General features: G+C 35.8%; 8 protein-coding genes, 1 long non-coding RNA gene and 2 pseudogenes across 16 annotated transcripts; 6 read left to right on the top strand and 5 right to left on the bottom strand.

Annotated features, from left to right (window-relative positions):
- Positions 1–46,665: 46,665 nt before the first annotated feature.
- Positions 46,666–48,692, top strand: LOC106423850 (protein JINGUBANG). Its single transcript, XM_013864609.3, has one exon. It carries the CDS (start codon positions 46,834–46,836, stop codon positions 48,241–48,243), a length of 1,410 nt encoding a protein of 469 aa, XP_013720063.1. The 5' UTR covers positions 46,666–46,833; the 3' UTR covers positions 48,244–48,692.
- A 1,504-nt stretch (positions 48,693–50,196) lies between these two features.
- LOC106423816 lies at positions 50,197–50,664 on the bottom strand. Its single transcript, XM_048766635.1, has one exon. It carries the CDS (start codon positions 50,662–50,664, stop codon positions 50,197–50,199), a length of 468 nt encoding a protein of 155 aa, XP_048622592.1.
- A 129-nt stretch (positions 50,665–50,793) lies between these two features.
- On the bottom strand, positions 50,794–51,491 carry LOC106423815 (annotated as a pseudogene).
- Positions 51,492–52,310: 819 nt separating this feature from the next.
- On the bottom strand, positions 52,311–53,220 carry LOC125591437 (annotated as a pseudogene).
- A 3,451-nt stretch (positions 53,221–56,671) lies between these two features.
- Positions 56,672–58,025, top strand: LOC106423792. Of its 3 annotated transcripts, XM_048765679.1 has the most exons (3): positions 56,683–56,995; positions 57,345–57,470; positions 57,552–58,025. In XM_048765679.1, exons 1-3 carry the CDS (start codon positions 56,781–56,783, stop codon positions 57,940–57,942), a joined length of 732 nt encoding a protein of 243 aa, XP_048621636.1. In that variant the 5' UTR covers positions 56,683–56,780; the 3' UTR covers positions 57,943–58,025. The 3 variants fall into 3 exon arrangements, with proteins under 3 accessions (XP_013720006.2, XP_048621636.1, XP_048621635.1); XM_013864552.3 differs by having other exon boundaries at positions 56,672–56,995; positions 57,345–58,025; XM_048765678.1 differs by having other exon boundaries at positions 56,685–57,470.
- An 8,103-nt stretch (positions 58,026–66,128) lies between these two features.
- LOC106423854 (transmembrane protein 45A) lies at positions 66,129–67,260 on the top strand. Its single transcript, XM_013864612.3, has one exon. It carries the CDS (start codon positions 66,195–66,197, stop codon positions 67,092–67,094), a length of 900 nt encoding a protein of 299 aa, XP_013720066.1. The 5' UTR covers positions 66,129–66,194; the 3' UTR covers positions 67,095–67,260.
- Positions 67,261–70,360: 3,100 nt separating this feature from the next.
- LOC106423833 (B3 domain-containing protein At1g49475) lies at positions 70,361–71,563 on the top strand. 3 transcript variants are annotated; one of them, XM_013864591.3, is made up of 3 exons: positions 70,361–70,601; positions 70,723–71,161; positions 71,248–71,563. In XM_013864591.3, the coding sequence occupies exons 1-3, from the start codon at positions 70,467–70,469 to the stop codon at positions 71,250–71,252; spliced, it is 579 nt and encodes a 192-aa protein (XP_013720045.1). In that variant the 5' UTR covers positions 70,361–70,466; the 3' UTR covers positions 71,253–71,563. The 3 variants fall into 3 exon arrangements, with proteins under 3 accessions (XP_013720045.1, XP_048621634.1, XP_013720044.1); XM_013864590.3 differs by having other exon boundaries at positions 70,368–70,601; positions 70,720–71,161; XM_048765677.1 differs by having other exon boundaries at positions 70,720–71,288.
- An 11,103-nt stretch (positions 71,564–82,666) lies between these two features.
- Positions 82,667–86,309, top strand: LOC106423814 (AAA-ATPase At3g50940-like). The gene has a single exon (XM_048765676.1). The coding sequence runs from the start codon at positions 83,639–83,641 to the stop codon at positions 84,338–84,340; it is 702 nt and encodes a 233-aa protein (XP_048621633.1). The 5' UTR covers positions 82,667–83,638; the 3' UTR covers positions 84,341–86,309.
- Positions 86,310–87,219: 910 nt separating this feature from the next.
- Positions 87,220–91,178, top strand: LOC106423851. Of its 4 annotated transcripts, none has more exons than XR_007327425.1 (8): positions 87,220–87,730; positions 87,832–87,868; positions 88,018–88,058; positions 88,135–88,295; positions 88,389–88,419; positions 88,516–88,707; positions 88,811–90,725; positions 90,817–91,178. It is a non-coding gene; the product is annotated as an uncharacterized LOC106423851 (long non-coding RNA). The 4 variants fall into 4 exon arrangements; XR_007327424.1 differs by having other exon boundaries at positions 87,266–87,730; positions 88,516–88,866; positions 88,970–90,725; positions 90,817–91,151; XR_001284734.3 differs by having other exon boundaries at positions 87,244–87,730; positions 87,832–87,908; positions 88,516–90,725; positions 90,817–91,165.
- Positions 91,179–92,081: 903 nt separating this feature from the next.
- LOC106423838 (B3 domain-containing protein REM19) lies at positions 92,082–95,656 on the bottom strand. Its single transcript, XM_013864596.3, has 3 exons — positions 92,924–95,656; positions 92,653–92,852; positions 92,082–92,579 (listed from the first exon to the last, which is right to left on the bottom strand). The coding sequence occupies exons 1-3, from the start codon at positions 92,979–92,981 to the stop codon at positions 92,331–92,333; spliced, it is 507 nt and encodes a 168-aa protein (XP_013720050.1). The 5' UTR covers positions 92,982–95,656; the 3' UTR covers positions 92,082–92,330.
- A 26,678-nt stretch (positions 95,657–122,334) lies between these two features.
- LOC106423835 (pollen-specific leucine-rich repeat extensin-like protein 2) lies at positions 122,335–124,894 on the bottom strand. The gene has a single exon (XM_013864593.3). The coding sequence runs from the start codon at positions 124,785–124,787 to the stop codon at positions 122,574–122,576; it is 2,214 nt and encodes a 737-aa protein (XP_013720047.1). The 5' UTR covers positions 124,788–124,894; the 3' UTR covers positions 122,335–122,573.
- Positions 124,895–139,967: the final 15,073 nt, after the last annotated feature.

Below are 139,967 nucleotides of genomic sequence, written 5' to 3'. Positions count from 1 at the left end.
TATGAGAACACATTTTTAAACCGAACTCTCTACTGAAAAAAGATTAAGCGGCCATGATGATGTTTTTAAACGAACTCAATTAAAAAAACATTGCCGTGAAACATCTCATAAGTTGATCACTTATGTAGGTTTCATCTGTTTATGTTTAAGCTACGATTATGATGTTCCGAATTATAGGGGATTTTCAGTTATGACTGTCGTATTGATCCTCAACACCCATTTAAAGTTGGAGAGTTGAGTAATCGAAGTGGATCCTCTTATCAGATAAATCGATGAATGTGAGATTTGAGTGCGTTTTAAGAACGTTGTCGCAGAGATTCGCGTGGGATATGGTGAGGGAGACGATCTTCCGAGGACGACGAAGAGACCAGAGGAGAGACGAGTTTGGAGGAGATGGTGAGATGAAGTTAACAAGAGAGCGAGGTAGAGTCCTGAGAGGCCGCTGCGGCGGCGGAGAAGGAATGGAGTGAGTCAGAGAGGCGAGGTGGTGGGAAATAAAATGGCTGTTGAGGAAAGAGAGGGAGACGAGAGATGGAGAGAGATATTTAGGTGCTGTGGTCCCGTGGATGAGATGGAGAGATCGGAGGAGCAGTTTGTGAAGGAGATGGAGGTGACGAGGCGGAATTCGGAGCCGGCGTCGCAGGTTATGGCATTGTGGGGGGTTGGAGGAGAGACGGTGGTCGCTTGGGTTTTTGACGGTGCGGATGAGAGATTCGAGAGCTTTGGGCTGTTGTGGGTCTAATGGAAAAGAGGAGGTGCAAGGAGTGAGAGAGGTGCGTGGAACTGGAGAGATGGTGGAGAAAGAGTTGGAGAGAGGGAAGGAACATTGATATTGATTCTCACTGTCGCAAGCTTGATCTCTGTTTATGGGATTCTTTAAGTATTTTTATTTCGATGTAAGAATCGAGTTCTTCCATAATAGCTTCTATCATGAAACCTGAGTCCTTGAGAGAATTACCTTCTCCAGAATTCTATCCAGTTCCAAGTGACAATCACTTCTATCTATATGTGCAGATTACTCCCGGTGAATCTACATACCTACTAAACAAAAAAATTATATAGCTTGATAGTTGGAAAAAGTACCTATTTCAACATGAAATTTACTCATCGTGCTTATTCTTACCCGAACTTTGTAATAGTGCGTATTTCATACCGAACTGTATAAAAACTCAAAAAATACTACATGAATTTTAAACGTTGTGTTTTTTTCTTCACAAACTTTACAGTAGTGCATAATTCATATTGAACTAAACAAAAATTCAAAAATACTACATGAACTCTCAAAATCGTGCTTATATATATATTGACCATCAAAGGTGATATTCAACCAATAATTTATCAAACGACGTTGTTTTTAATCAATTCTGTAAATTTTTAATTTAAAAATACTATATTTTTAATTTAAAAATACTACATTTTTAATTTAAAAATACTACATTTTTAAACGCCTTAAAAATATTACATAAACTCTCAAAATCATGTTTACATATTAATTTTTAATTTTACAAAATTTATCCAAAATGACGTTATTTTGATAAATTAACGGATGACTAACATCTTTGATTGTCAATCTATATATAAACGATTTTGAAAGTTTATGTAATATTTTCAAATTTTAAATTTTACAGAATTTATCAAAAACAATTTTTTTTTGCCTCTGATCTAAAGGCAAACCAACACAAAATTCTAAAATTTTGCAATATAGTTCAATTCTTAGTAATACTATAAAGTAAATATTTAAATTAATAATAATTGGTCTAAATTTATAAAATAATAATTTTTAAAGTTAAATTAAAACATAAATGATTATATTTTTTTTTTTATAAAACTGAAACAATAAAACTTTGATAATATTTATTTGATTAAAATAAAACTTAAATATCAGTTATTTTTTACAAATTTATACAAGAAATTTACTTTAGTCTAGTACTTAATCTGATCTTACTTGTCCACCAGTATGAGAATTTGAACCTTCCAAAAATTAATTTTTAATTTTACAGAATTTATCCAAAATGACATCATTTGATAAATTAATGGATGACTAATATTTTTGTTGACGATATATATATAAACACGATTTTGAGAGTTTATATAGTATTTTTTAATTTTACATTTTACAGAATTTATCAAAAACGACGTCGTTTGATGGATTAATGGTTGAATAACACATTTGACGATTAATATATATATATTAGCACAATTTTGAGAATTTATGTAGTGTTTTTGAGTTTTTTGTTTAATTCAGTATAAAATATGCACTACTATAAATTTCAGAAAGGAAAAGACACAACATTTAAAGTTTATGTAGTATTTTAGAGTTTTATGTAATTTGGTATGGAATACCCACCACTTCAAAGTTCGGGAGGAAATAAGCACGACGGGTAAAGTTCAGGTTGAAATAAGCACTTTTCCTAATGATTCAGTCACAGTCACAATTAATTTTACAAAAAAATTCCAAAATGACGTCATTTTGATAAATTAACGGATGACTAACAGCTTTGATTGTCAATATATATATAAGCACGATTTTGAGAGTTCATGTATTTTTTTGAATTTTTGTTTAGTTCGGTATGAAATATGCACTACTATTGTAAAGTTCGTGAAGGAAAATGCACAACGCTTAAAGTTCATGTCGTATTTTTTGAGTTTTTATGTAGTTCGGTATGAAATATGCACTATTACAAAGTTCAGGTAGAAATAAGCACGATGGATAAAGTTCAGGTTGAAATATGCACTTCCCCTTGATAGTTCATGCTGTTTGTAAATGTTAATGATAGTTCGTGATGTTTGTAATTGTTAATGATTTGAATTATGGCTTCTTCGATTATTAAAATAGAAGTGTTAATTGTTAATGTTTGTAATTGTTAATGACTAGGGGCATAGACCCCGCGCCCCAAGGGGATGTTGTTGTTGTATTGGATAATTTTGTGTATAGGATGATGTGTTTTCACATACATACTCTACCATGTCGACAATGCAATTTCTGTTGTGTGGTATTGCACTCAAACCTAAATTTAAGACATTTTCCTAGCCTATTTATGCATGTTTTGGCAATGATTTAGTAACGAAATGACAACATTCCATTATATTGGTACCGTGTTCAGATGTTGGTCACATATCCAACAGACTCAGCCGTCTTTGTTGGTTTTAACAGAAAATAACATAGGTGACAAAAAAAAATTGGTGTATATCGTTCTCTTTTTGCACCTTCGTCGAACCTCTAAACTTTCGAATGCTCAAATCAAATCCGTAATTTACAAAATTGGAAGAATCTGTAAGTTTTGGACTTTGTTTTTTTTGTGCTCACTAAATAATAAATCACCTTAATTCTCAGGCTCAAAATATTTCAAGAAAGTAAACTGGTAATTAATGATAAAAATACTTACGTAGATTTAGTAAAGTTAGTATATTTAGACGACATACAAAATGACTCAGAGCATATAATCTAAGACAATGTGTATCAAATAAATTACCAGTACTTGTTTTTCCAGCAAGAACAGGCTCTGACAAAATTTATATATGATGTGTATCTCTTTATTTCTTTTGTAAAAGTAAATTACTGATATAAAAGATGAGACTCGTAATGAAAAAAGAGAAGTGCCGGAAAAAACATAACTTCATGGGGCATTCATGTTTTTGGCAGATGAGTTCCATCAAGCCATCCCCAGACGCCATGAGGGCTTTGTCTTTTGCCATTCATATCAGACGCAACCGCTCTTTGCGGTGGAGGAGTTCCAGTTCCTTTTCAAGTTCAAAATTATCTAGTAACATCATTTGCTTATAGATTTTTTTTTTTTTGAGAATTTTTTCCACTGGTACTATTATAGCATAAGAAAGCACCTTTAGTCTCTGACAAAATTGATGTATGATGTGTATCTCTTTATTTCTTTTGTAAAAGTAAATTACTGATATAAAAGATGAGACTCGTAATGAAAAAAGAGAAGTGCCGGAAAAAACATAACTTCGTGGGGCATTCATGTTTTTGGCAGATGAGTTCCATCAAGCCATCCCCAGACGCCACCAGGGCTTTGTCTTTTGCCATTCATATCAGACGCAACCGCTCTTTGCGGTGGAGTTCCAGTTCCTTTTCAAATTCAAAATTATCTAGTAACATCATTTGCTTATAGAAACTTCCGTTTGAATTCCACTGGTAACTTTTTTTTTTTGTTTTTGAGAATTTATTCCACTGGTACTATTATAGCATAAGAAAGCACCTTTAGTCAATGAAATGTATAATTTTTATTTAGAAATTTTTATTTTTGTATGTAGTTGTTGATTTTTAAAATGATAATGTGCTGAGATGATACATATGTATATACTTCAAAATAAAATGCAAATTAAGGTTATTTTATTGTATCAATTAGAAATAGAAGTACGTAGTGGGTATTGCGAGGCTAAGGTTGATAAAGACTGCGTCAGTTATTTAGTAAACTAGGTAAAAAAATTTAAAATATTTTTTAACAGATAAATATAAATTATATTTTACAATAAAATTTTATTAATATGTAAATTTTATTTTTCGTATCAATATTTTAATATAAATTTGATTTAATTAAACATAAAAATTATATTTAAGAATATGCATGTAAATATTTGAAATTATAATCTTAGATAGATTTTTCTATCTATTTATTTTAATTATATATATTAAATAAATTTGTAAAAGTTGCATAATTGCCAAAAATTAAAATTAAATAATATTTATAAAAATTTTAGATATATAAGAAAATAATAATTTTCCGATTAAAATTTTAGTAATAAAATTGTATAATTTTAAAATATATAATTAAATTACATTTCAAAATTTATAATGTCATGTTTGAATATATTTATTTTAATGATGATTTATGAGTTATTCTCATAATCTAAAAAAATTTCTAAAAATATAAATTGACATTAAATGTAATATATGAGTTATTACCATATTTTAAAAAATTTATCAAAATTATAAATTAACATTAAATACAATTGTCCATGTCATATTAAGCTATAAGACATCTCATCAATTTCAGCAGCCTTGTCATATTTGTTTTGTGAAATTGATTGTAGAAAAGACATGTAGCAAAATTAATTCGTAAATATAGTCTAGGGGATTCAACATGTTTGATTTAAAATAAACATTTTTTTCTTGCTAGTGAAAAGAAAATAAAGTGATTAGATTTTTTACACATTGACTAACGATCAATACTTATATGCATGAAACAACCATTTCACTTGAATCCATCCATATACTGATATACATGTGTCCCACTAAACATTAAAAAAATAAAGTTCATAAATAGCATAATTCAAACTCCTTAGTGTAACACTACAATAAAGATATATTCAAGTTAGGATCATAATTTAACCGGAGCCTAATGTCGCGGATTTAGAGTTGAGAAAGAATGTAATCAAATAGAAAGTTCATAAACAACATGATTTAATCGTCTTATTATGGCATAGGTCATTACTACAACTACAATGCTTTTAGCAATTATATTAGAGGGTTCTTAGTTCGCTGATATAAAACTGATATATGTGAATTTGTACAAACGTGTCTGCTTTATTCATTAGGTTACACTTGTATATATATTACACATTCACCGACTTAGAGAATATTCTAATTACTCTTATCTTTATCACAAACTATACAAGTTTATCTAACTTCTGTTATAAATTATGGAGTGGATTGCTATTAACCAGGCCCGGTCCAAGACCGGCCCAATACCTAGAAGATGGAGGGACGGCCGAAGCCTAGAGAGAGAAGAGAGAGAAAGACGGCCACAAAGCTTAGAGAAAAGGAAACCAATTCCTTTTCTTAGTAGATGTAATCTTTCCAGTATTATGTTTTAATAGTTTTCCTATTTCCTGTTGGATTAGGATATGTACACTTTCCTTTTATCTTCATCTTGTAATCCTTATATAAAGGAACCCCCTTGATCATTAATAAGAACACAGAAATATTCAGTCTCAAACTTTCTAATTACAACACGTTATCAGCACGATAGACTCCAAAACCCTGAGACAAAACCTAACCTAAAATCCATCACATATAAACCCTAAATCAGGCGCAACTTAAAATCGATCTATCTCTCAAACTCTGAGAAACCAGACGACGAGCTACATATCAAATTGAAGCCCTTGACGAGACGAATCCATCGGCGCAAACCGTTTGTCGATCCGATCTCAGACGCGCCCACACTCGCAGAAACAATACGTGGCGCCGTCTTGGTCTTTTGGAACCCTAATCCAAACCAACAAGATTTTCTAGCCAAATTCAAATCCTGTGAAAGATAAGTTTACCATACCTTAGTTGTTTGATGATATCTTGTTCAGATTATGGTGTTCATGTAATCTAATACTCCTTGTTTTTGTTTCATGAGCTGAGAGGAGTTGGTGCAAAGATCAGCTGCTTGCAAAGGCAGCAGCTCGCGAACTAGATAAGAAGAAGACGCGTCCCGATCGCGTCCGACTACCTCAGGACACATCCGTGACCAGACGCAAGACCGTTCCAGATAGCTCGCGTCCGTCCCAGCTTGCGACCCGATAAGGAGCCAGCTCGCGTCCGTGTGCAACTAGAGGTTCATCTGATTTTGGTGGTCCGGTTCAACCCTACAAAATAAAGGTAATTCGAAATCTGAAAACAAGAATCGAACCTGGTTGTTTTGTAAAGGTTGAAACCCTAAAAGATAATCTCTAAAACTAAAAGCCATAGGTTAAATAGATCAATCCCCTATGAGTAAATCGAAGCTCTATAAGTTCGATCTAAACCTAAGAACGAGATTGATCCATTGATCAATTAAAATCATAACCTTAAAAGTTTTTGAATCTCAAATCAAATCCCCTTGATCAAAGATAAAAGTTTTCGAAATCCCCTAAAACCCTAATTTAGGAAAATCGGTTTTAATTTTTGATTTGAAACTTGAGTATTTGATTGATCGCCTAGAACTATGATTAGGATTGTTTTAAAACTTGAATCTGAATCTTGTTTAAACTAAAACCCTAATCTCGAATTTTAAAATTCCTAATGGCCTTGAAACCCTTAATCTTGATTGATATTTCTAAAGGCCTTGAAACCTTAAATCTCTCATTACTTAAAGCTTGAAAGATTGAAAGAATTTACATATTGAATGAGAGTTAGGTTGCCAGATTATTTTATTCTAAAACCTAATAGATATGCAACTAAGAAATAGAATTTAATGCATCTAGATCCCGTTTTGTATATAGCTGTGTGGCCTAATACATTGTTCATACTTGCGGCCTTATGCCCTTGATTGATTAAAAGCCGCTTGGCTAAATGCATATCCATATGGCCGTGTGGCCTAGTATCCGGATGGTTATATAAACCGGATTGCATCATGATCCGATCCTTAAGATCGTTGTATCAAATAATGGTCGTGAAATCTAAGCATCACAAAACATGACCGTGTGGTCCAAGTATCATAGAGAGACTTATGAAATCATATGCACTGATTATTTAATTGGTTGCAAGAATTCTAAATCATAAATTGATAATATGATTTCAGATGCCGAGATTTGAACCCATGGATTATACCATTCTAAATCTCTCTGGAAGATATTATCCAGAATGGAAATGAACACTTCAATTGCCCTGAAGTCTAGAGGACTCAGAAAATGTATCATTGAAAGAAATGATGAAATTGAAAGTGAAAAGTTAAGAGCCATTACAATAATGCGCCATCATCTCACTGAGGAACTGAGAAATCAGTATCTACATATTGAGAATCCTCGTGACCTTTGGACAGAATTAAAGTCCAGATACACTATGGTATTATTACCAAAGGTCAAACATGAATGGATGAGTCTTAGATTCCAAGACTTTGAGACAGTGGCCGAGTTTCACTTTGCCTTGTCCAGGGTCGTGTACCAACTGAGATTATGTGGAGAAGAGGTAACAGATAATGATTGTCTATTCAAGACATACTCCACATTCCATCCTGAAGATTTGTTGTCAAAACATATCTACATAGAAAGAGGTTCTACCACTTACAATGACCTGATCTCTTGCCTAACAGTGATTGAGAATGACAAGGTACTAAAGAGGAGCAGTGAGATGAGATACCCTGATACAAATAAGACCGATATAGATCAGGATAAATCCAAGGGAGCCGTGTCCAATATAACTCAAGGAGTGGCCGGCATGTCTATTGACTAAAGAAAGATCTCGACATGATAATTTTTATTAAGTCTTTGATTTGTGATTTGCTTTAACCTAATTAGGCATTCACGTTTTTATATATAAATAAAAGTTTGTTTTGACTTCATTATGTCTTGCCTGATCTTACTTGAACATATAAATGATTTTAAAGAATTGCCTAAAGGGCATAAAACCAAGTAAGAAATCCTGAATGGGTATAGTAAGCATAGTAAAGAAACTATGGCTAAGGCATCGCCTTAAAAGGCATTATACACACCCAAAAGAACATGTGACCCATTGAAGTTATAATGTATGGCTTCCAAGTAGAAACAATGGGTAAGGAAGGAAACAAGTTCCTTTAGATTTTAAGAATAAAAACGCCTAAGGCCTTGAAAGAAAGTGGTCGAGACTATACCTATGATCTCTACTGATTTTAAACTATGCTACAAGATCAGTATGATAAGAGAGAAGTGGTGACTATACTGATATATCCCACGAAATCTTACACTATATGGCATGATAGGATTGATCATCCTAAAGTCTAAACTTGATGCAAAGATTGAAAAGGCACAGAGTTATCCCGTAAAAGATCTCACGTTGTGAAACATGTACACAAAGGGAAACTCATTAGGCTTAATTGTCCCAAGAACCACAACCTTATAGTATGGCCATGAGGGGGAGAGAGGATAAACCCATGATCAATACTACAGGTTCGTGTACGACTATAACGGCCAAACAATAAAGGCCATGAGAGACAACGGCCTTCGGCCGCAAAGGCAATAACCAGCCTCGTGTACCACTATGGTCTAAAGACCATGTTATAAATGGCTCGGCCATAAAAGGGCATGTTTTTAAAACGTCCATAACGCCATTACTCGGCCAAAGAGACCATGTTATGAACAGGTCGGCCGCAAGGGCCATAACCGGCCGGAGAGGCCATCACCTATAAAGATTCGGCCATGTGAGCCACCATCTATAAGACTAAGATTCTAAAGTCTATAAAGCTTGGAGACATTATGTTTTACATGTATAGAATGATAATATGATCATATGCATCAGGCCATATAAGTGAGCATAGATATTCCCATCTCAGATTGAATACGGGTCATAAAACCAGACATACACCATCTTAAGAGATTTTGAATAAACCACCACATACATACATGTGCCGTCTAAGATGGAACCTCAGAAGAGGATTAGGAATATATGTTGGATAGGAGTATTACTTTCTCCCACGATTTATAAAGAAAACTTGAGCCAAACATGGGTGATCAGATTGTGGCCAAGTACACGGATTGCATCCGTCTATCCAAACATTAAAGGAGAAAGATTATAAGCTGGATAAAGAATGATAAGAATGGTTTTAAACCATCATTGTCTTGGCAAGATCCTCGGACTAGAGATTATGATTTAAGACGTCCAAAAAAAGATTATACAAAGCTAGCCAATAGAGAAGCTAATTGAAAGGCCAGACACTGACCCGAAAAGAAAAGAAAAATGACTAACCAGCTTAGCACCAAATGAATGTCCTAGAAGAGACATAATCAAGTTGCTATAGAGTCTATACAAGATAGACCAAGTGTTCCATAAGATAAAGGAATCTCAGATAGAAAACGGTGCATAGAATACAGATCCGAGATTATAAAGGAAACCATACCAGACATTGAGAAAAGGCTGCGCAGCTACACATCTAAGGTACCAAACCATGTAGTCTTGGGACGCCAAGCTACTAGGTACCAAAGGTCTTGGATAATGAAATCTCAAAGTGATCAGATCATGTCTGGAACATAATGGAACCACATGAAAGTGTCGACACACACACACATGAATGTTACATAAAGATGCATAAGAGAATAGCACTTGAACATAAAGAGATGAAGCGAGGATCATGAACCCACGAATGAGTACTCATACAATCATAAAGATCATAAAAGATTATATTAAAAGATAAACGTGGAGGTTCAAAGTATCTAAAGGAGAGATGAGCGTATTGGCCATATACATATACATAAACGCCATCTGATAAAACCAGTGAAATATATGGATCATGTGAGATAAAGAAACCGTGAGAAAGGCACATGATCACGAGGTCTAGAGTGTTCATGTTTCCTAATAACAGCATTAGATCATAGCTTTTTACACAATGTACTCACATAGATCAAAGGAACAAATTATAAGGAGATAAACTCCTATTTGGTGGTTGTTGCTATAGATTTCGAAATTGACAATGGTCTGGTCATAAGAAAGAAATTAGATACAAATGATGTAGTACGCAGCATATGGATCACTGGATAAGATGAAAGAACAGCTTCGTTCCTAAGCTGATTCATGGACTGAAACATAAAGCAGCTGCATATAGTATGTAAAAGAAATTGATCACGCATGATCATTGATCTTGGAGTTGTATAAAAGACAATCCAATACAGTCTATACATTTGAAATTCCTTGTGATTATACTAAGCCTAAAAGAGGTTAGTAGACTGATACATAACGTATCTGTAGGCGTCCGGTCCTTCGACTAAAGACGTCCAGCCCTTAAGCTAAAAGGCATCCGGCTTTCAGATAAAGGCGTCCGGCCCCTTCTGCTAAAAGGCGTCCGGCTGTTATCCTTTGATCACGGGCTAGTAGAAAAGATCAACCATCAGGTTGCAATCCGACAATTAGATCCCTTAAGGATCCGGCATAGCAGAACGGTTTGCTGCTGTATAAACTCCACAAAGTTTTTTTTTCGTAAGGATAAGAGGAGATGTTTAATCTATCCTTACCTGTCGGATATAAAGTATTGTAGTCCATAAGCTCGTGAAAGCCGAAGTCCATGACCTAATAATGTATACTTAGCGTGTGATATGATCCACAGCAACTAAGGTCATGAGACGCCATCATCATCATTAAGATAGGAATGCAAAGAATAATGAATACGACATTAGCTAAGGCAAAGAAATCGATGTCCACATACATGAGAGTGTTCGGCCACAGAGCCATAATGAGAGATTATAAAACTCACAGCAATGATCATTGATCTTGAACACTCATGAGACAAGTAGTGGACATGTATAGACGAGGTCTATGACCCAGACATGGATCGGCCAGATCGAGACATAGGTTCATGATAACCATGTCTAGTACATTGTCCATAAGTACTTATTTTGTCCGACCAAAGTAAAGAGTTAACAGTAGACGATCACGTCTAGACTATGGACACATGCAAATACGATTTGCAAAGACCCAATAGTGATCCCCGAGAACAATATGGTTCACATTATTTAGCACACATGCTTTACCGGGACACTCAATGTCAAAGGACATGAGAAAACGACCTAAGAAGTCGAAGTGGTCTAATTACGGTTCAGTAATGAAACTGGCCGATTACTCCCATCCTATACATACAAGAAATGTCACACACCAAGATGCGTAGAATGTAGAACCTACACTGAGGTTCACATCAGGGGGAGTAGTGCGTGTTGTACTCTTTTTCCTTCATCATGGTTTTGTCCCACTGGGTTTTCCTGATAAGGTTTTAATGAGGCAACATGAAGCGTACTACAGATCCTGTATGGTTATGGTATCCAAGGGGGAGTGTTATAAATCATGGAGTGGATTTCCATTAACCAGGCCCGGTCCAAGACCGGCCCAATACCTAGAAGATGGAGGGACGGCCGAAGCCTAGAGAGAGGAGAGAGAGAGCCGACTTCAGGAGAGAGAAAGACGGCCACAAAGCTTAGAGAAAATGAAACCCTTTCATTTTCTTAGTAGATGTAATCTTTCCATTATTATGTTTTAGTAGTTTTCCTATTTCCTGTTGGATTAGGATATGTACACTTTCCTTTTATCTTCATCTTGTAATCGTTATATAAAGGAACCCCCTTGATCATTAATAAGAACAGAGAAATATTCAGTCTCAAACCTTCTAATTACAACAACTTCATCATTATCTATTTTAATACTCCCCCTCAAGTTGGGAAGATGAAAGTTTCGAACTCCCAACTTGAACAACAACTCTTCAAACTGAACTCTCCCTAGTGCCTTCGTCAACACGTCTGCCAACTGCTCTGTCGTACGAACATGCACTGTCTCCAACAACCCATCTTGAATCGCATCTCTAACTTGATGACAGTCTGACTCTATATGTTTAGTACGTTCATGGAACACCGGATTGGCTGCGATATGAATTGCAGACTTACTATCACAATACATCTTCGAAGGTTGACGTTGCGGAGCTCCCGAATCACACAACAGCCTCCTAAGCCACTTTACTTCCCGAGTAGCTTGAGCCATAGACCTATACTCAGCTTCTGCTGATGAATGCGACACTACTCCTTGTTTCTTTGTCTTCCATGACACGGTTTAGTCACCCACAAAAGCTACATAAGCACTCAACGATCGCCGTGTCACCGGACAAGCCGACCAGTCTGCATCACAATAAATCGACACACGAAGATCACTCTTGGAGCTTAAGACAATCCCCTGACCCGCAGTTCCTTTCAGATATCTCACTACCCGAAGTGCAGCTTCCCATTGCAATTCTCTCGGACTTTTCATGAACTGCGACAGAATGTGTAATGAATATGATATGTCAGGGCGAATGATGGACAAGTAGATCAAACGCCCCACTAACCTCCTATACTTCTCTGCATCTTTAAGAAATGGACTCGAGTCCAAACTCAACCTATGACGTTGCTCCATGGGAGTTTCTACTGGCTTCGAACCAAGTAATCCCGCATCCGCAACCAAGTCCAACGCATACTTCCTCTGTGACAGCACGAACTCTTCTTCGCCACGTCCTACTTCTATGCCAAGAAAGTATTTTAACTTCCCCAAATCCTTCATGTGGAAACATCTGCTCAAGTAATCTTTGAACTTAGTCACAAGCTTCTCATCATTTCCACACACCAGCAAATCATCTACATAAATAAGCACTCGAAGCTCCATTACTCTTTTGCAATAGACGAACAACGAATAATCAGCATAAGAGTGCTTGAATCCATACTTCTTCAACGCATTTGTGAGCTTAGAAAACCAACAACTTGGAGCGTGACGTAATCCATAGATAGCTTTACGCAACTTGCACACTTTGTTTGAATCAGAACACTGAAATTCTTGAGGCAACTTCATATACACTTCTTTAAGCTCTCCATGCAGAAAAGCATTGTGTACATCCATTTGATGCACAATCCAACCTCTCCCTGCTACTATACGTAATAGACTTCGAACTGTGGTCATCTTGGCAACTGGCGCGAAGGTCTCCTTGAAGTCTCTCCCTTTAACTTGCCTGTTACCCAAAGCCACAAGGCGCGACTTAGGTCTCTCCATTGTACCGTCTGTGTTATACTTATACTTGTACACCCACATGTTTCCTATTGCTTTCTTTCCTGGTGGCAAATCAACCACGCTGAACGTCTCATTTTCTTCAAATGCATCAATCTCCTTTTTCATTGAGTCCCTCCAAATTTTCTGCTGCACCGCTTCTTTGTAACTTCTCGGTTCTTGATAACTTGTTATAGCCGCCAGAAAGGCTTATGATCTGGTGAAAAATATTCATCAGAGATGTAGTTATCAATAGGATAGGGAGTGTTACCTTTGACCGTTCGTGATGACTCTGATTTGATGCTGGGAGCAGTGAGCTCATGATGGGGTTTTACTTTCAAATACTGCGCGTTGTAGCTCACATAATCTCGCAATTTCACAGAGGGGACTTTCTCTCTGCAACATCTTCCCATCACCGGTTCTGCTGCAACTTCCTGAGCAGCCTCTGTTACACTACTTCTAGTAACTTCGTCACGTTCCAATTCATTGCTATTAATGACAGGATTTGGAGTTGGGATCGCAGTGGAACCTTCTGTCTCTGCATTCGATACCTCACCCACTTCAGGCGCCTTACTCCCCATGTTTCCATCGGTTATATCCATAACCCAATCATCATCAGGACCTCCGGTCGCTACTTCAATTGTTGTAGTTTCCATATTCATTTGACTGAAAGGAAAAACATCTTCCATGAAGCTCACATCTCTAGATACAACAAACTCATTCTTGTCTAGATCATACACTCTCCATGCTTTCTTTCCAAAAGGATACCCAACAAACACACACTTCCTGCTTCTCTCCCCGAGCTTATCCTTACTTCTATCCCTCCTATGCACGTAACACAGCGAGCCAAATACTCTTAATGTCTCATAAGAAGGTATGGTCCCAAACAAAATCTCATACAGCGAGTGACCTTTTAACACTTTGGTAGGCGTTATGTTAATGACATGTGTCGCAGTAGATATAGCCTCGCCCCAAAACTTCACCGGCATGTTAGACTGAAACAACAACGCTCTCACAACGTTTAGTATGTGTCTATGCTTTCTCTACACACGGCCATTTTGCTGTGGAGTGCTCACACAACTAGTTTGATGCACAATTCCATTGTCTTGAAAGAACTCTCTCAAGCACATAAACTCTTGACCATTATCACTTCTCACTTTTTGAACCATCTCTCTGAATTGTGTCTTAGCGTAGGCACAAAATCTCTGCAACACCTTCTTGACTTCCGACTTTGCGAGCAACAAGTAGGTCCACACTGCCCTACTATAGTCATCTACCACCGTCAAAAAGTATACTGCTCCACATGATGCAGATACGCGATATGGATCCCAAACATCCACATGAATAAGTTCAAAAACCTTGTTTGTTTTATTAATGCTATCATAGAAAACATCTCTTGTTTGCTTTGTTCTATAACACACGTCGCAAGGACTAGAGCACCAGAAAGCTCAGATAAATTAGAAAAATCGTAAAAGCAGGATGTCCAAGTCGTCGATGCCACAACAGTTGATCCTTGCTTGTATCAGCTCTGTTAGCTCATCCCACTCTCACATCCTTAAAGTAATAAACCCCATCACGCTCTTCACCGGCTCCAATCAGAGTCTTCGAAGAACGGTTCTGCAAAACACAAATAGTATCTGTGAAAAGCGCAAAACAATTCGAATGCTTAAGTAACTTAGACACCGAGATCAGAATGCAGTCTAGTTTCGGCACCAGTAGCACGTCCTTGAGTGATATACTATCTGTGAGTATCAGATCACCCATACAAGTCGACATCGACGTACCACCATCAGCAAAACCTACCACACACGGTGGAGTTCCTCTTACGTTGACAAGATGCTTCACATCACCTGTCATATGGTGCGACGCCCCTGAATCTATTATCACATCACCAAGATTTTTACCTGACAACTTCTCAGATGACGCACTGGATCTTCCGTCGTTTATGATCTGAGTAATTGTCCTCCACTGATCTGGTGTTAAGTCTGAACCACCAGAACTGAATGAGCTAGACGCATGAGCTGTATTGGCTGCTCCACGTCCACCAAAACCGAAAAATATTATTTTAACCAAAATCATAAAACTGAATTTTTTTCTCTAGAACCACAAAATCGAGATTATCAGCTAAAATCGTAAAACAAATTCAGAATTTGTTTTATCAAAACCATGAAATTGTGTGTTCTTTTAATTAATTAAATATTATGTCGAGAGGAAAAAATAAATTTTATAAAATATAAAATATTTATTTAAATTGAAACAGAAAATATATTGTTTTTTTACAAATATGATTTTAAGTTTTTTTATTTAAATATTTTAAGTATGTTTATTTAAATACAATAATTAATTTATTATTAATAATATAAATCATATCTTTTTAGTCTTTTAACTAATAACATTCAAACGCTATTATAAATAAAAACAAATTACTTAGCATCTGGATATCACATATAAATGTAAGTACTAATTAAAAAATCATTTGGATACAATATCTAAATATTATGTTGGTATGTCATATCTAGATGTTATATTCAAATACAAAAATAAACATAGATTTATTATATCTAGATGTTATGTTCAAATACAAAAACAAACATAGCTTAAATATATATGCTACTTGAATTATCTTTCTAGTTCCTCTTTTCCTCTCTCTAAAATTTTCCGCCTTCTCTCTAAAAAGTTTTCACTCATCTTCTCTGATCACCGACTCAGACGGCTTTCATAGCGCCGGAGTCGGAGTTTACCCTCTATATTTTTCCTTAAATTTTCATTTGGTGTTATTGCATGTCGATTCAGAGTTATTAATCTGTAGATTCTGATCTGGTTTAGATCGGATCAGATTTTGGCTAGATTCGTGATGTAGTTTCAGGATCTATTTGTTTATCGGTTTGGTGGTTCGTCTCAAATCTGCATGTTCCGTCTTCTCCCCGATGGTCTCTTTAGCTTCACTCTGTCTCGATCCCTCTTCCGTCTTGCTGCTCAAAACTGTCTTTGGCCGGTGTGAGGTCATACGTTTCTTGTCTTCAACCAAGAGGTTTGATCGAGGCCTCGTCCTATCTTGCTTCTCCTTGACGTATATTTGTCGCATTCTTGACTCTATCAGCTTTTTGTCGCATGCTCAACTTCATCAGTTCTGGGTGTTTTAGTGGAACGATTTGTTTTGTTCACCGAACTTTGAAACTTTGGTTCTTAATCCGTCTACGCTTTTCACTATAGGAGGTATCTGGTTCGTGTTCTTATTATCAAAGAGTTGCTTGGAGTTGGGGGTGTTGCTATGAAGTTTCCATCAGCGTGTTCATCTATGTTTGCTAGCTTTTATCTTTTGGGTTTTAGCTCTCAATCTACATGTATTAGATTTCCAGGGATTGTTTTTTATCTACTGGCTTTGGACTCCGGTGGTTTGTTTAACTCGCCAGCTTTGGACTGATATTGTGTTGCATCCTCTGTTTATTTTCTGTTTTTATGTAATATGATTTTTATTTGAATATAATGTTTCAGTGTTAAAAAAAAAAGAAAAAAAATGTTTCAGTGTTAAAGAAAAATATGCTACTTGAAATCCGATGCATACAACCGGAGTTTTTAGCTCTAGTGGTAAAGGGTTTATAGCTGTTAGTACCGTCACCTGGGTTCGAAACCCGGCTACTGGGAAATTAACATTTCGGCATCGTCAGGGGCAGAAAACCGACACGTGGCAACACGTGACTAGTCTGGATCATTTTTGTAGGGCCAGGATACCTCTGTATAATTAAAAAAAAAAAAATCTGATGCATACTTATGTTTCAGGAACCGACAAGTGTCCAGGGCTGGAATCAAAAGTTTGACAAATGCAAAACAGTAATTCTCAATAAGAAAACACGGCAAAACCAGAGAGAGATAGAGACAGAAAAAAAACTGACTATCAATAGATCTCTCCACGTGGTGGTATGTAGCAATTCTTTAATCTAGCAACGCAAGTAGTGACTTTAATCATGATTACTTCAGCTAAACATATAAAAAAATCAAATCAGATTATTGCCATGTTTCAGTCCGTCAAACAAGGCCAGATGTGTTGGATGATCTCAACACAATGCTAATAAGCAAACTTTGTAATATATAAATATTTTAAGTTTCTTAATTTAGCTAAAACGAGTAATACAACTGCAACAGTCCACGAGACAAACTTATTTAACTATAAATTTATTATATTTACTGATACGCTACGTACTTCTAGATTGCTTATATATGAGCTTTCTTGTTTGACTAAAGTTCTAGCCGAATCTGTCTGCATGTGTGCAGCGTTTTTCGAATGATTCGCTGAACATTTATTTTCTAGCTGCTTTTAATGAAAACATGAGGTTTTAACAATGTGTACTACTAAAGCACACAAAAATAGGTTTAAGTTCAGAACATAGTAGTAGTGTATGAATATCTGATATAAATGTATACTAGAGTTTAGCCTGCATATTCATACGGAAATTTTTCATTTTATAAACTTTGATACTATCATAAATTTTTTGAATATATGATTTATATTTTACTGTTATGTATTGTATAACTGTTAAATCTTATTGTTTAGGTTTTTATTATTTTATTAATATATAGTGATTTACTTATGTCTTTTACCTTTTATTAATTGTTATTACATTTTCAAGTTTGGTACAATTAATATATAATTTGAAATAATCAAATTATGAATCTTCTTCGACATATTATTTTTTGAAAAATATATAGCTGTAGAAGTAAAATTTCAACATATGTTAATAACTATATTTTGGTATAAAAATATTACGTAATTAACTTATTTTAACCCGTTTAATGGTAAATGATAATTTATTTATATGAAATTTTTTTTTTATGTTTCATGTTTCGGCCTTAAATGGTCTTATTTCATATTTCAGGACTGGCCGTATGTGGTTTTGAATCCCTGCCGCTCTGCAGTTTTCTTTTTATGACAAGGTGATCGAGTTGCATTTTTTATAAGTTTACGTATGGCGTGGAAGGTGGGTGATGAGTTGTCATCTCATATCCTTCTTCTATGTGAAATGTTTTGTTCGAGATCCATTTCGAGAGTTTTTTTCCGGGATATCTGAAGACGTCGAATATAAACATAGAGGCATGGTTTTGGGATCTCATATCTTTTGGATATCATGCCTTGAGATGTTAGAGACCAGTGCTCTGGGTTTAGGGCAATACCTAGGTTTACTTTCGGTTTTAAGATTTTATGCGGTGACTAGCCGGCTATCGATTTATCTGTCGCGATTTTAACCTGATTCGTACCGATTTAAAGTCCGCGATAGGTTCTCGGCTTATATGACTTGTTAGATATGAATCGAGCATCTCTCTGGAGACAATTTTTAAGCCAACCGGAAGTGCTGGACCAAAATTTCGGGTTTCTTTTATAGAGCTATTATCCTTGTGTCGGATGTATGAGAGTCATCTTCGTGAGATGGCTATGTCTATTTAGTACGTTCAAGAGTTTGATGTGATCAGCACCGGACTTGGCGGCAGATGCCGTCGTTTAGAGTTTTTGCGCAAGATATGTGTTAAAATGTTCATCATTTTTTTACGGAGTGTCCGTTTTCGTCATTCGGAAGAAGTAACCCTCGAGGCATCTCTCGCGACGTCTCGAGATGCCAAAGGTTGCTTCTCCCTAACGGCTGATTTATTTTCGAATATCGAAAATGTTTTAAGGATAAAAAATAATTTCCTTGGTTAAGATATGTCGGAAACATCGAAGGCGTGGTCGGATGATTTTGAGTTTGAGAGTATACGAGTATAGGTATCCACTCCCCCCCTTTTTAATGAGGGGGGACAGCTGAATTTGCCTTTCGACAAACTGCCTACGTACTCGTTATGGAGATCAAGCCGTCTCGTAGTTCGGTCATTGTGAGTTGGTTTGTTTAGTGATAGTATTTTTTGAGATGCATCGCGTTCCAGGTCCTTGGAATTTTTATGCCTTGCATGTTGGCTATTTCGTAGGAGCCCGGTCGGACGACTTTTTCGATTTTATAGGGTCCTTCCCAGTTTGCTCCGAGTTTTCCCGCATTTCGTTCAGCGGTGTTTTGGAAGACTTTGCGAAGGACCAGATCTCCTTGATTAAATTTGTGATTCCGTACGTTGGAATTGTAGTACTTTGCGGCTGCGTGTTGGTAATTTTGGATTCGGATGAGCGCTCGATCTTGGCGCTCGTTAATGAGATCGAGATCATCGAGGAGCATTGCGTTGTTGAGCTCCTCTCGTTCGGGAAGTAATCTTCTTCGAACACCGGGGAACTCTACTTCTGCGGGAATCATGCATTCCGTTCCGTACACCAGAGCGAAAGGGGTTTCTCCTGTTGCTCGGCTCGGGGTGGTACGGTGGGACCATAGGACTCCCTCGAGTTCGTCGGCCCACCTACATTTTTTGGCCTCTAAGCGTTTCTTCAGTCTGTCGAGAATGGTTTTATTAATCGTTTCAGCTTGTCCGTTACACTGCGGATACCTGGGCGTCGACTTGTTAAGTCGTATCTTCCATTTTTCGCAGAACGCCTCGAACCGGGTGGAGATAAACTGAGATCCGTTATCGGTTACGACTTCGTAAGGAACTCCATGCCTACAGATGATGTTTCTCCATACGAAACTTTCGACTTGGACATCTTTTATACTCGCGTACGAATCTGCCTCTACCCATTTTGAAAAGAAATCGGTGAGGTCTAAAAGGAAACGCTTCTGCTTTGAATTATGAAGGGGACCGACGATGTCCATGGCCCAACACATAAAAGGATAAGGCGATGTGATGGAGGAGAGAACTTCGGCTGGTTGTCGGATGGTTGGAGCATGCCTCTGGCATTTTTCGCATTTTCGTGCGAACTTCTTGCAATCTTCGATCATCGTTGGCCAGTAGTATCCATGGTGTTTGATTTTCACTGCCAGCGATCTTCCACCGGAATGGTTGCCGCAGGACCCAGAATGTACTTCTTCCATCACTTTTCTTGCTTTTTTCCCCTTCCAGGCACGTCATGTGTGGTCCGGAGAATTTCTAATTGTAAATTTCGCCATCCACTGTTACGTAGCGCGCGGCCTGTGTTCGGACTTTGTGGGCTGCCCATTTCTCGGTGGGCAGGTGTCCGTTGATAATGTAGTCTCGAAATGTCTGCAGCCATGGGGTATCGCAGCCGTAATCAGATTGCTCCGATTGCGGTTGTATCGTAACTTCTTCTTCTTCGTCATCTTGACCTTCTATGAGGTTGACGATGATTGGTGGTCCGATGCTCGGATGTTCGATGAACTCGACTGGAATTATCCTTTTAAGTCCTGGGTCAGAACTTGATGCTAAGGCCGCGAGAGCATCTGCCTGGACGTTTTCGGAACAGGGAATTCGCGTAAGGGCAAAATAGTCAAACTTTTGAGCTAGTTTTTCGACCAGTTTGAGGTACGCGTCCATCCGTTCGTCCCTGGCTTCATACTCTCCGCTGAACTGACTTGCCAATAACTAGGAGTCGCAGTAAGCGTGGATGTTTCGTATCTTCAAGCCGTGAGCCAAACGCAGCCCTGCGATGAGTGCTTCGTATTCGGCCTCGTTGTTTGAGGCGTGAAATTCCAGCCTGAATGATTGCTCTAAGATCTCGCTCGTCAGAGATGTAAGGCGAATTCCGATGCCTGATCCCTGCTTGGACGAGGATCCGTCGACGTGGAGGAGCCAAGTGGAATTTGGTTCGTCGTTGGTTATGGTCTCTGTCGGTAGTTCGACCAAGAAGTCTGCAAGCACTTGTGATTTTGCGCTTGTTCTCGGTCAGTACTCGATATCGTACTCGCTCAATTCGATCGCCCATTTGGCCAACCGGCCCGATTGACTCGGGCTATGCAGAATCGTCCGTAGGGAAAAAGTCGTGAGGACGACGATCGTGTGGGATTGGAAATATGGTCTTAGTTTTCGGGCCGATGTTACGACCGCACATGCTAATTTTTCCATTAGCGGGTATCTAGATTCGGCATCCAGCAAGGTTTTGCTTATATAGAAAATAGGTTTATGTTCGCCGCGTTCTTCCCTGATCAGCACACCGCTCACAGCTGTTGCCGATACAGCGATGTACAAGAACAAAGGTTTCCCCTCCACGGGTCTTGCGAGGACTGGAGGGGAAGCTAAATACCGCTTCAGCTGTTGGAAAGCATTTTCGCATTCTTCTGACCATTCGAATTTTTTATTTCCCCGTAAGACATCGTAGAAGGGCAGACACTTGTCCGTTAATCGTGAAATAAACCGGTTAAGTGCCGCGACTCTACCGGTCAGCCTTTGGACTTCCCGCATATTCTTCGGTGAAGCCATCTCGATCAGTGCGTTGATCTGTTTTAGAATAGCTTCGATGCCGCAGAATGTGACTAGGTAGCCGAGGAATTCCCCTGATGCTATAAACCTGCATTTTGTCAGGTTGAGATGCAGGATTAGCGAGCCACGGGATCCGAGAGGCCACGGACGCTCTTCGTTCTGAGTTTTAGGCTCGCTTGGCGAAGATCTCTGCCTTTCTGGGCTCCCTCGAGTGCATCCGGAACAGGGATTTAGCCTTGGCGACGATAGAGGGCGGGGTGGCCGTGGTTCAGTCGTTCCAGAGTGAGACTCCTCCGACCTTAGAGGCCGTAGAGGCCCGACTGTCCGGCTGCAAGGGAGATTTGGCATTCGTGGATGGAGATTTCGATCTCATCCTAGCTGACCTGAAATCCGCGTGCTTTCTTCCGACGTGTTTAGAAGGCTCAGAGGGGAATGATCCGGTGCTCGGAGAAAGCGGAGGTGACGCGGCTCCAGGCTTTGACTAAGCAACGGGTGAAGAGGGAGCGTGAGTTCTGAGGATGACTTTGGTTGGATCTCTTGTGAGAGATTTTTTTTATGTTTGATGTTTCGGCCTTAAATGGCCTTATTTCATATTTCGGGACTCGCTGTATGTGGCTTTGAATCCCTGCCGCTTTGCGGCTTTCTTTTTATGACAAGGTGATCGAGTTGCATTTTTCATAAGTTTACGTATGGCGTGGAAGGTGGGTGATGAGTTGTCGTCTCATATCCTTCTTCGATGTGAACTGTTTTGTTCGAGATCAGTTTCGAGAGTTTTTCCGCGGGATATCTTAAGACGTCGAATATAAACATAGAGGCATGGTTTTGGGATCTCGTATCTTTTGGATATCATGCCTTGAGATGTTAGAGACCAGTGCGCTCGGTTTAGGGCAAGACCTAGGTTTACTTTTGGTTTTAAGATTTTATGCGGTGACTAGCCGGCTATCGATTTATCTGTCGCGATTTTAACCTGATTCGTACCGATTTAAAGTCTGCAATAGGTTCTCGGCTTATATGACTTGTTAGATATGAATCGAGCATCTCTCTGGAGACAATTTTTAAGCCAACCGGAAGTGCTGGACCAAAATTTCGGGTTTCTTTTATAGCGCTATTATCCTTGTGTCGGATGTACGAGAGTCATCTTCGTGAGATGGCTATGTCTGTTTAGGACGTTCAAGAGTTCGATGTGATCAGCACCGGACTTGGCGGCAGATACCGTCGTTTAGAGTTTTTGCGCAAGATATGTGTTAAAATGTTCATCATTTTTTGACGGAGTGTCCGTTTTCGTCGTTCGGAAGAAGTAACCCTCGAGGCATCTCTCGCGACGTCTCACGATGCCAAAGGTTGCTTCTCCCTTACAGCTGATTTATTTTCAAATATCGAAAATGTTTTGCGGATAAAAAATAATTTGCTTGGCTAAGATATGTCGGAAACATCGAAGGCGTGGTCGGATGTTTTCGAGTTTGAGAGTATACGAGTATAGGTATCCACTCCTCCCCTTTTTAATGAGGGGGGGCAACTGAATTTGCCTTTCGACAAACTGCCAACGTACTCCTTATGGAGATCAAGCTGTCTCGTAGTTCGGTCATTGTGATTTTGTTTGTTTAGTGATAGTATTTTTTGAGATGCATCGCGTTCCAGGTCCTTGGAATTTTTATGCCTTGCATGTTGGCTATTTTGTAGGAGCCCGGTCGAACGACTTTTTCGATTTTATAGGGTCCTTTCTAGTTTGCTCCGAGTTTTCCCGTGTTTCGTTCAGCGGTGTTTTGGAAGACTTTGCGAAGTACCAGATCTCCTTGATTAAATCTGCGATTCCGTACGTTTGAATTGTAGTACTTTGCGGCTGCGTGTTGGTAATTTTGGATTCGGATGAGCGCTCGATCTTGGCGCTCGTTAATGAGATCGAGATCATCGAGGAGCATTGCGTTGTTGAGCTCCTCTTGTTCGGAAAGTAATCTTCTTCGAACACCGGGGAACTCTACTTCTGCAGGAATCATGCATTCCGTTCTGTACACAAGAGCGAAAAGGGTTTCTCCTGTTGCTCACCTCGGGGTCGTACGGTGGGACCAGAGGACTCCCTCGAGTTCGTCGGCCCACCTGCCTTTTTTGTCCTCTAAGCGTTTCTTCAGTCTATCGAGAATGGTTTTATTAATCGTTTCAGCTTGTCTGTTACACTGCGGATACCTGGGCATCGACTTGTTAAGTCGTATCTTCCATTTTTCGCAGAACGCCTCGAACCGGGTGGAGATAAACTGAGATCCGTTATCGGTTACGATTTCGTAAGGAACTCCATACCTACAGATGATGTTTCTCCATACGAAACTTTCGTCTTGGACATCTTTTATAATCGCGTACGAATCTGCCTCTACCCATTTTGAAAAGAAATCGGTGAGGACTAAAAGGAAACGCTTTTGCTTTGAATTATGAAGGGGACCGACGATGTCCATGGCCCAACGCATAAAAGGATAGGGCGATGTGATGGAGGAGAGAACTTCGGCTGGTTGTCGGATGGTTGGAGCATGCCTCTGGCATTTTCGCATTTTCGTGCGAACTTCTCGCAATCTCCGATTTTCGTTGGCCAGTAGTATCCACGGCATTTTTCGCACTTTCGTGAGAACTTCTCGCAATCTCCGGAGATGATTCGTCGCGACAGACTCTGACCATAGGTTCGCAAGTTAGTTCGCGTTTTTCCTCTTGGGCCGTGATGTTACGAGACTGCCAGAAGAGTTCCGCCGAATCTTGACTTCGCGAATCCTTGTTGGAGATCTTTTTCGCCGTTTTTCTAGGAGTGGTCTCGAGGTCTGGTCTTTTTCGTTTTTGTTATGCGGCGTAACACACCTGTGATACTCTTGGGTTTCCCCATATTACCTCTACTCCGTTAGGGGTTGGAAACTTGAGGCAAAGATGGTACGTTTATGGGATAGCACGCATGGTGTTCAACCATGGCGTTCCCATGATAACGTTGTAAGATGCGGGACGGTCAACGACTAGAAACTCTGTGGCTTTTGTCACGGTTCCGGCTTTGACTGCGAGATTAATCGACCTGTAGGCCATGGTCGTTTCTCTTGAAAGTCCCAGTAGTGGGCTAGGGTATTTCACGATTTCGGATTGATCGATCTCCATTTTCTCGAGAGTATCTTTGAAGATGATATCGGCCGAAATTCCGGTGTCGATTAGCACCCTAGCGACGTCGACATCTCGGATCGTCAGTTCGATAACAAGGAGATCGGTTCGAGGTTTGGCTCGATTGACCGTTGCTCCCCCTTGAACGAGATGACGTTCGCGCACGTCGAGTCTTGCATATCGTTCCTGATCGTTGAGTCGCTTTTGCGGGTTAGATTGATCCGTAGATCTGCCTCCTTCTAGCGCCAAACTGTGGGAACCAAAATTCGCATTGTCGATTTCCGTTTAAATTAGGAAAGTTAGGAAAACTCTAATTTCCCAGAGGTCTCGGATATCTGTTAAACCACACGTCAAGCAATCAGAACACGCAAGTAAAGAAGAAAAGAAATAAGAAATCATAAAAGAGAGCAAAAGGAGTTTTATTCTGAATTCGCGTATGAGCGTTACAACAAGGTAGAAGCCTCGGCTATGAGAGCTGTCGGCGAGATTCCTAGTTCTAACAACCTAAGACTGCAAAACCTAGTTGAGTCGCAGCTCGAAATAACAAAAACGGAAAGTTGCCTAATTGCTCTAAGTGCTAAGTTTTATCTGGAAAAGTCTCTACATGCTTCTCGCCTAGGACTCCTTATATACTGGCTCCTAGGTCGGTTTACGCTTTTCCTCTTCTGCCCTTAAGCCGTCATAGCTTAAAAATGGAGATATTCTATTTTTTCCGATCTTCGTAATTATCTTCAAAATTTCGTATTTATCCGCGGAAACTTGACATTTATATTTTCTTGCGAACCAAGCGTAAACCGTCATGCGGCTTACGGGCTGTTAGTTAAGAAATTGTAAGCTGGGCCTCGAGTCATGTTTTAGGTCCCTCTGGGCCGTCTTCTGACTTGAAGCGTTTATTACGGCTTCTTTCGATAAAGAACGAACTTTCCGCGGTTTTTACCGTAAAGTTTGATTGATGACTTAGAATGGCGGGAAACATGAAATGGGTTCGCTACAGTCTTCGGGAGATAGCATCGAAGGGTAGACGAGAATGCATGGACTAATTGTCGTATCGATGTTTCGGAAGAGCTCGGTCGCTACGTGGCGATCGAGCGGAATAGAGGCTCGGTCGCTATGTAGCGACCAAGCTTCGGCTCAAGCTCGGTCGCTACGTAGCGACCGAGCTTCGGCTCGAGCTAGCGATCAAGCTTTGGCTCGAGCTCGGTCGCTACGTAGCGACCGAGCGGAACGAACGCTCGGTCGCTACGTAGCGACCGAGCAGAACGGACGCTCGGTCACTACGTAGCGACCTTTTTCGAGCTCTTGTCTGATGTCTCGTGTTTCCTCCGCAGCTCTTTTCGTAAGGAAGAATCTATTTCGAAAAAGTATTTGTCGAAGAAAGTTTCTCGTTTTCTTCTTCGGACGTTTTGAATGTTAACTTCGTCGTAACCGTTTTTGATCCCAACATTTCTCATGACTGCCTCAATGAATGACCACTCCATTCTATCGTATGCTTTACTCATATCAGTTTTTATGGCCATTAGTTTAACCCGTCCTCTCGGTTTAGTTCTCAAAGCATGAAACATCTCCTAAGCTATCATGATATTATCTGTAATCTATCTACCAGCAACGAAGGCTGACTGGGTCTCAGATATCCGCTGTGGAAGAACCTTCTTCAATCTTTGGCATAAGACCTTAGATATTATCTTATAGCTGACATTGCATAGACTGATAGGTCTAAACTTTGTCATCTCATTTGGCTTCGTTGTCTTAAGAATTAAGCAAATGTTCGTGTCATTCAGGCCCTGTGCCATTGTTCCCTCAAAAAGAAACTGATTAACCATACGAGTTAAATCATCTTTGAAAATATCCCAAAACTTCTGATAGAAGAGAGCTGTCATTCCATCTGGTAATGAAGCTTTCTCTGGGTGCATGCAAACAATGCTAATTTGACCCCCCATTCAGTTACTGGAGCAGTCAGGTCCTCATTTATTGCCCCAGTAATCGTAGGTGAGATCTCTGATAGCGCATCAGCTATATCCTCAGGGTTGGAAGACTCAAAAATTTGTCGGAAGTAACTAGTAGCAATGGATACTAACCCTTCCTCATCCTCCACCACATTCCCATTGTCATTTAAAAGTTGTGTTATCCTATTCCTAGCTCTTCTCTGCTTCACCAATGCATGGAAATATTTTGAGTTCCTATCACCTTCTATTAGCCAGAGAACCCTACTTTTCGGTCTCCAAAACATCTTTTATGCCTTAAGAGCAGTAGATAATTCCTTCAGAGCATCTGCTATTTCCTCAAAGATAGCATCATCATTCGAATATGGGTCCTCCACCTTCTCTTTAAGCTCTTCTACTAACTTCTCGGAATTCACATTGTTCTGTCTCCTCCATTGACTTAACGCTTTTCTACAACTAGCAATGTGTTCCAATATATTCGCCTTAAAAGGCAAATCCTCCGACTTCCATCCTTCGAGGATGACTTGCCTGAGTTCCTCGTTATCTAGCCAGCGTTTATCAAATTTAAATTTCTTTTTCCTCCTCACTGGCTTTGTTAGGATGTCTGCTAGGACCGGACGATGATTCGAGCCCCAAAGCCTGAGATACATAACTGCTGAATGGGAAAACTTTTCATGCCAGTCCTCATTCCCCACTGCTCTATCCAAAAGACATCTAACAGTCGTCCCTTCTGATCATTTCCCTATCCAGGATAGCATATTTTCAGTAAAAGGAAATTCCAGCATGCCACAGTCACTCAGCATTTGCTTGAATGGCAAGAAAGAACTATCAGAGCGCCTTCTACCACCTTCCTTTTCACTACGATCAGTTATTTCATTAAAATCACCTATCATACCAAGGTCCATTTCGTGTTGTTTAGAAACACGTAAGACGTTCCCAAACCTGATCCCTACGCTCTAAAACAGGGTCTCCATAAACAAATGTCATAAAGACTTTTATTCCATCAATGACTGCCTCAATGTCAATCATTCTGTTATTTGAAAATAAAACATTAACTTGAAATTCATCCATAAATAAAAGAGTTAATCCTCCGCAAAGGCCAAGTGGCTCAACGGTAAACAAGTGATCAAATCCTAAGTCGGCCTGAATGTTTTACAATAGCAGCCTCCTATTCTTCATCTCAGAAAGAAACACGAGTCCTGGGCGATGCTTCTGACACATCTCTATAAGGCGTCGAACTGTGAGGTCGTTTCCAATCCCTCGACAGTTCCAACTGAGTGTCCTCATAGATAATCCTGTGATGAGTTTTTGGAACCCATCGATCCATCACCTTTGGATACACTACCTCTCTGCTTCTTCGAACTCCGGTATTGCCGCCTAGACCTGCTCGAATCTCTAGCCTTATGAGCTCCTTGAGACGAAGAGGAAGACTTACGAGGAGATCCCCGACGAAGAATCTGAAATTTTTTGCTCTGAAAGCCCAATGGGACATTCCCTTTTGCGCCTTTTCTACTGGTCTTCAGAGCTTTAACATCAGACCCTGAAGTCTCAGGCCCCGTATCTTCACCCTGCGCCACATTATCTTCCATCTCCTTGAGGTTCAAACCAAGTAAGTCCTCATCCATCACTTCACACTCCATCATCCCATCATCCTGTTGATCCTCAATGTCCATATCACTCAAAGCACCAATAATCTGCTTATCTCCTGCAATGATTACCGGTTCCTGATCCCTAAGGGTCGTAAATGAGAGAGATCGAGTAAGCCCTTTCGCTCGCTTCGTGACATTTGTATCCATATCTTGGTCGAGTCAAGATGGCATTACAATGGTACTAGCCAATCTTTTAGCGCTTTTAGCGCTGTTACCCTCTCCTGTTTTCAAAGCTTGTTGCGCATCTCGACCCTCATTACTTGTGCCAGAAGATTTCTCATAGGGAACAATCTCACGAGAGCTCGATAGTGGATTCTCCCGCTCGTAGTGAGAGCGTTTCGATGATGTATCTGGGCGCCTCGTCGTCTCCACTTTCTCACGCCAAGTCTGCCTATGGTAACGATCATATGGACCTTTGGAAGCTCGAGAACCCCCATATATGTTACTCCGAGACAGATCATCGCGATGCCGCATAACCCTATCTGAATGTGCGGCCCTTAGATCAACAGAATGATGTTTCCTTTGCGCAAACTTCCTGTCCTCCTTGTCATACCATGAGCTGACTAAATGTCCAGTGGATGTTTCCACTCGATGATTATAAGGCTGACGGGTGAGAGCATTTGCCCGGTGATCATTTTGAATTTTGTGGCGATGTGACTGTTCCTGTGGAGGTTGCATCCTCGCAAAGACATCAGAATGCTCTGTTTGTTGTTGCAGTCGAGTTCGCATATCCAAAGAGGGACAATGATCCTTCTCATGCGTAAGCATACCACACGTAGAGCAATGTTTAAAAAGCCTCTCATACATGATCTCAATAGTGACCTCATCTCCATCCTTCGATTCCACTTGCCTTGTGAACTTAAGAGGATGGCGAGAATCCACATCAATGAGCATACGGCCCTCAGATACTTCATGAGTGTCATCATGAACATGGCCTATTCTTGCACCAATGTTTTTGAGATTTTTATCCGTCCAGAGATGAAAAGGAATACCAATTACTTGAATCTTGAAAGGTATGATCCAAGGGTAATCATCATGAACAATGGGCTCCCATCGCACTAGCACAAAAATGCAGAAGTTAAAATGAAAAGGACCCTGCCGAAGAACAGAGTTGAGATCCTCCTCCGAAATGAAGTTGAGAAGAAACTTCCCGTAGCCCAAGTCGTTGGCCGTAATGCGGTTTTCTATACCCCATTGTGATGGCATCTTCTGGAGTAACTTATCGACATTTTGTTTCTTTGGATTGAGAATCTTCCCAATAAGTGATAAGCTAAACTCGTTGACGATTAACGTATCATCCTGATCCATCAGTTTGATCGGCGCATCATCATCCTCGTAAAGAATGCCCTTGCCTTTTATCTCCGCCAAGTGGCTAGAGCGCTGCCTGTGAGATGACCCCATACGAAGATATAGAAGTCAGATCTCGGATTGGACAACCAGTATTGGTGATCGCAGGTGCTCGAAAACAATGGTGATCAAGATCAGGATCGGGTTACTTATAGGGTTTGATGCATACAATACCAGCAAACCACTGCTTCGGAACGTAACTGGTACGTAAACAAAGGGATCAAAGCCGTATGAGCCTGATCTATTCCTAGAGGGTTGCGGAGAGTGTAACCGGAGTAGACGACAGCAGCAAACACATGACGCAAATGCAACCAGGCGAAGTTTACTTCAAAAGCCGCCGCGATCGTGGAAGCTCAAGATCTCAATGGAGATATTGATCAGGGCGATCGTTTCCTTGCAATCTCCAGATCACCACCTGATCCAATGTGGAAACGTAGTGAAGAAGGTCGAGATTGCTTTGGAGAGCGGGATGATCACTACCAGACGACAATGATCGATCTGATATAAGGAAAACGTAGTGAATAAAGTATCGAGATTGCTTGGGGTGGAGAACGGGATCGTCACAACCAAACGACAATGATCGATCTGGTGTGCGAGACTAATCAATCACTAAATGGTGAATCGAATAGAAGACGATCAGATTCTCAGGCCGCCATCGCCAAGATCGCCATCAGAGAGCTCGTGTTAGGGTTTTTTTTTTCACTAATAGGATACATTTTACGCAGTTGGCTTATTTAATTAATCTAATCACCTAGATTGTATATTTATGAACAGAAAGTGGTAACGTGTATATGTTAGATGAACTGAAATGTCTTTATAGATATTTTCTGGGCCTTTATACTTTACAGATATGTATTTAAGGCATAACTATAAACTATTGGTTTGTGAAACTGCAAATAATTAAATAATCTGGTCACGATGCCATCACATACATAAAAGTCAACGGGATCTTTGCTAACGTTTCAAAACCTACCATACCAAGATAATAATAAGTTAATTACCAAGATAATAATAAGTTAACTTGATTAAGATCCGCGCTTTGAGCGGGATAAACATTATATATAAAAATTATTTTATGTATTATATGTTTTTACATATTATGAAATAATAAATATATATTGAATAATTAAAAGTCAGTAACTATTACATATATAATTAAATTGGTGCGAACGTATAAATCAATTTTATTAATCCAAACATTTTTTTAAAAAAATTTGATAGGATATGTAATTAAATTTAAATGATATTAACATACATAGTATATTTTTAATATTAATGCCTATTTTATTTTTTTATTTTTTTTAAATGATGCTTTCTACTCATATGTTTTTTTATGATGTGTATTTTTAATGGTAAAAACTTTAAATTACTGATAACAAAACTTTTATTGTGGGATTAATAATTTCAAAGTAAATTTTGAAACTAAAATATTTATTTATTCAATATGGTTTATAGTTTAATTTAGAATGATATATATACATATATATTTTAAATCTTAATGATTAATTAAATTAGACTTTTACTTATATAATTTTGTAATCATTTGTATTTTGTCATAACAAAAATTTTAAACTATGGATCGCAAAATTTGAATGTGAGACTTTTAACAGTTTTAGTAATTTATAGTCATTTTTTAAAATTCAAAATATAAAATATACAGAAAAATGTAAATTTTTATAATATGGTTATTGTGTTTTTAAAAATATTATTTTAATAGTTTTAAATTAAACAAATTTGATAGAAGATACTTTTTTTATCAAATCTTTATTATTCGAAATCATTAATTGTCATATATACTCTACCCACATTAGGCAATTTTGTAATCTTTATTTAATGAAATAATAAATGATATTAATAATTAATTTATGGTTAGTTTAATAAAAAGCTTATTATATAATGAGATGGACCAACCTATTTCTCTAATAATTCTAAGAATCATCCTAGTGATGACATGTGGCTACAAAAAGAAGTTGTAGTGTTTCACAAATAATATATAGGGGATTACTATTTTGATTTTTTTTTTCCTTTGAACAAAATTTTTGTTTTGAAGAAAAACTATTTTTTTTTCCTAGAGAAGTCATAAACTCGCAACGGAGTGCAAATTTTATAGTACGCAATATGTAACACTTTTTCAATAATATTTTTTTCACGATTTTTTTTCTTTTTTTTTTTCCTCTGGAAATTTTATTAAGAATCAAAGCCCAACCATAAACTAAGCCCAACACAACACAAACAGAGGCCTAAACAACAAGCCATAACTACAAGAGCTACATGGGCCAACAGCCCAAAAAAGAGAAAACCGTAGAGGAAAATAATCGTCTCTTGCCACCATGTATCCGATCGACACACGATTCGAAGACACATGTCAAGCCGGAAACCACCACCTCCTCCAGAAGGGTCACGTCGGAGCTCCGCTAACAGATAGAACGGTGAAAGATCATCCAAACGAAGTAATCTTCACCAAGGGTGTAACGCAACCAGATCGTCTCTTCGGAAATTAAACCAACCGTCTTCAATCGATTCAAAGAACTCTGATCTTTCTGTTATACGAGTAATCATCTTTAAAAATAAAGATTAGCTTGAAGATGAAACAACCTATACCCAGGGAAGGAAGGCTTTAGAGGATGAAATCGAGAGTCGATGGAGAAGTGAAGGATTTGAATCGACGATCAAACAGAGCCGGCGAAAACGACGCTAACTAAGCCGTCGAATCCCAGAGACAAAATCTCTCACTATATTTTATTTTATGATACACGGCTTTTTTCTTTACGATATAATGAACACCTATCGTAACAGTTTATACAACATGTGCTCTATTATTTTACCCAGAAAACATGTGCTTTAGAACATTTCCAAAAAAAAAACACTTTATAATTCCAAATATAAATTTTTTTTGCTCTCCAAAAAGAAACAGTAAAATTTCAAATCTAAACAAGTTGTGAATAGTGAAACTTCAAATATGAAATATCACTACTAAAAACTTCAAATTTTAAGTTTCATATTTTTATTTCCATTTTGGTTCTTAAAATTACACATCACATTTATAATTTTCAAATATTTTGTCGTTTATTATTTTAATCCTTAAAAATTTATACATCTCCTAAATATTTTAAATTTGTTTTTATAAATATAAATTTTACACATAATATTTTTCAAAAAACTCTAAAATAAGATTTAAAATATTTTAAACCTAGATTTAAGCAACAAAAATATTACAAAAAAATTAACAAATGTACTAATTGATCATATATAAGGGCATTACAAAAACAACTTTATGAAATTATATAATATTTTATTTTTAATTTAATATTTAATTATGTATTTTATAAAATTTTATATTTTAGAGTAATATTTTATTAATTAATATTACTGTAATATTTTTATAAATGTGCTAGTTACTTATAAGGTTCTATGGATTTAAATTAATTATGACAAATATAAAGATTATAGTATAACATAAAAATAGTTTTGAAGTTAAGTATGAAATTTTTTTTTTGATGAAAAGATCAATTTTAAAGTTCAAATATGGAGTTTCGTAAACTTTAAAGTATATTGTCTTTTGGAGATGGTAGAAGACAAAAACAAAGCATGTACATTGTTAGTTAGATGATATTTATCAGAAAAATATTTCGTTTTGAACACTAAATCAAACGAGTGCCGAGTGTGTCAGAGTTAGTTTACATGATAATCAATCTTTTGGGCTTTTCAGAAATAACGAACATGTTATTATTTCTTCTTAATAATATTTGTATTTTTAAAAAAATATATATATTATAAATATCAAAAACTAGAAAACATGAACAAGATTTTGATTACGAACTTCGAGTCAAACAAAATTTCCCGAATTAAACTACTACTAACTAGTTTCGCTCGATCCATATTTCGGTCATTCTTTTAGCTCGGGTCATAATCCTCGAGAATCGACTACCATTTTCAACCATTGACGATGACCATAGGAATGAGAGATTGACTTCGTTTTCTCGGATGTTGGGGTTTTCCTGCCTCCAGAACAGTTGTCTCTCAACGAATTAATCTAGACTTGTAATCATCACTGACTTTGAAGCGACATCAAAAGGGATGGGAGGTTCCAAAGACGCACTTACCTGAAGGATTCCCAAAAGGGCAATAACACACAACCACCTTCATCGCCAAGAACCAAGCAAGAAGATCAGATTTGAGTCGGAACCGCACTGACCGATCAAAATAAACACGTAACATGCACCAACAAATGTCAAGAAACCTAATGTTGGTACTGGGATATGCTACCCCTCCAAATAGAATCACCGAAAACCAAAGAGCTGTAGACCACCTCGACCCCTCAAGAATCGACGCAATTTGTTTCTATCAAAAACCAATAGTTGGACCGCTTTGTAATTGAGAGATATGTCAAAACAAAGAACCATATGTTGAACCAAGCTCACCCTTATAAACTATCCGCCAACACTGTAAGGGGTTTGATCAGCCGTGCACAGAAGAGGAAAAAACCTGAAAGGAAGGCTAGACAAATCTCGAACTCACGGCCATAGCCTACTGCGGAAATCCAAAACTCTGGGACTTCAGATGCTTTAGTCGGAGACAGACGCTACCACACATCATCAACCCAACAACCAGATGCACCCGGGAGAAAAATGAACCGTATGTGGCTAACAGAAACAGAGACAAAAAAAACCGCCGTACCAAGACGCCTCGGACTACAAAAACATATACCACGCACCGGTGTTTTGATCTAAGCCGAGTAAGAGTGAATTCTCACGAAACTTAATAGAATAAACATTGATTTATATATGAGATTATTATTGTATCTTTAAAAATATTAATATTTTTTAAATAAAACACTAATATTTAATATTTTAAATATAAGAAAAAACTATATAAATTTTTAAAATTCAATTTTTAAATAAAAATAATAATAAAATGAGTAAATATTGTTCTCTAACATTTGAAAAATTACTATTTTTGTTTTTTTTTCAAAATGATATACTATTGGAAAAAAAAAAATCTTTCAGTTTCCTGTGAATTACGAGCTACGATGGTAATTAGAAGTACCCGAAGTAGATTGTGCATCGTTTGGTAAATTACGATTGTCTTTGTAACAATAGCCTGTTTATGATGATTAAAATATTTATAAAAGGAATCGTTGACCCTGCAGCCTAACTAAAGTATTTATTAAAGTATTTATTAAAATATTTAGGCTGCAGGGTCTATCTTCAGAGACTGATATGCGGCTTTGGAAGGGAATGTGAGACTCTTTTCAGCCATCCTTCAACACTAAACAAACTTGGCAGATGACAAGATTACAGTCTCCACATGTAAACGGGCATCGGGTTATCTGGTTTCCTCGTGGCCGACAGTTGCTTCGGTTTGTTATCTTGCATTATATTCGATGAATTAAGATAATTTTGTGGGTGATTAGCTGGGTAGTAGAAAATCTCCCATGTAAAAGCATTTTTTTGCATCATGTGTTTTTCGATATATACTATTAAAAGAGAAGTCGTGATTTTTTTCATGTGTGATATTTTAAATGGACCAACCCTAGAAAGATGCTTACATTATTTTTTTGTATTTTCATAACAATATCCTAACAAGATATTTAATTATCTTTTTATTCCACCAAAATATTATTAATAATGGATAATTTCAAAAATATATTTATTCCATCAATATATAATTATAGTTGCATAACCATTTATAATTTACTTAATAATAATAACATTTAATTATTCTAGAGTTAATACCTGCATATAATCTAATTAATAATAATAACAATTAACATTTATTATGCAAATAAAATAATGTTAGAATTTCACCATGCAAATAATAAAATCAAATCAAATATTAAAATCCTAACACTATTGTATTTTCATAATAAGTGTTATTATTATTAATTATGTTATACATTATACATGTATCAATATTTATATAGATGTTGTGTTAACAAACATGTATTGATAAATATATAATATTTTAAATATATATATATATACTGTAGTGATGAATTTTTCATGCGTGGTTTGTTCATTTGGACCATTCTTTAAAATTTTATCAAATTTTACATGAATTAATTATAATATTTATATTTTTAATTGAATAACAATAAATATTTTTTAATAAAGTTCTAAAAAATCTTCTTAAAATATTTTCGGAATAAATTTAAATTTTATATCCAAAAGTAATTAATTTTAATTTTAGTTATCATAAACTATAATTAGAAATTAAAATTTATTTTAGTTTTGATTTATATATGAAAATGTAAAATTATATAAAGTATTATAATTATATATTCACTCATAATAACAATCTAAACTGATTAATTTTTAAAAATAAAATTTACAAAGATTTTGTTAGAAATATTCATTTCTATTTCAAATTAAAAGAATATATTTCATCCAACTTAGTGTATTTCTCAAATATGGTATTTACTACAAACATATTTTGAAGTACAATGTATTATAGTTTTTCTTTAAAAGAAATTCTTTACAGTATCTCAAACAATATATTTTCTACTATATAGATCCAATTTAATTTGCTTTCATATAAATTTTTTAAAAAAAATTATGTAAAGTAATATTGTTACATAATAAAGTTTCGAAAATAATTTTTGTTACAAAAACACAAAATTTATAGTAATAATATATAAGCCACGTAAACATAGATATTATATAATTACATAATATATAACACTAAATTACGTTAAGTTATTGGTAAATTTTGTTATATAAACTAAAACATTATAGTATATAAATTAAAAAAACCCGCACAACCCTAGTTAGGCTTTGAATTAATCATATCTAAACACTATGGATTTGACAGTTTTCATTTTTTTTTCTAAAACAATTTGTTTGGCTGAAAATTTCAGATTAGAAATTTTAAAACTACAATAACAACATCTACAAACTAAATTCTATATTAACTATAGTTACAGTCCGTCATTCATCCCACATAATTATACAGAACAACATAAAATAATAAAATAATATTTATGTAAAAGTGAACAAATTACAAATTCTAAATATTTTATATTTATAACATGTATATATATATATATATTAATGGGTTTAGAGGTAAACGCATACTAACAGTTTAAGGTTTTATACTAAGCTTTGCTCCGTCGAGATTAAAATATATATTGTGAAAACGTCTGTCTATTAAAAAAACAGATGAATTTTTCAAAAATATATTAAAATAAAAATTAAAAATGTAAGCAAAATCAAGTTACTAACTAATAAAACTTAAAATATTTTAAGAGAATTTTTTGGTATAATTTTCAGTTTTCATAATTAGTTGAAGCATCGAAATTCATAAATTATATACAATTGTAACTGATAATATATATATTTCAGAGCATAGTCAATATTTGTTTATTTTTGGCTACATTTTTAAAGAAGAAAATATGGATTTAAGAACCTTCGAACCCGTCTCGCCCACATGGGTGGCCGCATGTTTGGCTTGCATGGCAGCACCTCGCCCGTATTAAAACCATTTTCATGAGCTTAAGGAATTAGAATATGTAAGTTATTGTTATTATTAATCAATCATAACGTGCCCTTATATATGAGAGTTACAAAGAGATAAAAGGAAAGACATAAATATAGAAAGTGTACAAATACAAGGAAAAGGAAACTAGAGTTTCCCTTTCTCTAAGCCGTCTCTCTCTCTCTCTCTCTTACGGCCGCCTCTCTCTCTCTAGGTATTGAGCCGGTTATGGACCGGACCGGTTATGGACATCCACAATATGATTTATAACACTCCTCTTGGATGCCATAACCATACAGAGATTGTAATACGCTTTGGAAGTTGCCTCATTAAAACCTTACCAGGAAAACCCAGTGGGACAAAACCATGGTGAAGGAAAAAAAGTACAAAACGTACTACTCCCTCAGTTCTGATCATCACTGAAGATCTTTCAGTCTACGCATCCCAATCTGATGTGTGAGCTTCCTGAACGTGCAAGTCGGAAGTGCTTTGGTGAACAGGTCGGCTGAGTTGTCACTGGAACGTACTTGGACCACTTGGACCTCTCCAGCCTTTTGCATCTCGTGAGTGAAGAAGAATTTGGGCAAAATATGCTTTGTCCTGTCTCATTTGATGTAGCCGTCTTTGAGCTGAGCAATGCATGCAGCATTGTCCTCATACATCACGGTCGGTTTCTTGTACTAGGCCATCCCACAATCTGATCGGACATATTGGGTCATCGACCTCAACCAGACGACCTCGCGGCTGGCCTCATGAATGGCCAATATTTCCGAGTGATTAGATGAAGTGGCCGCGACCGTCTGTTTCATGGAACGCCATGATATGGCCGTACCTCCATGTGTAAAGACATATCCTGTCTGTGATTGAGCATTGTGTGGATCTGATAGATAGCATGCATCAGCAAAGCCAACTAAACCATATTTGTTATGGTTAGTATAAAATAGACCCAAATTTTTCGTTCCTTGCAGGTAATGAAGAACATGTTTTATCCCGTTCCAGTGCCTTTGGGTCGGACAGGAGCTAAAGCTAGATAGTAAGTTCACGACAAAGCATATATCAGGCTGTGTGTGACTTGCCAAATACATTAAAACTCCTATGGCACTGAGATATGGCACTTCGGGACCAAGGACATCTTCATCGTCCATCTTGGGACGGAAGGGATCAGTGACCAAACTGAGGGACCTCACGACCATGGGACTGGATAGAGGATGACACTCGGCCATATTAAACCTCTTGAGTACCTTTTATGTATATGTCATCTGATGCACAAGGATTCCATCATTTATGTACTCAAGTTTTAATCCCAAACAGAATTTCGTTTTTCCTAGATCTTTCATCTCGAATTCTTTCTTAATTAAGGTATTCAACCGTTTGGGAAATCTCTCCAGAGGTTCCTAGGATATTCAGATCATCAACATATACTGCTATGATCACGAATCCTTTATTTTTGAATTTCTTTATGAAAAAACATGGACTGATTGGGTCGTTTTTATAGCCCTCTTTCACTAGGTACTCACTTAGTCTATTGTACCACATTCGACCAGATTGTTTCAGTCCATAAAGAGATTTATTCAACTTTATACAATGTTGTTCTCGAGAACTCTCTTTGCTTTTCAATTCAATACCCTCTGGGACTTTCATATAAATTTCATTATCCAGTGGACCATATAAATATGCAGTTACTACATCCATTAACCGCAAGTCTAAGTTTTCTCTTATGGCGAGACTTATTAGGAATCTAAAAGTTGTAGCATCCACCACAGAGGAATATGTTTCCTCATAATCGATTTCTGGTCTCTGTGAGAATCCTTGTGCAACAAGCCGTGCCTTATATCTCACGACTTCACCATTTTCATTTCTTTTTATCACAAAGACCCATTTGTATCAAACTGGTTTTACATCATATGGTGTTCGGATGATAGGGCCGAAAACACCTCTCTTCTTTAAAGAGTTTAATTCCACGTTTATATCTTCTTTCCATTTGATCCAATCTGATCGTTGAGTGCACTCATAAATGGATGTGGGTTCATGATCCTCGTTTAAATCCATAAGTTCAAGTGCTACCTTGTATGCAAATATATCATCAATGTCGACATTCTTTCTGTTCCATTGTATCTCAGACAAGACATAGTTTATTGAGATCTCATTATTATCTGGAACTTCAGTACCATGAATCTTGACGTCCCAAGAATCATTGTTTGGTACATCAGAGCCTGCCACCTTAAGGGCATCAGGGTCGACCACGGCCATGTCCCGGGGTTTCGGATCAGCCGCGGCCGTGTCTCGGATATCATGTCCCTCGGTTTCTATTTCAGCACCTTTCTTTGTTTTCCGAGGGTTCTTATCTTTGGAACCTATTGGTCTACCACGTTTCAAATGTTTTCTAGACTCTGTAGCAACTTGATTGTGTCCTTCATGAACATCAATTCTTATTGGTGCATTAGCAGCTGGTATATATGACTTAGTCACTCTTTTCGGGTCAGCAAAGGAATCTGGCAATTGATTAGCTAGCTTTTGTAAATGTATAATCTTTTGAACTTCTAGATCACATTCTTGAGTTTGAGGATCTTGTCAAGATATGGATGTTTGATTCCAAGTTATTTCTTTTACCATTTTACTGCTATCTCCCCCTAATGTTGGATGTTCGGATTCATTAAAATGACAATCCGTGTATCTGGCCTTAAACAAATCACTCGTAGTTGGCTCGAGATACTTTAAAATCGTGGGGGAATCAAATCCAACATATATCTCCATCCTCCTTTGAGATCCCATCTTTGTTCTCTGTGGTGGAGCAATTGGAACATAAATGGCACATCCGAATGTCTTAAGATGGGATATGTCTGGCTCATGACCCGTAAGCAATTGTGATGGGGAATACTTATGTTCACTAGATGGCCTCATGCGTATGAGCTCGGCTGCGTGTAGTACGACATGTCGCCATGCAGTAGCCGACAGCTTAGACTTCATCAGCAACGGTCTAGCAATGAGTTGTATGCGTTTTATAAATGATTCGGATAAGCCGTTCTGTGTATGTACATGTGCCACGGAGTGTTCCAAAGTTACCCCCATGGACATACAATAATCATTAAACGCTTCGGAAGTGAATTCACCAGCACTATCAAGACGTATAGTCTTCAAAGGAAAATCTAGAAAATGAGCTCATAATCGAATTATCTGAGCAAGCAATCTAGAAAATGCCAGGTTGCGGGTCGACAGAAGACATACATGCGACCATCTAGTGGACGCATCAATGAGGACCATGAAATATCGAAATGTTCCACAAGGTGGATGTATTGGTCTACAGATGTCTCCTTGAATTCTTTCCAGAAAGTTTATCGTTTCCTTTGTGACTTTAACTGGTGATAGCCTAGAAATGAGTTTCCCTTGGGAACAAGCAACACACGTTAGGTGCTTAGGGATAATTCGTTTATCTTTAAGGGAATGGCCGTTTGTGTTCAAGATCAGTTTACGCATCATGGTCGAACCGGGATGGCCAAGCCGGTCGTGCCATAAAGTGAAGTTGTCGATTGCCTCTTTGTTAAAAGTGGCATTGGCCTTGATCATACTGACTTTAGTATGGTAAAGACCAGTAGATAGTGCAGATATGGATTCTAAAACTTTCTTATGACCTTGGGCGATTTCAATGATCTGAAGGAACTCTTTGTTTCCTTCGCCCTTGGTTTCAATAAAAAAGCCATTCATTCGAATGTCTTTAAAGCTTAATAGACTTCTCTTAGAGTTGGGTGAATACAAGGCATCTGATATCTCAAGATGTGTACCCTTAGGTAACATGATGTTAGCCTGGCCGTGACCTTCTATGAAACTAGCTATACCCGCAATGGTGGAGATGTTGGCATTTTTTAGTGTCAAGTTTATCAAGTATCTTTTGTCTTTTAAGATCATGTGGCTCGACCCACTGTCCACAACGAGTACATCCTTGTTATCGATCATTTCTAAAACAAGATTCAAAAGATTTTACTTAGAGAATTCATTTATAAAAATCATTCATTAAGTTTTAATAAATTCAAGGAAATGACAACATAGAAATGAAAAACACCAAAGCAAAGAACACATAATTTAGATTACAAATGTCAAAATCAATCTTCAGTATTTTAGACAATCTGAAGTTTCATAATCCATAAGATCGTCTTTATCATGATTGAAATCATTTTCATCATCTTGATAAGTCATATGGGCTTCATGATTCTTCCCTTTCAAACTCTCTTGATAGAGGTCAACTAGATGCTTGGGAGTCCTACAAGTCTTAGCCCAATGATTGCCCCATACCACATCTATGGCACACTGATTTGCTTGAGTTGGTCGAATGTTGAGGTTTGAATGAAGATCCACGGCCGCGACCATGACCTCTTCCAAATGAGCCACAGTCACGCCCATGGTCTCTACCATGTTGATTCCCTCGCCCGCGGCTAAAGGAGCTTCGGCCACGTCCACGTCCGTTCCACTTTCCTCGACCACGACCATAATGGCCGTTTCCTTGGACGTGATGGGATTTTTTATTTTCCTCTGTGACGTGTGCTTCAAGTGGTGGGGCTGAGCCAGGAGGTCTCATCTCACTGTTTCTCATTAATAATTCATTGTTCTGCTCAGCGAGGAAGAGACAAGAAATAAGATTAGCATAAGTCGTGAAACCTTTCTCACGGTACTGTTGTTGTAACAGCACATTGCTTGTGTGGAAAGTGGAGAAGGTTTTCTCAAGCATATCATGATCCGTAATACTTTCACCACACAGTTTCAATTTAGAAACAATCTTAAACAGTGTCGAATTATACTCGTCCACGGACTTATAGTCCTGGATTCTGAGATTCCTCCAATCAAAACGAGCCTTTGGTAAGATCACCGTTCTCTGGTGATCATATCTCGATTTTAATTCTGTCCAAAGATCAAGTGGATTCTCAATGGTCAGATACTGATCTTTGAGACTCTCAGTTAGATGATGGCGAATGATCAAGATGACTTTGTATCGATCTTTTTCACTGGCATTATTGTCCTCGGTGATACACTCACCGAGTCCCTTGGATTTCAGGATGATCTTAGCATCAAGCGCCCATTGAAGGTAATTATCTCCAGAGAGATTTAGGGCGGCAAAGTCCAAGTTATTGATTTTTGACATCTAAAACATAGATTTATATAATTTAGATCTTTTAGCAATTTTAATGTTCAAACAATCAATAAGCCTTAACGGCCAACAAGGAAGCCTCACAGTCAACGAAGAAGCCTCACGGCCAAAACAGAAACAAGCCGCACGACTATGGATGCAATCAGTTCGTTTTTATGCATTCAGTTCATTTTGTAATTGCAATCCTAGCATATATGGTTTCTATCAGTTCATACGAGATATGCATGATGCAATCAAAACAGTAATATACAAACAAAACTCTCGGTCAAGTAAGAGATCAATTACACGGCTATTTGATTTCAATTCATTATGATCTTAGCATAAGGTTCTAAGTGTAATTGCAATCAATCAATGTGATCAGGTTAGGTATGAATGAAACAAGGCCGCACGGCCACGAGGTATGATCAAGTCTAGAACAATTAACCTAGCATGCAGTTTCAGAATTAATATCAAAACAATCAAGACTAGGTTATATGGAAACACTTATCAAACAGGCGGTTTCAATTAGGGTTTCAGTTTAAACAAGCAAAACAATTTCAATTCATTCAGATTTCGAGTTTAAACAATCTTAGCAACAGTTCTATTTGATCAAGACAATCAATCAAGATTCAAATTCAAACAATCAAAACCGATTTTTCAAATTAGGGTTTAGGGTTTCGATTTGATCTTAGATCAAAAGGGGTTTAATTTGAGATTCAAAATCATCAAGGATTTTGATTTTAATTGATCAATAGATCAATCTCGATTTAGGGTTTGGGGTATCGAACTTATAGAGCTTCGATTTACTCATTAGGGTTTGATCTATTATCCTATGGCTTTTATCATAAAGATTAGGTTTTATGGTTTCATTCTTTATCAAACAATCCAAATTCGATTCATAGGTTCTTAGATTTCGAATTACCTTTTAGCTTAGTAGATTGTTGAAACCGGACCACCAAGAAGGATGAACCGCGAGCTGGACACGAACGAGACGCGAGCTGGCTACTACCGGATTGAGGCTGATGTCCCGAATGAGCTGGAGCAGGTCGGGAACGCGAGCTGGATGAGCTGAGATCGGGTTGATCAGGTCGCGAACAGGTTAGGGATCTGGATGGTTTGTATCACGATCGGGATTAGGTTTCTCGCCGGGAAGATTAGGGTTCAAGCCGGCTAGGGTTTTAGGGTTTGACGAATTGGGTATTAGCTTAGAGATTTAGAGTTTCGTGTTGATAACGTGTTGTGAACTTAAGGAATTAGAATCTGTAAGTTCTTGTTATTATTAATCAATCATAAGGTGCCCTTATATATGGGAGTTACAAAGAGATAAAAGGAAAGACATAAATATGGAAAGTGTACAAATACAAGGAAAAGGAAACTAGGGTTTCCCCTTTTCTAAGCCGCCTCTCTCTCTCTCTCTCTCTCTCTCTTGCGGCCGCCTCTCTCTCTCTCTCTAGGTATTGGGCCGGTTATAGACTGGACCGGTTATGACATCCACAATATGATTTATAACAGTGGTCAAATTATTTTTACTTTTTCCATTACAAATAGATTCATGTTTTAGGAAAAAATATTTATTTCTAAAATTACATTTTTTCCGTTTTCAAAGTATTTTTTTTATTAAGTAATAGTGGTAAATTGTAAATTTCAATAAGATTAGTTGTGTTTACTAGATTTATACTGGCTAAAATTTATGGAAATGATTCATCACAAAATGATTTAATATGTGTAAGAACTTTTAAACATATATTCTTTTAAAATAAAAAGAGTAATATTGTGAGCTTCTTTTTTTGGTAATCATGTTAAAAATTATGAGCTTCTTTAGCTTGAAAAGGCCTACTCTCCTGACAATAATATGAACTGTATAATCTTCTGTCTGTGAAAAACTTTATCCATTATTTGCTGTCGTAGTTAAATTACCTAAATTCCAAAGCTTCTAATGGGAACATGTACAACCTAGTATAAAATTGACCATCGACTTCGAGTCTTCAGCTACCAACAAAGTCCCATATAAACACTGATTTATCCAACATACACCTTTTTCTTTTGAAAAATACATTTCATCTCTTCTTCATTTTTACATTTCATATTTACGTCAAAAACGAAGGAAAAAGCGAAACAAAAATGGGAAAGTTATTCATAATTCTGTCGTGTTTGAAACTAAACAAGATAAAAACCTAATTCAACTTGTTTAACTGAGGACTGAGGAGTTACAGAAAAGAGAAGTCAAACATTTAGAAGAAAAGTTCTCTCACAACGTGATCAATACCAATCTTAAGGTAAAATATTTTAATTATTAAATTCTCTCTAACGCTTCGAGAAACACCTTTTCTGTGTTTGCTCCCTATTACGTAATGTTATAGTATGATGCTGCAACGTGTGAAGACGAGGAGCCAACAGCACAGCCACACACATACCTTATCTTATTTTATTCGCCAACCAACCGAAAATAAAACAAAGCCATATTTTTGTCAAATCATACAAGTCTGATTAGTGGTTTCTTATAGGGGGGTTCAATTCGGATATCGGTTCGGTTTTGGTTCGGTTTTGGTTCGGTTTCTTGGTTTTTCAGTTTTTCGGTTAGTAAAATATAACTAATATTCTAAATCCATATTTACTTCGGTTCGGTTCGGTTTATATATCGTCGGTTTTCGGTTTATTCGGTTTTATACCAAAAATAATAATTTAGTTTGAGATTATATTATATAAATTTTAGAGTCATATTGTCATCGCAGTCATTTATTAAAAAAATATTATATTTTCAAATAAAAGAGCAAAAAAAATAAAAATGCTTATACCTTCAGATGAAATAATCAAATTTAGAATTAAAATCAAAGCTCGAAATTTTGAAAATAAAAATACAAAACAAAAGAAAAGTATGAAAGAAAAGTTTTTCCCGTTTATAAATAAGAAAAAAGTTGTGAAGAATTTTTTCTAGTTATTATCCATCAAATTTATAACCATTCACTTTAATTTAATCAATGTTAAAAGAAAGCAAAATGATTAAAAGAAGAAGACTAAGAAAATAAGAAGCCTTAGTTGCGATGAATTATTATTTAATTATATTTTAAGTATTTTTCAAATTAGGATTTTTTATTACTATAAAAAATATGGTAATAATTATTAACAAAAGAATAACTTATATAACAAATAGATTTTCATGTGACGTTATAAAATATGTACATATGTACAGATTTTCATTTGATCGGTTTTGTTCGGTTTATTCGGTTTAATCGATTATAAACCAAACCATATCCAAATCTTACGGTTTTTATAAAATCATATTCATTCGGTTTATATGGTATATATCAAAATCACACCATATTATCTATTTCGATTCGGCACAGTTCGGTTTTACCATATTGGACAGACCTAGTTTCTCATCATGGTACTGTTTTTATAATCACCAACCATAAACGCGATAATATATAGCATACAAAAAATAACATTCTCATCTTGCTTATACAGCCATAATTTTAACTTGTAGCATTTTCTAATTTACTATTTTCTGCCCATTGAAAATCACAGTTACATTAAACATTTATGAAAAGTTGATTCCACACATTCACATCTCTTGCTGGTGAAAATACCTTCACATTTGATCAACAAAAATGTACTTAGTAATATTAGAAATTTGAAGTGTTTCGTGAAAATAGACGATGTAACTAATTATTTTGTCAACTTGTAACGAAATATTCATCACTTTACATAGCTAAAGTCATCTCCAACTCAACTCCAAAACATTATTTTAGTGTGATTTTGATACTAAAACCTTCTCTAACCCAACACTAAAAATCACACTATTTTAGTACAACACTATAATTTCACACCAAATTTGGTGTGACATTATTCACCACACTAAAATACTATTCACCACACTAAAATACTATTCACTTAATTTATTAATAAAATAGACAATTAAATAAATAACAAATAAAACTATAAATACATATAATATTATAAAATAATTTTTAATGTGAAATTTAGTGTTATGGTTAGAAAAAAAAATTTGTTAGTGCTAAAATTACACTAAAATAGAGTGGTTTTAACAATATAATAGTGTTACGGGCTGGAGATCATCTAAGGGCTTTATTTAATAAACAAACGAAAATACTAGTTTATATATTACTTTATACAGAAAATAATGTCTGTCTGCATACTTTCCAATGAATCTGGCACAACCGGTGTCCGGTCTTCGACTCACGTCTTCTCCAACACGTGTCGGTTTTACACGTCTTAAGTTTTCCTACATTTCTGCATACGAAACTGTATATATACCCCCACCCATCTCCTTCTGCTATAGTTACAATTCTACGTAACATTTCAAGATTGTTTTTTTTTTGACAAAGGGCTTAACATTTCAAGATAGTTACACCACACGCGGAAAAAAAAAACAAAAAAGATCGAACTCTCTCTTTTCTGTCCAACACAAATAAATCAATCAATTGTTTCTGTAATCTCGAAAAAAGTATGGCTATTCAAGATAACCACAGTCGCAACGATCCTTACCGGAGGCTCACTTTCGCCTCTTTCTTGAAATCTGATTCCCTCGACGCCGGCGACGAAGCTTACCACACCGACGGCGATCACAACCACAGCGACAACAAAGACGCTATTAGCACCAACAGCGATTCTCAGCGTCCAAGCAACGCCTCAACTAGCGATTCATCATCATCACCAATCTACCCACTATCTCCATGGAACCAAACTTACTATCCACCCAACGACAATACGACGGCGTTTTCCTCTACTAATCAGTCATCCTGGAACCAATCCTGTTCTCCGTACCACAAATCGCCTTGGATTTACCAAACCAGAAACAGCGATTTCGAGGATGATCCAGATAACGGTTTAGTCGGTACGATCGTGAGGCAAGAGGGACACGTGTACTCCCTTGCTGCTGCAGGGGATCTTCTCTTCACAGGATCCGATTCCAAGAACATTCGGGTCTGGAAGGATCTGAAAGATTTCTCCGGGTTTAAATCCACAAGCGGGTTTGTTAAAGCGATTGTGATAACCGGAGATAACCGGGTTTTCACCGGTCACCAAGACGGTAAAATCCGGGTTTGGAGAGGCTCGAAGGGAAACCCAGAGAGATACTCAAGGGTCGGAAGCTTACCGACTCTGAAAGAGTTTCTCACCAAATCGGTAAACCCTAAAAACTACGTCGAAACTCGTCGCAAGAAAAACAAACTGAAGATCCGACATTTCGACGCTGTGTCGTGTCTTACCGTAAATGAAGATCTCGGTTTGCTATACTCCGGTTCGTGGGACAAGACTCTAAAAGTCTGGAGATTATCAGATTCGAAATGTCTAGAATCGATCGAGGCTCACGACGACGCGGTCAACACGGTGGTCGCCGGGTTTGACGATTTGGTATTCACCGGATCAGCCGACGGAACGTTGAAAGTATGGAAACGTGAGCTCCAAGGGAGAGAGACCAAGCATGTTCTGGTACACGTGTTGATGAAACAAGAGAGCGCCGTGACGGCGTTAGCCGTTAATTTAATCGACGCTGTGATTTACTGTGGATCATCTGACGGTTCCGTTAATTTCTGGGAACGGAAGAAATATTTGACTCACGGTGGGACGATTCACGGCCACCGAATGGCGGTGCTATGTCTCACCTCCGCCGGGAGTCTGTTGCTGAGCGGGGGAGCTGATAAAAATATCTGCGTTTGGAGGAGGAACGGTGACGGATCTCACACGTGTCTCTCTGTTTTGATGGATCACGACGGACCTGTTAAGTGTTTAACGGCGGTGGAAGAAGCAGAGGACGAGGTTAACGACGGTGATAAAGCAGATCAACGGTGGATAGTGTACAGTGGAAGTTTAGACAAATCGGTGAAAGTGTGGCGCGTGACGGACTACGCGTCTTAATTATTGAACATTAAAGTCAACAGCGCGTAAAGGTGTGAAACGCGTGATAGAATGTTACGCGGCCCATCTAATGTGATTGTTTCCCTTTGTCGTAAAGTGGAAATTGATTGGGAGGCAAATAGGTAGATCTTGGTACAAGTGAACGGCCAATAATAAACAGCCACGTCATGTGAAATTTGTCTTTTCTTGTAAAGTTCGATAAAGTCGTGTCCCCTTTTGTTGTCTAGATTCTTTCTATGTAGTTTGTACATATTTAAATAATGTGTGTAACCAGAAGAAGAAAGAAGGTGGAGAAAGAAAGGAAAGAAAGATTCCGCTATAATTAAAAAAATAGAAAAAAATAGAAAAAAATCTGTTAAATGTAACTTGTTTGTATATATTTATGAATGGGTCATATGTTTGTATAGGGTTGGTTGTCATTGTTGAATGAATTCCACCTTTTCATTTTTTATGGTTGTTTTCTTTATTTTATATTGGAAACTGTAATATGACACTGCAACTAGAGATTTTGTGATACGTAAGGTGGATATATTAGTTCAGATTGTTGAAAATGAGTGTGACCTTTTTGTGTAAAATGTGATATTTTATTGTCGATGATGGATGAACATACGTAACGCAACAGTTAACTGTCTAATAAGCTTTTTATATGTATGGTTCATGCATCTATAGCGAACAAGATTGAGTCCTGACAAAACTATATTAGTGAATTTAACCAGAATGACCTATCTGAAAAAATGCATTCATCTAGTTCTAAAGAAACCCACAAGACAGGACAGAGTTAGAAAAAACGTAAAGCAGAGTTAAAAAGTAAGAATGAACAACATACATTACATATATAGATGATTGCTCTTGCAGCTCTACCACATCCGCCATCACCGCTTCCACATCTTGAGAACAGAAAGTTGTGCTGGTGTCAAATACCAGTAATCGACGAGAAATTGAATCTCCGTCGCATCGGCCATCACCGTTCCCACTTCTTCGCATCCTCTGCCACTCCCATCTCCGAAGCTTTTCTTTTAGCTTCAAACCCACTCTCTGTCACTCTTTTTGCTAAGCTCTCCACTGCATCTGCCATCACCTCAACATCAGAATCGATTGATCTCTGATCTGATAACAACTTTGCTCCCTCAACCTCTTTTTCTTTCTTATTTTTGACTTGTAACCCTATTTAGCCCAAATCAGATGTTTCTTGTTCCCTTCTTCCCACACTTCCAGTTGAAATCAACTAATTTTGTTTCTGGGTGTTATGAAAAATTCCAATCTTTTTAGCTCTTGTTATCTGAACTGTTTGGAAGAGGAGATCTGATGGACAAAGCAGAAGATAAATTTGGGTTTCATCGTGTTCTACAAATTGAAGACGATGAAAAAAAGGGGATCTTGGCGATTAGGGTCTGAGAAGCGAGTAAAGTAAATCTGAATTTCGAAAGTCAGATACAAGAGAGATTAGAGATCCGGGTTTGTATTTTTAATTGTTTTTTTTATGTTATCTAGTTGAAATGAGATTAGTTAGGCTATCAACATTGGTTTAAGCTTTCAAAACCTTCCACATTGTCTTCTCTATTTTTCACATCGTCTTCTCTCTCTTATATCTAATAATTCAACACCCACCCACTTACAATGGTTTGTTAAATTTTATTCAACACCCTATCCTATAATTGTTTTTTCAATAATTTTGTTTTTCATATGTTTTGTAATATATATTAACAATAATTTAATAAAATAAAATTAAATATTTTAGAATCAAACAAATGTTTTAAATAATTTTTTTTAATTTTTAAATTTAATATAAAATCAAATATTAAAAACGAAAAATATAGAAACTTTATTAAAATCAATAAAATTACAAGAAAATAAAAATATAATACAATACATTAATAAGCACACGACATAAATAATAAAACACACATAACTTAATTAGTGCAATAAACTCAATCGACAAACTTAAAAATCTTTTCAACCATGAAACATTCCAAACTTTTCCCATATGTGTTTGACTAAATCTGCTTGCAATTCATGATGCACATTGAAATCACGCAATTCCGATCTAGCACGTACATGATTTGCAAATGCATGTAGCACTTCAGTCGAGAATGGTTGTGGTGCATTAGATCCACTTGCCTCAGATTGATCATAGTCAGTCCAGTGTTGAGCATATGTATCTCGTTCATCTTCAACAATCATGTTATGCAATATGATACATGACCTCATTATAATAGCCAAATCGGGAATGTCCCACATTCGAGCTGGTTCACAAATGATTTTAAATCGAGCCTGCAACACTCCGAATGCACGTTCGATGTCCTTCCGGCAACCCTCTTGAACTTTTGCAAATAACTTGTCTGGTTCACTTTGAGGAAGCCTAATCGATTTGATGAAAGTAGGATAAGAATGATAGATACCGTCAGCTAGATAATACGCCATATTATACAGACGTTGGTTCACGAAGAAGTTCACTCTTGGAGTATTTCCTTGTTCAACATCATCAAACACTGGTGAACAATCTAGAACGTTTATATCGTTTAATGTGCCGGAACATAAAAAAAACGCATGTCAGATCCATAGATCATGGGATGCAACTGCTTCAAGAATAACAGTGGTGGTTCCCTTATCTCCTCGAGTAAATTGTCCTTCCCACGCTGTAGGACAATTTTTCCATTCCCAGTGCATACAATCAATACTCCCAATCATCCCTGGAAACCCTCATTTTTCACTAACATGCCAAATTCTCTGCATGTCATCTTGAGTTGGGGCTCTGAGATACACTTGCTCATACAATTGTATGATTCCCTTACAGAATCTACGCAAGCACTCCAAAGCTGTAGTACCTCCAATTTTGATGTATTCATCCACCGCGTCGGCTGCAACACCATACGCTAACATTCGCATGGATGTGGTACATTTTGCTAATGGAGATATACCTTCTTTATTAGCTGCGTTGAATCGATGGGTGAAGTAGTCGTCACTGCTTGATAGATCCCCAACAATCCGGAGGAAAACATGTTTTCGCATCCGGAATCGTCGACAAAACATTGCATCGTCATATGTAGGTTGATTGAAAAAGTAGTCGTCAATCAGCCTTTGATTTGCAGCTGCATGATCTCTCTTGAAGTATCTTCTCTTGTACTAGATGGATAATCTTGCTCTATTTTTTGTCGACGCTCTCTAAAGTGGTTTAGGATATACCTCTCTTCAATTTCAGACTGCCTTTTGTAAGCTTCGATATCAAAATCAAATTCTGATGGATCCATTGAGATTGTTTTAGTAAGTTGAGATTTATTTTATAAATACATAAATGGAAGAAATGAGTTCTTATTTATAGGAAAATGGAACCAACAAATTGAGTGGTTGGAGGAAAGCATTATAAAAGCATGGTGAGTGGTTGGAGGATAAGATTGACGAAAGTCACGGGCATTTGACATCATTATTAAAGTTCGGTGAGTGGTTGGAGGATAAAATAGATTAAAGTCACGGGAACTTGACCACATTATTAAAGTTTGGTGAGTGGTTGGAAGATAAGATAGATGAAAGTCACGGGCACTTTACCACATTATTAAAGTTTGGTGAGTGGTTGGAAGATAAGATAGATGAAAGTCACATGCACTTGACAGTACTATTAAAGTTTGGTGAGTGGTTGAAAGATAAGGTAGATGAAAGTTACAGGCACTTGAAAGCATTATTAAAGTATGTCGAGTGGTTCAAGGATAAGATTCTTCAGATAAAAGCTGAAAGATACATATTATATTATTAAAATAGAACATGACAAACAAACATTATTAAAATAGAAGATGACAAGCGAACATTATTAAAGCTTGGAGTGACATGATACAGACAACCACTTGTGATTATAATTAATTTTCAAATAACTCGTCGCTCAACTGTTTGAACAGCTCTTTGCTCTGGTCACTGAGATGTTGCTTTTCACTTAGCTTTAACCACATCTTCATCTTCTTAGCCCGAGTCTTTTCTTTCATCAGCTGGTTTGCTTCTTCTTGCCTTTGTGTTGCCTCTTTTCGCCTTTTGTTTGACTCCTCTTGCAACATGGTTATTTTTTCCAAGCGTTCCAACTCTTACGCCTTGATTTGTTTGAATTCAATAAAATCTTCATTGACCACTTCCAAAGCTGCATCCCTCCCCATTGGACGAGCACTGGATCCTACAGAGTTGGAGTCACTAGCATCACTTTCATGGACTCTCTTAGATCTACTGCTCCCAGAGCCAGTATTTCCTCCTACCTGACTACCATAACGTGGTTCATCACGGACATCGAGCCATTCAGACATTAAATTAAAATGTCCATTCTTTTCACCTGAATAAAGCTCATGTGCTTTCGCCAATATATCGTTCTCCGACCACCCGCTTTGTTGTAGACGTTTAGCATTATCATAAGCACCGATCCATTTCCCCAATATTTTGTTTACGTAGTTGAAATGATTTCTGCAGGATATCAAATCACGTGGAGGATCAAATGAGCAATGCTCATTACAATACTCTGTAATTTTACCCCAATATGCGTCGCTTTTTTTGGTTTCGGCCAATAACTCTGTCTGTTCCATATTTAACCCACCCGCTCAGTAACACCAAATTTTGCGCAGTGGTCCACTTGGGGCTTTTCCGACGAGTAGAAGTTGAATCCACTGCATTTGGAGTCACTTCATTAAGACCTCTCATACCACCAAGAGCCATTTGTGTAGAAAATTCAGGAAATTCAGTTGCTCCAACATTTGGAACAACTTCATTACCATGTGGAGTAGAAGAATAAGAAGGTGTTTGAGATGGATGTGGCATCATCGATCCATAATTTGGAAGATAGGTTGGAATAGCTGATGGCATGAAAAAATTTGGTTAATAATCATAATTTGGTAAATGTTGAGGATTGCTAGAAGATTGATTCTGAAATTGATAGTTATTGGGATTTGGATAGTTAAAAGGATAATTATTAGAATTTTGTGTGTTAAAAAGATTATTATTGGGATTCATTTCACTTGAAAAAGAAGAAAAATATAAAATCAAGAGTTTTTTTTGTAGAATAATATAAAAATTATAGTAGAAAGAGATGAGTTTTTTTTCTGTGTCCAAGTCAAATGAAAAAAGTCTCTATTTATAGAGTATGAAAAATAAAAATTTTGATGTAAAAATATTTAAAAAAAAATAAAAATTTAAGAGATAATTGATCTGAAATAATTGAGAGGAAAAAACAAATCAGAAAATTCACTTACCAATGTTTTAGTGACAAGTGGCTTTTGGGGGGTCAATTTTGCCTTATCTTTAACGATTCAACAATGTTGAATTATTTCAACTATGTTGAATGCACGTAAGATTCATCTACCTTTTCAATACCCCATTGCACCTTTTCAATTATTGAATCAACAAATTCAATAGGCCATTGTAAGTAGTCTTAGAGAAAGTCAGGAATGTGTAGTTGTGTCCTAGAGCATCTCCAAAAAAACTCTCTATTATAGAGTTTTGCAATATTTTAAGTTTCAAGGTGTTTTTCTCTCCTAACAAAAAAAAATATTTTTTTCCAAAAGCAAAACTTCAAATTTTACTTCAAAATTATTTGTAATTCACACTATGCTCCTTATATTTATCATTATTAATATAAATCCATAAAACTTTTATAGATAACTAGCACATATATAAAAATATTATAGTAATATTAATTAATAAAATCTTATATTAAAATATAAAATTATAAATAGAATACATAATTAAATATTAAATTACAAGCAAAATACTATATTATTACATAAAATTATTTTCTTAATGCTCTATTTTGGGTTACACAAAATTTGTTTGGAAAATATTTTAGAAGTCCAGGAGAAAATTTACTAAACTATTAGTGTTGTTGTAATATTTAAATTTGTGTAATAATTATGTCTTCATGTATCTTCTTAAAAAAATTTCTACTAAGTTTCTTTTGTAATATTCTTATTGCCTAATTCTACTTTTAAAATATTATAAATCTTATTTTATTTTTTTATTTTTAAAATTAAGTTTAAAATTTAAATTTATAAAAATAAATTTGAAATATTTAAAATATACAAAAGTTTTAAAGATTAAAACTATGAATGAGAAAATACTTAAAAATCATAAATGTTAGATATAATTAATTATAAGGACCAAAATGCAAATAAAAAGATGAAGCTTCAAATTTAGAGTTTTGAGTAGTGAAATTTCATATTTGAAGTTTCACTGCTCAAAACTCAAAATTTGAAGTTTTGAAGTTCCTTTTTAGAGAGCAAAAAACTCTATATTTGAAGTTATAAATTTTTTTTTGGAGATGCTCTTAGTTGAGGGTAAGAAAGACAAATCACAGAGAAAAAATGTGTTACAAGTGGGAAGTGTTTCCAAGTATAATTCCAAAGTGAGAATGTGTCTTATAGCGTAATATTTCTATATATATTGTTTGTTCTGACTGGATTTTATTGTTCAATCAATTGGTTTCTCCTTTAATTAGAAAAAATCATGAGATATGATCCAAGAATCATTTGTATCATATTTGTATCTGATTCTTCTTATTTATTAGCATTTTTGTATGATAAAAAATCTTGTAAAATATAAGGAATCTCAGTTTTGACTTTTGATGAATATAATAAATTTGACAATTTCATCCCTGATATTATATATATATATATATATTAAATCTAATTCTTTTCTTTTTGCTCACTTTTCGCAAACATCAAATCTTTTTTTTCAGAACACACACGAGTGTCAAATACTAACTTCACCAACTCAAAACTGATCCTAAACATGTACAGATTAAATAAATAACAACAAATCCAAGTTTTCAATTAGAGAAAATTTGGATATGCCTTATCATGTCATAAATCCAAGACCACTCCAGCTTGGATGATAACATAAGCTCCGATAGTTTGGGGTTAGTACTTCTGCGTTTCTTTTGCTTAAAATAGACTAGTAGAACTGTTTGTTAAATGGAATAAGAGACGATACTTAGACCATGATTAACCCGGAGTTTTTAGAATGAGGTTCTTATCGGAAGTTAAAAAACGGTTTCTTTAACTTCCATTAAGAATCTCATCCTAAGAACTCCGAATTAATCATGCTCTTAATCGATATGGTTTAGCCGTTTAGGTAATGGAACTGCTGTACTAAAGTTATAGTCAAGATTGTTGTGAAAAATAAACCATCCCTGGCTACTATTTATTATATAAAAAATAATGATTATATTTAGTAGTTACTTTAATGGAAATCTGAACATCCACGGTTACCAATTTATAATGTACTTATATTAAATTTAATTAATCGTAGTAGCGTGATTATCACAACCGACCTTAGCTCAGTTGGTAGAGCGGAAGACTGTAGTGTTAGCATATAATCTTTAGGTCGCTGATTCGATTCTGTCCGGTCGAATTTTTTAGTTTTAATGATCTAAGGACCCGTGAGAAGAAGAAGCCCAAGAGCTCCTTTTGTTTTTTTTACCTCATTTTCCTTGGAAAGTCCATAAAACAAAGATAACAGGCTCATACATGTAAACAATAACCCAATATATCTAATCACTAATACTATGTTGTTCTACAAATTGTTAGTGTTTATTTAGTCTAACTTTGATGGCTGTAGTATTAGAGTTGAATTAAATAAAAATTATAATTTGAAGTAAAAGTTAGGCGGTAGAAACAATAAATTTATGTGATAGTTTTACTGTAGAAATATGAATTATTACTTTGTTTAATTAATATATTGACAACATTTTTATCGTATAAACTATAGTCTAGATAGCACGGAAGCTTCATCAGGTATTCGCTTCCCACTTCCTCGAAATCCGAATCCGAATCAGAAGCTTGTGGAAACTTTTGAAATCTCGTTTCCAAAATGCTTCCCAATTAATATATTTAAAAACATGTCGGAAGCTTAAGCTTCCATTTAGGACCACGCTTCCGTTTCAAAAACCCAATGTCATAAATAAATAGAAAAATATGTTTTATGTTTTTATTTTATATAAAATCTAAAATTAATAGCATTAAAATAGAAACTAATACTGTGCACAATAATTTTTAAGATATCTTGGACTATATATTCAAATATAGTGTGTCAATTATTTGTGAGATATTAAAAGAATAATCTATTTGATTAATTTCATGTATGTTATTATAAAATTAATTTGTTAAGAGTTTCACAACTATAATATGAAGACAGCTGAGTAGATATAAAATTAATAAAAATGAATAAATGTTTTTTTTTTTAAATTTGAATCATATGATTTTTAGTCATATGTTCTATACAGTTAATATATATATATATATATATATATATATATATATATATATATATATTTGAATATACGCTTCCAACACGTATCTGTTTCTTATTTTTTTTTTTAAATCGTGCTTCAGTTCTTTAATAAGATTATTCTTCCACGTGCTTGCTTCCGATTCTATATAACATAAGTTGTAGTAATATATATTATTTTAAAATAATAATTATAGATATCACTTTAATGAAATTTATTATAGGCTTAATAAATATAAGAGCGACGGCGATGGTGACAAAACACTAGGGTTTTCAATGCTGTTTCGAGGATGGGATCCGGATATTCCCGGGGATTCAAGGACTCGATCGGGTGTTTATCGGAAAGATACGATCATAGGGATATGGATTCCAAAAGGAATCTTGGAAAAAAGGTTAATTGGGGATTTGCAAAGGTTTATTCGGGTCGGGACTGGCAAGATTCGGGATTCACCAAGCTCTTCGAAAGGGATGCGGAATCCAGAGGATCTTGTACAATATACTCAAGGTACATTTTTCGTTATCATCAACGCGAGACCTCCCTCGATTGTTTTAGAGATTTGGGTTAATCAGATCCGATTGATTCATTATGATGAGGGGATTATTGGGTTACTGTATTTGATTTTTGGTGGTTTTTTGGAAAGTTTGGCTGGTTTTGTTGAATCTGGGATTTTGATTTTTCGAATCACTGATGGAGGATATTGCATTCATGGTTTGGATTCTTTACGTGGGGTTGTGGGTTTCGGGAACCAATATAAAAGAGGTCGTGAGAGTATTGAGTGTAGCATCATACCTTCCAATTTATTCTTGCAAAAGTTTAACAATCTTATAATCTGTTTTCTTCTGGTTTTGGTGAGGATGACTCAAAGTCAGCTTCTTGGGAATGGCGGTGATATGAAGAATGGCGAAGGAAACCGAAAACGACTGAAGATTTCCGATAACTCTGACCTGATTAAGAGTTATTCCAAGACCTTGATAGGGAGGTACATGAACCCGATGGAGCAAGACGTCAAAGCGCTTTTGGTTACTGGTGTAGTTTTACTTGAGTTTTGCTATCACTTCAGGTTATATAATGGGAACATTGGTGTAGGAGTTTGCTCGGGTACCTGGTTAGGGATTTGGATCGATTGGCTTGGTCAGTGTATTATGAGGCTTGCTCCTAAACTGGTCCCTTCAAACCAGTTACAGGAAGCAGAACTGGAGATGAACAGGGCGTTAGGTTTCGGTTATTTGGGAAAGCAAGTGGTTGAGAGGGTGTGGTTCAAGGTAGCTGTAGAGAGGAGTGTTACGAAAGTTCTGTTCATGGTTTGTTCTACAAAAGAGATGGCAGTTGGCTTGGGAAGGTCAGAGAGGCTATGGTACAAGTTTCTTGCAAGTTGGAGTGGGCTACCTATAGTAGGATTTACTTTGGTCACAGGAGTTCTAAGGTTTCCAGATATGGGTCAAATGTTTTAATAATGGTGGTGAGAGTTGAAAAATGTACTTTTATTGACGTTGTGAATTTACATAATCCAATAAAAAATATTGAGGATGAGTCATCTAAAATTGCATCGTGGTTGGTTTCGATAGAGTGTGCTTGGGAAATTAAGGTGTGCCACTTTATTAGGGAGTTAACTATGTTAGCTATGGTTTGTGACCTTAGATTCGATCAATATAGATTTATAATTATCATTATAAGGCCTCATTACGAGAGATGGCAGTGTTGTAGACGATGAGTTTTATTGGTGCGAGTTATTCATGAGAATTATACTCTCGCTGGTTGGAATAGATTTTTAGTTATATTTAATCCGGAGTTTATAAAAAGTTATTTCTGTATGGTATTAGACTACGATTGGTCTAGTGTTATTTTATTGGCAACACGGTTTTTCTTTGGTCACTTTTGGGAGTCCTGGAGCTTATTGTTATTAGAATATAATTTAAACTTGGCTTTGCTAAATAAAAGGACGATCATGTTGGTTTCGATTCGAGACTGGCGACTGTTTGATAAAAAATGGTACAATGGTTATCATCAGAATGTTGAACTAAGACGGTGTGCGTTTGTTTAACATGGGTCTGGTGAATACTTGAATGCAGTTCTGATATGGTGGCTGTGGGGTTTTGATGTTAAAACATTATCGGGTATCATTAAACCTGTATTTTCTGGTTCGATGGAGCAATACAAATATTGTTATATATGAAAATACTAAGTTGGAATGTTAGAGGACTCGGAAGTCATTGGACCATAAGTTATCTCCGGGAGATATGACACAAATATAAACCAGATTTTTTTTTTTATCTGAAACGAAACAGAATTTCGAATTCGTACAAGGTTTTCAATCTCACTTTGGATATGATAGTTTGGTTACTGTGGACCCAAATGGGAGGAGCGGCGGTCTAGCTCTTTTTTATAACAAGGAATATCAAGTTGAAATCTTATATTCTAGCAACAGGATGATAGATATAGAGGCGGTGGTCAAAGGAAAACAAGTTTTTCTTACTTTTGTCTATGAGGATCCGGTACAAGAGTTAAGAGAACAGGTATGGGAGAGACTAACTCGGTTTGGATTATCACGATCTGAACTTTGGTTTATTATTGGCGATCTAAATGAGATTACGGGGAATCATGAAAAGGATGGGGGAGCCATACGATGTACAACTTCCTTCATTCCTTTTAACAACATGATAAGAAATAGTGGATTACTAGAATTTCCGGATCGAGGTAATAAACTGTCTTGGCAAGGAAGGAGGGGCAAAGGAAAAGGAGCAGTGATGGTCAAATGTCGATTGGATCGGGCCTTGGCAAATGAGGAATGGCATACGCTTTTTCCATGCTCTTACACAGAATACCTGAAGATGGTGGGTTCTGATCATCGTCATGTGGTTGCTTTTTTGGAGGATAATTTATCACGAAAGAGAAAGGGACAGTTCAGGTTTGATAAGAGATGGGTTGGACAGGAGGGTCTCATGGAATCAATAGTGGCAGGCTGGACAGAAAATCAGGGAGGACAAATTGTGGATGTTGTTACAAAAATTAATAATTGCCGCCATGAAATATCTTCATGGCGAAAAGATAACCAACCATACGGGAAGGACAAAATTAAAGATATTCAACATGCACTGGAAGAAGTTCAAATGTATAATAATAGAACACAAGAGGAGATTCTTGAGGTTTCCAAGAAGTTACAAGAGGCTTATAAGGATGAGGAGAAATATTGGCACCAGAAAAGCTGAAATATGTGGTATTCATCTGGGGATCTTAATACTAAGTTTTATCATACCTTAACAAAGCAGCGTAGGGTTCACAATAAAATAGTGGGACTCCATTATGAAAGGGGTAATTGGATAACAGAGGAGAACGGAGTTGAGAAGGTGGCGGTTGATTATTTTGATGATCTGTTTAGCACCACTGGCCCAACGGAATTTGATAATTTTTTGGAAGAGATAGCTCCATCTATCTCCCCTCAAATGAATCAAATTTTATTAAAAATAGCAACGGAGGAAGAGGTTCGACAAGCTTTATTCATGATGCACCCGGAGAAAGCGCCAGGTCCGGATGGAATGACATCTCTTTTTTTTTCAACATTCCTGGCATGTTATTAAGAAGGATGTGGTTGAGATGGTGAATAATTTTCTGGTTACAGGAAATATGGATCTACGTTTAAATATTACTAATATTTGTATGATTCCAAAAATAGAGAGACCTACAAGGATGACGGAACTAAGGCCGATAAGTCTATGTAATGTTGGTTATATGATCATCTCGAAAGTTTTGTGTCAAAGATTGAAAATTTGCCTACCACGACTAATCTCGGAGACACAATCGGCTTTTGTGGCGGGCATGTTAATATCGGATAATATTCTTATAGCGCAGGAAATGTTTCATGGATTGAGAACCAATAAGTCTTGCCAAAACAAGTTTATGGCGATCAAAACGGATATGAGCAAGGCGTATGATAGAATAGAGTGAAGTTTTATTGAGGCTCTTCTTCACAAAATGAGATTTGATCCTCGATTGATCAATATAATGTTGGAATGTATATCGTCGGTTTAATATAGGGTACTTCTCAATGGTCAGCCACGAGGTCTCATAACTCCTCAGCGGGGCTTATGTCAAGGGGATCCTTTGTCTCCTTATTTATTTATCATGTGCACTGAGGCATTAATTGTGAATATTAAGAAGACAGAGAGAGTGAAACAATTAACTGGTCTGAAGGTAGCAAGGGCTTGTCCAACAATTTCTCATTTGCTATTTGCAGATGACAGTCTTTTCTTTTGTAAGGAAAATAAGGAGGAATGTCAAACCATTCTCACGATTCTAAAGGAATATGAGACTGTCTCAGGGCAACAAATTAATTTCCAGAAATCCTCAATTCAATTTGGACATAAAATTGAAGAATCCAGCCGTCAAGAATTGAGAAATATTTTGGGAATCCAGAATATAGGAGGAATGAGATCTTATTTAGGTTTACCAGAAAGCCTTGGAGGATCTAAGGTACAAGTATTTGGCTTTGTACAAGACCGCTTGAATAATAGGGTTAATGGATGGACTTTTCGATTCTTTACTACAGGAGGGAAATAGGTGATTATTAAATCGGTGGTTACGGCATTGCCAAATCATGTGATGTCTGTTTATCGGTTACCAAAGGCTACAGTTAAAAAGTTAACAAGTGAAGTAGCTCAGTTTTGGTGGAGTCCAGGAGGAAGCACAAAAGGTATGCATTGGAAATCATGAGATAAATTATGTGTTCCTAAAGATAATGGTGGACTAGGCTTTAAGGATCTTATTGATTTTAACACGGTGATGCTTGGAAAGCAATTGTGGAGGCTGATTGATAAGCCAAATACTCATTTTTCAAGAGTCTTCAAAGGACGGTACTATAGGAATGCTTCACCTCTGGAACCGATCCGTTCATACTCCCCGTCATATGGCTGGAGGAGCATTATTTCTGCTATATCTTTGGTTTGCAAAGGATTAATTAAAAGGGTGGGAACATGTTCATCTATTTCAGTATGGAATGATCCTTGGATCCCAGCCACTCGCCCGAGACCAGCAAACAAAAACCTTCAAAACAGTTACCCAGACCTCACAGTGGATTCTCTCATTAACTCGAAATACTGAATATGGAATTTACAGGCAATCAGGGCTTTGGTGGATCCTCATGATGTAAACATTATAGAAAGTATACCAAAAATCAGATGGAAGATAGGAATGGATGGCATTTCACTAACAATGGGAAATACTCGGTTCAATCAGGTTATCAAGTGGGACGGGTCTATCCTGATAGGGAAAAACCACCAGAATTTATGGTCCCACAGTGGATATACTAAAAGCTTTCTGCTGGAAAGTGCGGTGCCCCCCGAAGGTACAACATTTCTTATGGCAAATCCTTTCAGGATGTATAGCGGTAATGAAAAATCTACAAACAAGGGGAATACAAGGGAATATATGTTGTGCTCGATCGATGTGGAGACCTGGAGGAATCAATAAACCATGTGCTTTTTGAATGTCCTCCAGCACGTCAAGTATGAGCTTTATCTAAAATACCATCGAACCCTAATATTTTTCCTATTAGTTCCTTTTTCGCAAACATGGATCATCTATTTTGGAGAGTCGATCCAAGGATGGATGACCACCAATTTGCATGGATATTATGGTATATATGGAAAGGTCGGAATAACAAAGTGTTTAGTAATCTGGATATTGATCCAAGGGACACACTGAAAATAGCAGAATTGGAATCAACACTTTGGGTTGAGGCACATGTAGTAAAGGATCAAACGAGGGAGCATCATGCACAGAACAGACCCACAATACCGACTTCAGGACGATGGTGCTTGATAGATGGTTCTTGGAAAGACAAGGACTTATTTTCAGGGCAGGGCTGGTATAGCACTTTACAGGGTTTTGATGGTTTACTAGGGGCAAGGAATGTAAGGGAATGTCTTTCACCTCTACATTCGGAGGTGGAAGCATTAATTTGGGCAATGGAATGTATGAAGAATTTAAGACAGTTTCAGGTTACGTTTGCAACAGATTATTCTCAATTGACGAAGATGGTTTCGGAACCAGAAGAATGACCAGCATTTGGAAGTTACCTAGAAGACAATAAGCTTTTAAAAAGAAGTTTCCTCAACTCAGACATCGTTCATGTACCCCGGACGGAGAACCTACGGGCGGATAGCTTAGCACGCAGTGTTAGGAAACAACCGTCTTTCGTCGTTCACATGGATGCGGAGTTACCAATTTGGTTTACAGAGTCAACATGCGTCTGTAAATGTTTGTTGCCAAAAAAAAAAAAAATTATAGGCTTAATAATCAAAATAAACTAGAGAGAGATAAAATATATTAAAGTAAAAATTAATGAAAGGTACTTTAACATATGTATATGTATAATGACAAAACTCCATACAAACATATAGTTTTATGTATGTATTTTAATTACAAATATAACAACTTAAATTGTAAAATGTATGTATAATTCAAACGAAAATAAGAAACTTTTTTTTGAAAAAAAGTCTAGGAAATAAGAAACTTTGTAAAACTAACAAGTAAATATTTCTATACAATTGTTTAAAATATTTATTATTTAATAAAAAGTACACGTTAGACATGTTTCAAAAAAAATAAAATTGCTGAAAAATTAAAAAGAAAACGTGGACACTAATATAAACAATAAAACTTAACAATATTTTGATGCGTACATGAAAAACCCGAGATTAATATTTCACTGAAAATTTTATTTTTTGTAATTAAATTATATTTTTCACAAGTTTTATACTTTAAACTTTTTTTATTAAATTTATCTTAGATTTATTTACATGACTTATTTTTTTGTTATTTTAAATAGGACTAAAAATTTTAGGACTCCAAATAATTTTGACATGTATTATGATTTTGTTTTTTTTTTGTATTGCACCCTGATTTTATTTTTGATAGTTTAGTTTAAAACATATTATTTTATATTTTTAACCCGTTTCATATTATCTAAATTCATTTTTCTGTGTTTTAAATTTTTTATATAATTTTTCAAATTTAGTTTATATTATTTTATTTTTATTTTAAATTTGAACTAAATTTTTGAATATTTTGAGATAATTCAGACCAACATTATGATTTTGTTCATTTTACCATTTGTTATTTCTACCTAATTTTATCATAGTGGTTTAATTTAATAAATATTAAACAAATATAGATAATAATTATCAGTAAATAATTAATGAGTCTTGAAATGGTTAAATCTTAAACATACTATTTATACCTTATTATTAAAAGAAGAACTGCCATTTGACTCCTGTTTAAAATAAAATTATTAATATAGATCATAATTATTAATAAATATTATACCTTATTTTTCACTCAAATATATAATGTATTGGTTAATTTTAATTAGTATAAATGAGAGTTATGGGTCCCTAGAATATCTATATACTATTAAACAGAAGTCATGACTTTTTTCATGTATGATATTTTGAAATATATACTATTGAAACAGAAATCATGATTTTTTTCATGTGTGATATTTTAAAATTGACTATCATCTAAAATGTTTATCAAATTTTACATAATTTAATCATCATATATTTTAATATCTTTATCTTTTATTTAAAATTAAAATAAATATTGTTTAAGAAAAATCTTTTCAGAATCATTTTAAATGTAAAATTTAATTTTAACTATCATAAAATATAATCAGAATTTCAAATTATTTTTTTTTTATTAACGAAAATTAAAAATCACATAAAATAATTTATTAAATTTTAATTATAATAAAACTTAATTTAATTAATTTTCAGAAATACATTTTATAAAGATCTTAAAAGATTTTGTTAGAAAGATATATTCATTTCTATTTCAAATAAAATAAAATCTTATCCAACTTTGTGTATTTCAAGCAATTTTTCAAAAAACATATTTTACTACAAAATTATTGTTCTTGTACAATATCTTATTGTTTCTTTTTTTAAAAAATATTTTTGTTTTTTTTAAAAATATCTCAAAGTATTTCTTCTCTATTACGTAGGTCCGGTTTAATTTGACTTCCATGTACATTTTGAACTTATAAGTAAAATTTAAAATTATGTAAAATAGTATTGTTACATAATAATGTTCTCAAAATAAATTTTGTTACAAAATTTATAGCAATAACAGCATAAGCCACTTAAATATAAGCATTGTAGAATTATATAATACATATAAATTACTTTAATTTAGTGATAAATTTTTCATATAGACCAAAATGTTTTAGTATAAAAAGAAAAAACTCGCACGGATGTGCGGATCAAGATCTAGTAGGAATTAAAAGGGAGGTTATAATATATTTACATTTCATGATAGGTATAAATATGTAGAATAATCGCAGTTAGTATATTTAAAGGTAGGTCCGTAGGAAAAAAAAAGTCTGAGTAGTTATATGGGTAAAAGATAAGAGTAATCCTCTTTTAATAAAATAGGTTCAAGTTAACTCAACTTCTAATACATACAATTTTCCTTGTTGTTGATTTAGCATTTGGTTTATCAATTTTACAAGGAAAATAACTAAAAAGTATAACTCAACTTTACATATCATAACTCAAACACAAACTCAAAAAATTAAAATTAATTCATGAGTGATAATTAATGCCCATATAACTCAAATTAAATCAATGGTAAATCATGTTGACAATCAAAAGTTTAAATCAGAAAATTAAACTATCATTTGATTTGATTTGATTTGATTTGTTTCTTTTCAATTTGGTAGTAAATTCCTAAATGGATTCATCGTAATTTCCATTTTCTGACTAAGTGGAATCACTCTTTAGTTTCCACTTAGAGTGGATGGAGTGTGACCCAAATCTATCCTCAATAGTTTAATGACTCTTACTTTTCCGGGTCCTAATCTAAAGTTAGGTCAATTTATTCATTATTGTTATTTTATATTACATCAAAAGAGGAAAATTTGAATTCCAGAGACACTATCATATACAATATTTAGCACATCAAATTGAATATTTGATCATTTTGTAATATAATAGAAGACATGTTACATTTTCAAATGGTAGTGCCATAAGCCCATAACTAAATTAAACATAGTTGAATAGTTGAAAAAATCTTCTTCTTTTTCTTGAATCTAATATTTTTGTAACTCTATATTCGAAGAAGTCACACTCGACTTTGCATCTCTAAAACTTCGCGTCAATTATTAAGTGCATGCACGAACCTTTGCATCACTATCCTATAAATATTAAAGTTTATATCTTTTGAAAAATCAAAAGTTTAAATAGGAAAATGAAAGTGAACTTGTAAATGAATAAGATTACGTTTTGATGACACAAAATATTGGAGTATATTTTATGTACCCAAATATAAATATAATATTTATTAACTTACGTTTAACATTTGTTTGATATTTTGTGTCAATATGTATGTATATCTTGGTTTATGGCCTAAGAAATATAATTAAGACTTGATTCATAGGTATGGGAGTACGTTTCTTTCTCACAATTCAATTAAGATTCTTGATTCATAGGTATGGGAGTACGTTACTCTTCGCAATTTTAAATTATTACGTATTGGCAAAGCCACTTTTTCTGCTTCTTTTTCCTCAACTTTTAGTTTAGTGGTATATTCCATCACGCAACACATAAGATGCCTCATCTGTATATAAAGGCTTCTTAACAAACACATCATTCAACACCAGTATTAACCGGCGAAAATTAAGAATTAACAAGATACACTAAAAAACATTAGCATGGGAACGTTTCTAGGACACTTTGTGCCTGGTCTCTCACTTGCACTTCTTGGTCTTTGGCATCTTATCAACACCATAAGATCTTACTGTCTCAAAGGTCCTGAAACTTTCTTTGCCAAGTTCTGGTTCCCTTTCCCTAAACTCAAACATCTTGAGCTTGTCCTGATCCTTTTCTTCTCCTTCTTCGCCATCATCCTCTTAACTATAGACTTCCCTGATTTCAACTTCTCCTCTTTCAAGCCAGACAACCTAGAACATGCTTCCATGTTCCTCCACCTCATTATCTTCGCATGTTTCGCTCTCTTCTGCGAGCTAACCCTTTCCTCAGATCTCTTCTCCGGTATAATAGGGATCCTCTCTGCTTCTGTCTTTGCACAAGAACTCTTCCTCCTTCATTATCACTCCACTGATCACTTAGGTCTTGAAGGTCACTACCATTTCCTTCTCCAGCTCATCGCTTTTGTCTCCTTCTCTTCGGCTCTAGCTTCTGCTTCTTTTCCGAAATCATTTTCTGCAGCACTAGTCCTCTCGGTTTCGGTTATGTTTCAAGGATGCTGGTTCTTGAACATGGGTTTCATGCTTTGGGTCCCAAGGTATGTTCCTAGAGGTTGCGTAAGCAAGACGACATCATCTGATACTAGAAGTGTTGTTCATAGTAGTGCGGTGGCTTGTGAGTCTCCTGGTGCTGAGGTTCGAGCAAAGGCATTGGCAAATCTTCAGTTTAGTTGGATTTTGTCTGCTATATTGATCATTACTTGTGCCTTGTGTTTCAAGTTTTCCTGCAAAGTTATGTTGCCTAAGAATTGGTCGTCGTCGGAGTACGAGCGTCTTTGCCGCCAAGGAAGTGATCGCTCTCCAGCCTTGACGGTGGAAGTATCGCCTAGTTCCGATCAAAAATAGATGGGCCTTTACTCTGTTATCTTAATATAATAATATGATGTAATATGCATGTACATACACAAATAGGTAGCCCTAATAATGACACAATAAGATCATCTCAACTGTATTCTGATATTTTTCATTTTAAAATAGAGAACTTCTATAATAAAGATAGAATTTTCTCTAATGTATTTTTACTGTAGCAATTGTTCAAAATGTAGATATTACTTTTATGAACAAAAATTCTTATTTCTTCTTCTATAGAAAATAAGTAATCATTAGTTTAGAGAAAGAAAGAGTATGAGTTGGAATGAATTGATTCTAAATGCTATTTGGGCTATGGAATGTACGAGGCATCTAAGACAGTTAAACGTCACATTTGCAACAAATTGTTCTCAATTGGTAAATATGATTTCTGAACTTGAAGAGTGGTCAGCCTTTGCAAGTTATTTGGAAGATATAAAGTTATTGAAGATAAGTTTCAACAGTTCAGAGCTCATCCATACACCACGAACGCAAAATTCAAGGGGCGGACAGGCTAGCACGCAGTGCAGGAAATCAACCATCTTTTGTTGACCATATGAACGCGAAGCTACCAGTTTGGTTTACATAGTCTATATGAATATGTTTGTTGCTGACAAAAAAAAATGCTATTATAGAAATAAAATAATAGTGGGTTGAAGATAGGTCTACGTAAAATATCCACAAATTTTGATTCGATCCGCTATCTTGATTTGAACTGAAAATTCAGATATCCGCAACTCTACAAAACAAAAAATAATTAATATGAAATATCCGTAAAAAGTAAATTACCTATACTAATATTTCTAATATCGGATATCCAATCTGTTTATATACAGATATATATACATATTCTAAAGAATTATATATATCTCTATAATATTATTTGTGAAGTTAGTTTTTTACGTGTCGTGCTCACGTTAACTCTCACGATAGTTGATTACATAGATACCCGAATGAACTAAAAATATTATATATGATTGATATTAATAATGTATTTCCTTTTTTCATAATAAGATTTTAGTTAACTTTTTAATTTAAAATTTCCTTTTTGAAAAACACAAAAATAAAAATGAAGTATTTATAAAATATAAACATATGGATTTTTATTTATAAACGAACTTTAATTATTTTTTCTAAATTAACCTAAAACAGCATAAATAAAAGGGAAATATACAAACTTTTAATATATATATATATATATATATATAACATAGTTTCACAAAAATTGTAAATATAAATTATTTTAAAAATATTCTTCTAAGAAGATAATAATATATTTACTTTGAATATTAACTTTATATTTTATTGTTATTCCTTTTTTCATAATAAGATTTTATTTAACTATTTTTAATTTAATTTTACCTTTTTCAAAAACACATAAATAGAAAATAAATATTTATAAATATAAACATAGAAAATTTGATATAAAAAAATTTAAATTATTTTTCTAAAATTTCTCAAAAAATATAAACTTTTACTATATATGTATATATAACGTAGCTTCACAAAAAAATGAAAATATAAATTCTTCTAGAAATCTTCTTCTAAAAGATAATCCCCCTTTTTTATTTCGTAAAATTTTAATGATTGTCCATCACGCCGTAGCATTATAAATTGTATTGTAACTTTGCTACCATTAGGATAAATATGATAATATTTTTAATTTGAATATAATATCTTTAATATTTTTTTTTGTTATTTCCTTTTTTTATTAAAAATTTAATAAGCTTTTTAACATAAATTTCCCTTTTTACAAAAACACTTAAAAATAAAAAGGTAAATAAATATATATACATATAATAAAAATTATATAGGTTCTATATATAAACTAATTTATTATTCCTTGTATTCACTAAAAACATAAACAAAAATAAATATACATATATATATGTTTTTAAGATATACTTGACAAAATAAATTAAAATACTATCGATATCCTTATTCAAAAATAATAATTTTATATAAAAGATTGAAGATAATTTTTAACAACATAAACTGATTATATAATATCATTTTTCAAAAAAAAAACAATTGGATTTTGTGACTATTTTAAAACCAAATACATATATTAAAATGTAAGGCTAATAAACAAGATAAAATAATATATTTTTTACGTTGAATATTAGTTTGACTACATGATTATGATTTTTAATAACAAAATGTTATCATATAATATCATATTATTTTATAATTACTAAATTAAAACTGAATAAAAAATTCAAACAATGTTAGAATGAAAATTGAGCTTATTAATCAAAATATGAGAATCAAATCAACCAATTGTTATGATTTAATTATTTTATATATTCATATTTGTGCATGAATTTTAAAAATATTACGAGTTACGTTTATTAATGCAACTTTGATTTAATATATTTTTCCTATTTTTCTGAAGTAACATATATCAGACCCACGGATTTTACAAAATATATGTGCAAGTATAAGAGGATGAACCGAACTACTCGAAGTTAAGAAAATAATAATTCAATTTTTACATAATTAAGAAAACAAACAAAAATCGTTGACAGTTTACAAAAATAAAATAACTCAATAAACCAAAAATAATATTTGAATTAATATAAAATATTATATTTAAAAATCACATATGATGGTAACATAATGATACTTAATACTATTTTTATTTATTTATCATATATATAAATTACAATATAACCAATACTTATAAACAAACAAAAGAAAACCAATACTTATAAACAAACAAAAGAAATTATTTAATAATTCTTAAAATTCAATTATTTCACAAATGTTTATACCCGTCCATGAGCACAGGAAAATCACTTAGTAAATATATAATTATCATATTTATGTACGTTTTACATTATTTTATTTATTAAATTGATTATTTTAGTAATTAAAAATTTTAAATTAAATAACTTTTTGGTTTTGTGAGAAAATATTGTTATCTTATATTATTTTAGACTTTTTTCCTTTATTTTATCAAGTAAAAATATGCGTTGATTATCTATCTATCCGTATTGATTAAAAATTGACTACCAAATAATTGAGTTACGTTGGGGTCACGTTATATGTGCTTCGTTTGTACCGTTTTCTCAGGCGTGGCTTACTTTTTTTTTTTTTTCAGAAAGACCTTTTCTCTCATTTTTTTATCAACTTTAATGATTTTGGTGGAGAAAAATTATTCCAAGAGAAATAAAGAAAACCTTGGGAATATGAAAGAGTTGGAAACATTAACTTTTCAACGCGTTATTTACTGTGACTTGTCTAAATCAATGTAACCATTATCTAATACGAAAGAACCAAAAACAAAACTCTTTTCTCTTCATATTCCTCTTCTCTGTAAGAAAGAAAGAAAGAAAGAAAGAGTAGAAAAAAGAAAGCAAGAGTAACATGAACACTACTCGGAGAGCTTCATCTCGAATCACGTCGGCAGCATCTCAACGCAGGCAAAAACCAGAGCCAGAACCGGCAGTGAAGAAGTTCATCAAGATCATTCTCCCGTCAACAATCAAGGAAAAAATGATGGTAAAATAAAACATTAGATAAATTATTACTATATTAGTTAGGCCGAAATGATTACCCTTTTTTTTAATTTTATAAAAGTTATTTGAAACTTGCTTGCATGCATGTGTGGATTATATAGAAGATTCCGGCAAGATTTGTGAGATTAGGTCCTAAACTCACTGACACAGTGACCATCCAAACTCCTGTTGGTTTCAAACGTTCGATTCGCATCAAACGAACCGGTAATGAGGTTTGGTTTGACAATGGTTGGAGTGAGTTTGCAGAGGCTCATTCTATAAGCGAAGGTCATTTTCTATACTTTTGTTACGAAGGGAACTCAAGTTTTCGTGTTATGATCTTTGATGTCTCTGCTTCTGAGATTGATTATCCAATGGACAAAGTTCATGTCATTGAGAGTGATGATGATGAGGTGATGGAAGTTATGGACACTGATGATGAAGAAGGGTTTACTAGGGTTGACAGTAGTGATAATGATTCCAGTGATGAAGAAGCGATTGACTTGGAAAAATTGTTGAAGAAGAAACCAAGAGTTAATGTCAAGTCTGAGACGATTAATATTGGTAATGTTTCAAGACATAAACTAAAGTCAAGTGGGTTTTTCTTCTTCTTCTCATGTGTGTGATTTGGTTGTTCATCTTTGTTGTAGATTAATGTTGAAGAGACTGGCTCTATGGATGAGAGACTCAAGAAGATAAGAGAGCCCTGAGGAGGAGTAAGAGAAGTTCTTAAAACTTAGTATGTTTTTCTGTTTTTTTTTCCCCTTCAAATGTCTCTGCAGTTTCTAACCGCAAGATAGCTATCCGTTTCTAGCCTCTTAAACAGGCTTGCATGCTTAATTTTAGTTATATAATGTGTGCTTATTATGTATTAAATCTAATAACTTTAGGCTTAATTGTAGTAAGAACTTGGCTTCCTTGTGTAATGTATTGTCTAATGTTGAAATAAGTCTGTATTACGTTTAATTTCTGAACTGAATTTGCCTAGCCTTTATATTTTGTGATATTATCATCTTACATCCTACATGTTAAGCAGTCATCTCATTAGCTTCACCAACTAAACCAATGGTTGTAACCAAAACCCTTAAACCACAACATAATCAACATTCACATAAACAACACTCCTGATTTTTACTCACCAGTTGATCCCAAATTGATGAAATGTAATTACATTTCTACTTTTGACCCCAACCAGTGCCGTGACTCAATAGAGAAAAGTTAAACATTCGCTTCGTGCAGCAATTTTTTTTAAAGATTAAGGGCATCATTAATTATTAACAAAGGCATAATATAATTATAAGAACAAAGAACTGTGATAATTAGAATTAAAAACATGGAATTATAATGAAAACATAGGTTCCTAAGTAACAAAATATAGACAATTGTTAATTATTAAAGAATTAGAGTAATTAGATTGTTAGCGGTTATAGTTTTGAATGCATTTTTAAAATATTTTACAAAAATTAAAGTTGATACAATTTATTTTTGTTTGATCATGACATAAAAATGAGTAACTTAGTTACTTTATCTAAAATAGTTATAAAATTTAATGGTAAAAACTTAATTAATATTTGTTTAAAATAAAATAAATAGTGTTATATAATTATTATTTTTATTAGTTTTATTTTGTATATATTTATTTTCTCGAGTAATTTGTATTATTATCTTTATGGAAGAAATTTTTGTGATTGGATTCGGACAACCATAAACGTTCGCACGGCTTTGACCCCAACTACTACTCAAACAAAGAGTTTTAATACTTAATCACACCGAAAACATAGGAACCTGAAATTTCACTCGGAACACTACTAAATGCAAGATAGATCAAATACTAGATAAAAGACCTACATGAAATTTTTGAACTTTGGGAACAAGATCACTCATGAAAGTGATATACTGGTTGTAGTTACACGTAGTCACGTACTGATTGGCGCGAAACTATCAAATGTCAAATTGCTTCAAACAACTTAAAGTCAATCTCATTTCGCTGTTATAGAAACACAAATCACTAAACAAAGAACACAAAAACAGTATTCTGCATACTATAAGTACCAAAAAGGAAGACACTTTTCACTGAGTTTTCAGTAACCAAATCACAAAAGAACATACTTTCTAGTCACACTTTTAATTTCACTCAAATATATCCAAGCAAAATAAAATGTTTTTTCACTCATTTACTCTATAAAAATAACTTGGAGTGTGATCGGTTAGTAGTGGTAGAGTAAATGAGAAAAAATCAATTAGGTGAAAAAGAGTGGAAAAATAAAAAATGGGAAAGAGAAAGAGAGAAATGTTATAAATCAATTGATGGATGTCCATAACCGGTCCGGTCCATAACCGGTCCATACACTTAGAGAGAGAGATGGCCCAACCCTAAAGAGAGAGAGAGAAAGGTGGCCATGACCTTAGGAGAGAGAGAGAGAGACGGCTTATGCTTTGGAGAAAAGGAAACTCTATTTCCTTTTCCTTGTAATTGTTATATTTATATTATTATGTATTAGTAGTTTTCCTAATCCTTGTTGGTTTAGGTTTTTGGATACTTTCATTTTCTATGACTTGTAATCCTTATATAAAGAAACCCATATTATGATCAATAAAAATACAGAAACATTCAGTCTCTAAACCGTTTGTTTTACAACACGTTATCAGCACGATTGTTCTCTGCAATCTAAGCTAAAATCGCCAATCCCTTAAACCTAACCTAGCCGGCGACTTTAACCTAATCCCGACGAACCCTAATTCGTCCTAGCTCGCGTTCCAGCTCGTCAGCAACCGATCAGCTCCATCCCTAAGGTGTTCCTGATCCTAGACGACCTCAGCTTCCGTTCGCATCACAGCCAACTCGTGTTCCCGATCAACCAGCTCATAATCCCGATCAGCCGCTTGCAAACCCGATAGGAAGTAGCTCGCGAACCCGATAGGAAGCAGACGCGTCCCGTCCCGTTCAGCTCGCATCCGACGACAGCCAGCTCGCGTCCGTCCGTGTTCAGCTCGAGGTTCATCCGTTCTCTTTGGTGGTCCGGTTTCAACCCTACAAACAAAGGTATACCGATTAATCTAAGAACATAATGATCAAACCCTAAAACCCTAATCCATTATTATGGAAATCCAATGTTCTTGATAAACCCTAAAAATTGGTATAACCTAAAACTGATCATCTTATAATCACTAGATTGAAATCGATTCCATTAGAACATGTTGATTGTTTGTTCTGATCTGAATTATGAAAACCTTAAATCTTGGAATCGAAAACCCTAAAACCCTAAAGCTTGAAATCGATTTTAAATTGTTCTTGCTTGATTGAATGATTGATGATCTGAGTTTTAAGATTAATAGATTGATTGAATCTCGAAACTAAAATCTTAAGGCCTTGAAACCCTTAACCTCTTGTTGATAAAATCGACCATTTAAATGTTTAAAACCCTAAATCTCGTTTTAAATTCCTAAAGGCCTTGAAACCTTAAATCTCATATTGCTTAAAATTTGAATGATTGATTTGAGGTTTAGGATTGATTACATATTGCATGAGAGTTAGGTTGCTAGATTATTTGATTCTGAAACTCTAAATCCTAGCCGCATATTACAAGCCTTGAAATTGGTAAAACCCTAATTGATATGCAACTGAATGATAAGATTAAATGCATCTAAATTGATTATCCTTGTTTGCATTATATTCTGTTGTGGCCGTGTGATTTTGCTATGATCCATACCGAACGGCCGTGTGGCCTAACCATTCTGATGCATTGTTCATACTCGCGGCCTTGTGCCCTTGATAGATCACATTGTTTGCATCATGTGATTGAAAGCCGTGTCGCTTAATGCATCATAGCTTGGCCGTGTGGCCTAGAGAGACACCATATCTGAATGGTCGTGTGACCTTGCTTGCATATCTCATGAACCGATCTCTAGGATCGCTGTATCACATTACATGGCCGTGTGGCCTAAGCATCACATATAGACCTAGCATTCTCGACTTGTTTCGCACCATGATCGAGTAGTAAAGTGTTTTGGTCGAGAGACTTATGAAATCATATGCACTGATTATTTTGAATTCGTTGCATCCTAAATCATGAATTGATTGATAATATGGTTTCAGATGCCGAGATTTGAGCCTTTGGATTATGCCATTCTAAATCCCTCTGGAGAAAATTATTTAGGATGGGCAATGAACACTTCAGTTGTCCTGAAATCAAGATGACTCGGAAGGAGTATTATTCAGGGTAATTATGCAACTGAAAGTGAAAAGTATAGGACCATAACAATTATGTGCCATCATCTCACTGAGGATCTAAGAAATCAGTACCTAAATATTGAGAATCCTCGTGACCTTTGGAAAAAAATAAAATCCAGATACACAATGGTGTTATTACCAAAGGTTAGGCATGAATGGATGAGTCTCAGATTCCAGGACTTTGAGTCTGTGGATGAATATCATTTTTCTTTGTCCAAAATCGTTTACCAACTGAGACTATGTGGTGAAGTGGTAACAGAGGAGGATTTACTGGAAAAGACCTTCCTCACAGCCGATCCAAGAGATCTATTGTTACAACATATCTATAGATAAAAATGTTTCACCACCTATAATGATTTGCTATCATGCCTATTACTAACTGAGCAGAGTAATCAGTTGCTAAAAAGAAATAGTGAGATGAGACATCCTGAAGCAAATAAGACTGATATGGATCAGGATGAATCCAAGGCAGCCGTGTCCAATGTAACTGATGGTGTGGCCGGCATGTCTATTGACTAAAGAAAGATCTCGACATGCTAATTGTGTTTTAAGTCTTTGATTTGTGTTTTGCTTTAAACCTAATTGTCATTCACGATTTTATATATAATAATAGAATTGATTTGAGTTCATTACTATTATATCTTGCCTGATCTTACTTGATAATGTGAATGATTGATAAAGAAATCGCCTAAAAGGCATTATGGTACGGTATAGTAGCCTAGTAAAAAATCTATGGCTAAGGCATTGCCTAAAGGGAATTATATACACCCAAGAATATATGACCCATTGAGTTGATATGGTTTCCAAATAGAAACAATGGGCAAAAGGAAACAAGTTCCTTCAGATTTAAGAAAGAAAGAAAACGCCTAAGACCCTTTAAGAAAGTGGTCAAGACTATACCTATGTAATCTACTGATCAAAACTATGCTACAGATCAGTATGATAAGAGGCAAGAGCCATGGTGATCATACTGATATATCCCACAAAATTATACACTTTATGGCAAGACCGGATTAGCCATCCTAGTCTAAACTTGATGCAAAGATTGATATTGAGAAGGCACAAAGAGTTATCCCATAAGATCTCACGTTGTGAAACATGTACACAAAGGGAAACTCATTAGGCTTTATTGTCCTAAGCATCACGAAATTATAGTATGTTCATGAGGGGGAGAGAGGATAAACCCGTGATACATGATCAATACTACAAATTCGTGAACAAATTTGTGAACCATGGTCTATGACCATGATATAAACGGCTTGGCCGTGCAGTCCATTACCTATAAGGATCGGACATCCATCCTAAAGCTTAGGGACATCATGGATTTACATGTATATAAAGTGAAAATATATCAGGCCATATAAGTGAGCATAGATATTCCCATCTCAGATTGAATACGGGTCATAAACCAGACATACACCATCTTAAGGGACTTTGAATAAACCACCACAGACATATGTGCCGTCTAAGATGGAACCTCAGAAGAGGATTGGGAATATATGTTGGATAAGAGTATGACTTTCTTCCACGACTTCTAAGAGACCTTGAGCCAAATATGGGTGATCAGAAAGTGGCCAGGTACACGGATTGTATGATCAATGAATCCGACTATCCAACATTAAAAAGAGAAAGCTATAAGCTGGTAAAGAGTAAAGAATGATAAGAAACAGAATGGTATCAACCATCATTGTCTTGGCAAAGATCCTCAGATTAGAATTATAGACGTCCAAAGAAAGAAAAGATTATACATAGCTAGCTAATCGAGATGCCAGACACTGACCCGAAAAGAAAAGAAAGGAATGACTAAGTCATAACCAGCTTAGCACCAAACGAAGTCTGATGTCCTAGAAAGAGACACAGTCAAGTTGCTACAGAGTCTATACAAGATAGACCAAAGTGTTCCATAAGATAAGGAACCTCGGAAAGAGAAAGGTGCATAGAATACAAATCCGAGGTCATAAGGAAACCCGACTAGACATTGAGAAAAGGCTGTGCAGCTAAACATCTAAGGTACCAAACCATGTAGTTTGGGACGCCAAGCTACTAGGTAACAAAGGTCCTGGATAATGAAATCTCAAATCGATTAGATCATGTCTGGAACACAATGGAACCATATATAAGTGTCGACACATAAAGATATATTTGTACATAAGAGAGTAGCACTTGAACATAAAGATATAAACGAGAATCAGAACCCACGAAAGAGTACTCATAAAGAATAAAGATTAGATTGAAAAGATAAACGTGGGGCTTAAAGTATCTATAGAGAAAGATAGGCGTATTAGCCACATACATATATACAGAAACGCCATCTGATATAAACCAGTAAAATAGATGGGTCTTGTGAGGGAAAAGAAACCGTGAGATATGGTACATGATCACGAGGTCTAAAGGTATTCATGTTTCCTACTAACAACATTCGATCATAGCTTGTTACACAAGGATACTCACAGAGAACATTGACTAGATTATAAGGAGATGAACTCCTATGTGGTGGATGCTGCTACACAATTTCGAAATTGATAAAGGTCTGGTCATAAGAAAGAAATTAGATTGACATATAACGATGTAGTAAGCAGCATATGGATCACTGGATAAATGACAACATTGTTCCTAAGCTGTTCATGGACTGAAACAAAGCGGCTGCATATAGTATATAATACTAGTAAAGGAGTTCTATAAGAACGATCAAATTCATTCCATATGTAAGCTAATAAAGAAATTCGAATTCCTTGTGTTTATACTAAACCAACCTAAAGAGAGGTTAAAAAGGTTTATACAGATCTGTGACACTAGCATGGACCGACTAGATTGTAATACGGGCTAGTGGAAAAGAAAGATCAGCCCAAAGAAAGGTAATTCGGATTGCCTCAGCTTGCTACCTCGGATAGCATGTTCTCCGGATAGACCAATCCAACATCAGATCCCTTAGATAAGGATCCGGCATAGCAGAACAGTCTGCTGCTGCTGTGAGGCTGAGAGGAGACATTTAATCTATCCTTCTCGATCGGATACCAATAGGTTGCAGTCCATAAGAATGTGTGATCGAAGTCCATGACCTAATATATATATTCATTGTGTGATATGATTCATAACAACAGAGGTCATGAGACGACATCAATATAAGGATAGGACTGCAATGAAAAACGAATATGGCATTGCCTAAGGCAATAGAGATCGATGACCACATGTGAGATTCATGAGTGTATTTGGCCACAGTGCCATAGTTAGATAAGATTGTAAAATTCATTACAACAATGATCATTGATCAAGTAATGATCATGGACACTCATGAGACAAGTTATGAACATGTATAAAAGAAGTCTATGACTCAACATGGATCGATCAGATTAGTGCATAGTCGATGGTAGTATAGAGAAAACTCATACAGTCCGTTACCTATCAATCAGCATTTTAACATCGTCATAGGCGGCTAATAGCCAAAGAGAGTATCCGTGAGGATGTTTTTGGTCGAGGGCCATAGTCCTGACCATAGTCCTACATGTCTGACCAAAGTATAGAGTGGTCGACAGCAAAGGTTCACTTCTTGACCATGTACATACGATGTCAGAAGACATGAGAAAAGACCGGAAAGATCAAAATGGTCCAATTACGGTTCAGTAATAAACTTGGCCGACTTAATTACTCTCTTCCTGCACGTCCAAGAAAGATCACGCATCAGATGCGTAGACTAAAGAACCTACACTGAGGTTCACATCAGGGGGAGCAGTACGTGTTGTACTCTTTTTCCTTCATCATGGTTTTGTCTCACTGGGTTTTCCTGATAAGGTTTTAATGAGGCAACATTAAGCGTATTACAATCTCTGAATGGTTATGGCATCCAAGGGGGAGTGTTATAAATTAATTGATTGATGTCCATAACCAGTCCGGTCAATAACCGGTCCATACACTTAGAGAGAGAGAGACGACCCAACCCTAGAGAGAGAGAGAGAGAGGCGGTCATGACCTTAGGAGAGAGAGAGAGAGAGGCGGCTTATGCTTTGGAGAAAAGGAAACCCTATTTTCTTTTCCTTGTAATTGTTATCTTTCCATTATTATGTATTAGTAGTTTTCCTAATCCTTGTTGGTTTAGGTTTTTGGATATTTTCTTTTTTTTTTATGACTTGTAATCCTTATATAAAGGAACCCATATTATGATTAATAAAAACACAGAAACATTCAGTCTCTAAACCGTTTGTTTTACAACAAGAAATGAGTAAACTTTTACTCTCATGGATATGAGAGTAAACATCTCATATATATTATTTGAGGATTTTTGCAAAGATGTAACCTTAAGTTTAAGTTTGTAAGAATTAAAAATAGACCCGAGTGATGTGGCAAGAGTTTAAGCTCTATAATTGCTTACGTGGCAGAATTTGAGAGAGTTTGTGCATACCATAATTTAAAAAATACTAGGGGTTTGCCGGCGCTAAGCGCCGGATTTTTGTATAATGATATATGTTTTAATAGTTTTAAAATTATTTTTGGTGTTTTAGTAAAAAAATATTTATCAAACATATAAAGATATTTAAATTTATTTCAATTCTTGTATTAATTGTCTTTAGATTTTTTAAAAAATAAGAAAAATTTGAATACATATGCAATATATTTTTGCCTTTTATGTAAATGGATCTTTTGACCTTTTTATTAATCGTTGTTGCTTTTGATCGAATTTTTAATACTTGGATATTATGTTCCTAAATTTTAGAAAGATATACAATGAATTTCAACTGCAATATAAACAAATTGAACATTATTAATCACAGGTGATCTAAAATACTATAATATTAATAAAAAATGCATTAGAATCAAGACTAAAATACGAAAAACATTTTATTTCTTTCATTTGACAGAACATTTTTGATTGTTTTCCAACAACATACATGTATGATTTAATGTACTCCAATTTCAGCGAGATAATAATTTAGGAGAAGCAACCGAGCCTTTCGATTGAGGGAGACCGTAACCAAAGTCACGATCATTCTAAGGTTGAAATCTGGATGGTCTTTTTGCTAGACCCGCTGGTTCGAGTCCAGCTCGTGACAAAAGGCTTTGATCAGACTAAAATATATAATCATATTATACTTATACCATTTGATATAACATAGTTTCACAAATACTATTATTTAAGCTTCATATGCATATATTAACGGTATTCATATATGCACCAAGAGTAAATCTGCTACTCAAACTAATAGATTATTTTATTTCTGTTATATTTCAAATTTTGAGAGGCTGAAATACAATTTATGCATGAGTATTGATATTTTATATGATTTTAATTGTTTTTGTTTGATTTTAAAATCATTTTATTATATTTAAATATTTACTCTATGAAGACTGTTTTAATTTTCTATTTTAGAAATTGTTCAATGAAATAACGATTGATTTAAAGTGTAAAATCTGAATTGTTTATTATTTGAACATACAAAAACAATTAGTTGCACTGAAATGAGAGACAAATTGGTTATAAAATTTGGATATTTTTATAGAACAATCATATAGATTACCCTTATATGTTTGCTATTTCTGCTCATACAAACATATATTTGATGTAATTTATCATAAATATGTATAATATGTATATTATGTGTATGTATGCAACACTAATCAGTTATTGGGCTTGATTCTTGTTTAGAAGAAAGATTGTTGGAAAGAGGAAGCATAAGACGTTCTTTCATTGAACTCAAATGTTTATTAGTTTTCTTAATGTATGTTTTGTACGTATATATAAAAAAAGAGTTAAAGGTAAACTAAAATTATCGTTGTATACTTGTAATGTGTCATCATCCTTTATCTGATAATTGTTTATAAATTAATTCTTTCTTAATTTGATCTCTGTTGGTTGGAGCTTTGGGGCTTTAGATTTTAGACCAGGATGAGATTTATTCGCAAAGTTGAAAATGTTAAGAAAAACAAAGTGTACCCGACTTTAACTTGTTTATTAAGTCAGTATATATTATGCACTACAAATAAGAAGTTTCATGTTTCTCAGATTAGTCATAGCAAGCCGATCTCCTTTCTAGATCATCCACTTCAGTATATTGCAAGAAACAAAGTTTTAGTTTAAATCACCTAGGGTTATTTTCCAAGACATATTTAACAAAACTATTTAAGAAAAACAAACCTTAAATGCAACACAAAACACTAATCTCATCAAGCACCTATGAGATCGATACAAAGGAATGAGCTACTTAGAAGAAGCTTGAAGAAAACCAATGAAAAGTGTGCGAGTATGAATCTTGTGATTGAAAAAGCAAATAATTACATGGTTTAGTGAGATCTTCAGTTTTATTTTCAACTTCTCTTCGTCAACTCCATCAGTAACCTCTGACATCATCGCTTTCAATAAACACTATAAACAAAACAAACATGACACACTCAATCTTTGTGATTACCCATGATTTCAGAGTATTATGGTCCTAGAAATGAATGTAGTTTTTGTTTTGCGTCATGTCCAGTTGTGCTTAAAGCTTTTGGAATTCGTTGATCACTTTTGCTTGATCCATGGATGAGATTTTCTGAAAATGTGAGAAACAGAGCAAGGTATGAGAATATAAATTGTGCTAAGATTTTCTTTTGCTACACCTTTTAGCTACCATATCGTTAAGATATAATTTCCTCGTAGAAGTAAGTTTCCAGAGGTAAGAACACATACCATGTGTAGCCACAACCATTTCTTGCTTGAAAGTGCGGAAATCATCTGCACATGAAATAGTTTTCAATTGAAGCAAAGCAGAGTTGGAGTAGCTAAGAAGATTTCAACACTGTCAGAGTCACTGCTCAATTTTTATAAGGAGATAACCTGGGAGAACTAAGCTAAAACACTGTTATGAACCAGACCATCAGATCCTAGCACATGTAAATATAAAAGGCGAAATTTTTGTAGAATCTTGTAGAAGCGGATGATAGAACCAGCTAGGAGAGTCCATACTCCATAGATGAAAATCAGTTTACGATCATGATCCCAAATTCCATTACAACCTTGACCGCAAAGAAATCAACAACATGCTAAGAGATCATCGATGAATAAAGAAAAATATTTAAGTGCATAAATGTATATAAAAACAATGAAAACTGCGAAGGGTGGCCCATAACATCTATAACCATCCTACAAAGGTTCTATTCGCCGTAATTCATATTGAATAACCACGGATCATACGGTAAGTTTAATGTATATTTTCCTTAGTAAAATAACATACAAGATCCACTGTTCGTTTAAGATGTATGAAATATTTATCGAATTAATTTGCATTCATAAGCTACAATATGTATCTCTTAAATATGTAAATTTTGTATTTATTACACGAAAACTTTGGCACCAAGGCGTTGATCGAAATTAATATTGGCACCTAGGTGTAAATAAATGCGTCTGTTCTACACTTGCCATAAGAACATTTGGATCTTGCCTTAAATTAAACTATACATCATATCAAAATACATATTTATATTTTGATATCTTCGTTAAACATATATATTGAAAATTTAATATTTTAATTTTGAAATCTTCATTGTTTTCTTAAATGATTATAAATTATTGAAACCACTAAACATTTCACATTAAAAAAATCGTTGGTGTAAATGTTTGTTACACAAATATGCAAATAATCATAAAATCATATAAGTAGAAACCTCATTTAATAAATATCCATATTAAAAACCATATTAAAAGTATACTATATATCTATGTTAATATCATTTAAATTTCATTATATATCATATACGATATACAAGATTGATTGTTTTGATTTATTTATGCTAAAATGATTGCGAATAAATAAGTGAGGTCGTATGATTTATATGCGCACACCATGGTAACTGATTTCTTAGTTATTTAATATATAATTATTATTTTATTATTTCATAATATGAAAAAACATAAAATAAGTAATAAATATAAAATATTTATTCTGCACAAGGCGCAAATCTTAACCAAACTATGATTCTATTTAATAATTTTAAATTTTAAATATTTTCTAAATCTCAGGCCAAAAAATATAACGAATGAGAATAAACTCAAAAATCAATATTTATATCGAACAATAACCAAAATGAAAAAAATGACACAAAATGAGAAAAACATTGAATATAAACGTAAACTTCTCATAACCATAATTAACTTTTAAATTGCTAAATCATGATATAAAATCGAGCTGGCATAGTTTCATTGTAATCAAATAATAGGCCTTAGATTCTTTGGCCTAAGCGTTAGATTCTTATGCGATAAGTGATTTTTTGACCTAAAATATTTTTAAAAATAAGATCAACTCATCAGTAAACAAATTATGTAATTAACAAAATAATTTTAAAAAAATGTTTAAAGACCAAAAATATTAATTCGATCAATAATATAAATTTTATTTTTCTATACGATATTTTTTAAATAATTTTCATATAAATCCACTTTGCACAATGCACAATGCCCATATCTTATCCTAGTTTATCTCTATTTGAATAGTAATAGGAGGAAATAAAAATAAACATATTTTTACCTGATTGGGAATTGTTGGAGTAACTGTTTTCTCTCTTTTAATTTTTACTAAAGTTACAACCAATCACACTCTTTTATTAACTGTTTCCACTTTTCGTTTTCGAGTTGTAGTCTTGGAGAAGGTAACAAGTTCTCTCTCATTGTTGATTTATTTCTGATAAGTTTCTGCTGGGAAAGGAAGACACTTGAAAGAGTTGTTAACCTTATCTAGTTGAGATTATAATGTTTAGTGTTTTTGTTGCGTTTAGTGAACTAAGCTTGTCGTCTCACTGTAATGTCTTTGTTTTTTTTTTTTCTGGCCAGAGGAGGAAATTGAAAGATGAAAACTTGCTCGCTTTTCAAGACAGCAGCCGCCGCATCAGCCGTTACTGTGATGGCTGGTTCTGGGGCTATGCTGGCCAACTCCTTTAAATCAAGAAGAGAGATGCAAGAGTACCTTTGGGGTCTTGTTGCCGATGCTCGGAGATACTGTTCGACCGATATGACTATGGTCATAACCGAAGTTTGCGGAGACCAACCGAACAAGGTTTTCCAAGATGCAAAAGTGTACATATCCAAGCACGTATCCACCAGAATGTCTTCTTCAATCCGTGTCTTCAAGCATGAGAAGGATGTCAACTTAACATTCACCGTGGAAGAGGAGGACAATGTATTCACCCACACTTTCCAGGGAGTCGAGCTCCGTTGGATCCTCCGCTGCCACCAAATCGACGGTACAAAGTTCCGTTATTACGAGCTCACCTTCCCCAAGAAAGCCAAGGAAATGGTCATCCGCTCTTACTTGCCTTTTGTCTCCCGTGAAGCTGCAAGGCAAAGGGTGAAGACACGTAAGCTCTTCTATATCGATGAAGCAGAGAAATGGACGTCTGTGACTTTCAACCATCCCTCGACTTGGATCGATTTGTGGAGAAAGGTACCACGTATAATAGAGGATATCTGTTGTGTGGTCCTACTGGGACAGGAAAGTCAAGTCTGGTCGCTGCCATGGCAAACTATCTCAAGGCTGATGTGTATGACTTAGACTTGAGTCAAGTTAGCAGCAGTTCTCAACTTCAGACGTTGCTCATGGAAACAACCAACACTTCCATCATACTTGTGGAGGATATAGATTGTTTGCCAGAGTTCAAGAAAAGGAGTTTTAAGAAAGTTGATGAAACTAAGGTACCAATTCCCACTCCTTTTAAAGTTTTATTAAAACCCTTTTCATCAATCAATAGTTTGTAGAAATAGATGATAGAGCCAAATCGTAGTTCGTCTTCACACTAGAGATTGATGTTCATAAAACAACTATCTCTTCTCAAAAGTCGAAGATATTGAAAGAGAATCAATCTTCAAATTGAATGAGAGAAAATGTATACAGAGTTTTCCGAGAAAATGAGAAATATTATACAAATTGACTGAATGAATCTAACAGACGTTTGTTACAGAGCTTTAAACAAGTTGTTAGCTCGTAACAAACTCAAATGATCTCGGACGTCCACGTGTCTTTATTCTCTTTCTCTCTTATTTCGAATTTTCCCTCCTCTTTATTTGATTCTCCACCCTACACGTGTACCACTATGATCTCATGTCAATGAGTAACTCATTGACAGGAGATCAATGAGTTATCCTCAGAAAACATGTTTTCAAACCTCTCAATGAGTAACTCACGACATCTCATCTAATTAGTCAACAGATCTGACCCAGATTCAGATTGCAAGATCGCTTAGTGCCAAGTTGAAGCTGGACTATCGAAATGAATTGATGATAATCTCACTTTCAAATCATCAGGAGTATTATCAATCGCAAAATATTCTTCAACCTTAAAGAACCAATCTCTGATCTTATCACCGTTGAATCGAGGAAATCCAAACGCCCCAATCTCGTCATTCCAGTATAGTGTGGATTCATACCAGATCTCGCCGGACGAGGATGATCGGAGCTCAGATTGTTGATTTCCTGATTCGCCGACGCTCTCGGTGTCGTATCGCGTTGAGAACGCTTGATACTGTTGATCGCCTTCTCTGTCTTCTCCGTAATAAACTTGATCGCCTCAAACATTAGCGCGGCATTCTTATGGATCTTGTTGTTCTGCTCAGCGATCGATTCCTCCATCTTCTCTAACTGTGAACCGATAGCCTCCGTTGTTTCCTTAACCACCGCGTCCTTCAACGATTGCTGTGATCTTGTTTCTGCCATGTTTTCCGAGGATGACGAAGCTCTGATACCTTTGATAGAGCCAAATCGTAGTTCATCTTCACACTAGAGATTGATGTTCATAAAAAAACTATCTCTTCTCAAAACTTGAAGATATCGAAAGAGAATCAATCTTCGAACTGAATGAGAGAAAATGTATACAGAGTTTTCCGAGAAAATGAGAAAGATTATACAAATTGACTGAATGAATCTAACAGATGTTTGTTACAGAGCTTTAAGCAAGTTGTTAGCTCGTAACAAACTCAAATGATCTCGGACGTCCACGTGTCTTTATCCTCTTTCTCTCTTATTTCGAATTTTCTCTCCTCTTTATTTGATTCTCCACCCTACACGTGTACCACTATGATCTCTAGTATCAATAGACTTATAGATACATTCATTGGATTTGATTTGATCTGATTGATATATTATTCTCTATGGGCTCTTCTTGATAAGGCAACCCTCTCGGGCTTTCTCGACTTTATGGATCGGGGCTGCTCAAACTGTGGTGACCAGAGAATCATTGTCTTCACAGCAACCAACAAAGAGAAGCTTGGATCAGCATTCCTGAGGGAAAGAGGCATAGATGTTCATATCCACATGCCTTACTGCACACCTGACGCCTTTGAAATCCTGGCCTCCAACTATCTCAGCATCACTACCCACAAGCTCTTCAGTGAGATCAAAGAATCGATTCTGCAAACTGAAGTTACCCCTGGCGAGGTTGCTGAACAATTGTTGGGTTGTGGGTCTGTCAACAAAGTTCTTGAAACACTAGTTGAGTTCTTGGCAGCCAAGAAAGGAAAAGCTCAGGAGGCTTGATGACTCTCTCTCCCCACAACTTCGAACATCTAATCAGCTTTCTGAAATAGCTCGTAATAGTTTTTGTGTATTCGTTTAGCATGGAAATTATCCTAATCAGCTAAAGACTTAAAAGTAATTACGTCATTATCCTAACAATGTTAGGACTTATTTAACCAATGTAGTAGTTATCTTATTACTCCCTTCAAGTTGGAAGTGTAAGATTTTACACACCCAACTTGTACAAAAGATCTTCAGACAGTGGTCGAGGTAGTGATAAGTGAAATGCATGCAAGCTGATTCTTGGAAGTAACATGTTCAGTAGTAATGAGATTAGCTTGTACCGCATCACATACATGATAGCAGTTTTTTTTCTAGATGTTTAGTATGCTTGTGAAACACCGTGTTTGTTGCAATATGAATAGCCAACTTGCTATCATAGAATAGACGCATTGGAGTCGGATGTGAGAGATCAAACGAGGCAAAGCATTGCTTTAACCATTTCAGTTCTTTAAGCGTAATAAACATTACACGATATTCTGTTACTGCTGATGATAAAGACAATGTATCTTGCTTCTTTGCTTTCCATGTAACCGGAGAATCACCAATAAAGACAATATAGGCACTGGGAGATCTTCTAGAAACCAGACATGACGACTAATCAGAGTCACAATAAGCGCTTATTTGCAGAGAATCATTAGCCTTTAAGAAAGAAAGAAAGAAAGAGTAACATTGATTATCCAATGCACAAAGTTCATGTCATTGAGAGTGATGATGATGAGGACTTACTAGAGTGACAGTAGTGATAGTACACTACGAGAAATATGGGTATTAATAGCAGTCCACGGTAGCACAAATTCACTGATTGCTATCAAAATTTTCAAAATTGGAGTACAACTCTATCATAGCATTAAATTTGCATTATAAAAGATTTTGATTAAGCGGAAAACCAAAAATCACTACCGTAGCTTGGAATTTTATTTTGGAGGCGAAAACACTTTGCCAAATTTCACTTTGGCACCAAAATATTTTGTTTTAATAAAAAATAATAACTGTTTATGGCCCAAGTCATTTCCTTCCTTGGAAGAAAAAAGAAAACTTCTTGATTATCTTTTTCTTCTTCTTCGTTGTTTACTTCAATCTAATCTCTTCATCCTCCATATTCTTCAGTTTGTGTTTTTTCTTCTTCTTATTCATTCCAATCCAAGGGAACCCTGATCTGTCTTTCCCAAAGTCCTCCATTTTGCACTCTGTAAATCAATCATCGTCGTCTCCACCAAACCCTAAACCTCGATCTCTCCTTGAACGACGATTATGTCTCATAATCATCTCCGCAAGACCTCGCAACCCCCTCAATTTCACTCCTTCCTGCGTCGCCTCTGATTCGATAAAGGAGAGACGGATGCAGCAGAGACAGCCATACATTGCTGAACATGTTATATTTCTTCTTAAAAGTCTTCTCCCTCTTGCAGAATGAATCTTTACCGTTTTGCTTACGAATTGGTCCTTATGATGATGATTATGTGTGTGTTTCAGCTAGAGGAAATCTTGGAAGGAAACAGATATGTTAAAGGTGGAAACCGTTACTGGAAGAACATTGTAGATTTGCCTCTGTTTGTTTCTCTCCGCTCTTCTATATTTCATTCGTGTGCTTGCCGAATTTGGCGTAAACCTCTCTACTTTTAGTTTTGATGACTAAGTCTGAGACTCTTGTGATTGTAGGAACTAGTGTTCAGACTAACGAAGAGGTCGCAATTAAGCTCGTGAGTGGTTCAATAGATAAAGACTCCAACTTTTCTTTTTTGTTCAAAGTTGATTTTTTAACTGTTGTTGTTGCAGGAAAGTGTGAAGACTGCGCAACACCAGGATATATAGTGTTGTTCAGAAAGAGTTTGGTTTGTGCTGATTGAGAAGCACTGATAGATGAAGTCACAGAGAAGATTGAGAAAGATCTGGTTCTTCTTGGAGCTACAACTGTTGAGGATAAACTCTAAAATGGGGTAAGCTGCTATTACACAACCTAAGTTACAGATTGGTGACTGGTGAGCTTCCTTGAGTTGCTCAAGCAGGAATAAATATTTGAGTTTTGACAGGAGACAAGGTGGAGACTGCTGTCAATATTGGGTATTGATATATGGGAACCTCCTACTTATATTTCCTCCAGAGACTTCTATTCTTACTCACTCTCTGACCCCACCTGTGTGCGTTAATCTTTAACAGCTTCTCTTGAAAGAGTCAGATGCGAAGCATCAGAATGTTGGACAAGAATAGATGTTATGTGAAGTGTCCACTCTGTGAGAGGTTTCTGTGTGTGGGACTGTGGTGTTCCTTGGCATGATTCTGTGAGCTCTGAAGAGTTTCAGATTCTTCCGGTTGATGAAAGATATCCAGATCATTGCATCACTTGGCTAGGTATAAGAGATGGATACAGTGTTTGGCTTTGTGGTTTCTTATATCAATGTTGATATCTCTCTTTGTGTTCTTTGCCATGAGCTTTGCTACTGTTGTGGAGCAGAGTACAGAGAAGGACAACATAGTTGCACTTGTGACACATTCAACTCAATGCCAAGGGTAATGGACGCTTACTCAGAGCAAGAAAGATCTCAGCTAGCTCTGATCCAACGGTTCTTAGTGGGTGATTGGATTTTGAAACATGAAACCTTTTTTGTTGCAGGAAGAGTTGTTGATGGCAGAGAGATGACTGTTCAGTTTCATGAAACCTTTCTATGTATATGAGTATTTCTGTCTTAGATTTGCAAACACACTTATGTTCCAGTCTTTGGTTTTTTTCAGTTTTATCTGAGATGACTCTTGAGATTGAAGTTGTTTGAACTGTGTATAGGCAGGGGCAAGAGATGTATATTTTTCAGTTTCATCTGAGATGATAATTGGATTTTTGTTAGTTTATATAAACCATATATGCCCGTTATTAATATAACAATGCAAAACTGATTTTATATAATTAATTAGATATAAAATCATCATTTATTGTAAAATAATTGTATTTTTAATTTATATGATTGAGTGTAAAATTAAAAGATAAAAATTGATTAATTAGAGTTTTGTTTTAAAATATTTATATATATATACTAGTTTAGGGGTTCATATGTTTAGTGTGATACTATTATATCAAGTTTGGCGTAGTCAAACTTAAACCCCTAAACTTTGCTCTAAACCCTAAACCCCAAAACTTAACCTTAAACTATAGACATATATCATAACCCAAATTAGTCATATACACTAAACTCTAACTAAAAATCTTAAAATTTTAAATGTATACCATACCACAGATCATGTAAATCATACTTATATCATAAACTCACATCTTTAATCTCTTATTTTAAATATAAAAATAAATATAAGTAGTTGTTAAAAAAATAAATTATATAACCAGTTGTTACAAAAGTTAAATTTTAAAATCTTAACCTCATACTTATATAGCTAAACTCTGAATCCATACTACAAATTTCAAACCATATATAATAAACATAACCTTTAAACTTTAAATTTTAATATTTTAGTTCACATTTAATCATATACTTCATTCTAAATCTTAACCCTAAACCATAAACCAAATACCTCATATTAACATATATCATAATACATTAAATCTTAATTTTTAAATAAATTATATTCATACAAGAAAAACATACTACTCCAAACTAACAACATTTCACATTATACATTTACAAAATAAAATTAAACCACCAAATAATAAACCAAAAAATACAATCTAATATTTTCAGTCAAACCCTAAACCATATATATATATATATATCATACCCCAACCAAATACCTCAACATATAATATTAATTAATAAATTTTTAAAACTAAACTATAAAATATTGATTATAAAATCTTTGTTTTATTCAAACATCAATTTTAAAAAGTTATAAACCAAAAGTCATCAAAATGTTGAAAATAGAACAACAAAAGATAAAAACAAAGAGGAAAAATTCTATTGGATAACTAATAAATAAAAAGGAAAATTACAGGCCAATCCGCTCTCATCACGCAGATCACTCTCTGAGCCGTAGGATACAAATAGATCAATGGATGAGATTTTCTTATTTTCTTTTTCCCTTTTCTTTTTTTTCTCTATCTCTCTCTCTCGCGCTCTTATCTTCACAGATCTTTTTTTTAGATCTCTCCACCTTCGACAAATCTCTTTTATTTTACAGATCTCTTTTTCTTAATCATCTCATACACACACAACACTGTCTTACTCTCCTAACCTCACTCACACACGATTCATCTCACAGACATCTCTCTGTTTCACTCTCCTAATCTCTCTGTCTCACGCACGACACATCCCCAACCATCTTCTTCAGAAAGCGACGGTGGAGGCGCCAAAGCAATGGTGGAAGCTGCAGCAGACTCGTCTCTGGTCAAGCACTGCGTTGGCTTCACCTCCTCACCACCACCACAGGTCAACTCACTTCACCTTCCTCTTATCTGCTCTCTTGTTCATCTTCTTATATATTTATGATTGATTTTGTTTTGTTTACATATTTATTAAGGAGCAAGGGAAGGAGAAGCAGTGGTGTGACATAGCGGCGTTTCCGGATCAAGCGTGGTGCGGCGGTGAGGTGGTGGTCGTGCGGTGGAGATGCGAGCATCATGGTCGGCGGAGACTGAAGAAGAACGTAGTTTGGTGGCCGTATTAGGTTTAGTTAGGGTTAATTAGTTAACCAATTTGTAATTCTAAACCAATTTGTAATTGTACCAATTTGTAATTGTACCATTTTGTAATTGTACCATTTTGTAATTGTAAACCATGTAAACCAAAATTCAATTTATGAAAATACCAATTTATTGTTACAAAAAAAACAATTTATTATTTTTCATTAACTAAACCGATTTAATTATAAATTAATCTATAGTGTGTTTTTATAAAAAGAAATTAAATGTATATTCTGGATAATTTTTTATAAATAAATATATATATTCAGTGGCACCGAAAATGTGTTATTAAAAATAATGTTGCAACATGACCAAAATGCCATAGAAATCTACGTAATAGCAAGAAAAATGTGTTATAAACTATGTTATTATAGGAAGAAATTAACGTTACAACATCTCTATTATTTATAGCACACGGAAAACGCTACGATAGATGGGGGTCTATTATAGCTGCGGCTGTCACGGCGTTCTTCGAAACGCTACGAAAACGATATGATAGCGTTTTTCGGGTGCTACTAATGCCGATTTTTCTTGTAGTGGTGATTCGAGTGATAAAGAAGTGATTGACTTGGAAAAAATGCTGAAGATGAAACCAAGAGTCAGCGTTAAATCTGACAAAAAATATTATTGGTAATGTTTCAAGACTTAAACTAAAGATTTGTGGGTTTCTTTTTCTATGTGTGTGTGATTTGGTCGTTCATATTTGTTGTAGAGTTATGTTGAAGAGACTGAATCAATGGATGAGATTGAAGAAGATAAGAGAGCCTTGAGGAGGAGTAAGGGAAGCTCTTAAAACTTCTGTATTTTCTGTTTTTTTCTCCCCTACAGAAAGTACAAATGACTCTGCAGTTTGTAGCTTCTTAAATAGGCTTTTCATGCTTAATTACTGTAACCTAATGTGTGCTTGTGTTTGTCTAAATCTTGCAAGAACTTTACGATTAATTGTAGTAAGAGCTTGGTTTACTTGTGTAATGTGATGTCGTTATGTTGAAATGAGTCTGTAATGTGTTTTTAACTCATTCTAAAGTGAGTTTGCCTAGTCTTTAAATTTTGTGATATTATCTTTTTACATCATACATGTTAAGTAGTCATATCATTAGAACACCAACTAAGTAAATGGTGAAACTTCTGTTCGGAGCCAAAACCCTTAAACAACATCATAGTCAACATTCACATAAAGTAATAACAACTTCTACTTTTGACTCTAACTACCCACTCAAACATAGTTTTTACTCAAATCTTCAAATACTTATTCACATTGGAAGAATAGTAACCTGAATTTCACTCAGCACAAATAGATAAAAAAAGACCCTACATGAAAACTTTGGGAACGAAGACCGCTCATGAAGAGTCACACGTACTGGTTGACGCGAAAGGCAGTGACTTTCAGAACGAAGTCCCGAGTACTGAGAAGCTCAAACACACAAACATCTCTTTCGCCTATATTGTTCTCAAGCGTGAACTCGTACCACCCTTGACTAAACTTAGCTCTCCCTGCTTTGTAAGGGCACCTCACTGGCCACAGTTTCTCCCCTAGCTGGATCTTGATGAAACTAGATATCCCGCTTAAGTACTTCTCAGCAAAACCAGAAGGCAAGTACTGTTGAAAAAACAGGTTAAAGTTTAGACCTTTTCAAACCCAAATCTTGAACATGAATCATAAATTTGTTTACCATGATGCAGCCTCTGTAGAGATAAGATGGCCGCAGAACAACTCTGAAGAAAGGATTGGTTGGTTCGTAGGTTTTGGCTGCAGTGATGCCTCTCTCCCTTTCCTCTGCAGTCACAGTTCTCATCCTAGCAGAAGCACTCTCGTAGAACTTTGAGCGGTTCTCTGAGTCATCTCCACGTGGAGTAGACGAGTTCACTTCCTCTGCACGTAAAAAGAAATATAAATCTTTTTGATTATTTTTCAGAACAAAATAGTCTGTATATGATACTTACCGGGATTAGGATTCTTCTTCTTCCTTCCTCTCTTCTTGAGTATTTTCGGCGTCGCCATAAACCTTAAGATCCATATGTATATATGTATTTTAACATTTTAATTTTACTTAATATTTTATATTATAACTTTGGACAAACTAACATGGATGATAAATTATGGATAGATTTTTGTGGTGAATGTTTGTTAGACCAAATGTTCGGAAATACGCTAAGTGCAAGTCGGACGATCGATCTACGCCTAGCGGTTTAAAGAAAATTGATGATTAATCGATGATTAGTTTTGAGTTTTTGTTTTATGTTTTTATAAGCTTATACATATTTATTAGCTTACATAAGTAAAGACAACAATGATATCATGATGTGGTGGTAATAGTGGTGTTTTATTAACTCATCACTTAATGGGACGATTGAATATGGAACATTTGCAACGGATTGTTACCAGTTGTTAAGCCTAAGCGTTTTATAGTATTAGCTTTCATTTGAGCAACGAAATGTATGAGGAATCTAAAACAGTTTATTGTTACATTTGCAACGGATTGTTCTCAGTTGGTGAAGTTGGTTTCAGAACCAGACAAATGATCAGCCTTTGCAAGTTACTTGGAAGACATAGAGATCAGAGAAGTTTCAACAGTTCAGAACTCATTCATATACCACGAACGCAGAATTCAAGGACAAAAACTTTAGCACGCAGTGCAAGGAAGCAACCGACGTTTGTTGTTTATATGGATGCAAAATTATTAGTTTGGTTTGCAGAGTCTATATGATTCCGTTTAAGTTGCCGACAAAAAAAATATGTTGAATTTTTTAATGTGGCACTCTATATTTCTTGATTGTTTGAAAATAATTCTAGTTAATGTATTTTTGAATTATGTTCGATTAGTATAATCTCAAAACGTATCGTATTTTTCAACATAAAATAACTCAATTGCAGAACCTATTGTAATAGTATAGATAGATAACACACCTGTGGTGGCCTTGTATTTATGATTAGTGACCAAACTTAATGTCGTTTATTAACCAGACCTTATAGAAAATAATTTGTCTTGCTTCTCCAGTATTTTCTTTTTCCCAAACCAAGACTTTTCAGTAAGCTTATTCTTTTCTACTCAGAAACAATCACTCTCATTATTGAAAGAACAGTAAAAACGATGAGAGAACGCAACAAACAGAAAAAACTTCAAGATTTAACCAAACTTGATGAATATATCTCATTATTGAAGATCAATCCCTAGGTACCATTTAGCATTGTTGAAAACCTGAAAACTAAAGAATGTTTGACATTAATTTTCCGCCGTCAGTTTTCTCGACCGAATGTGATTCTCCATTACTGTATAACTAACATCCATCCCTTTATTGCATTTGAGATTATACGGTAAATTTAGATGGCTATGCTAACACTAAGCTAAGCTAAACAAAGCAAATTATATTGTCGAGAGAAAGGTTCAGATATCACAATTTGAAAAGATTTTACTTTTTTTTAGTTACAGAGAATTTCTTTCTTCAAAAATTATGTACATATCATTAAAATAGTACCTGAACAATTGCATTTCAGTTTTGAAAAGGCGTGTTGATTGCTGACCGCCCCTTTCAGAGCCATTCTTCTTGTTCCTTAGCAACAGATGTGTGTTTTGAGAGACGCACACTCTTAATTATCCCAATTAGCAAAAAGTTTTGTCCGTAAATTGTATCAATAAAAAAAAAAAAAACTGCATACACTTGCTAAATATCAAATATGGATCCACATAAGTCAAATAAGTAAAATTTTGATATTAGTGAGGTCAGTGATCCTCATAACAGCCGCCAGTTTTGGTTTCAGAAGGTGATAGAATAGGCTTTGGAAGATGATGATATATAATATAGATACGTCTGATACGTAGTTAGTTTGTGTTTATTAAAAAAATTCTAATTTTTGAAAAGATTTGAGAATATTTTATTTGTGGAATATACTCTGTATTCCAAAAATTACACACAAATTATCGCTATTGTTTTGTTAATTTGCAAGATTTCATGGACAATATAATCTTCAAAAATATAAATTGCAAGCCAATTTTTTTTCCAAATAATATCCATTGATTTTTAATTAAAATTAATAGACAGTGGCACTGCTATAAATACTTTAAAAAACCAAGGATATGTAAAAAAAAATTGTTGTTTTAATTGTATTGATTAGGAGAGGCTTGTGGTGAACCATAGTGCTAGTCCTCCATATGAATTACCCCTTCCCATGTGGCTCAAATAGAGTTTACCCTATTCTGAATGTTCTTATATACTAACCTACCTAGTTGAAATAAAGGCCATGGTGGTTCTCGGTGATTCTATTGTTCATTTCATGCTAGTTCCATTCCGTGGAGTATTCACTTGCAAAGAGTTCTTAAGTTAGCATCCTCCAAATTTCTCATGTGTATTTACAAGAGAGAAAAATGATCTTATGATTCATACGTATGTTATAGAACATGCAGCCCAGATTTGTCTCCCCTTCCAGTTTTTCATAGTCTTTTATTAATAATCCATTATGAACCACCAACCATATGAGGATTATGGACGCCTTATGCATGCATGAAACCTTTTTTTTTTGTAACAATTTTTTTGGGCCAAACCCAAAACGCATAAAAAACCTATCTATGATACATTCATTTGATAACTTGAAAGCAAAAGTCCAAAAAAATTGTTACACGTGTGTTACTGAGCTTAATAGTTGCAAACTTTCTGAATATAAAAGATAGTGCGCTATTCAAAAATTTCTTCTTGGTAAAATGTTTTCTACAAATTGTGAGTAATCCCTTGATGACATTTTTCTTTTCATAATGAACGCCCGAAATATCTGACCTGACGCTGCTCTTTTCAAATGAAAAAAACTAGAGATGATTTTTCTTTTCTCTACCAACTAAAGAGACTTTGTTCCCAGTCCAGCATTTTTGAAAAAATCATTGAAATTTTTGATAATTCCCTTATTATACTTTATTTTTCCATCTACAAAAATTATTAAATCATTTCTAGACTGTATATGAGTTTATTGTAGTTCTCTCATTACCTACATGTTGATGTGTTTCAGTCTTACTTATGCACTTGGTTTTCTGTTTCTACTTTGTTTTATTTGCGTTTTTTTTTTGTCTTACGAAACAATCACTACAAGAAAACATCGGTATTCTGACGGACATTCCGACGGAAAATGAAATCCTCGGAATATCCCGAGGAATTTCCGAGGATATTCCGAGGAAACACAAAATTTGGTTTCCTCGGAATTTCCTCGGAATATACCGACGGAATTCCGAGGAAATATCAATCCGTCGGAATATTCTTATGGAATACCGAGGAAAAATGTATTCCTCGGAAAAAACCGATGAATTCCGAGGATATATTATAGCCGTTAGAGAGCCGTTGGGGGATTTTAAAAATTCCGAGGAAATTCTGACGAACTAGCCGTTTCCGTCGTTATTCCGTCGGAATTTCCTCGGTCTGTCGGTAGGATTTCAACTATAAATACAAGCACCCCTCTTCCTCTTCATTCACTCCATATCTTCATCCTCCCTCTTACTCTCTTTACACACGAATTTGATTCATAAAAACATGTCTTCTTCAAATTATTTTCGTTCTTGGATCGATCGACCTCATTTGGATCCGAACACGAGATTGCTTACGGAAGAATACCAACGAGGTATAACCGAATTCATGGGGTTAGTTCACTGACAACCGGAAGCAAAAACAGGTATGTTAAGATGTCCTTGCTCTAATTGTAAAAATAGAAAGGTTATTAAAGAGTGGGATGTTTGGACTCATCTATATTTGAGTGGGTTTACACGAAGTTACAAAATTTGGTATCATCATGGGGAAACTGATTATAAACATGGTAGTGCTAGTGAACCTCAGCCAGCGGTTAGATTAGAAGAACCAATTAGAACGGATGTAGATTATGGTGTAGGTACTGAGCAGATGGTAAATGATCACTTTAGAGGGGAAGATTTACCCAATGCACAAGCTAGGAGATTTTATGATATGTTGGATGCTGGAAAGCAACCATTGTACGAAGGTTGCAGAGATGGTCATTCAGCTTTATCATCTGGTACAAGATTGATGGGCATTAAAACAGATTATAATTTGGCTGAAGACTGTGTGGATACGATTGCTGATTTTGTAAAAGATATTCTACCCGAGGATAATGTAGCTCCTGGTTCATACTACGAGGTTCAGAAACTCGTAGCTGGTCTTGGTTTATCGTATCAGGTAATAGATGTATGCAGCGATAACTGCATGATTTATTGGAGGGCAGATGAACAGCGGGTTACATGCAAATTTTGTGGAAACTCTCGTTATAAAGATACGAGTGGAAGAGTTCCAGTGCCATATAAAAGGATGTGGTATTTGCCTTTGACGGAAAGGTTGCAGAGGTTGTATCTGTCTGAACGCACAGCGCAACCAATGAGATGGCATGCAGAGCACTCAACAGATGGTGAGATCAGACATCCTTCAGATGCAAAAGCGTGGAAGCATTTCCAATCAAAGTATCCCGACTTTGCGTATGAGAGAAGAAATGTCTACCTTGGTGCATGTACTGAAGGTTTCAGTCCGTTTGGCAAGAGTGGAAGACAGTATTCTCTATGGCCAGTCATTCTTACACCATACAACCTACCCCAAACTTGTGCTTGCGACGAGAGTTTTTGTTTCAAATGCGGGCAGTACTAATGTGGATAATAAGTGATTTTTTCAGCATATGGTATGTTATCTGGTTGGACAACGCATGGAAGGCTATCATGTCCATATTGTCAAGATAACACTGATGCCTTCCAACTAAAACACGGAAGGAAAACGTGTTGGTTTGACTGTCACAGGAGATTCCTACCACCTGATCATCCATATCGTAGGAGTAGGAATTTGTTTACGAAGAACAAAAGGGTCTTTGACAGTCCACCTCCGGAAATTTGTGGGAAAGATTTGAAGACACAACTAAGAGATTTTGGTGCAGAAAGGACGCCAGACGTCGGTGGACATGAGCGTTTTCTGGTAGATGCTGTTAGAGACCTACATAACTGGCACAAAAAAGTATTTTCTGGGATATGCCATACTGGGAGGATCATCTGCTAAGGCATAATTTAGATGTCATGCATATTGAGAAGAACTTTTTTGACAATCTCATGAACACGATCCTTAATGTTCAAGGTAAAACAAAGGATAATTTGAAGTCAAAACTGGATTTAGTCGATATATGTGCTCGTTCAGAACTTCTTGTTGATGAGAATGGTAGGGCTCCTTTTCCCATATACTGACTTGATGCAGAGGGAAAAGATGCGTTCTTTGATTGGATTTCAAACGATGTGGAATTTCCAGACGGTTACGCATCTAATTTGCGTAACTGTATCGACAAAAAGGAAGGAAAGTTTACTGGCTTGAAAAGTCACGATTGCCATGTAATGATGCAGCGCCTCCTTCTGTTAGCCTTCAAGGAACTATTACCACGAAATGTTCATGAAGCAATTGCAGGGATAAGTGATTTCTTCCGCGATTTATGCACGAGATCAGTGACTCTTGAAGGTATTGAAAATTTGAAGACTAACATATCCGTGATTCAGTGCAACCTTGAGAAGATATTTCCTCCCTCATTTTTTGATGTTATGAAGCATCTTGTTATTCACCTGGCAAGAGAATTGGAACTCGGTGGTCCTGTGCAGTATAGGTGGATGTATCTGTATGAGCGGTATATGTTCTATTTGAAGAAGATGGTGAAAAATTTAAGTAGGGTGGAAGGTTCTATAGTCGCATAGATGATCAATGAAGAAACTTCAAACTTTGCCGAGTACTACTTTCCAGCAGAAGTTCAGACCAAAAATAGAAGACCTGCTCGGCATGATGATAGAGGCGAACGGGCAACATATCATGTTACGGTTCCAGACATTTTCACAGACGTTGGACGACTTAGCGGAAAACCAAAGGACCGTCGACTTACTGAGCAGGAGCGCAGTAATTTGCAAACATATTTGCTCACCAACTGCGAAGATGTTCTTCAATATGAAAGGTAAATAAATTAGCTTACAAATTTTTATTTTAACAAGTTGAAATTTAAATCTTAATTAATCACATTATTGTCATCATATGTACAGGATTTTCATTGCAGAAAAGCGGTTCGAATATAGATACGCCACAGAGGACGAACTAGAAGAAATGAAGCAGAGAGAATTTTCTGGATGGATGTTTACTTATGTGAGTGGTTTAAGACAAATTAAAATATCATTTATCACATATTTATACTAATTCACATTTATTGATATAACATATATATGTGCTATTAATATAGGTGTCTGCTGGTTTGGCCAGAGGTGAAACATTTGACGATTGGATACGTGAGATGGTCGTTGGACCAAAATTTGTTGTGAAGTCATATCCGAGATTTTGTACTCGAGGATATGCATTCACAACTCAGAAGAGGAGACGTTCGAGTACGACTTATGATGCTGACGTTTGTTCTGCATCAGGAGATGATGTATACTACGGACACATACGTGAGATTTTGGAAATCAAGTATTTGGGCATGGTTGGATTGCGCTGTACTGTTTTCTATTGTGATTGGCACGACAACACTCTAGATCGAGGTGTGAGAACATATGCATTTGGTGTTACATCAGTAAATTCGAGGCGAAAGCTGCAATATTATGATCCTTTCATTCTTGCTTCTCAGGCCGATCAGGTAATTAAATGTTAATTATTTAGAATGATTCATCATCATGTGTATTAATTTATAATTTTACTAATAATTTTTTAAATGTTACAGGTTTGTTATATCAAGTACCTCCGGGTAAGGAACATAGATGATCCATGGGTTACTGTTACACGACTCAACCCGAGAGGCCCAGTTCAGGGAAGTTCTGAGCTGGAAGACCCACTACAACCAAGCACATCCGGCAACTTAAGTGCAGCAGAAGATTTAGCTGGAGTTGGCCTTGTAGTCGATTTAACCGACTTCGGAGAGGAAGCCGTCGTTCACGTAGAGGATGAACCAGTGATTGGAGAGTTTCACCAAGATCCAGATTCAGATTCATCTGGTGGTGATGACTCGGAAACAGACTAGCATCGACTTTTTTTTTTTTAATAGAAATACCGAGGAAATTCCGAGGGAAGATAGGTTTTCCTCGGAATTTCCTCGGAATAGACCTTGTCGATTTTGAGATTTGATTATAGAGTCTTTTTCCTCGGAATTCCCTCGGTATTTCCAACGGAATTCAGAGGAAGATAAAGGTTTCCTCGGAATTTCCTCGGAATTCCGAGGAAATTCCGAGGAACTAGGGGTTTTTAACCGAAAACAACGTTTTGCGGATTGAATAACACATATATAACCTTCATTAAGTGTCCTAACCAGATTATGAAGTCAAACTTTGGTGTTTTACCCAATAACAAACACTTTTACGATTGCATGAACGAAAACCACACAACATAAGAGAAACACTTATACACTTTAATAAACGGTAAAAGGAATACTTACAATTATTTTTGAAATTTTGTTATTTCATGGTTTATGATCATCTATACAAAGAATCCTCAATGGTATGCATTACAATTATATAAGAAATGAAATACGGCAAAAAAAATCGATGTTTTGAAACCCCAAACACTAGTTCGTATTTCCTTGAAATATTCCGAGGGAATTCCGAGGAAGATAAGGGTTTCCTCGGAATTCCCTCGGAATATTCCGAGGAAATTCCGAGGAAGATAAGGGTTTCCTCGGAATTCCCTCGGAATATTCCGAGGAAATACCGAGGAAGTAGGGTTTTTAAATCGAAAACAATGTTTTGTGGTTTCAATAACACTTATATAACCCTTATTAAGTGTCTTAGACTGATTATGAAGTCCAAAATATGTTCCTTACCCTATAATAAACACTTTTCCGATTGTATGAACGAAATCCCCACGACATAAGTGAAACACTTATACACTTTAATGAACGGTAAAGGGAATACTTACAATTCGTTTTGAGATTTTGTTATTTCATAGTTTATGATCATCTATACAAAGATTCCTCAATGGTATGCATTGCATTTGTATAAGTGTCCGTCAGAATTTCCTCGGAATATTTACATTTAACCGGGCAAACCAGCCGCGAAATATTTCGCGAAAATTGAAATTGGAATTACGAGGAAATACCGACGGAAACTATCCGTCGGACCCTAGGTTTTATAACCACGAGCCGCTTCTTCTTCCCCATTTCTCTCTTCTTCCTCTCCGGCTCCTCTCCCTCCTCTCCGGCGATCTCCCCCTTCTCTCCGACGATATCTCCGACCAATCCTCTCTAAACCTACACAAATCATGTAAGGACCCTATCCCACTCTCTTAGGTTTTATTTGTTAGGTTTTTTGTGTAGATTTGATAGATTTTTATTAGGGTGATTGGTTAGGATTGTGATTTGGTTGTATATTAGGTTTAGAATTGTGATTTGGTTGAATAATTTGTTTTGTTGAATTGATTTAGAATTTTTTTATAAATTTTTTATTTTTTTTTTGTATTTATAAAATCGTTTTTTGTATATAAATTCGATTTCTGTGTATAAATTTGATTTTTGTATTTTACAAAACGATTTTTGTATATAAATTCGATTTTTTGGATTTTACAAAACGTTTTTTGTATATAAATTCGATTTTTTTGGATTTTACAAAACATTTTTAATATCTATAAAACTTTTTTGTGATTAAAAACTATTATTTGGGATTAAAAAAAAAAAAAAAATATATATATATATAATGTAAATTTCTATATTTATTAAACATTTTTAATATTATTAAAACTATTTTTTGTAATTATTAAACTATTTTTTATTTATTAAAACTATTTTTTGTTTATTTGAACTATTTTTATATATTTATTAAACATTTTTAATATATATAAAAAAATTTTGTGACTAAAAACTATTATTTGAGATTTTTTTTTTTTTTAAAAAAAAAAAAAAAATTTCTATATTTATTAAATATATTTTTTTTAATTTACAGGTCTCATGATGATCAGACCCGGCCTCGACAGCGTCGTGGTCGTGGTGGTACGGGGAGCCAGTCTCGGGATTCTAGCCATTTTCAGGATTCTCCTTCGCCCCACAGCTCCTACCATACATCTCCCTCTGCTGCACCCGCTCCTGCTCCTCCGGGTCCTCCGGGAGTGATGAGTGTTGCGGAGTTGGTTCGACAGCCCGGTCGTGACCATCTTTCCTATCTCACTCCGTATCTACATGGATGAGGTCAAACATGGTAATTAAACATATTTTTTTCATTAAAATTTGATTCATTATTAAGCGTTTGTTCTTTTTATTAGGTTCAACCGATCCGGGAACGGGATCAGCGCATGGATCAACCGTATGATGTACTCGGCCCTTGACAAGGGACATCCGACTTTCACTCACTTCCCTACCGACAAGCAGCATCTGTGGTTTCGTCAGTTTGCGGTAAGTATTCTAATTTTTTACTTATATTTTTAATCTTTAATATATATTTTCTACTAATTGTATTTTTTTTCAGCAAGAATTCAACTGGAATTCCGATGAGACGCTCTTTATCTATCACCACTTCGTCCATAAAGTTATGGACAACTATGGGAAGCAGATCCACGAGTGGAAGAAGAAGTGGGAAATCAACAAGGTTCGATTTAATTTATTAAACAATTTTTTAATTTATTAAACTATTTTTTTTTTTATTAAAAGGTCACAAAGTCGATAAACAACACGGTCTGGATGGAGTTGTGTGCGCATTGGGATAAGGAAGAGACGAAAGAAACTTCTTCCACCAACCGCAGGAGCGACCGTAAAGGGAAGGGCGTCTTCAAGCATAACTTGGGTGCTCAGTCTATTGCCTATCTGGGGGATCGCATGGTAAGTTCAGCCGCTTTTTCTTCAATTATTTAAGTTTTGAAATTTTATTTTTTATCCATTTCTTCTAATTTCTAATGTTTCTTTAATTTATGTTTTTTTCAAGGCGGAAGAAAATGATGGCGAGCCGGTTGATGATCTCGCCCTAATGAAAATGGCGTATACCAACAAGAAGACCAGCCAGATTGATGACGGTCTTGTGAGGGAAGTGGTCACCCTGGTCCAAACTCAGGTGCAAGACGAAGTGTCTCAGCTTCAAACCGAGGATGACGCTTCGACGGCTTCGACCAACTTGTCCCGGTTTCGAATCAACGAAATCGTTGAATCCGTAAGTTCTTTTTTTAAAAGTTCAATTCATTTATTTCTTGATTTAAATTTGGCTATTTTCTATTTCAGTCGGTTCCAAGGAAGAAGGGACGTTGGGTCGGTTTGGGTCGTCGCACCCGATCGGTTCCTCCTTCTGCACCACCGCCCTTTGTTGATCCAGAAGTACTTACGGCTCAGTTGAAGAACAAGGATGATCGCATATCTTTGTTGGAGACCCAGATGGCGGCTCAACAGGCGGGCTATGAGGCACAGAGGAGGCTGAACCAACAAATGATGGAGTTGATGCAGAGGATGTACCCGAACGAGGTGTTCCCGAACGTGCTAGACCCGTAGTTTTTTTTTTTTCAAAAACTCAAAATGTTTTATTTTTTATTTGTACAACTTTGAATATTAACTAATATGTTTTCAATTTTAATTTTATATTTTCGAATTTAAATTTCAAAATTTTTATTTTTTAAAAAAAAATTAATTTTTTTTAAATTCCGAGGAAATGAACCCTCGGAATATACCGAGGGACATGTTTCATTCCTCGGAATATACCGAGGGACTCATTCCTCGGCATATACCGAGGGACTCGTTCCTCGGAATTTTCCGACCGCTCCGTTCCTCGGAAATTCCCGATGAAAATTCCGAGGAACATTTCGTCGGAACTTCCGAGGATTGGACCATCGGAAAGTCCATCGAAATATCCCGAGGAAGTTCTCCCTCGGTATATTCCGAGGAGCTTTCCGACGAACTGGTGGTCCTCGGAGTTTCCTCGGAAATTTGTTTCCTCGGAATTCCGTTGGAAAATTCCGAGGTATTTCCGAGGAAAAATGAATTTTCGAGGAGTTATTTCCGAGGACTTGTTTCGTCGGTATGTCGTCAGAATAATTTTATTCCGACGAAATACCGACGAATTTTTCTCTCAGTATGTCGCTGTTTTCTTGTAGTGAATCTATTAGATTAAGTATATACTTCATTTGTTCCTAAAAAATAATTGTTTTAGAACAAAACTTTTGTTTCACAAAGATGCATGTTTCAAGTTTTCTAATGCAATTTTTATTAGTAAATAATGATGAGTTGCCAACTTCAAAAAATTAATTGTACCTTTGAAATACTATTGGTTTATAATTATGGAAAATTGGTAAATAAGAAATAAGGGTTTTTTCAAAAATGACTCAAAATTTCAAGTCAAACACAAAAATAACCTATGTTTTTTTGAAACTTTGTTTTGTGCTATTCACCCTAGAAGTTCTAGTTATTCACGAAAATGCCGTTACTTTTTTTATCCGAAAATAATGCTTTCACCTTACCATCCTCATCTTCACCAAATATTCACAACTTTGCCATTGACATCAATACCTCAACAACCATGAACTACCAAATTGAGAGTGTTAATGCCCTAAAGTTTCGATTTTTTCTCATCCTTTCTCATTTCCTATCCACACAAACCACATATCTTACACTTTCTCTCAAAATTCATCAAAAAACTGAAGATTTTGATTACAAATTATGTAAGGTTCATAAGCTCACGATTCTTGGTGATTAACGAGTAGGTAGTTGTTCTGATGAAGTTCTGGGTGATTGGAGAAACCACACAAGCCATCTCACGAGTTCAAGGTATGAAAACGCGAACCACATTTTATTTTTCAGATCTGTTCGACGAAAAAGACTTCTTTAGAATAGAATACTTCCCTAGAAGTCTTTTAACTTTCCTTTGTAAACAAAAAATTTCGAAATTCCCAGAGAAGACTTCTAAAGAAGTCTTCTCTGATAAACAGGTTACTTTTAAATTTGACCTAAGTTGGTCAGAAATTTAACTTTTTGTAGAAGATTTCCTTAGAAGTCTTCCTCGAGAAAACTTCTACAGAAATCTTCTGAAAGTCTTCCCTAAATCTTCTCAATGACGGAAGATGTCTGCGTGGGTTACTTTTGCAATTGAAATAATAACAAATCATAAAACAAACCATAAACAAATCTATTACACATGGAACTAGATATCATTCCTCAATATAGATAAGCTTGTAGTCCACTTGACATCATTCCTTTGTACCACTTTGGACAGAAGACTTTGGAAGACTTCCCGAAGACTTTGTGGGAAGTCTTCTAGCATAAAATACATTAGAAGACTTCTCAAGAAGTCTGCCAAGAGTCTTCCGAGAGTTTCTGAGTCTCCCAAGAGTTTTCCGAGAGTTTCTGAGAGTCTTCCAAGAGTCTTCTGAGAAATCTTCCAAAGTCTAACTTATATCTGAAAAATCTGCATATTCAAACTTTGGAAGACTTCATGAAGACTTCGTGGGACGTCTTCTAGCATAAAATGCATGGGAAGTCTTCTGAGAGTCTTCCAAGAGTCTTCTGAGAAGTATTCCAAAGTCTGATTTAGATCTGAAAATTTTATATATTCAAAAGCATTCAAATAGCTTTAAAACAGAGAAAACTTCAAAAACACATTTTTATGCTTAATAATAAACAAAAAATTGTCACATTAGGTTGAATTATAACTTTTTAGAATCCAATATATAAAACACAAAAAATACATATCCAAAATTTATATCACTTTGGGCAGAAGACTTCGTGAGAAGTCTCACGAAGTCTTCTAGCATAAAATGCATTAGAAGACTTGTCTAGAAGTCTTCCGAGAGTCTTCTAAAAAGTCTTTCAAAGTCTTTCTCAGATCTGGAAAACCTGCAAATTCAAAAACATTCAAATGGCTTCAAAACAGATAAAAACTTCAAAAATATAATTTTATGCTTAAATAATAAACAAAACAGTCACAATAGGTTGAATCTATAGCTTTTTTAGAATATAATATATAAAACACAAAATAATACATATCCAACATTTATAGATCTACCTTTGAATGAGTGAAAGATGAGAACCATGTAATGAAAAACCTGCAAAAAGAAGATAAATTAGTGAGAAGACATAAGAAAAAAATGAGAAATGGATTTAAATTTGGTGTTTTGATGTTCAAAGAGATTAGAGAGAGGTTAGAGAGTTGTAGATTGAGAAACATTACATTATTGTTGCAGCCATTTGAGAGGAAGAAAGATAATGTGTAAATTTTCTTTATATATGAAAACAAAAATTCCAATTAGGTTAAATATTTTCGATATAGAAGACTTCTTGGGAAGTCTTCTAAGAGAAGACTTCTAAGAGTGAGAAACATTACATTATTTTTCTCAGAGATTTAAATTTGGTGTTTTGATGTTCAAAGAGATTAGAGAGAGATTGGAGAGTTTTAGAGTGGGAAACATTACATTATTGTTGCAGCCATTTGAGAGGAAGAAAGATAATGTGTAAATTTTCTTTATATATGAAGACAAAAATTCCAATTAGGTTAAATATTTTCGATATAGAAGACTTGATATAGAAGACTTCTTGGGAAGTCTTCTAAGAGAATTCTAGATCCTAAATTCAAATACATGAGAAGACTTCTATAAGACTTCTGGAAGACTTCGCTTTAGGCGGGAAACCTATATTCTACTAAAATTTAGGCGGGAAACCTAAATTCTACTAAACCTAAATCTACTAAATTCTACTAAATTTAGGTTCTGGAAGTCTTCAAAACCATAACCTAATCAGATAACTAACTAAATAGCAAATAGTAATTCATTAAACTTATAATCAACTTATAAAGTGTTTAATATACACAAAACTAAACACATGGAGGTCAAAACAAGTTTTTTAAAGTTAAGATTCCGAAATCTAATCCTAAAAATACCAAAAATACTATAACATATGTTACCAAACCCTAAACTAAATGCTATCATGACTAATTCTACATTCACTCATCTATGTTAAAAATAATTCAAATTTAGTAAAACTAAATTTCTATCGTTTTGAAATGTTTATTAATACATGATTTCTATTTTTTATCTTACAAATTATTTTTTTTTTTAAATTTATTAATTATTTTTAGGATCTAATACATGAGAAGACTTTCCCTAAAAGACTTCGGGAAGACTTCTCGAAGACTTCGATTTAGGCAGAAAACCTAAATTTTTCTAAATTTAGGCGGAAACCCTAAATTCTACTAAAATGTAGGCGGGATATGTCAAAAGACTTCTTGGAAAGTCTTCTGTGAGTCTTCCAGACCTTATTATCAAATAACTAAGCAAAAAACATTTTCTTAAACTTTTAAGATATTTAGAAAATGTTTAAATCAAGTTATTAGATAGCCACTAATCACATATAGGTCAATTTTTTTTTAAAAAAAATAAGATGAGATTTCAAAATCTAACTCTAAAAATACTAACAATACTACAACATATGTTACCACACCATAAACCAAAGAATATCATGACTCAGTCTACATTCATTCATCTATGTTAAAAATAATTCAATTTCAAAAACTAAATTTCCATCTTTTAGAAATGTTTATTAATACATGATTTTGACTTTTTCCCTTTGAAAATATTTTTTATAAAATTTATTAGTTATTTTTAAGATCTAATCCATAAGAAAACTTTCTCTAGAAGACTCCTAGATGACTTATGGAAGACTTTGATTTAGGCGGAAAATCTAAAATTTTCCAAAATTTAGGCGGGGACCCTAAATTCTACTAAAATTTAGGCGGAATGTGTCGGAAGACTTCTTTTTAAGTTTTTTGTGAGTCTTCCAGACCCTAAAATCAATTAACTATGCAAAAAACAATTTCGTAAACTTAAAAGAAACTTAGAAAATGTTTAAATCAAGTTATTAGATACTTACTAAACATATATGAGTCAATTTGAAAAAAAAATGAAGGTAAGATTTCGGAATCTAACCCTAGATATACATACAATACTATAACATATGTTACCAAGCCCTAAACCAATGACTCATGAGCCAATATACATTCACTCATCTATGTTGAAAATAATTCAATTTCAGATGAAGTAAATTTACATCATTGAAAAATGTTTATTATTACATGATTTCAATTTTTTACCCATCATAATACTTTTTATAAAATTATAAAATTATTTTTAAGATTTACTGAACGAGAAGACTTACAAAGAAGTCTTCTCCTAAGTCTTCTCTGACGGAGGGTTATAAAGGTAAAACTGAATACATGTTTTCTGTTTGTTCATAAGGGAACTGTTGTAATTTCACTATACTTTTGAGTTACTTTTTCATTTGGTTGAATTTGGAGTACACTTTTGTATTCAAAATTAAGTTTTGAGTCATTTTTGGCAAATCTCTTAAGAGATAATACATTTATTATAAGAAAAATATTATATTTTTTTTTTTTTTTTTTTTTTTTGACGTCGAACGGCCAAATATTATATTTTCGTTAATATGTGTAAGAAACACATAAACATATATACATGTTTTAGGAACCAAGAGAGTATATATATACTATTTTATATCTTTAAAAGAAGCTCTTTTAAAACATATATGGGTGATTATATCTCGACACTATCTTAAACTTGCTCAAAATCCAATTCACTCTATATCGTTCAATCTTCAAAATTATCTAAATCTGATGGATATCCATGCTACGAAAAATGGTTTTGAAAAGAAAAGGAAAAGAAGAAGAGAGATTGTAGAAAAAACTATTATTTTAGTTATATCAGTCGAGCTTGATGATAGGAAAACCATTGTTGCTCAACAAAGACAAACAAAAGCTTATAACATAGTAGCATCAGTGCCGTGCGAAGCATTTTAGAGGCCTAAAACGAATAATTTTTTTCTTAAAAGGTTAATACTAATAAATATAATTTTAGTTCAAAATTATATTTAATCATAAGTAAGAATTAAATGATAAGATTATTGTACATAAATGCTATTTCATTAATTTAAAAAGCTAATTATAAAATGAAAACTGTGGAATGAAAAGCAAAGATTAAAGTATATCTTAAAACTAATTATTAATTTAGTTATAACATAATAAAATTAGTTAAGAGTACATGCTTACTATAATTAAAATAAAGACTGAACTTATGTTGAAACCTTATTAAGTGAGATTTATAGTGGTTAATTATAAAAGTTTACTACAACTAGGGGCCCCTAAATTTTTAGATTATGTTGGGGCCTAAAGCCAATGTCTTTATAATCATGCTATAGGCACGGCTCTCAGTAGCATATGCTAAAAGGGACATGGTGACATGATGCAATATACAAGCAAATATGTTTAGTCTTCCCTCTTGGGACCTGCATCTCAGAGTCAAAAGAACCCATAACCTAAGACATCACAACCAAAGCTCGCCATTCCAGTGGAAATAGCTCTTAGTTTCAATTATTATCGTTTTTTCACAATCTTCTAGAGTGAACTTAATATTTTTGAACGAATGAGAGAAATATGTATTTACGTAGCCAAACAACCCAAAGAAAATATCTTGCATATCAACATAGCTTTTCAAAAATATAGAAAAATATTTGCCACATAATTTTTATAAACTCTTGATATACAAATCAATAACAAAAACCATGAATATAAATAGATAATTCAAGAAAAATGAGTTTGGTTATTTCGAGTTGGATGAAAACGAATAAAAAAATTAATCTCATTTTTTTAAGTGATTTTGATGAATTTATAAGAATAAATATTGGTGGGAGGAAATTGAGTTTTTGAATATACAGTATCAAAATGAAAACGATTTTAAGATGTTAGTAGACTTTCAATTAAGGAAAAATTTCCAAAATTATAAAATTTGATTTTAAATATAAATATATACTTCTTATTAAATCAAATGAAAAATAAATCAAATACCAGTGAAATTAAAATTAACTTCGTAGGATCAAACAAAAAAAATAATAAAATCATAAAGAATCTATCTAGTACATTTCACTTGAGAGTTACTATATAATTTAATCTTATACCTCAAAGTTAAAATTAGTAAAAGTAATGTGATTAAGATTTAGTAAAAATAATCTAAATATAAATAATTTCTAAATATATAAATTAAAATTCCATACTACTATGGAAATGTTTCATAAAATACCTCATTTAAATTTTGTTAAGCTATTTAATATCCAATTTCTTTTGCTACCTATTTTAATACCTCAAATATTTATTGTGTTCATTTTAATACACTAACTTTTAAAATTATATTCATTTTACTACTCAACCTATGCTCATTTTAATCAAAACTATTAATAATTTTCAAAGAAATTAAATAACCCCAAAATTTAAAAACAAATCCTAAAAATATGTAGTTTTATTTTAAGTTTTTGGAATAAAGAAACTAAATTGTGGTAGCCTTCAACTTTTTTTATATAAAATTTGATTTTTTTTTCTAAAGCTTAAAATTAATTTTTTCATTCAGAATTAAGTTTGCCAAATTTTAATTTTTCATCGCAAAATTTTTTAATTATTCCTAAAATTTAAAATTAAATAAGAAATTTTTAAAAAAAATATTTTAATTTGAGAGATTGTACTGGAACAATCCAGCTCGTGTAATAGGAGTGGGCGTTCAGACACCCATTCGTATTCGGGTCAATTATTTCGGTATAGAAGTAAAAACCTGTTCGTGTATTTCTGCACTTCGGTTTGGGTATTTCGGATATAAACGAAAAAACTAAAGCATTTGATAATTTTTTTTGAAATACTGATAAAAGTTTTTTAAAACACATAATTCTTGCAAAAAAAAAAACTGTTCCTTCTCTTGCTTTCGTTACGTAACACGATCTAGAGTAACAAGGAAAGCTCCATGGATGGAAACTACCCCTCTGTACGAAGAACAACAAAATGGTTTGAGGTGGCTCCGGTTGTTACATTGACGTTTATGGTGGTTATCGTTGATGACGGCAACAACTAATGTCTCCGAGAAATTTTACATGGATCGTGAGAAGAACAATATTTTAGAAAAGAAGATCTTGTAGGAAAAAAAAATGAGAGATGCAGATGGTGCCTTAATCTCTCACGTTTAAGAAAGATATATATATATATAGTATACGTTTAGGTTAGGAAAAATAGTGATTTGGTATTGATTTTATATAATATCAATTAAACCAAAATCGGTTAAGAGAAACCAGTCATTACATATTGGGTGAAAGATGTAGATTTGGGTTAAAGTATACATATGTTCTGATGACTTCGGATATTACTTTGGGTTTTGTATATAAGTGATCGGGTTCGACTATCCAAACTTGTTCAATACAAAACCCGTTCGGGTATTTTGCTATTTCGGTTCAGATCCGGGTTCAGGTTTTTTGGGTCAGATTCGGATTCGGGTTCGGATATCAGATAAAATCTCCAGTCCTATCGCGTGATATAAAAATGAAGAACGGAAAACAAGTCACACTAATTGATCTCCCAACGCCATCACTGGAGGAAAAAGCCAGATCTAATCTTTTTTTCTCTCACTGACTTTTTTTGTCTGACCTAGGGGTTTCCCGGCATATTTCCTTTTATTTGTTATAAATTATTAATGTTTCATTCATTTTTCATAATATAATATTTCTTCTTTTTCAAAAAGTTACGTATTTATTACAAAAATTTGTTTCAAAAGATACATGTTTTATATTGACGAAGAATCTACTCTATTAATTTAGGGTCCTAAATTTTATCTACCATAAAAATGTTGATTTTAAAATTTGGACTCTTTCATTTTTATTAGTACGCTACATATATTTTGACCTTAACAAGTTTGTTACAATAAGATTTTACATGTTATCTAAATAATATGTCCAGATAACTTGCTACATATGTTTTGACCTTAACAAATTTGTTACAATAAGGTTTTACATGTTATCTAAATAATATGTCCAGATAACTTAAAGTAAATCAAAATCTAATTTACTAAAACCATGGCAATTAAACTAATTAAACCGGTACATTATTAACTATTAGAATAATAATACAATAACTCTAATTGGACTTCATGTTACTATACATGATCTTCTTTGCTTATATTCCAAGATCTATATACAAGAATAATGCAATAATCTAATTGGACATCATGTTAGTATAGAAGAATAATATAATAACACTAATTGACGATCATGTTTATATACATTAGCGTTTCTGCTTCTTCTCAGATCACTACCTGCACACAGAAAGAAATCAAATTGTTTCATATTTTGTTCATCTTTTTTTTTTGAATGAATGTTAAATTTATTCAGCAAAAAAGCCTTATTACATCAAATGCTTCCTGTTTATTTTAAAAAAAACTCAAAAAAACTCAAAAAACTCAAAAAAACTCCACACTTTACAACCTAGTATTAACCAAAATTGCATCAACTCCTCCATTCCTTTGATCCCCTTCTTGCGCATCACACGATCTTGTGTCAGATACTCTTATCAAGCATTCTTTTAAGCGCCTCTAAAGGCAACAACTTATCTCCATGTCTGATCTTATTACGTTCTCTCCACACCGCATAAAGAACAGCTTGAAAAGAGTACCTTATACAGAACAGACTCTTCTTCTCCCTTAATGAATCTGTGATAATCTCCATGATCTCTGACCAATGATTTGTATACGAGCTACCCAATATACCTTTTGCTATAAACTCCCAAACTTTAGTCGTGTAAACACACTCAAAAAAGAGATGATTCCTCGACTCCTGCTCAGATTTACAAAGAACACGAGTAGTATCGATCCCTTGACTCCTGCGCATATTTTGTTCATCTTCAACCATACAAAACATTACAACAAATTAAAAATTATAATTATGAACACAATATGGTCTGCATATACGCTTCAATCATATAGATTTTAGATCCTGTTCATCATTGACATTACATGTGTTTTGTTTTTTTTAATCTATTAAAAACGGAGATTATAAAGGGCAAGGGCGACTTCAGTTGATATCGATTTTATAATTTCAGTTATTTATATTTCTATTAATTATCTACATATAATCAAATAGAATAGAATATTCTAACCTCATTAATAATAGATAAATCTAACCTTAACTAACGTGCCGTGCAAACAAAATAACCTCTGACAACTTAATTCTTTTTAATTTTCAAGATATTCTTCCTTATATTCCGAGCTCCATATTTATCAACTTTCTATCTACATTCTTAAGATTGCATTTCTTAACTTTATAAAACAGCTCCTAAAAATATGGATATAGGGTTTTGATCTCATAAACTACGGAAATCAGAATATCCTCACGATATACTCATTTAACCTAATCTTTAGTACCAAATCACTATAAAACATCTTCTATCGCCTATGACTTTTCACACCTCTTACGATTAAAAAAAACGGAGATGCAAATGGCTATGGTTACATCAGACCGAATAAGTTTGTTGAACAATGTCAAACCATTTAAAAGAACTTGGAAGGTTGAAATCAAAGTTTTGCATTCATGGACACAACCATCTAATTACGCTTGTGGAGACTCTTCAGTTCATACTCGCAGATAGGACAATAAGTGTGTCTATTTGATAACATAATTAAATATAAGTATTTCTACAATCCTAAACCGTCTACCCCTAATGATTCGAACATAAATATAACCGAAGCCCATACCTTTACCCAAACCGGAGTAGCGGGTTCGGATCGGTAACGGATCCATGCTAAATACCGAATGGGTCTTAACCTCTTGGCTTTCGGATAACCGATCGGTTCGGTTGTAAACCGAGTCCGAACGAAGCACCAGAGCTAAACCGATCTTATATATAATTTATGTTATATGATGTTACATTTACATAATTTCCATGTATTTTCCTCTCTCTCTCCTATTCTCGTTTTCCTTTCGGCGACTAACCCTAATCCCAAAAGAACAAAGCTTTTTGATTCAATCTTATAATAATAAAATGGAACCATAAATCTCTTTGTCTCTCTGTCTCATGCTTTATCTGAGAATTAGAAGAATCAAAATCAATCACATGTTCGTTAGTTTTCTTTCTTCTTCTTCGGTTTTTCTGGAAATTTTTAATCTATTCCAAATCAATAGAAACATCTTCTATTTGCATGTCTTTTGATTCATTTTTTTTTCATTAATTCATCTTTTATATGCATGTTTTCTGTTTTATTTTTCATTGTTTTCTGTAATTTCTTGTTTTTATTATTCACTTACATATGTGCTTTTATGTTTACAGGTGGTTTTGACATCATCTTTTCATTGAGAAACCATAAAAAAGAAGATGAATATGAAGCTGTTAACGATCGTTTGTATTTTCATAGTGGGGAGATGCAAAATCCCACAATAAGACTGAGCATTTTGATTTTCTTATGGTTTAATTTGTGTTGTCTAATACTCTAGTACTATTATATGGCTTTCGATTTCAATATCTTTCTAATTTTTAGAGTCAAGTTTGTTCCGTTTCTTCGGGTTTCTTCGGGAGTTTTTGGTTATTTTGGTTACAAAACCCAAAACCGACCCGGGTCCATTTCAATGTCGGGTTTAAGCGGATCTTCTGAGCTTTATCCGGACTGATCCGAACCCGGTTGGTTCCGAACCGACACCGTACTGGAAATTTAAAAAAACCGAATGGGACTTCTAGGCTTACATCCGAAAATCCGAAAACCCGTTTAAACTGAACCGAATCCGAGGGGGGGATGGAACGCCCAAGCCTAGATTCTACTGTTTATTTAACGGTTCCTCAATTCATCTGCATTGAAGATAGTACTAACCTTTTTTTTTTTGAACTTGGTTTTGTGGACTATTCCAATGAATAATTTGCAGTATCACTTTTATCCATTCCTCACCAATAACCTAACCAATATATTACGAAATATGAGTTTGATCCGTTAGCGTAAGGTGACCAGAACACATAAATTAAACCAAAAACAGAGCAAGAAGAAGATCAGGAGAAGAAATAAGAACTAAATTGATGGAATGTAAAGGATATAAATATTTGCTGTCACACTTTAATATTTTATTATGTGTTCTCAGGTTTGTCTTCTACCCTTCTTATGTCTTTATAAGATCAAACATTCATTACATGTCCAATAAAATTAAAAAGACTCCATTATTCATGAACACCAAATGATTTCTCAATGCTGATTATACAAGTTAATACAACGGAAAACAATTTAAAAAAAATAAAAAGAGAGTAAATTTATCTTATCCATTCGTAATCCCTTCATCCCTCAGTGATGCAGTTGCAAATCACTCAAATACATGACATAGAGACATATTAACAAAGATATTAGATAACTGATATGAATATAACCTCAATCGAATTTAGAAAATTTGATTGTACTAAAACAGGCTTATCTAAGGCACAACATTCAAACAATGCAAAATCTTATTATCAATTGCAAGACAGAAAAGTAATACCAAAGGACTGCACTAGTTTTTATACAGGATACAAAACCAATAAACATCTGAATAGTAATACCAAACGACTGCAATTTTTACTACAGGATACAAAACCCAAAGTTTATATCCATCTTGTGTCTAAATTTTTTTTAAACATCAAACAGAAGGAATAAGTAAATATTTACTTTTTGTATGTCTACAAAGACTGACGTTTCGGTTGCATGTCTTCAAAGAAGGTGGTGATGGTCGACCCGAAACCAAAGCATGTCTTGAAAGAATATTATGCTGGGCGATCTAGAAGTAGAGGTGAGAGATCTATCAACATGAGAAAGATATCCAAACAATTTTTAGGTTTGATACAACCGTGATCATTTAGTATTAAGGTTTAGAAACAAAAATCTAAAGAGTCTAACCTTAAAATAGCAACAAGGATAGTGTGGTTCCATTGAGTGGCGATTTCCGGTGGAATTAATTCTAATCCTCTCTTTCCTTTTTCTCTTCCTCACGGTGAGTGAAGTTCAATTACCGGCCCTTGGCAACGGTATCCTACTGTTGGAAAGTGCATTTCTATTTTCCTTTTTCGCTAATATCTTCAATCAAATCAATAAGAAATTTTCCTTTTTGGATCAAATTGCCTTTTTTTCCTTCTCGTATCAATCAAATATTTCCATCTTGGAATGAATTCGCTCAAGATTGTGGCTGAATATAGCGTGATTAGTGGGAATTTCACTTTAATCATTCTTGACCTACATCCGCAAAATCTCCCCCTCCGCCGTGACCTCGCGAACAACTTCAGCGTTTCTGCGGCGAACATGGCTGACTTCCTTCACAAAGCTATTGGGGCGATGTCTCTGGATGATGAGGAACGTTTGGTCCTCCCTGATAGTCCCCAGTACAGAGTCTTTGATGAGAATGAAACAAGTTTATTGGGCCGCCTACTTAACCCGGATTGTCAGTCGATGGAGAAGATGATTGACTACATGCCAACGGCGTGGCGTGTGCAAGGTAGAGTCCGTGGTATTGCTCTCTCTCGCGACAGGTTCCAATTTGTGTTTCAGCGTGAGGAGGATTTAGTGACTGTCCTGAAGGACAGACCTTGGTCTTATAATCATTGGGCAATGGCGTTGGAGCGATGGTCTTCCTTTCCCCCGGAGAACTTCCTTCAACATATGAGCCTCTGGATTCGCATCAGACACATTCCGGTGGATTTCTTCACGGTCAAGACAATGTTCAAATTGGCTTCAGAGATCGGTGAAGTGGAGGAGATTGCTTATGATCCTAAGGTATCTCATACTAAGGACTACATCAGGGCTCAAGTATTTTTTGATACTACTAAGCCTCTGAAAGCATCTCGTAAACTGAGTACTCCTGGGAAAGTGGTTACTATTGAGTTTGAATATGAGAAGATCCACAAGAGGTGCTTCCATTGTCTGCGCCTCACGCATGAAAAGGTTCGTTGTCCCTTATTGAAGAAAGGTGCTCAAACCGATCGGAGAGCCTCCCCCGCTCCTACGGTGGAAGCGGAGAGAGGACAGAGTAAAGGAATTCTGGCTCATTCGATTCAGCCCTTTGATGGCCCTCCTGGCTTTCCACCTTTGTTCCCAGAGCTTTCTAAACAAGACTTGAGGATGGCTATGCAATACATCTCGCATTCTGATCCAACAGAAAGGATGGCTAGAATTGAAAGAGTAAGACAAGGAATTGAAGCAGAATCCTCTATGCGTCTCACAAGGATATCAAGAGACTTGGATAAGGGCAAAGGTCATGTTTTTAGCTACAAGGAACCGTCCTTCACTCAGCTCTTGCAATGTCAATCTGAAAAGGCTATGGCATTGTCTGGGAAGATGCATGCCACCCATGAAGAGGAACCAGACTCATCTTCTTCGCATGCTCCTGCTCTCTCTGCTCCTGTCTTGATTTTCAGTTAGGCCCCTCGTCGGAGGGGCGTGTTTCTGGGAATCTGAGTCAAAGGAAAGTAGTGCGCAAACGACCTACGGCGTGGAAGAGGAAAATGAATACAACTGGTCGTGCTGTGGCCGAAGAACAAGTGGGTACATCTCTCGAACCTTCTCAGCGGAGCTCGAAGAGGAAGTCTACTTTACCTCTGCTTGCGCCAGACAACAAAAACCCAAAAACATCAGAACCTACGGTGGCTTCCAGTTTGAAGCCGCTGCCGCCCCAATGAGTGTTTGGTGCTGGAACTGTCAAGGTGCAGGAAGCACGGAGACAGTTCAGATCATTCGGGAAGTGCGTCGTAATTACTTTCCGGATATTATGTTTTTGATGGAGACAAAGCAGCAGTTTGGTTACATTTCTGATTTGCAACAGAGTTTGGGTTATGATGGTATCTACACGGTTGAGCCTTTAGGCCTTAGTGGAGGCTTGACGGTTTTTTGGAAAAGCAGTTATGGAGTTGAGATTCTTTCAGGTGACAAGAGAATCATTGACTTGAAGGTTTCAGTTCGTTCGTTGTCTTTCTTTCTCTCATGTGTCTATGGTGATCCAGTGAGAGAAAGACGCCAAGAGGTGTGGGACAGATTAGTGGAGATTGGGCTTAGGAGGAATGAGCCTTGGTTGCTAGCTGGTGATTTTAATGAACTGATGTCAAATGAGGACAAATTAGGTGGTGCTGTGAGAGAAGAATCCAGCTTCTGGGGCTTTCGTGATATGGCAAGAAGTTGCAAAATCAGAGAGCTACGCAGTTCGGGTAATCCCCTGTCGTGGGGAGGCTGGAGAGAGTTGGTTTGGGTTCAATGCCGCCTTGATAGGTGCTTTGGTAACGATGTGTGGTTCAATTTGTTTCCAAGATCGAGTGTGGAATATGGTGATATGTGGGGCTCTGACCATAGACATATGCTGATAGGCTTCGTTCTGGAGCAAAGGGAACTCAAACGAGGAAGATTTTATTTGGATAATCGCTTGCTTCACCGTCAAGGTTTTGAAGAAGTGGTCGTTCAGGGATGGGGAGATTCAGGTGATCCAATGAGCATTATGGATCGCATCACTCAGGTTCGGAGAGGTATATCCAGATGGAAAAAGACCTCTGATCTTAATTCTCATGAGCGTATACTGCGACTCAAAGCTGCATTGGAGAGGGAGGTTTCCAAGCTTTATCCGATACGAGCGGTGCTTGAGAGGATTAAGAAACAACTAACGGAGGCCTATATGGAGGAGGAGAGATACTGGAGGAAAAAATGCAGAGAAGAATGGCTCAAAGAAGGAGACCGTAATACAAAGTATTTCCACAATGTGGTTAAGGGAAAGAAGGTCCAGAACCGGCTTCTCATGCTGCTAGACGAAGCTGGGGAGGAGCACTTTTCTGAAGGTTCTAAAGGAGATATAGCTACTGAATACTTCAGAGAGCTCTTCTTAAGCTCTAATCCTTATGAGCTAGACCTATTGTTTAATGGCTTCCAGAGTCGCATAACGGAGGAAATGAATGCTAACCTTATTGCTCCAGTCTCGGCTGAGGAAATTAGGAAGGCAGCCATGAGTGTTGATGGAGGTAGTGCACCGGGGGAAGATGGGTTGACTGGGAACTTCTACCACCAATATTGGCATATAGTGGGCCCAACAGTCACTAAGGAAGTCCAGAGTTTCTTCCATACGGCGGTGCTACCAGAAGGTTGGAATCATACCCAGTTGAGCCTCATCCCGAAAGTGGTTAATGCGAACCGGATGCAGGATCTCAGGCTTATCAGTCTCTGCTCAGTGCAGTATAAAATTATTTCCAAAGTCTTAAGTAATAGACTGAAGATTATCTTACCAGAGGTGGTCTCTGAAACGCAAGGTGCCTTTGTCTCATGCCGGTTAATATCAGACAACATCATAATAGCTCACGAGATGGTTCATGCTCTTCGTACTAAGGAGGGAGTCTCTAATGAATATATGGCTGTCAAGACTGATATGTCTAAGGCATATGATAGAGTGGAGTGGTGTTTTCTTGAGACTTTATTGGAGCGGCTTGGGTTTGCTCGAGATTGGGTTCGATGGATCATGTCCTGCGTGAGCACGGTCACATATTCGGTCTTAAAAAACGGGGCTTCACACGGATTTATTAAACCAGAGAGGGTCCTTCGTCAAGGGGACCCCTTGTCTCCTTTTCTCTTCATTTTATGTGCGGAGTCTCTTGTAAACGGTTTGAATGCTTCAGCTGATTTGGACAAGATTCATGGTATCCAATTAGGCGCCTCTGGTCCTGCAGTGCATCATCTTCTGTTTGCAGATGACAGCCTGCTGATGTGTAAGGCGAGTGCAATGGAAGCAGAAGAGATTGTTAAATGTCTGAAAAGATATGGGGATGCTTCAGGGCAGATGATCAACCCTCTCAAGTCCTCTGTTATCTTTGGATTCAAAGTCCCGGCTGATGTCAAGACTGAGATTCAAGGAATCTTGAATATCGAGAAAGAGGGAGGTGCAGGGACTTACTTGGGACTCCCAGAGTGTTTTAGTGGCTCGAAAAGACAACTGCTCAGCCTCATTCGGAGTAAACTGCATGGGAGGCTTAATGATTGGTTCGCAAAAGCTCTATCTCAAGGGGGTAAGGAGATCTTGTTGAAATCAGTTTGTCTAGCTCTGCCTATCTATGCTATGACTTGCTTCCGCCTTCCAAAGGACACTTGTGCTCGCCTTGTCAGTGCAATGACGGAGTTCTGGTGGAGCAGTGGCTCTAATAGGAGGAAAATTGCTTGGGTATCATGGCAGAAATTATGCAAATCCAAAAGTGAAGGTGGCTTGGGCTTCAAGGATCTCGAGATGTTCAATCAATCCTTACTAGGGAAACACGCATTTCGCATCTGGAGCAATCCTGATTCGCTAGTAGCTCGTGTGCTCAAGCACCGATACTTCAGGAACAGATCTTTCATGGAGAGCAGTCTAGGTTCGCGGCCCTCTTATGCATGGAGAAGTATCCTCCATGGCCGAGAATTGCTCAAGCAAGGTTTAGTTCAGTCCATTGGCGATGGATCTAGAACTAATGTGTGGTGGGATAAGTGGATTATTGACAAAGTCCCACGTTCTCCTAACTACAGAGCTGATTCGGTGGTTGATCTTACACTAAAGGTGGAAGATCTTTTTGATCATCAAACGGGTGCATGGAATGAGAACCTGATTCGCCAAACCTTCAGTCCTGGTGATGCAGAGATTATACTCAAAACAAGGAAGAACCCCAATAGGAGGGACAAGCTAATATGGGCATATACTAAAGATGGTACCTACACGTCCAAGAGTGGGTATAAGTTCCTGGAAATTGCAGAGGAAAGCCTCAACCCTACGGTTCCTGCAGTGTCTCCTCTTGAAAAGAAGTTATGGACAGAGTTATGGAAAACCAAAACCTCTCCAAAACTGAGGCATTTTCTGTGGAGAATCCTTTCTAGTGCTTTGGTTGTTCGAACTCGATTACGTACGAGAGGTATCAACATCGATCCTACATGTCCAGCGTGTGGCAGGGGCCCTGAGGATATTGTACATGTATTGTTTCATTGTCACTTCGCAAAAGATGTTTGGGCCGGCTCGAATATCCCTATGCATCCCTCAAGTTCTTGGTCGAACTCAGTCTTCCTTAATCTTTATCATCTTCTGAGATGTAGCAAAAGGACGAACCTGTCTCCAAGTGTTGCTCAAGTGTTTCTTTGGGTTCTTTGGCATATTTGGAAAGCCAGGAATGAGTTATGTTTTGAGCATACAAGACTTGCTCCGGCTAGTGTTCTTGATAAAGCTATGATGGATGCTGAAGTATGGAGAGAAACTATGGCGCCTAGATTCCCGGAAAAAAACTGTGGGTTTAATTTTGTTTTTGATCAAACTAGATTGTTTTTAACTAATGGGTCAATTTCATAGAAAATAAATATAATTATTTTGCAAATAGATGGTTCCGAAACGTCTATCTATTATTATTATTATATGAGTCAAAAGTGTTTAAATTTTCGAAATAACAAAATTTACATATCCCAAACATCTATCTCTTCCCAATTGTGTTTGAAAAATAAAAAACTAACGTAAGAACAAAACAAAAGTAAATTATCAGGAAACAAATATATTATAAAAAACCTCATATAATCTAATCTCATTAATTATTAGGAAGATTTGTCCAAATAATATCCACGCACAACGCGGATCTGGATCTAGTTTTTTTATTAATTAACAATGATAAATTACAAACTTCAAAAAATAATTGTACTTACTAAAATAATATTGCTATAAAATTATAGGAATTTGGCAATCATATAAAATAATACATTTAATATCAAAATTTAATACTTTTTAATTTGTGAAAATAAAATATTTTTTAGAAACAGCAAGACCGTCTATTTTGTCTTTTTATTTTTTTCTTATCTCAAATATTTATTTATTTTTGGATTAATTTGGGGTATCCCGGATCTATGAAATGATTCATACTAATTTCTAATGGAAAGTGTAGTCCACAGATAGACTTTCTCACCGGATATGTAAATGGACCATATGAGGAGTCCATATCTGTGTAGATGTCCAAAACAGTTTGACATAGTTTCACGCAGCAGATTGATCGAACTTGAAAAGTGTTGCTATCCCAAACCCTTCTCCTTACCGTCTGACTACAAGATCCCATGATTTTTATCTCAAATGTTTTGTTCTTTATATTGTCACATATATTTCTCTTTTAACTAAGCTAAGTAACAAAAATATTGCATTTTCATATAAGAAAATGCATACGGAAAAAAGTAAAAATAAAATTTCTAGTTAACAACAAAATTAGCTTGAACTAGAGAGTAATAAATAGTAGTTGAAACTTGAAACAAAAACTTTATAATTGATTAAGTTAACCATAAAACTTTCTAACAAATTTCCATTGACCGTATTCAATGCCAATATCGTCATATTGCCGTCACATTTCTATCAGAAAGTTCAGACAAAAACACGATGGCTTGTCGTATAAATTTCTGGAAAAATATGACAACAAAGTTTTATCAGAAAATCATAAGGATCTGTCGAAACTTACCAACGCAAAAATTCTGTGAAAAATTCCGCCAGAATCTTGCATGTCTTCACTAAATAGCTAAGAAATAACAATCTTCACTATAGTTTACTAACTTGCAATCAGTTATCTATAAACATCGACAAATTAAAGACAAAAATAAGTTGCAAGGAAAATGATTTTAGTGATAATACATATAAACACTTAAAAGGGATGGAGACTTTACAAAAAGGATAATATTATGTTACATTTCACAAATATCTTCTACTACAAAGTAATCTAACAAACAAAATATGCAATGCTCAACTGTAACTGGCATTTTTTTTCAAAAATCTTTTGTTACAATTAAACTAGCATGAAAAATGGATAAAAATGCTAAATTTTTTGTAATACAGTCCCAAATAGTTTTCTTAGTAGCCAGGAAACATCGGCGGTGGAGGAGACCCATATTCAAATCCAATATGTGGTGGTATATTAAAATTGCTGTCGTTGTTTTCCGGTGGTGGGGCAACATTTTCGGATGGAGAAGGCGACGATGAGGGCGTAGAGAGTGATGGTTCTGGCGCATCAATTTCTTCTGCTTCTTTTGGTGATGAGGCCGGTTCATTTAATGGTGGTGCGGTTTGACCTGGTGATTGAGCATCAATTGTTGGTTGATCTAATACCGATGATGGGGTTGGTACTTGGGTTGGGGACTGAATCGGTGTTGGACTTTGGATTGGTGACGAAACAGGTGATTGATCCGATTCTGATGATGGGGCTTGAACGGGTGTTGGAGCTTGGATTGGTGGTTGAATTATTATATGTGCTGGTGGTGGTGAGAAAATTGGTGGAGGCGGTGGTGAGTATACTGGTGATGGTGGTGGCGGAGAGAAAATGAGTGGTGGAGGAGGAGAGTTAACTGGTGGAGGTGGTGATGGAGGCGGAGGAGAGGCAACTGGCGGAGGTGGAGAATTAACAGGTGCAGGAGGTGGTGGCGAAGATGGCATTGGTGGTTGAGGTGGTGGTACCTGTATTTCTTTTACCTTGGGTGGTGGTGGTGGTGGCGGACGACGGTTTTTAACCGGAGATGCATTATATGGATCTTCCTTTGGTGGTGAAACTGGTTCAGGAGTCTCTGAATTTTGTGGTGGTTCAGGTTTTGGTGATTCTTTTTGTTCTGGTGGATTAATTTTTGGTTGTTCTGGTTTAGGAGATTCTTCAGATTTAGGTGGTTGTGGTTTAGGTGTCTCTTCTGGTTCTGGTAGTTCAGGTTTGTTTGTCTGATTTTCCGGTTTAGGAGATTCATGTTTTGGTGGCTCATGCTCAGGCATAGGTTGTACATTAGTTGTTGGTGTTTCAGGTCTTAATGGGTTTTGTGATTCCGGTTTAGGTGATTCTTCAGGGTTTGGTATAACAAGTTCTTTCGGTTTTGGTGGAATAATTTCTTGGGTCTTTATTGAAGGTGGAGATCCACCTTGACTACCGCCAGAACATTTGTCCTTGCTACAATCCAAAGGACGACTAACCACCGGTACACACTGATTAACAGATTTCTGGTTCGGTCTGTTCTTCAAGCAATTACTCCTGTCATCAAATTGTTTCCCATTGTTCTTCCCAGGAACACAGCTCTCAGCTTCTCCATTGAAATAATTGTAAGAAAACTTGAAGCTTTCCAAATTTGGCAGTTTGCAAAATGTGTCGACAACAGATCCAGTTAACTTATTATTGGACAAATCCAACTGCTCAACGCTTGATAAACTGGACAAGGTCAACGGTAAACTACCAACAAACCCGTTATTGCTCGCATCAAAAACTGTCACATTATTAAGAGAACCGATCTCGTTCGGGAAACAACCGGTTAAATTGTTTCCAGTGAAAATAACCTCGTTCAGATTTTTCATCTGACCGATCGATCTCGGTATACACCCACTGAATTTATTGTTTGCAAATGTCACAACCGAAGCAGCCGATTTACCAATCGTGTCGGGGATAACCGATTCAAACCGGTTATTATTCAAAAAAATGGCGTCAAGATTTTTATCAAATATTTCTGACGGCAAACATCCTTCGAACTCGTTGTACCTTAGATCGAGGAACTTCAAAGACGGCCACGAGAGCGAAACTTCCGGAAACGAACCAACAAACCGATTATTGCTAACGTCAAACTCATACATCAACGCGAGTTTTGAAAAACTTTTGGGGATAATCCCACAAAACCGATTCGAGTTGATGTGAAACATAGCTAGATCGGTTATAAGACCTAGCTCTGCTGGTAAATGTCCGGCAATATCCGCATGGTTCAAATCAACACCAGCAACAACCTTGAGGCTGGGATCATCAAGAGCTTCCGCACAATAAACTCCGTTGTAAGAACACACATCGGGTCCGACCCAGTTTTTTGTGGTTTTAAACGGGTCGGAATATATAGCTTTCTTCCAGGCTTGAAGAGCAATGTAAGCTCTTTTTAGACGGTCATTTTCAAATTTGAGGCTCGGATCAACTTTAATGATGTCAACGCATTTTTGGTCTAAGTCATTTGTGAGATGAGCGTTTTCTGGGAACGAAGCTTCCTCGTTGATGGTCGCAACAACGATGGGGGAGATAAGGAGGAGGATGAAAAAGGTACCTAAAGGCTTCTCCATTGTTTTTTTTTATTTTTTAACTCAAGGTTTAATGGGGAACCTTGGGAAAAAAAACCCAAGGCTGCTTAATAGAACAATTTGGAAAGAAATAATCTAAGATTGAAAGAATGGTAATTAAAAAAAAAGGAAAAGCAAAAAACAAACTTCATAATTTGCTATTATTAATTGTTTAGAATTGGTTATTATTGTCTAGTGTAATTATAAAAATAGCAAATTAGTGTTGCTAACTTGGTTTCAAATAATTTACAAATCTACACGGTTGACCTTCTCAGCACCCTAATATTTTTTTACCATACTGAAATTTTTCTGACCGGTTTCCATTGTTTATTTTGAAGAACAATATATAAATTTAGAAGAATTCAGATGTCTGTATCATTATTTTATTATCCACATCAATAATATATTATAGGAGAAATTCTTTTTTTTTTTGACAAGAAACGTTTATATTAAGCTAAAAGCCAATAGACTTAAATGGTTACATATGAAGGTATACTCAACGGCAAACTGATTAAAGAAGACGACTGCAGAGGAGAAAGTGTCACTGCAGGGGTTAAGGCGGCTGAAACCATCATGAAGCCGTCGTATCTCTCTTGTATGTTGATTAAAATCCATATAAGCTGAAGAGAAATAACTCTTGAGTGAGAACAAAAGTAAACGTATAAACCGTTGCCAAAGCAGAGAGAAGGGAATGAAAAGGAGACGGAGGCGATGCCGGCAAGCTTCCGCTCCGCGCTGGCATCGTGAGTTTGAAACACATACGGCACTTCGATTATCATTTCATGGAAAACTTGAACCAATTCTTCTTTTTCTTCTTGATAAGAGCACTCCATACTAGTAATTTATACAAAATGTTATAATAACTAGGAATTAGTTCGCGTTGCGTGTGAGAATTTTTACTTCACTAAGTGTTTGGATAGAAATTTGTTTTTAGTTTCAAGTGTTGGTTATACGCTATGTTTAAACCATTATTTCTGTAAGTTCTTTCTTTCTATATGATGAGAAGATATTGAGCCTCAAAGTTGTTACAGTTGATTAAAATTGCATAATACCATAATTGTGATTGTTTTGAATGAGAAATGTTTTATTTTTAGTTAGCTGGTGTAGATAATTTATTTTGTTTGATTTCTTTAATGCTATTCACTATCATATCTTCTCTTATTTATTCCTTGTCGAGTCATTGTGTACTGCGTTCGAACTTTCCAACTATTTACTTACGTTATTGCAATTGGATCATGCTATTCTTTTTATAAAAGTAGTTTCTGTTTAACATTGGTTTTGTCTTTCGGTCATTCTTTCTTGTTAATTACCTTAAAATTGAAATTGGTGACCAACAACGATATCGCATAGGTTTCTCTCTTTTCACATGAACTCTTTTGTTTATTCTTTAAGTTTATTTTTTTAGATTATATTGTGTATTTTTCACTAAACTATTATTTTTAGTATAACTTTTCATCAACCTCAAGTTCTATATATTATGTGTTTTCACTAAATTTTATTGTTTTATTTGTTATTTCTTGTTTTTTTTTTACTTTCCAAACAGATTTTTGTAAAATATTTATTTTGATTATGTATTAATACTTGATTGTGGTTTCATCATTGTTTTAAATTTCCATATGATTGAATCTGAGACCAAAAAAGGAAAACAAATTTCATTGGCCGAAGTTTGATGAAACGGCATAAATGGAATTTTCTTTCTATATTATTTTGAATTTTCACTACTCATTCTTGAAATTTACTTATTTTGGACCATATAGTTACTGACACTAAATTATTATTTCTTGACTAGATGTTTTTCCAAAATTTAGTTATATTATTTATTATCATTAAATTTTAATTTTATCATGTGTTATATCTTTTTAGTTTTGGTTTTTCAAATTGTTGTTTATGTATTAATTCTAGGTTTTAGGTTTCTATTATTTTTTTTCTCTTCTAAGCTTATGCATGGTGGTCAAAAAGAGAAAAATAATCCGTGCAATTCATTTTTTTATTTGGTTGATCTAAGTTGAAACACGAAAAACAATTGCGTAAGTGGTTTCTCCTTCTTTTAATTTCATGAATTATTTATTTATTTTAAAATTATGTAATATAGATTATATTATATCAAAATTTTGGTGGTTTGAAATAAAATACTAATTGCTAAAAATTAATGGCTTAATGTTTTAATAGATTTAGTTTAAATAATAAAAAGCTAAAAAAATTTGGTTAATTTATTAATTTTTAAAAGTTTGCTGAGATGTCAAATTTATAAAAAACCTAATGATAAGGTAGATGCCTAAGAAGAAGTAAACAATTATATTTCTCATAAACATAAATGAATGCCTAAGAAGAAGTAAACAATTATATTTTTCATAAACATAAATGAACTCAATTAAGACTGTATTATCAAAAATGAGACTATGTGTCTATATAGACAAAGTAGGATGGTTGACTGTAAACACCGCGTGTATGACTTTCCGCTTTTTTTGTTTTGAGTCTGTAATACATGTTTATTCTCAAAGTTCTGAATTTTCATTCATTCTTTATATTTCTTTAAAGTAAGAAGCAAAAATGTCATTCTTCTAGTTCTAAAATCATCTTCACCAATTGAGAACGATATGCCGAAAAAGTCACATTAAATTGTTGGAGAGTTTTCATACATTCCATCACCTAGATGAAAGCTTCAAATTCCACTTGTACGAGTGATAGGCTGGGTCTTGTGTTTCTTACCCCTATCAGTCCCTCAAAATCTTCTAGTGTACTATACCAACCGTGTCTGGAGAATAAATTCTTATCTTTCCGAGGTCCATCCATAGGGCACCATCTTCTTACTCTACTTGGTGTGCTTTGTGTTTTCTCCTCCCTACTTTGTCTGGGTAGTATTTGAGTTTCAGTCACTGTTACATTTGTGCTTCAGTCCATAATATTTTTTATGTCTTTGCGAATTGTAAAGTATCTCCAGGATCTTTACTAATACCACCGTTAAAAATCTTATCATTACGTCTCTTCAAAATATATCATAGAATCCAAGCAAATTGATGTTCTCTATGCGTGTTGCAATCCTCCGAAAAAGATAATCAATATTCGCATAAACCGATTGCATAGCAAAACTAAATGGGGTTTATGAGATCCTTGAGATAGGCCATACTTTAATGTCTCAAGGACATTCAATGAGGATATGATTCATCTTTTTCTCATCTGCTCCATATTTTCACACTGTGTTTCACATTTTATCCCTTGAGTTTTGAGATTTCTCTTTACTGGTAAACTCGAAATAACTTCCCAAAGAAAATGTTCCAGCTTTAGAAATCATTTAATTTTCCTTGAATAAGCCTACAAAGCCTTGGTATCTGAGCCGAAAAATGGATGTCTTGCTCTGTTTGGATAGAAATATTCTACTTCATATCCAAACTTAAATGTGTACCTTCCAAAAGTGTCATCCGTCTTTATCAATGGATTGTATACGACTCAATGGAATAATCTTAATGAGTGTCACTGTAGTAACTCTCCCTAAGGGGTAAAATGGTCGAGATCGACAAAGTCAGAATTTGGAGCCGAGCATTTGGGAATCAAATTATCTCAAGGAATGTTGAGTTTTGATCATATAAAAATCTACATGATTCGAGGTCGAGCATCAACTTGGTGGTCGAATCGCGGGGGACAAAGATCGATCATGAAGTTTTGAAGTACGAGGTGGTCGAAGAAGTGATCGTGGACGAACCATGAGTCCAATAAGCTGTTCGACCATGGTTAAACAATGTGATAGATTGATCAGAAGGATGTTTTGGAAGCATCACATTTTTACGTTTTAGAAGCTCAACATTTTAGGAGCACAATGTTTCTTAAGCACAAAGTTTTCTACAAAATTTCGTATCAGTAAAATATTATGTTGGGAACATAATAAGTTGGAAGCAGGACGGGAATCAAGAAGGACGGGAATCAAGTAAGACGGGAGGTAAGCATAACGGGATCGAAGCACGACGGGAAAACCCGAAATTGGACGAAAACCTTAATTTTGGTATTATAGAATTTCTCGGGGAAGCCGGAGGCTCGGAAAATATTTTCAGTCAATATCAGAAGTCAGTATGGAGTTTATTGAAAATATTCAGCTCATCAGAACGTGAGCAGGAAAGTATTTGGGATTGATCGCAGATCAGAAATTTCCCGGAAGGACCAAAATCAGACGAATGAACCAAGAAGCTCGAGGTGGCTCAATGCATGTGATCAGAACGTGGTGTCAACTGTTCAGAAATCTGAGTGTCTACAGAAGCTCGAGGTGTGGCCGTGTATGAAGCAGAAGCATGTGAACTGACATGTGGAACACTAGGTGGATCGACCAAACACGAGGTGTCGCCGCACATGCAACCGAAGCATGCTGATCGACATGTGTGTACTGGTGTGGCGCCTTGAATGCACTCCAGGCATGCATGCTGACATGTCGGAGGAGGTGTGTCTTCCTGCATGAGGCTGAGACATGCAACCAGCCATGTGGAGCACGAGGTGCCGCCGCGCATGCGTCCGGAGCCACGCGGAGCGACAAACAAGCTGCCACCAATCTGAAGCTGATTGGCTGCTGTCTCCTATAAATACCCCACGAACCCAGCTCATTTCTACACATCAAGACCTTTCCAAACCAGTTTAAAACGTGAGAGAAAAGTGGGAAAAGAAAGCAAGAGTTTCCGATCTTTTTTGAGACTTTTAGAGAGATTTCGAGGTCAGTTTCTCTACTGATTTTGAGTCAGCGCCTAGAGAAGGTTCTGTCCAATTGAAGGTCAATCAGTTCAAATGAGAAGCAAGTCAACGTGGCTAGAGAGAGAGAGAGAGAGAGAGAGAGAGAGAGTGGTCGATTTAGAGTTTTTTCGAGTTCTGAAGACCGATACTCTACCGAGAAGGCCAGTTCCGTCCAATCAATGATTCTTTACGATTGTGACGCGGAAGCTCTGTCCAAATCAATCCATCCAAGCCAGTCATATTCATTGATGGACAAGCGGAAGTGCTGTTCGGAGTTAGTTCAGGTCTACGGGTTCAGATCAGTCGAACTTCTCACTACAAGAAAACACAACATTAACGACGGCGATATTCGTAGTAAGTTCGTCGTAAAATAGGCTTTACGAGGAATTAGAGAGGAAACAAGTTTCTTCGTTATTCATTCGTCGTAATGCATATTTCCTCGCCAATTCGTCGTAAAATAGCGAGAAACACATTTCGTCGTAAAGACGAAAAAAAGTATTCGTCGTAAAAACCACGTAACCTTTCCACGTAAGGAGGACGCAACATTTCCTCGTAAATACCTCGAAAGTAATTCCTCGTAAATTACACGTAAACCCTTCCACGTAAAATACTCATTAAGCTTTCCTCATAGTGTTGACATAGAAGTTTTCCTCGTTACTTCCTCGTAAACTTTCCACGTAATGTAGTCGTAATTTGGCTACAAATTTACTTCGATTTTTTATTTTTCAGAATTAAAAAATATTATAAAAATTATTTAATTTATTATAAAAATATAATTTAAAAATAAAAGTAAATACGAAAATATTTTATACATAAATAAGTTTTGAATTTATAATACAACCAACGAAAAGAAAAAAAAATGAACTAAGGGCCTTTCATCGCCCGGTAGAATTCCTCACTCCTCCTCTCTACATCCGCCTCATCATGTGTGTCGGATAACTCGCCTGGAATGGGATTTTGTCGTCACATGTTCCTCAACACGGACTCCCATTCCGGATTTGTGGCCGCTACAACGTCCAAGAAGCCCTCGACTCCACCCATACGAGCTGTGAACGCAAATCGCGTCGAGTCCAACTCGTTACGCAGATGAGTGACTTCATTATCCCGTCTCTAACCATAAGACGATGTCGCTCTCGGAACATCGTTGACGGAACCAATCCCCAACGTACGTCCCTTTTTCTTAGGGACAACCTTAAAAACAAAAAATAAATATTGTTAGTAAAAAGTTAAAGTTAAAGAATAATAAAAAAAATTAAAATTTAAAAATATTTACCTCCTCGTAAATCCTATCCACTTCAAGTGTGGATAAGGTGACGGGTAATCCGTCGGTGGACTACTAGGTCAGCTGGGTCTGGCGGTCATCAACCCGACCAATCAAGTCGTTAAAGATTTGCTCGGACTTAGCATCTATAAATTGGCCCGCCTTGTTCTTGTGGGTCCTCTCGTAAAGTTGCAAAAGAGACGGGAGACCGCCAGACGGATACCAGCGTGGGATTTTTGACCCGTAGAGTGAAGCATCGGCCCGTGGCCAAGCTCATCTACCGTCTGACGGGAGGCAGAGCAAGATTCGTCGTCTCTAATGGAGTCAGGATCCCACCAATAGCGGATGAGATCATCCCACACCTCCTTGGTGAGCTCAGGGGGTTTGCCACGCTCATACCCCTTCACGATCCAGTCACCCTTCCAGTTGGAGACCGTGTCCAACAAGCGAGCTTTCCCCTTCGCGTTAAACGCTTTCTTCACACTCTCATTGACCCCCATGGACCAATGGTATTTTTGATGTAACAGAAAAAAATTAAATTAAGAATTAGTTCAAAAAAATTAAAAAATCTTAATCATAAAAAATAAAAGTATATATAATTAATTAATAGTAACTTACAGCGAAAACTTTGAACCACGTCTTTCTGACGTAGATCGACGTCTTTTTCCAGTTCAGATGTGGCTCGGAGAAGTAACCTTTGATCGTCTCGGTTACGTTCCAAACAACACATCCGTCAACCCCAAACCTGAATAAAAAAACAAATTTAAAGTATAAATTATTTATTATTGCTATAAAAGAATTTTAAAATATTTTTTTAAAAAATGTAACGTACCACAAAGTTCCGTCCGGTCGGTCAGGGTCTAGGACTGGTAAACCTTCTCTGCCTGGCTGAGCGAGAAGGTCATCGACAGTGTACTGCGAGTAAGGAGCACTCGGCGGCACCATCAAATCGGGATGAATCCCGGCTGGCTACGGAGGAGCCATCGGAGGAGGCACAGGAGGAGGCACCTCTGGGATATGATCATGAGGAGCCGGTGGTGCAACGAATCGAGGAACCGATGATGCACCAGAAGGAGGCGACCGAGAGAATCTCTGAGAAGACTGAGTCTCGAGGACAATCTCCGGACCCGAAGAACCGGGAGCTGAAGAAGAACCGGGAGCTGAAGAAGATAGGTCTAAACGACTACCATGCTCACCGAACATCTCTCTGTAATGGGGAGTTAGTCTGTTCTTTCGAACCGTCTGAAAAAAAAATTTAATTTTTAAAATTAACATCAACAGTAATTAACAAATTCTATAATTAACAAATTCTATAAATCTAGCTAAATTCCCTACATTAACCACCTAATCAACACTAAAACATAAAATCCGTAAACCTATATCTAAATTTCCTACACTAACCACCTAATCTACCCTAAACTAATCAAATTAGAGAGGAAATAGAGAGAGTACGTACCATCACTACGAAAGAGAGAGGAAGTGGAGACGAAATGGAAGTGAGAAGCTCGCGTGTATATATAAGAAATTAGTAATCCTCGTAATTTCATCGTAATTCTCGTAATTCTCGTAATTTCCTCGTAATGTTACGAGGAACTCGCGAGGCCCGTGTTTTTTTTACGAAGAATTAGCAAGGCCCGCGTTTTGTTTCCTCGTAACGTCCTCGTTAATTTACGAGGAAATAGCAAAGGCCCATGTTTTTATTTACAAGGAAATACAAAGGCCTGCGTTTTCCTATTACGAGGTCTTTACGACGAATTCTGCTTAAGTAGAATTAACGAGTCCCGCGTTCTTTATTTTTAGGATTCGTCGTAAGTTCCTCGTTAGTTTACGAGGAAATAACGAGGATTATGTTTAAATTCCTAAAATCCGAAACCCCAGACCCCAAACCCCATCTTCCTTATCTTGTACTTTATATATTTCAAACCCCAAACCCATCCCCTTTAACCTCAATCTCTTCTTTCCATTCCAAACCCCAAATTCTAAAACAAAAATTCCTTAACTTATAATCTCAATCTCTTCTTTCTAATTCAAACCCCCCCCATTACCTTACACAAAATAAAATTATATAAATAGATTTTCATGATTAAATCCATCAAATCACATGCATTAAGTCTGAAAATCAATCATATTAAAAACAAATACATCAATCGGATACATCGACATTCTCATCATCACTAGAAACATCATCATTTTCATTAAACTCGTCTTCAACAGCTTCGTTCGTGGCATCGTCGGTAAGATCTTCGTACTCATGATTATGCGGATCAATGAGAATGATGTCATCAATTTGTTGTTCAGGTTCCTCTACTTCATTTATATGTGCTTCTTGCAATGGTGGTTCTTCTCCACTGATGATTCGTCCACGAGGTGTAACTTTGATCACGGCTAACCAATTTATTCTCGATTCTCTCATCCGAGGGTATGGAAGGAAGTTAACTTGGTCTGCTTGTGAAGCTAAGATGAAAGGCTCGAATTTGTTGTACCTGCAAAAATAAAGACAACGTAGAAATTAATCATACAGATCATGTATGCCAAAAAAAAATGTGTTGTACCTTCGTCCACCATTGACATCAACTACACTGAATTTGTTAAACCGAACACCTCTGTTGACGATGGGGTCGAACCATTCACATTTGAAGAGGACGCATTTCAGCTTCAATAACCCTAGGAATTCCACTTCAATAATCTCCTGCAAGATCCCGTAGAAATCTGTTTCGCCTTTCACACATATTCCATAGTTGCTGGTCGCCCGCTGTCTACCATACTCATATGTGTAAAAAGTATAGCCTCGTGTGAAATACATCTGTGATGTGGTGACCTTTGCAAGTGGAGGTTGAATTACTTCGTGAAACCACGTAGGGTTATCTGCATCGTCTTCATAATCAACCTGCAAAAATAAAGAGAACGTTGAAATACATTTCATGTATGAAAAAGAGTTTGATCGATCAACCTGTAAAAATTAAGAGTTTGAGTTAATTCCTAATTCTTCAACCACTTAATAAAGTGTTGATCTTTCCTTCTGTCTACGTCACTTGTGGATATACCTGAGAATATTTATTCGACTTGAGAAACAAATAGGCTGTAAAATCACATTTTATATTAATTAACCTTTGGAAATTATATAATTTATACTTATATGTGTTTAGAAGTTTCCATATATGTTACCTTTCAAAATAACGCATTAATGGACCCTCGCAATTGATTATAATATAGGTGTGTGCACTGTGAGCGTCTTCTTCACTCGACCACCAAACCTCTTTCGATTTCCCACCGATTCTCCCAATCTGGCTAAAGATGTCTGGAACACCAGCAACTGCATATGTTGGCGCGACACCACCATCATCATATCTTCTTGGAGCTCTTTTCCGGGTACGTACTTTTGACGCAAAGTAGTATAATGTGAAGTGAGAAGTTTCTTCCGTCAAACTTCCTGCAATTATAGAACCTTCAACTTTTGCGAGGTTTTTTTGCTTTTCCTTCAAATATTTCATGGCTCGCTCATACTGATACATTCATCTGTAATGTACAGGTCCACGAAGCAATGCCTCATATGGGAGGTGGACAGCTAGATGCTCCATGACGTCAAAAAATTTCGGAGGAAATATCTTCTCCAAGTTGCACAATAAGATGGGAATGTTCTCGTGAAGTTGTTCTACGACTTCTTATTTAAGAGTGGGTGTGCTCATATCCCAGAAAAATGCTCCAATGCCTTGTATATTCCAAAAACAATTAAACACATTAGTAGTCATATATTATTGCAAACTAAACAATTATAAAATTAATGCGTTATAATATACTACCTGCAAGTGCTTCATGTACGTTTGTTGGAAGTAGCTCCGCAAATGCAAAGGGAAGTAGTCGTTGCATAAAGACATGACAATCATGACTCTTCATCCCGGAGAAGTTTTGACCATTTTCAACACATCTAGAGAGATTTGAAACATACCCATCGGAGAACTTCACTTCTGATGCCACCCAGTTGAACAATGTAGATCCTAAAATCTACACTTAGTATTTGATAGTGATCGGGAGTTTGATCTAGAGAAGATAAATGATGTAGGCAACTATATCTTTAGAACACAACGATGTAATCAGTTTCCTGTAGGTAAAAATAGACTTTATTGATGAATAAGATCGAATACAATGAGTTGAACTAGATTGGATGTTACAAATGAGATCGATAAAGAAAGGATCTAAGATGGGAATGAAAACAAACTCGATGTATGTGTGTAGCTCTCTCAAGGGTTTTCAACGTGTCCTCCTTCATGTTTGTTCCTCTCTCTTTATAATGAGTCGACTTCGTCCTCTTCGTAACTGATCCGCGATCTTTGTCTCATGTTCGCGATCTCCGGGACCTCGAGGGCTTCATCTCAAGCTCGCACGCTTGCTATGGGCCTTAGTTCTTCACGGCCCACATCTTCGATCGTGGCCCATTAACGTATTGACTAAAATTGGGTCCAACAAACAACACAGACTTTTTTTCTGAAGACAATCTGAAAATATCGGAACATGAACTTGTCCATTGGTTTTTATATGTAACTCACTTCTTGAGCAAATATCTGGCAAGTCCAACTTTGATTTTATGTTGTCTTTTGTCTTCCCTGGGACATTCAATATTGTATTCATGATGTTCTCAAAGAAATTCTTCTCTATATGCATCACATCGAGGTTGTGGCGCAGAAGAAGATCCTTACAATATTTCCAATATGGCAACTCCCAAAATGTACTCTTCTTGTGCCAGTTGTTCCGAACACCGTAAAAATCAGCCATATTACCGGGGACATGCCAATTACCACCACGAGGAACTGTTTCTAAAGCTCCATAGTAGTCGATTTGAGTTTCAATTTGTTCTCTAGTTAGATATGGAGGAGGAGTGTCTCTCACAACCCTTTTGTGCCTAAACAATTTCTTGTTTCTTCGGTACGGATGGCCAATGGGAAGAAATCGACGGTGACAATCGAACCAACTTGTCTTCCTACCATTCTTCAGTTGAAACGCATCTGTTGTTCCATTACAATATGAACAAGCTAATCTCCCATGAGTAGTCCATCCAGACAACATCCCATAGGCAGGAAAGTCACTTATGGTCCACAAAAACATCGCTCACATCATAAAATTTGTCTTCATTGAGCAGTCATACGTCCTCACCCCTGTTGACCACAAATCCTTCAACACTTTTATCAGTGGTTGTAGGAAAACATCCAGAGACCTTTTTGGATGGTTCGGACCAGGTATTAATATGGTCAAGAATAGGAACTCCCGTTGCATGCACATCTCCGGTGGCAGGTTGTATGGCGTAAGAAAGACTGGCCACAATGAATATTGTCTCCCTGACATTCCGAATGGACTAAATCCATCTGTGCATAATCCGAGATACACATTCCGGCTAGTGCTAGCGAATTCCGGATGTACTTTGTTAAAATGTTTCCAGGCTCTTGCATCTGATGGATGAGTCATCTCACCATCCGTCTGAGTATGCTTGATACACTAAAAATGAATCCTTGCTACTGTCAAGTTAACAGTGGTAATTGTAATATTTGAGATTCAATACAGATGACCAGTTTACTCTTTACTCTTATGAGTTCAATAATAAGCTGAGAAAAAAGTGGGGTTTTGAGAATTAATTGTGACGCAAGTAACTAGAATACCAAGATGGTTCAAATTCGATTTAAATGAAGCCAGCTTAGGTTTATTAATCGGGTGTCAATGCAAAACTGAACAACTATTCAAGTGCAATGAGGTGCAGTCTAGAACTCAGATCACTCGGCTAGACCAATCCACTATTGTGGTCTTGCTCCCTTTGCAGATCGGTCTTGAATCCTAAGTTCTCACTTGGAACAAGACGCGATAACAAGCCTTAGAGACAAGATCTGATTAGTTCACTTAATACCCTAATATCTACTCTCGCTGATTAGGGATACAAAGCTCATTCAATATATGTCAATTTATCTCCTAAGCGGTTAGCTAGGTGATTAAATCAGAAATCGAACATTAAGTAATCAATTCAATGTAAGCAGTAAGAACAATATGAATGAAGAACAGTTAAGATCACGTATTTGTGTTCAGCTCATGCGGCTAACACCCTACAACCCTAAGCAAGCTTAGCCTACTACTCAATCATAAAGCAGGATGACACAGACATGGTTTCTGAATAATACTGCATATAAAATAAAGTAGAAAGACAAGGGTTCAGGATGATCTTCTCATGAGGATGAAGCCTTCTCCCTTACAAGTTGCTTAATCCAAAGAAAATAGTTCTAGGTCTCTTGCAAAACTAGCGTAAGAAAAAGAAATGATAGCATAGACCTTTTTATATGGAGGCGCTGGTGGTAAAGAGATAAGAGAGAGTGGAATCTAGGGCAAACTTCCGGAATAGGAAGTTTCCTTAATGATCGGGAACAGTCAGACGCTTGTTCTCTTCGGGAATAACCTTCGGGTTGTTCTAGATGGCTGTTCCGCATCGAATCCTTCAAAACGACATCTGACTTCCTGAATCTCTCTTCTTTGCTCTTTCACCTGCTCCAAACCTGGAATGATATCAATTAAACATGAATTAGGACTGAGAATTAGTTCAAAGCACACATATAATGGTATTAAAAACACCATATATCAATTCCCCCAGACTTAGATCCTTGTTCGTCCACGAACAAGGCCAAGCCTCAAGAACAGGGAGAAAGGTTTGAAAGAGTGGGAACTCGCTTTTCCTGAATAACCATGCTCTTACCACACATCTCTGAACCATACAAGCTGTAGGCTTAGACCGCACACCCTTACCAGAACACCCACGATCGGTGTTCGAGAATCAGATCCATACTCTCTATCTCATACCTGAAAAGGTTGCACTATCGAGACAAAACTCCTTAAACATCAATTAAGAACAGCGTGAGCTTCTCTTTACTGGCACTATTCAGGGTAGATGGGTTGATAAGGAACAGGCTGTTTTATGGTGGAGCTGAGAGTGTTTAGGGGCTACCGTATTTGAGTGTATGCAGGATATCGCGTAAAATAACAAGAGAGGACGGATCTATTGATGTCCACAACCCTTACTCGTTTCTGCTTCACGGATCTGGTTGTTCTCCACTTCGGGTCAATCATATGACTGTTCTCCAGCTCTTGACTTCTTTTCTTATTCCTCTAAAATCGGTACCAACTCCTTGCTCAACCCTTCCCAGTGGCGTGTATCTTCCGAAGTTACCTTCCCCATCTCCATCATAAAATAAGTAAAAGCATACTGTATATAAATATATATATATATATATTTTTTGAATAATACTGATGGGGTTTCGAGGGAAAGGTATCGGGGTGAATGTTTTGTAGCCACTGGTGGTCTATCCTTTTGTTTCTCACGGGTCGCCATTGTTCCTCTGGTCAGATCATGCACCCTTGAATGTTCTTCTTATTAGGGCTTGATCTTGTCAACTGTTCTCATTATGCTTGCTCTCTCTTCTCTGAATGTAAGGCATTAACGAGTAAGGGGCTGCGTCAATCCTATCTTCTTCGACCTTTTTGCACATATCTGCACATATGACATTGAAAAACAGAGTGCATGAGGGTGAAAATAAAGGCTCAGGTACAAGGTTGAAACTAGCTAAAGATGAGCTAGCCACTCATGATCAGTAAGATTGGTAAAAAGAATAAGAAGCCATGAGCGTGGGTCTCGTTTCCCTGATCTAGTGCCCATAACAAGAAGAATTTCATTCAGGATTAGGTTCAAGTTAGGTGGAGTTGAGTCTATCCAGTGTAACCTGATCGGATGAGAGCTTCTGGAGAATCAAATGAGATAAGTCAGAGGATGTTCCAGGTTCAAGTGTGAGTCTTTCTTCACTGCTAAGGTCACTGGATAAGAATGTTAGAGCACAAGGTGGTTAAGAGAATATATCACAAGGTCCTAATTCCCACAAGAGTTTTAGCTGACTCGATTCTAAACTGACTCAATAAAACATCCAAATGACATAAGGACTGACTCAAAAACAAAGAAATAAAGTTTCAGCATACAGTGCTTCCGCCAGACTTAATTTACACCATCCCTGGTGTGAAATGAATCTGAGGTCAGCCTAAAATCAACACAAGGCATAAAAATAAAACATAAAAATAAAGAGTTCAGATGGATAGAACAATGGATAGAGAATAGTCCTCGCGGACTCAGTCGGACTCGCCGCTCTCGGCTGGATCAAACGAACGTCTGTTGCGCGAGTGATGAACCTCCTCGGTCGAAGTGCCTGTTCCCATAGGCGCCTTTCCTGGTCGGTGCGATCGTGGAGTCTGCTCTGCTGGAGGCTGTCGCTGGTTACTTTCGCCAATGCAGCCTCCAATGATGAGATGGAGGATCCTCCGCATGAGGCTGTTGTTCTTCCGTTGCGAGTCAACCATCCAGCGTCGGTAAGCCTGATCATCGGTCACATCAGCCAGCTCTCCGAGGTCGTATGACGGTTCAGCTTCTGTGGTGATGTCCTCAACATCTTCCATGTCCGCGTCAGGTGCTGCAGCACGTGGATCAGTGCAAAGGAGCTCAGGTGGAGGGAGGAAGCGTATGTTGTCGAACATGCTGAATCTGGTGATCTCGGGGTGAGGCAGTTTGGTGAACAGCTGGGTACCGGCCTTATCAAAGAAGATGTAGGTCTCTTCATCACACATGATGTGGCATGCCATAAGGTACTTGATGTCAAGGTACTGAACCTCTTTGTTGACGCTGTACTTGCCAAGATCAATGTCGAAATGCTTGAAGAGCGGTGTGAGCAAGCTACGCTTCTATCCTTCTTTTTCGAACCGTGCATAAGACGCTGCCGCCTCTCGCAGATCATGGTCATGAAGTTGAAACCGGGGTTCATTTTGACCTTTTGAATTGGAATGTCGGACCCAGAAGCTCGGATTTCATCCTCAATACCAGCGTACAGGGTTTGCAGCTCCCCGTTGGTGACCTTCGAGGTCAGATCTTTAGCGAACATGAGGTTTGAGATGATCTTTGCAATGACCCGAAGCACCGGGTTCCTGATCTGCGACTGGTAAGCCTTTTCGGGTGTAAAGTTCCCATTCGCAATGCAATTCCAAAAGGCGTTAGAAGGAGATAACTTTTTCGCCACCGCTACTCCTTTCAGTTCAGTGGCTGTCTCATAGATCTCATTGAGCTTGTCGAGGGACAAGGAGCAGTACTCTCCATCGGCCATGAAAGAGAATGAGCAGTTGGCGTAGGAGGGTGCATTGGAATCCTCGTA

The sequence above is a fragment of the Brassica napus genome, chromosome C8 (genome assembly GCF_020379485.1).
Source record: "Brassica napus cultivar Da-Ae chromosome C8, Da-Ae, whole genome shotgun sequence".
NCBI lineage: Eukaryota > Viridiplantae > Streptophyta > Magnoliopsida > Brassicales > Brassicaceae > Brassica > Brassica napus.
This window is presented reverse-complemented; position numbering and strand designations above follow the sequence as displayed.

What these genes read in the sequence shown, in the direction of transcription:
- LOC106423833 (XM_048765677.1), top strand. Translation starts at nt 70,467, where the DNA reads ATGAACACTACTCGGAGAGCTTCATCTCGAATCACGTCGGCAGCATCT. An exon ending in CAATCAAGGAAAAAATGATG is followed by an intron (nt 70,602 to 70,719) that starts GTAAAATAAAAC and finishes TGGATTATATAG; the next exon opens with AAGATTCCGGCAAGATTTGT.
- LOC106423792 (XM_048765678.1), top strand. Translation starts at nt 56,767, where the DNA reads ATGCTGTTTCGAGGATGGGATCCGGATATTCCCGGGGATTCAAGGACT. An exon ending in TCCAAGACCTTGATAGGGAG is followed by an intron (nt 57,471 to 57,551) that starts GTACATGAACCC and finishes CTATCACTTCAG; the next exon opens with GTTATATAATGGGAACATTG.
- LOC106423835 (XM_013864593.3), bottom strand. Translation starts at nt 124,787, where the DNA reads ATGGAGAAGCCTTTAGGTACCTTTTTCATCCTCCTCCTTATCTCCCCC.
- LOC106423814 (XM_048765676.1), top strand. Translation starts at nt 83,639, where the DNA reads ATGAAAACTTGCTCGCTTTTCAAGACAGCAGCCGCCGCATCAGCCGTT.
- LOC106423838 (XM_013864596.3), bottom strand. Translation starts at nt 92,981, where the DNA reads ATGGCGACGCCGAAAATACTCAAGAAGAGAGGAAGGAAGAAGAAGAAT. An exon ending in GAAGAAGAATCCTAATCCCG is followed by an intron (nt 92,853 to 92,923) that starts GTAAGTATCATA and finishes TTTTACGTGCAG; the next exon opens with AGGAAGTGAACTCGTCTACT. An exon ending in TCTACAGAGGCTGCATCATG is followed by an intron (nt 92,580 to 92,652) that starts GTAAACAAATTT and finishes TTTTTTCAACAG; the next exon opens with TACTTGCCTTCTGGTTTTGC.
- LOC106423850 (XM_013864609.3), top strand. Translation starts at nt 46,834, where the DNA reads ATGGCTATTCAAGATAACCACAGTCGCAACGATCCTTACCGGAGGCTC.
- LOC106423854 (XM_013864612.3), top strand. Translation starts at nt 66,195, where the DNA reads ATGGGAACGTTTCTAGGACACTTTGTGCCTGGTCTCTCACTTGCACTT.
- LOC106423816 (XM_048766635.1), bottom strand. Translation starts at nt 50,664, where the DNA reads ATGGCGTATTATCTAGCTGACGGTATCTATCATTCTTATCCTACTTTC.